The 139,483-nt window shown below is 41.7% G+C and overlaps 9 protein-coding genes across 19 annotated transcripts; all 9 read left to right on the forward strand.

The window, feature by feature from the left end:
* The first annotated feature begins 9,130 nt into the window (after positions 1 to 9,130).
* On the forward strand, positions 9,131 to 19,182 carry LOC101172686 (endothelin-1 receptor). 2 transcript variants are annotated; one of them, XM_023966098.1, is made up of 8 exons: positions 9,131 to 9,256; positions 11,688 to 12,484; positions 12,705 to 12,832; positions 13,451 to 13,649; positions 16,142 to 16,294; positions 16,481 to 16,614; positions 16,698 to 16,806; positions 18,411 to 19,182. In XM_023966098.1, exons 2-8 carry the CDS (start codon positions 11,918 to 11,920, stop codon positions 18,507 to 18,509), a joined length of 1,389 nt encoding a protein of 462 aa, XP_023821866.1. In that variant the 5' UTR covers positions 9,131 to 9,256; positions 11,688 to 11,917; the 3' UTR covers positions 18,510 to 19,182. The 2 variants fall into 2 exon arrangements, with proteins under 2 accessions (XP_023821866.1, XP_023821867.1); XM_023966099.1 differs by having other exon boundaries at positions 18,455 to 19,182.
* A 667-nt stretch (positions 19,183 to 19,849) lies between these two features.
* LOC101168743 (transmembrane protein 184C) lies at positions 19,850 to 28,160 on the forward strand. Of its 4 annotated transcripts, none has more exons than XM_004079607.4 (12): positions 19,850 to 20,059; positions 21,637 to 21,813; positions 21,901 to 22,031; positions 22,982 to 23,018; positions 23,132 to 23,337; positions 23,416 to 23,490; positions 24,304 to 24,397; positions 24,471 to 24,583; positions 24,661 to 24,760; positions 25,881 to 25,958; positions 26,054 to 26,147; positions 27,664 to 28,160. In XM_004079607.4, the coding sequence occupies exons 2-12, from the start codon at positions 21,697 to 21,699 to the stop codon at positions 27,936 to 27,938; spliced, it is 1,320 nt and encodes a 439-aa protein (XP_004079655.1). In that variant the 5' UTR covers positions 19,850 to 20,059; positions 21,637 to 21,696; the 3' UTR covers positions 27,939 to 28,160. The 4 variants fall into 4 exon arrangements, with proteins under 4 accessions (XP_004079655.1, XP_020567152.1, XP_020567153.1 ...); XM_020711493.2 differs by having other exon boundaries at positions 21,649 to 21,813; XM_020711494.2 differs by having other exon boundaries at positions 19,850 to 20,023.
* Positions 28,161 to 29,570: 1,410 nt separating this feature from the next.
* On the forward strand, positions 29,571 to 49,658 carry LOC101172932 (NLR family CARD domain-containing protein 3-like). 2 transcript variants are annotated; one of them, XM_023966075.1, is made up of 10 exons: positions 29,571 to 29,714; positions 35,990 to 36,065; positions 37,111 to 37,189; positions 37,968 to 38,072; positions 43,256 to 43,446; positions 44,988 to 46,764; positions 47,640 to 47,813; positions 48,058 to 48,188; positions 48,309 to 48,355; positions 48,467 to 48,582. In XM_023966075.1, exons 3-9 carry the CDS (start codon positions 37,116 to 37,118, stop codon positions 48,335 to 48,337), a joined length of 2,481 nt encoding a protein of 826 aa, XP_023821843.1. In that variant the 5' UTR covers positions 29,571 to 29,714; positions 35,990 to 36,065; positions 37,111 to 37,115; the 3' UTR covers positions 48,338 to 48,355; positions 48,467 to 48,582. The 2 variants fall into 2 exon arrangements, with proteins under 2 accessions (XP_023821843.1, XP_023821842.1); XM_023966074.1 differs by having other exon boundaries at positions 29,574 to 29,714; positions 48,058 to 48,231; positions 48,467 to 49,658.
* A 9,412-nt stretch (positions 49,659 to 59,070) lies between these two features.
* On the forward strand, positions 59,071 to 71,490 carry LOC101173173 (NLR family CARD domain-containing protein 3). 3 transcript variants are annotated; one of them, XM_023966070.1, is made up of 10 exons: positions 59,071 to 59,212; positions 61,840 to 61,927; positions 63,097 to 63,368; positions 63,609 to 63,698; positions 64,306 to 64,442; positions 64,628 to 66,410; positions 66,509 to 66,682; positions 67,501 to 67,674; positions 67,788 to 67,834; positions 68,745 to 71,490. In XM_023966070.1, exons 3-10 carry the CDS (start codon positions 63,304 to 63,306, stop codon positions 69,275 to 69,277), a joined length of 3,003 nt encoding a protein of 1,000 aa, XP_023821838.1. In that variant the 5' UTR covers positions 59,071 to 59,212; positions 61,840 to 61,927; positions 63,097 to 63,303; the 3' UTR covers positions 69,278 to 71,490. The 3 variants fall into 3 exon arrangements, with proteins under 3 accessions (XP_023821838.1, XP_023821836.1, XP_023821837.1); XM_023966068.1 differs by having other exon boundaries at positions 59,083 to 59,212; positions 63,279 to 63,368; XM_023966069.1 differs by lacking the exon at positions 63,609 to 63,698 and having other exon boundaries at positions 59,083 to 59,212; positions 63,279 to 63,368.
* Positions 71,491 to 74,568: 3,078 nt separating this feature from the next.
* LOC101173413 (NLR family CARD domain-containing protein 3) lies at positions 74,569 to 94,717 on the forward strand. 4 transcript variants are annotated; one of them, XM_011487239.3, is made up of 9 exons: positions 74,569 to 74,642; positions 76,864 to 76,942; positions 79,946 to 80,050; positions 81,082 to 81,272; positions 82,857 to 84,630; positions 90,396 to 90,569; positions 91,398 to 91,571; positions 91,649 to 91,695; positions 91,807 to 94,717. In XM_011487239.3, exons 2-9 carry the CDS (start codon positions 76,869 to 76,871, stop codon positions 92,337 to 92,339), a joined length of 3,072 nt encoding a protein of 1,023 aa, XP_011485541.2. In that variant the 5' UTR covers positions 74,569 to 74,642; positions 76,864 to 76,868; the 3' UTR covers positions 92,340 to 94,717. The 4 variants fall into 4 exon arrangements, with proteins under 4 accessions (XP_011485541.2, XP_023821840.1, XP_023821841.1 ...); XM_023966072.1 differs by having other exon boundaries at positions 91,398 to 91,528; positions 91,807 to 91,922; XM_011487240.3 differs by having other exon boundaries at positions 74,583 to 74,642; positions 76,867 to 76,942.
* A 2,920-nt stretch (positions 94,718 to 97,637) lies between these two features.
* Positions 97,638 to 119,540, forward strand: LOC101173659 (serine/threonine-protein kinase DCLK2). Its single transcript, XM_011487242.3, has 16 exons — positions 97,638 to 97,875; positions 98,323 to 99,171; positions 102,960 to 103,351; positions 106,249 to 106,375; positions 106,736 to 106,858; positions 107,794 to 107,876; positions 109,128 to 109,209; positions 109,303 to 109,408; positions 109,800 to 109,857; positions 110,777 to 110,896; positions 110,988 to 111,134; positions 112,064 to 112,197; positions 112,277 to 112,354; positions 112,504 to 112,600; positions 113,839 to 113,919; positions 114,993 to 119,540. The coding sequence occupies exons 2-16, from the start codon at positions 98,742 to 98,744 to the stop codon at positions 115,116 to 115,118; spliced, it is 2,184 nt and encodes a 727-aa protein (XP_011485544.1). The 5' UTR covers positions 97,638 to 97,875; positions 98,323 to 98,741; the 3' UTR covers positions 115,119 to 119,540.
* Positions 119,541 to 120,730: 1,190 nt separating this feature from the next.
* Positions 120,731 to 123,332, forward strand: LOC101173894 (tripartite motif-containing protein 16-like). The gene has a single exon (XM_011487243.3). The coding sequence runs from the start codon at positions 121,278 to 121,280 to the stop codon at positions 122,952 to 122,954; it is 1,677 nt and encodes a 558-aa protein (XP_011485545.1). The 5' UTR covers positions 120,731 to 121,277; the 3' UTR covers positions 122,955 to 123,332.
* A 2,038-nt stretch (positions 123,333 to 125,370) lies between these two features.
* Positions 125,371 to 127,855, forward strand: LOC101174138 (E3 ubiquitin/ISG15 ligase TRIM25-like). Its single transcript, XM_023966102.1, has one exon. It carries the CDS (start codon positions 125,465 to 125,467, stop codon positions 126,536 to 126,538), a length of 1,074 nt encoding a protein of 357 aa, XP_023821870.1. The 5' UTR covers positions 125,371 to 125,464; the 3' UTR covers positions 126,539 to 127,855.
* A 1,931-nt stretch (positions 127,856 to 129,786) lies between these two features.
* Positions 129,787 to 132,088, forward strand: LOC105353826 (collagen alpha-2(I) chain-like). Its single transcript, XM_023966096.1, has one exon. The coding sequence runs from the start codon at positions 130,258 to 130,260 to the stop codon at positions 131,974 to 131,976; it is 1,719 nt and encodes a 572-aa protein (XP_023821864.1). The 5' UTR covers positions 129,787 to 130,257; the 3' UTR covers positions 131,977 to 132,088.
* Positions 132,089 to 139,483: the final 7,395 nt, after the last annotated feature.

A 139,483-nucleotide genomic window follows, 5' to 3' on the forward strand; every position in this document is an offset into this window, starting at 1 on the left:
TAGCGTATGCTCGGTGCGTCTGTAGCTTCAGACTCTATTCTTGGAGTCTGATCCTCTCTCAAAAGTGCAGTGTGAAAGCAAACTGTATAAATGTGGAAAATGATCCGGCATTCTCAACCTAACAAACCAAATCCTCTGGAATTTCCTGGTTTCAAAGAAGGTCTCCCTAGAGCCCAACCCTCGCTGTGAAGCGGGAGTCCGGCAGCAGACGTGAAAGAGTCCCTTCAGGTCATACCTGAGCTTACAGCAGCACAGCTATGAGTACCGCCTTACAGGACACTTTAGGGCCAACTCCTGCTCTTTATGGTAATGATCCTGCAGGGATTATTTTCTTACTGCCAAAACTGCTGGATTGGTTTCCTGTGACAGTGGCTGTTTGTGTGTTTGATACCTCCCTGTGGTCATGCTGGCGTCTGCGAGTGCGTTGCGCAGACGGCTGCTCTCGCAGATCTCAGCTGACGTCTGCAGAAACTCTATGGCCTCATCTGGGTTTCCTTTGCTGTCTCAAACAGAGATGCAGAAACCTGAGAACCGTGTTTTCCGTGCTGTAAGGCGCACCCTAAAGCCTACATTTTTTTTTCTAAAAGCAACAGTGCACCTTTAAATCCAAAGTGCTTTCTATACTGAGTAACCCTTGTGCTATCTTGTGGGGTCCAAATGACCCCACCCTTACATTGACGTGTTATTCCTACCATGACAAAGGTGGATAAAGGTGGAAAGATTTCATGGAATCCATGGACACCAGTGAAGATCACAAATCATTGAAGAACAAAGGTTTTAGAGCACTGTCTAGTGGGTCTAGATGACCCAACTCCCAATGGTAAAGTGCCTCCAAGGCACGTTAACGGACATTAATCAGTCTAAACTAAGTCTAGTTTTATTTAAAGTTCCTCCAAACAGACGTCTGGTGTGGGGAAAATGTGAGCTTGTTTTTCTATTTTGAGGTAATCCTTCTCTCAAAGTGGACGATCGAGTCTCTGATCTACTGTAAAAGTCAAACACGTTCCTGTGTTTCAAACTCTGCCGATGATTCTTTTCCTTCTATGAACTCTGGTGAAAGCTTCAGACGAGCAGAACGACTCCAGTTTCAAAGAAAAGCTCAATAAAAACCCGATGACTCATCAACACGCCTCCTGGTTACCTGCTTTGCTGAGTCGTGCTCCTTTCTACTCAGATACCAGCGTCCCGCCTGAAGGTCGGCCTGTCCTTCACGGGATTCGTCCTTGACTGGAGCGAGCAGAAACCAAAGACGGGTTGAGTTTTGCAGCAGAGGCTGGTTCCTAAAGGATTCATCGTCCGAGCAGAGAAACGGGAAAGAACATCATTAAAGAATGACACCTTAAAGTATTACAACTACATATTGCAGTTCCTTACATAACCACTGCGGGCAGGTTGCAAAATGGAGTAATTTACTATTCTTAAATCTTAAAAAGTCAAATTTTACATTTAAAAATGGATCTAGTCTGATTTTGAAAAGTTATTTTAGTCCTTTGGCTTCATTTTCTAAGCTTTGTTTTTGCTTTTCTTTAATTAGAGATCAAATGTGTTCACCATCAGCGGCATGTTTATTTTTATTTTTATCCTGAATTCATGGGTTTACTTGACAAAACTCTTTCTGTGCTTTGTCCCACCCATTTGCCCATACATGGGGTCCATTTGAGGTGGGCGGAGCTAACCTCCATGTGCCCAATCCCACTTCAGGTGTCATTAAGGGTCATGACGTCCTAAAGATCCTCCACCCCGCCTGTTTTTAAGCCCCTCCCACTCTTCTGCTGATCACCTGGATCAGGTGTGTTCAGACAATCAGGACGAGGAAACAGCTGAGTCAGCCAATCAGCACCCAGGAGGCAGAGGGCTAGTTGGGGCAGGTAGGCGGGGTTGGGGGGTTCTGCTCCACCCACCTCTCCTGGCGGTCCTGCAGCTTCAGCGCCGTGTCCTGGTCGGCGGCGGCTGCAGCGGCTTAAGCCAGAGCCCCCTGCTGAAGCGGGGCATCAGAGGCCGACAGTTTGATCCCAGCATGCCTTCACCCGAGCGCTTCAGGCTCAGCTCCGCCCACTGCTTCGCCTTCTGCACATCACCTGGAGCAGAAGAAACCAGCGGTGGCGTTTTCTCACGCTTGCAGAATCACAGGGAGAAAGCTCCGCCCACCTGTCTGCAGGTGGAACTCGGCAATGAAGACTTGGGGCTCCGCAGCCGGGGCGGTCGTCGCTCCTCGCACTGTCTGCTGTCTGCGCAGCTGTGGGAGAAATGCAGGCGCAGCCAGGGTCGTCAGGAGAGGAGAAGAAGCGAGCCCAAAGGAGGCGCTGCTGGTACGAGTCCGACCAGGAACCTGTGAGCCGGAAGCGCCTTCACCTTCCTGCTTCAAACGGTTTTAAAGGAGGTAAAAATAAAAGAAGTGAAACAAAAAAAAAAGAGACGTGACAAAAGCTCCAAATGCTCCAACAAAGACGACTCGACGGAAAAAAGTAAAACGTAAACAAAGTTTATAAAAGTCCAAAATAAAAATATGTATTTTGAAATAAGTGAAAGTACATTTTATGCCATAAAATCCCAACGTGTTTGACGTCACAGAAATGATTCAGTTCTCAATTTCTTTAAGATAAATTTGTTTTTAAAAACTTAAAATCAGAGCAAAAATCTACAGAAGCTGAGAGAAGCGGAGAACATAAAGATCAGAGAAATTAAACTTATTAAATAAAACCCAAGAAGATAAACTTTACCTGCAGACAAGCTAAATATCTGGAGATAACCTGGAAAAGCTTCTTTCAGACATAACAAAAGAATTATCCATAATCAAACAATGGTTTGATTATGGATCAAACCATTGTTTGATTATCCATAATCAAACAATGGTTTGATTCAAACAAACTGTCTTTAAATCAAAATAAAACCAAGTACATTATATTTGGCTATAGAAAACGGGAAAACATCTCTGAGTTAAAAATTGAGGATGTTGTTCTTGAAAGAGTAAATGAAATAAAATTTCTGGGAGTAATCTTGAATCATACATTATCATGGAAACCACACATAACTTATATTCTCTCTAAATTGTCCAAATCATTAGCCATCTTACATAAAGTCAAATATTTTTTAAACACAGCTACATTGTATATTCTATATTGTTCCTTCATGATTCCTTATTTAACCTATTGTTTAGAAATCTGGGGGCATAGTTACAAGTCAAATACAAAACCTATTTTTATTCTGCAAAAAAAAGCAATTAGAATTGTAAACCACTCTTCATACAATCAATCCACAAAACAAATATTTCCTAAATTAAGGGCAATAAAATTTTATGATTTAGTTTATCTTAGTACTGGAATTTTTATGTTTAAAGTTAAAAAACAATGTGTACCTGCCAAAATACTGAGTTTGTTCGAAATAAAAGTTGATAATTATGATTTTCGAGGTAAAGATATATTTAAAAAGAAAGTGGTCAGAACTAACGCATTAAGAAATAGTGTTTTTGTTCAGGGGGTCAACATGTGGAATTTATTATCAGACGAACTGAAAAATGCAAAATCCATACTGCACTTTAAGAAAATGTATAAAGTTAAAATGTTTCAAAAATACCTTCTGGACTGAGAGACTTTGGTGGTTGTGAGGTCATTTTGAGAATTGTTTGTTTTGTTTTTGGTTTTTGGTTTTTTCATCTTTTTTCTTTTCTGATTTAAGGTTCTAACAGTTTGTAGGTAGATGTAATGTTTGTATTCAGGGTTGGGGAAATAAGCCTTGGCTTCACTCAACACCTTTTTCGGTTAATTTTGTTCAATGTTTATGTTATGTTTATTTATTTATTATTATTATTATTATTTTCAATGTTTATGTTGACATTGATCAGTGTCAATGTTTATGTTGATGTTTTTAAGTTTGTTTGTTTAACTTAACCGAAATAAAGTTTCTCACAAATAAAAAAACATTTAGAGCAACAAACAATCTGATAGAAAAACTCCAGATGTTTAAAAAAAACAACGACAAATTCAACTTTAAAATGAACAAAGTTAATCGAACTGATATAATTTAAATTTATTTAAACTTAAACGGCAGTTATTTACAAAAAACTGTCTGGAAAATGGTATTTCTGAAAAAAACGACATTTGTGGGCAACTTTGACACAAAAACATCTTAAAATCCTAAAAACTCCCATAAAACATTTTAAAAACATTTTCGGGGTTCCGGATTTTACGAACTTGTTTTTTTATGTTGATTTTTAAAGATCAAAACCCGGGAAAGTGACACAAAAACGGACTGAAAGCGAGCTTTGCTTTGTCGTCGCCATGGCAACCAGAGCTGCAGCGTTCCACCACCAGAGGGTGTTGCGGAGTGGCTTCAAGCTGCACGCTGCAAGAAAATCAAATCAAATCAAATAAAAACAAATTAAATTAAATAATCATTTTACATGTTTTTTTTCAAGTAAAGCTTTTTTACCGTCATTAACATGTTAAAAAAAAAACAAATTAAAGACATTAAACAAATAAGTAATCCACCATCCAGGTTAAATAAAAATAAAATCTACTTTGCTGCTCAGACCAGTAGTAAATCACAGGATCATTTTTATATTTTCCTTTGTGAAAGTTTAATTTAGATCTTTTTCTTATTTTACCAGTAAAGATAATTAAAATATGAGTTTTTGGTTTTGGTATTTTCTTAAACAAACCTTTAATTTGTCTTTCAATAAATTCATAATGTAATAATTAGATATAATAGTCAATAGTTTACATGCTGTTTCTTTTTTTGTTGATAAAGTTTTGTTGACTTTTTACTCTTTTGCAGAAAGACTTTCAGTCTGTGGTCAAGTTCTGTAAATAAAAATCTACAAAGTCAGACTTTCAGTTTGAAGTCAAAGTGTTTCTAGATGGAAGTTTAGGAACATTTTGTTGAACACATGGATGCAGGTGGAGTTCAGACGCAGAATCTGCACAGAACCTTCTGCTGATCTGCATCACAAACACAAACAGAAGCTGCAACAAGAGCAGCAGCAGCAGCAGCAGAAAAGCAGCAACAGAACAGCAGCTGCAGCAACAACAACAGCTGCAGCAACAGAACAGCAGCAACAGCATTAACAGCAGCGGCGGCAACAACAGCTGCAGCAGTATTAGCAGAAATAACAGCAGCAGCAGCAGCTGTTTCCTGTTTGTGCTGCAGAACGTCTGTCTTTCATTTGTTCTGCAGCTCGTTTCTTGGTTTTATGAAGTTCTGCAGTAATTTGTCGGAACGCTGCCGTTCCTGTCAGGAAAACTGGAGGATTTTTACTGGATTTGGATTCATTGACTCGGCTGCAGGTCCACCGCAGGAGCATCAGATGTTAGAGCGGGATTCTTTCCTTTTATTTCATCTTTTTCATCTCAACAATAAAACCAGGAAGTGGAGCAATAAAAGCAACAAAGTGGAACTTCTGGTTTTCCTGATGAAGCTTCTCTGTGTTTGATGTGACGGAGACGAACGGAGCAGATGGAAAGTTTTTAAAAATTCTTATTTTTAAAAATAAAGAACTGTAACTTCAGTTAACAGTTTCAGTTTTTGCTTTTTAGCTTATTTATTTGATCATTTCAAAAGAGAAACCAATGAATTTGCTAGTTTACATTATAGAAAGTTCTGCACGTCTACATGTTAAAGTTTTAAAGTGTTAATTAGTTTTTGTGCGTTTTGTCTTTATTTTTCCATGGAATTCTCCACAAACCTCCTCAGGAAACGTTCTGTCAGGGTTCTTCAGAGAACCGAGCTCTGCTTAGATTTCCTCACACTGCTCTCTTGAGGGTGGATCATTATGTTGGCTTAAATTCTCCAAACTTCATGGATCTCCTTCAGTCTCTGCTTTAACACTTTTTCAAACTTTAGAATTAAAAAACTACAAAACCCACAACGTCATTCTTGGTATTTCCCGTTCAAACATGGCCTTTTGTTTGTTTTAGAATATCTTGTGTTTCTAATGTAAATGTTTTTGATTGAATGTATGTTAGTTTAGTTTAAATGGAAAATAGTTTCCTTGAGTTTTGGGCTTCCCAGCCACCGTAGAGTTTGTCCAAAGAAAAGTCAGCCCAGGAAAAGAAATGTCAAAGGAAAAACCAAATCGGCTGATTCTCTGAGCATCATGTGTGCGGGGAGACGTTTACGTTTCTGCTGCCACCTTTTTTCCTCTTCCAATACTTCCTTTCTTTGCTTTTTGCTCCTGGGTCTGCCGTTTCAGCCCTCTGGGGTCACATGCTTGGTCAACCGCATCAGGGTTCACTTGCAAGTGAAAAAGAAGACAGCAGGAGGATGAATAGTGTCATGAATCCGTTCATCTCTTTGGTTTAGACCGATGGGATGAAAGATGTCTTTGTGGTTTCCATCTATGCTGAACTTAATGTTCTTGAAATTATAAAAAAAATAAAAAAAGGTTCAAGTTTTCAAACAAACAGGTCTGATGTTTGGAGCTCTGCTGGAACCGCTGATTTTCACATGTCAATCAAAACACTTCACACATGTTTGAGCAGAATTTTAAAATAAAGTTTTATCCAGTTTTGAAATGAACGCAAATGACGAAAATGGAATCAGACTTTCCGTCTGATTTGATGCTGCGTTCACGCCGGCCTAGGAAAACACGTTCAGTCTTTGAATCCACTTTCAAGCTCTTCGTACATAACCTGCGTCCACTGAAAACGTGTTGAAACCAGTTGAACTTTGACCCATCAGGGATCTGGCATGATCTGGTAGTGACGCATGGATGGCGTCACAGAAGTAGCAACCGTTTGAAAAGTGATCATGAAGGACGGAATAATGATTGGAATTTTTGTGCGACTGCACTTCTATAAAACCACTTCTGTCATTATTTGGAATGGAGCCAGATTCACCACATTTGCCCCAACTGTGGCTCCATGCGCTAGCATTGGTTAGCGACAGTCCAGTGTGAAATTTGCGGGCTAAAAACAACCCGCGTATTCTTCACACATGCCTGATGAGGACTTTGCTTTACTTAAATGGAGATGAAGACCGGTCAAATTGTGCAATCCCAGAGGTTACCTGGTGAATTACACCTCCCTCTGCCCACTTTTGGTTATTAAAGAGCTTCAATCTGGAAGTTAAAGGCCATTTTTTCTGGTATCTGTGATGTCATCCATGCAACAACAGTCTGTAGGTTACATATAAAGGAATCTTAGTCAATGTCTGTTCAGCAGCTCCTGTTGTTTTACATCGTCTGACATGATGTGACGCTGCTTGTTGACGTGTTAGCAGCAGTTTTTTTTACACGCTAGCGTCCCGTAGACCTAACGCCGTGAACGAGCAGATGTCAGCGTGAGACGCTGCAGCCGTGATGTTTCTTTCTGTGTTAGACAGAGACGTCCGGCTGCCTGGTAGAAGTCACGTAGAGCTTCTGTCTGTTTATCTTTGACTTTAGTGCCGTAAACAAAAACACCCGCAGAGGTTCACATACGGGACAGACGCACAACTCTGTGTCAAGGCTAACAAAGATTCCTGCCCCAGACCGATTTAGCGTCAGGGTCGGCTGCAGGGTCAGAGGTCAACACGAGCTGAGCTGGAGTCTAATTTAAAACCACGCAACTGATAAACGCTTGTGACCCGAGCGTAAAGTCAGCGTGCGCGTTGTGAGAACCGACCGAGTATCAGGAGCAAACACATGTGAAACTCTTCACTCTATTTTTAATCAAACTGCTGGATTTGAAGCCGACGAGGGCGAGTTCTGGTTTATCGGGACTGGAGAAAATCAGACACGAAGCAGTTTTTGAATTTTAGAAAGACAGCAGGGAAGGGAGGAAGAGAAGAATCAGGTTTACCAGACAAATAGAGCTTGGTGTCATCTGCAAAACATTGAAGCAGTATGAAATATTAAACCCACAGAAAATATTACAGACGGTAGGAGATTAGTAATGAAATGAATGGGGTCCAAGTACAGAACCCTGAGGTACACCAGAAGTAATTGGGGAGGGCTGGTGCTTGAAGGATATTAGTTTTGTCTGAGGAATAGAATTGGAACCAGTATAACATAAAAACTGTAAAAAAAAATAGGTGAGAAAATGAAACAGATCAATGAGTTTGGTTTCGTAAAACCTCCATTTTGTTTATAAATGTCCTCCATCATCAGAAAATTTGGTTGATCTCCATGACGTTTCTCATTCCAGTGTTTTTTTTTTCCTAGCATCTCGTTAGGACTTCCTGTCATTTGCGGTTTGACCTCATCAGAGGTAGAAAGGTCACAAAATCTCTAAAGCTTCGACTTCTGAAACCTGAACGCTGCGTCGATGATCACCACAACGTCAACAAACCAGAATAAAAAACCTGGCCACCGATCGGGCTTGAAGGACGGAGAGCAGATGACAAACACGTTTGCTGCAAGTCCGGCAGAGACCACCGATCTGGACCTGGACTGTCTGGAGACGAGGACCGCCCTCTGGCGCTCCGGCGCCGTCTCGGGCCGCCGTTTCTGTTTTCAGCCATTAGAGCTCGCTGACAGAAAAATCCAATCAATCGGTGACAGGACGTCCTGAGTGGGACGTTTTGAGTGTAAATAGGAGTGGGCGGGGCTTTCCTGATCTCAGCCCAACAAAGAAGCCTTTCATCTTCATGCTTTTGTTTTCTAAACCCAATCTTGTTTTTCAGAATAAGACAAAACAGCCAACATTATATTTCACAATAAAACCATCAAGTTTCCACCAATAAATGTTCGTTTCTGTATGAAAAACTATTTTAAAATCAACACTATGAATTCTATAAAAGCAAAAGTTTCTATTTTAAACACATATTTTTGTCTCAAACGTTTGAAAAATCAATCAAATATGATAAAAATCCAGATCCTATTTTGCTGATCTGTTTTGGTTTTTGTGTTTGTTTGGGGCAGAAAGGCAGAAGTTCTGGTTCTTGTGGACCTTCAGACTCCCGTCAGTCATAAACGGCGTCTGCCGTCTGGCATCCGTCCTCTTCAAACGCTCCTTTTGTTTTACGGCCTCCATTTTTCCAAAACGTTGTTTTATCCAGAATCCTCTCAAGTGGGAATGGTGGAACTGCGTCAATTACTCTGAGGGTGTTTAGGAGCTCCAGTAAAAGTTCTGTCGTGGTTTTATGTGATGTTCCACTGTGACGGCTGAGGAGGAGGAGGAGGAAAAGCTGCACGTACAGCTGATGAGGGAGGAGGTGGGAGGAAGGAAGGAGGAGAGAGAAGGGAGGTGGGTGAACGCCAGCGTCCAAACGGATCACTCTGGTTCCTGTCGTCTGGGCAGAAGGAGATCCGGATCTTTTACTCTGAAGGACGTCCAGGCGGGTGAGGAGAACTTGAACAACTTTCCTGTTTTTAGTGGTTCAAACTGAAAGAAGTGAAGAATTTTAGAAGCAACGAGCAGAAAAACTCATTTTTAAATCCTTTAGGTTGAGTGTTTACTGACAGATCAATACATTTACACAAACAAAGGTTGGAACCTGTGCGGTCTTTTAAATTGGCCGTCTGTCCAGACAAAAGTCACCCGCTGAAGGTTTTCATGTCGATCAGAGGAGTCTGCATCACTCCGACCTGCAGCAGGAACCAGATTTGATTTAAATAGTCAAAATATAAAACTTAACGGAAAGAAAAAAAGGATATAAAATCCTGTTCATTTAAAACACCTTTTAGAGAAGAAGAACTTTTATTTTGAAATGACATTTCTGACGTTTTTGTAGTATGAAACTGTTGAGAAGATTAAAAAATAATGGATCTGGTGTGAAGGATCTCCTGTTGGGGGTTAAATGGTTAAAGGTTCTGGATGGTTAACTTGACGGTTATTATGACTAAACTGGTTAGTTTCCAATATTGTGATCAGAAATGTGGCTGAACAATAAAAAAACACTCAAATACAAGTCAAGTCATTGTTCTATTAAATCAACATCTACGTTTGCGTTCTCTCTAAAGTTGGACATTCAAAGAACAGACTTTGGTGAAACGTCCGCCTCCTTTACTGGTTTTCTTGGGTGTGCAGCGTACTCTACAGGAATCTCCAGCATCTGTTCTGGCGGCTCTCTCGCCCCCATCACCACGGCTGGAGGTTGTTCTGTTCTGTGGTTCTGGCTCATTTGTTCTCCTCGGCTTTAGGCTTCAATTGAAACCAAACGTGATCTAAAGATAAAGTTCTGCGGCGTTCTCGTGGAAGAAAACTCCAGCAGTGAATTCCAGGACTTTGGTCTCCTCCAATCGCTCGCTCTTATCAGACAAATGTCGACGTTTCGCTCAGATCGGCGGGTCGTCGGTTGAAAAGCTAAAATTATATCAATAATTCTACAATACTAAATATAGAAACGTAAGGAGGCTTCCTATAGAAAAGCAGGAGTTGATAGTTTTTTTTCAGTTTGCTGTGAATGTAGGTCAGTGCAGATCTAGGTCTTTTAGATCTGTTTCTGGTCATCCATAAAAGGATTTTTTGGATTGTGATGAGTTCTTATAATATCTGAACTTGATTTAAAAAATCAAAATTGGAATTTTAACCCCTTAATGTTGTACGTTGATAATTTTACTACGAATTGTTTAGTCCAGTGGAAAAAAAATAACAATGTGATATAATTGGAAATAAATACAATCTTAAAGCCCAAATTCTAAACTCTAAAGATCAGGGACTTGATCCCCATCTCTGACTTGTGTCCAAAGACTTGAAGCTTAACTGAAACTTGGACCAAAGACCAAAGCTGTTCCGACATTTCACCATAAACCACAGATGTGACTTGGACATGAGACCTGCTACTAGAGACCTGACTTGGAACTGGGACTTGGACTCTAGGTTTAGGATTTGAGCAGAAATGTTTGACTATAGACTCAGAATGTGACTCGGACTTGTGATCAGAGATTTGAAATTTGATCTGGAGTTTCTACCAGAGGCGTCACTCTTGTACTTGTCATCAAGTCCTGAACTGGCGCCAACCCATAACCACCAGGATCAATGTAGGGTTCAGTGCCTTTCCCAAAGACTCTTCAATACATTGGCGGGTAAGGCAGGAATCAGACCTGCAACCCTTTAATCAGCGATTGACCGTTCGACCTCTGGACCATGGCTGCCCCAGTGACATTGGACCACTTGTGACCAATGTCACTGACTTGCTTGGACTTGTGACCAAAAAAAAAGGAGATTTAATTGACATTTTACCATAAACGTTATTATTGACTTGAACATCTGACCTGATACTCGAGTCCGGATGTACTTGACTTGTGACTAGAATATTAAGGCTTTGGACTTGACCAGAAACTTGAGACTTGAACTGGCCGTGCAAACAAAGACTTGGATTGTTCTAGTTAACGTAAAACCTCAGGTCTAACCAAAACAAGGGATTTGACCTCTACCACTAACACAGGACCTGATTTGGACTTGGGGTGACTACAGACCTAAAACCTTAGGTCTGAGTTGTGATTGGTAACTTGTCACCAGACTTTTGTGACCCGGGACTTAAGACTTGCTAAAGACATGAAGCTTAAGACTCAAGACTTGTCCTGGACTTGCAAAGAGAGACTTGAGAGTTCAGTTGACCCGTGATTGAAAACTTAACGTTTAAACTGGATTTATGACCCAATACTTTGGACTTGGGGTGACCTTAGATCGCCCTCTTTTTGGTCATTGTTTTTCTCAATAACCAACAGACACGACAGCAATGTGTTGACGTCCCCATTCTGTCCTACAGAGACGTTTCACAGCTCTGTTCCTCATCGTTGATTTCAATGTCTTGGTGTTTCCTTGCAGGTTTTTCTTCGGTTCTAAATCTTCAAACTGATCAGAATCCATCAAGCAAAAGAGTGGCCAACCATCAAACTTCCTGCAAGACCCGTTCAGATGCCATGGCAAGACTCTGGACAAGTTTCTGTCTGGAGCATCTTTAGGAGAAAGCACACACTTTTCAGTGTCTGAAGAAATTGCGGAGATACTTTTATTTGCGCACTTCCTGAAGTTCATTTGTATTAAAGGTTTTGAGAATGAAACCAGGAGACGTGACCGCGTGCCGTATGTTCGGCCTGCTGCTGGTCGCCTGTTTGGTTTCCGTCAGTCCAGCTGGCTGCCAAAGCGACTTCACATCTCCTCCGTCAGACCTGAGGAGGCCGGACATGTCCAGCTCCGGAGCGGTTCCAGGTCTGAGGAATGATCCCGTCTTTCAAGGATCCACTGGGGAGAAGCATCCATCGCAGGAGACTGTGAACCAGCCCCAGGCCTCCCTGGATTCTGAGCAGGGGAAAATGAAACACTTCAACAAACTGAAACCGAAACACGGGCGAAAGTCTCCGTCCTCCAACTCGTCTGTGGGTCCTCATAAGAAAGCCCCTCCCACCTGTCTACAGACCACGTCCATCAAGACGGCCTTCAAGTACATCAACACTGTGTTGTCCTGCTTGATTTTCGCCGTGGGGATCATAGGAAACGCCACCCTGCTGAGGATTATATACCAAAATAAAAGCATGAGGAATGGACCCAACGCTCTCATCGCTAGCCTCGCTCTGGGAGACCTGATATACATCGCCATTGACATACCAATCAACGTCTATAAGGTAGAGCACTCCACGTGTTGTAATGGTTAGTTCCTGTCAATATCAGTGATTGCCTCAGAGCTGAGTGTGTTAAGTGTCTCAATCAGGAGGTGGAGCGTCCCACAGATAAGTGCACAAAAATACCTCTGTGTGATAACCAACCATGCTCCAGCACTTAAAGCCAACGCAGGCTTCGGTATCACGCTGATCTGCTGAGTTCTCGGTGGTTTTGTGCCTGCAGCTCCTGGCCATGCAGTGGCCTTTCGCGGACTCCACCTTTGGTTTGTTCCTCTGCAAGCTCTTCCCCTTCCTGCAGAAAGCGTCGGTCGGCATCACCGTCCTCAACCTGTGTGCTCTCAGCGTGGACAGGTACCCCAACCCTTCTGCAGAACCCCCAAAAGCTCCCCATGTGGTCGGGTACACCTGATGGTAGCAGCAGAACAGAAGACCAACTGTTCTGGTCGTTCATATTTTCACAATGTCTCTGCTTCGGCCGAGGTCAGGTCTTATCAAACAGGCTTCCATGCATGAATAGCATGAGCTGTGAAACACAGAAGCCAGACTGGGATTATCAGGCTCAGAAGAAGTGGTCGGTGGGTAATCTTTGGAACCAACACCTCCACGTGAAATGTGATTTTCTATCCATTCCTGTCAGGAGTAGAAGCCACTTCCTGTTCTTTTATTGATGTGTGGGACTCAATAAAATGTGTTTTAAAAAATAAGTTTTATGGAGCAACTTTAACATATTTGTTTTTTTATATAGATTAAGGACCATTCCTCACATAAAGTCTCTATTTAACCCAAAGTTTAAACATAATTCATTCTGTTAAACAAACACTGAGTTGATGCCCGACGTCTAAAGCTACTGAAATCCTAAAATCTGGGAATAGAAGTCTTTGTGAATCCTGTAGAACAGGGATCTCCAGCCTTTTTCAGGCCATGAAACGGTTTAACGTGCCACCTTGATGATATTGAACTCTGGAACAGGTACCGCGCCGTGGCGTCTTGGTCCCGGGTCCAGGGGACCGGCATCCCCACCGTCACAGCCGTGGAGATCGTGGTGATCTGGCTGCTGTCCGCCCTGCTCGCCGTGCCGGAGGCCATCGGCTTCAACATCATCACCTTCGACTACAACAACGTTACCATCAGGACCTGCATGCTGCAGACTGACACGCCCTTCATGACCGTGAGTGTCTTTATGGTGAAATGAGGGGGTGGGGGCGTGGCCTCCATGTGCTGGTGGACCTCTACATCTAAAGGATCAATGGATGAGACTTACAGTTAGAATCTGAGTCGCTAAACTCTGATTTTTTCTTTAAATTTACAAGAAAATGAAGCAGAACATTTGGTAAAAAGCAGAATTTCTAAAGTCCGAAGTATTCAGTGGGTTTTCTATACAACAGAACCAGGTCACTCTGGAGGATTACTGCTGGACACGCCATGAGTCAGTGGACGCATGTGGGCGGGGCATTGCTGACTGATGGGTGGCCTCAGATCCCAACAGTCTGGTCCGTTTCCACAGCCTCTGTTGTTGCGCTGCTGGGCGAGGTCTCTTTAGAAGAACATTTCCTGTTTATGTCTGTGGGTCATGGCTGGACTAAACAAACTCCAAACAAGCACTCCTACACCAACCCGGATCCTCCGGTCCGGCCTCAGAGACGGGCTCTGCAGAGGATTTCACGCTGTTCAAGAAAACAGAAATTACAGGTGCTAGAAAGGTGGAATCAAAGGCTGGGAGCTGTTTAAATAAAGGTTTTTTTGAAAGAGCTCCGGGTTGTTTATGCTGGAGGATCCAGCGTTGCTGCTCATTTGATTAGTGGAGTCTAAACACTGAAAGCTCCTTCAAATTAAGGACCCACCCTGATGAAAATGGTGTGTTTGGTGTTTCATTTCTCTCACGATGGAGGACAAATAGAAAGAAAATTAAGGTTTAGTATTTCTTTATTCAAATCATTTTGAATCGGGAGGAGATGAAAAAAAAGCCATTTGGAAAAAAATCGTATTTGTGACATAGAAAATACGCTGGGTGGGTCATAAGCTCCCAGTTCTGAGCTCTCAGTAATGGGGAGGGGAAAGGGGGCGGGGATGCTCTGTGGAAATGGTCCCGCCCACGATTCAGAGGTGAATTTCTAATGAACCCCTGCCGCCCTGCAGAAACTATGTCCTAGAAAACGGCAAAGATTTTTGGATTTTGGCTAAAAATGACATCAACGTAACTCAAAGACCACTTTGGATGTTTGGAAAATAGATCAAAAAATGATCACAGTGGGAATTTAAGAAGCCAGAAAAATCCCGTCGTGTGACGTTCATAAAGAACAAAGAAGCTTTTCTCTGACATTCTGCAAAGAAAAGTTGAAAGAGTTGTTGTAGTTTACAAGTTCAATAATTGACCTTCAATTAGTTATATTCTACTAAAAACTTCTTAAACTACAGTAACATGATCAATAAAAAAAGAGGTAAAGCCACTGTTTTTAAAGTTTCTAATTAGCCTTAAGAAAGAGTGTTAATTACTAAACGTGACCCAGAATTGGCTTAACTCCTTCATGCCTGACTTCATTTCCAATTTCCGATTTTCCAGAGTATTAGTCGTACCATAGTACAAGTCGCACCAGAGTATAAGTCGCAGGAGCAAAACTAAAAAAATACATATATAAGTCGGCCTCTGGCCAAACTATATCTAAAAAAAACGGCTTATACTCCAAAAAACCCGCTATATAAAAAATACTCCTCAGTATTTCTTCCTTTTTAAACTGACACTAAAATAAATGGAGTCCTGGATTACATTTTACGTTGTGAATTGGCGACATACAGCATAAAGAGATTTTTAATTACATCTGACCAAAAGTTAATGTCAAAAGTGTTAAATCCACAACAGAAAACGTTGCACACGGCTAAAGAAAGCTAGCATGTTAGAAAATGATCTGTAAGTGATCAATGCTAAAGGACCAATTAGCCAAATTTGTTCTGTTAACCATTTAAGATCGGAGCACAAAGTAACACTCGACCTTTGAATTCTTTGATTCTTTATGCAAACGTCATTCTGACAGACTCTGACACTTTAGTGTCGATGTCCAACATTTTACATTCATAAAGTGGGACATCGCGTCAGAATGAGTTGGTTTGTGTTGATTGTGTAAAGACTTCACTACCGTGAAGTGTTGCATATCAACACAAGCTCTTTAGGATCCATTGTAGTTAGGTTAATTGCTTAAACAGTTAAGGAGTTACGGGAATTCAAACAACGTCAACACTGGAGATGAGCTCTGGTGTTAAAGAGTTGATGTTAAAAAGGCCAAGAAAGGCTAAAAAAGGCTTAAACGCTACACTAGTTAAAGAATGTTCAACACTATTTAAAGAAGTAACTTTGAACAAAAGCTGTAATGATTAAAGAAAAATGAAAGGATGAATTAGACAAAGATTAAAAAATAAAAGATTTTCTATTTGTTTTCAATGGGCATAAAACTGCTAAATATAAAAATGTCTATAAATACACAAAAGCTAAGATTATGAGCCTGAATGTTCCATTAAAAATGTGTTTATAGTTAAATGATCAAAAAGGTTGAATTTGGATCTGTGGTTGAAGGGTTTTCTTTGGGGGGGGGGGGGGTCATAACAGTCAGGTTGTGTTGGCCGATGTCGGATGTCTGCCTGTGTTTGAACCAACTCCAACCTTTTCAGTTCTACCAAGATGCAAAGGACTGGTGGCTGTTTGGCTTCTACTTCTGCGTCCCTCTGGCGTGCTCCGCCGTCTTCTACGGCCTGATGACGTGCGAGATGCTGCGACACCAGAAGGGAAGTCTGAGGATCTCCCTGAGTGAACACCTCAAGCAGGTAAAGGTGGCAAACAAGGAGGATTTTTAGACCTACAAAGGTTATTTTCATTCATTTAGAGGGAAAGTAGCCTTTATTTTGAAAGTTCTTGAACATTTCCTTGGGTTTTAGTGGCTGATGATGTCATCAGCTGCTGCTTCCTGCTCAGGAGTTTTTTCTGGTTGTAACTCGCTGGTCTCCCCGCAGCGGCGTGAAGTCGCCAAAGCCGTCTTCTGCCTGGTGCTGATCTTCGCTCTCTGCTGGTTTCCGCTCCACCTGAGCCGCCTCCTCAAGTGGAGCATCTACAAACCCCACGACGTCCACCGCTGCGAGCTCCTCAAGTAGGCGGCGAGTCCGCTGAACACGCGTGTCCTCTCTGCTGTGGTTGTCTGACCCTTTAAAACCTCGTCTGCTGTGTTTGCAGCTTCCTGCTGGTGCTCGACTACTTCAGCATCAACATGGCCACCGTCAACTCCTGCATCAATCCCATCATCCTCTTCTTCGTCTCCAAGAAGTTCAAGAACTGCTTCAAGGTAAAAAAAAACAACGAGGGTTTTTTTGAGAGCAGGCGTGACCCCGTAGTGAGGTCACGGGGTCAGAGGTCGTGAGAGACGCTGTGGCTCTTCGAGATGTTTTGAGATTGCAGCTATCAGCAGGACAGAGAGGAGTTGACCAAACACAGAGGGGTCGTGACCTCTGATAGAGAGGACTTGTGGGAAATGACTTTGAGTAGCGTCGTCTTAGCTTAAAGGGGCGTCGCTCTGGTTTTAGAGGAGGGTCTTCAGCATTCCTTCTCAATCTGAGCTCTTGGAGATGATCCACTCACATCTCCTCTCCACGATGGGGAGAAGCTCTTCTGTTTACCACATGGGAAGGCTTTTAGCCCCTCCCCCTTCAGTGGGTGTGACTTATGATCCCATCATCCTGCTGAAGGTTTAACATGTAAGGACAAAGGAACGGTTGCTCCTTCAGGCCTTCCACTCTGTTCTCCGTCTGATTGGTGCTGCTCACCTGATCAGGTGAGTTCAGTCAATCTGAACCAGGAAACACCGGATCCAGGTAATCCACAGAGATCAGGAAAGAAAACCTAAATTCAACAAAGCAAAAAGCTTCTTTTATGGTCACGATAGTTTTGTTTCATTTGGCTTTCCCACAATGCTTTTCACCGCTCTAAAGTCAAACAAAGGTGGAGCCACTGTTCATAACTGCTTCTGGACTCTGGCCTCCATGAGAAGAAGAGCTCTAAAAAAATGTTTTTACTTCATACATGTGAAAACGATTGACTGTATCAGAGAACTGGACTGAGTCGGTGTGACCTCACCCGGAGAAAACGGTTTACCGCCAGCTCCAACCAAATGAAGTTGACATTTTTGTGTGATGTGATTCCCGCCATATTGGAGCCAGACGTCGTCAGTCTGATTAAATATTTTCTATGGCAACCACTCTCACCATCAGGAGTGAGCCTTTAGGAAGGCCACACCCCTACCACTTGAACGCGGGCTACAGGAAAACTGTCAAACGTTTTTCGATCGTTCAACTTAAGACCAACTTCTACCGTGAATAACTTGAATTACAGGAAAAAACTTTGATTAAAAAAAAAGGATTATTAAAAACACGTTAACGCTTTAACATCTGAGATGTCGCCGGCGACGCCTTTTTGACAAACCCCAACTCTTCCACCGTTTACGATCAACCAAAATCAGCTGATTCTGTTGTGCAGAAAAGTGAAATTGTGCCTCTATGCGACACATAGCTAACTTTACGTTACGGCGCAAAGCCGCTTTTTACGCGATAGAATTTGCTGGTTTACGTTGATCGTAAACCAGCAGATCAAGAAGGTATCAGAGCAAGAATGTTTATTCTGACCACTTGAATGACTGAGTAACAGCTGTTTATTTCTCTATGGAAGTCTGTGGGATTTTGGCTTCTTGGAACCACTTCCTGTTTGGAACATTGGGGGGGGGGGGGGTCACTCAGTCCAGTTCTCATATACAGCCAGTGGTAAAATGCCTCAAGTCAAGGTTAGATTAACATCAATCGCCTCAGAATGACATGACTCATTTGTTATAAAGATGCATTCTGGGAAATGTAGGCAGGATCTCCTTTAACCCGTCTGTCTCTCTCTGTCTCTCTGCAGTCCTGTCTGTGTTGCTGGTGTTACTCTGGCTCTCTCTCCAACAGCATGCTGCCTCTCCACCATGGGACCAGCCTGCAGTACAAACACACTGACCACTGACCGGCCCGGCGCCACCTGCTGGCCGAGACCAGCAGTCTCAGCCGTGAGACGCCTGCTTTCTGTGTGGCTCTGCTCTGGGTTTTACAGTTTGATGACAAATAATTCAAGCCAAGCTGGCATTTGTGAGCCTGAAGGATTTCTGCCGTTTGTCAGGAGTCTCTGAGTTTCTAGACCTGTGATTGAAACCATTACAGTCAGATTTCACTTAAACCAGGAGTTCTGATTGTTATGTTTATGAGCTCATTCTGTATCTATTTATCAATGAACTTGTATCCATGGTGAGATGATAAAATTGTTGGTTTGTGAGAAATTGATTGAAGAGCTGCATTAAGGACTTTCTGTAACAGTTTAGTCTGATGTCACAACTCAAGACCTTTAAACTTGTTAATTTTAACAAAAATGTTGATTATATAAACAGGATTATTTAAATATATATATACAGTTTTTGTTCTTTCTGCATTATGTTTCTCATAATAATGATATGATTACTTATGTTAAAATATATAATAAATATAATTTTAAATAAATGTGTATCACACATGTTAAACCAGCAATAAATTTGTTATTTAAAATATGTTGCTCAGTTTGTTTTTTAAGGCAATTTTTGTGTGTATGTAGTGTTGTACAAACCGTTTTTTTCTTTGTGTTTAGACGGTAAACACTTTTTTTTGGACATGACAATAAAAAAAATAAAAAAACAAGTTGTTCCCTCAAAATAATCATTTTTGTGTGAATATTTAAGTATTTTATGACCACAAATTGGAATTTTATTAGCATTTTGTGAGCAGAAATAGGTATTCTAGCATTATGGATTCCTACTGCTGTGTGTGCAAAATACTAATTTGTTCACACAAACTGCTAATTTGTGCTAATCAAATTCAAACATATCAAAAAAAATTGACCTACTAATTTGTGTACACAAAATGTGAATTTGTGTCCATGAAATGTTAATAAAATGATGATATTTGTCCACAAATTATTAATTTGAGTGGGAAAAAAGTGAATGTCTTATCCAAGGCTCCGTAGTTTTTTTCTTTTTATTAACTAATTGTATTAAAAAACCAACATCATTAATACATAGAGATTTTACTGCTTTAGAATTTTCTTATATTAGTTTTAAAAATCGTAAACAGATTTACATTTTGTTTTTCTGAACTGGATTATCGTTGTTGTCGTTTTTTCTCCTTTAAAAACATAAATACTTTTAATGTGTTTAAATGTTGAGGCACTCTTCCTCCTTTTTTCTGTTTTTCTTCCTCTTTAACTGTTTCAGTCGGACGGTCATCATCTCCATCATCTAATAAGCGCGTCCCCGCCCTGTTTGTGTCTGCGCGTGACCGACGTCCGCGGCGGGTCCCGGCGATGACGTCACGGCGTCAACTCAACGAGCAGGGTCCGCGCGACCGAGCGAGTTAGCGGGCGGGCTGTCAGGGAAAGATTTATCGATCGGTCCGGAGACTCGTCAGCCGCTGATCGGCATCGACTGACCGGATCCGACGGGAGCCGCGGAGCGGGTGAGGGGCGGAGCAGGGATGCGTTGCCCGGTAACGGTGAGAGGCGCGTGCGTGAGCGCGAAAGAGCAGTCAGTCCGAATGAACGTTCTGAGCATAAGGAGACGTTTTTACCGGAAATCTGGGACATTTAAACGATGTGTTCTGATAGATTCTGCCCTTATAACCGGTGTACGGTTCACAGCAGCAGCTGTCTCCGGTATTTGTCACATTTCATTAAACGTGATGATCCAGACTGTTCCCATTCAAAACATTTGACGTCATCATGACGCAACACGCTTTTAAAAATCGATGCTGTAAGCATGTTTTAATACATTTTGTTTAAATTGTTATAAAAAAAAACTTTTGTACATCAGTCTATTAAAATCATAAATATGGATTTTTTTATTTTAAAATGCATACTTATTCCTTCACTACTCACTATATAGTGCACTATGTTGTGCGTTTGCCGTTTTGTGGTGCTGTCCGAATCTACAATTCTAAAATCGAGTGGCCTAGAAATGTCCCAGAAGTCTTTGCAAAAAACCAGGTAGCATCAACGCTCACTAGATTTGCGATTATAGACCAAAATGCATTGCATTTGATCACTTTTTGCGTGGAAAAAATATTTAAATATTTGTTTTTTTAAATAAACCATCAACTTTTTCATCATCAGAACACAGTGGATTTGTAAATGGTCGTTGTAGAACACTCATATCGAGTAGACTTTTACTTTGTGAAATTAGTCATGTCATACTCTCTGTTAAAATAAAAAAAAAGTAGTGAACATGGTGTCCAAACTGCTTTTAAATCCAGGGCACTACATGGTCCATGATACAATTTTTTAGTAGTTAGGGATTAGGTCGGGAATTTGGACACAGCCATAGGTTAAAAAAATAGAAGGAAGTGTTTAACCCTTTAACACCAGAGCTGTCACCGGTGACGGCAAATAACAAATGCTTTCTGAGCCACCATAGCTCCTTGATGCTAATTTAAGTACTTCCTATGTATTCAACAATATGCAGCAGAACTCAAGTGTTGCATGTTGTCACAATCAGCTGGGTTTATCGCGTAAACGTGTCGTATTGCACATCGGCGCAAAGTGACAAAAAAAAGTTGAACATACCGATGTGGAGAGTAGACATCTATAGTTTTAGCTTAAGTAAATTTGAGTCTTTTTGTTGTGTTCATGTTGCTGGGCCCCACATGGAACATTCAAAACGATTGATTGACAGATTTCGTCTAGCTTCCTTTCAAGTGGTGGGGGTGTGGCCTTCCAACAAGCTCACTCCTGGTTGGAGAGAGTAGTTACCGTTTTCTATGGATGTCCTCACACTCACTCAGTCCAGTTCTCAGATACAGTCAGGGTTAGCCCCGCCTTCACCCAACAGTAACTGGGATAGGCTCCACCAACCCCTTGACCCTGAAAGAGATTAAGCAGGTTAAAAAATGGATGAATGGATTTGTCCATTCAGACCGATGAAAACTCCAAGCTGTCAACGATCAAACTTTAGCTTTAGTCTTTGGATGTCTGAGTTCTTTATAGTTTTTTTTTTGGATTTTCCAACATAAATCCTTGCTTTGAGTTGGATTCTTGGTGGCAGTGTGCACTGCACTGTGTTTGACCTCACCGACAGCCCTCCATGCAGGTGTTGTAGGATGTTCCTGTAGGCCGTGCTCAGGGAGACGCTGCCATCATGCCGTGTTCCTGCGCACAGTGGAGGCGGTGGATCCGCCCGCTGGTTCTGGTTCTCTATGCTCTGCTCCTGGTGGCTGTGGTACCGCTTTGCATCTGGGAGCTGCAGAAAGACAAGGTAAGTGCTTGAAAACCTCAGAGAGGTACCGTAGAGTGGGCGCGGGTTGAGCGTTGCAGGTCGTGATGCCTCGGTCCGTCTGTGCAGGTTGGGACACACAACAAAGCCTGGTTCATCGCCGGGGTGTTTGTGTTCCTGACCATCCCCATTTCTCTGTGGGGGATCCTGCAGCACATGGTGCACTACACCCAGCCGGAGCTGCAGAAACCCATCATCAGGTTTGGCTCTTTCTGGTTCCTGCCGTTTGAACAGTTTGGCAAAAAAACACGGAAAAGTTTAGTTTGTGTCCTCAGGTCTTATACTCCTGTTTTTAGCCGTAGTCACATCACAGGTGGACACAGGCTGTCTGCAGGTGAAAAACTGGGCGAACTTGTACGTGGCATGCAGGTGACAAAATATTAACCCTTGTGCTATCTGAGATGACTCCACCCTTACATTGACGTGTTCTCCCTACCATGACAAAGGTGGATAAAGGTGGAAAGATTTCATGTAATCCATTCAATGATTTGGAATAACAAATCATTGAAGAAAAAAGGTTCAGAGCACTGTCTAGTGGGTCTAGATGACCCCACTCCCAATGTTAAAGTGCCTTGGATAGCGCAAGGGTTATGGTCACAGACCGCTCATGGAAAACCGTAGAGGTTATATACTATGAGCGACAGGTTGTAGCGAACATTTGTACAACACAAGGGTTGTTTAAGTAGAAGATACCCAGTCCTACATGTAGTTTGTGTGGATCTCATACATCCACTTATATATCACATGCACGCCCGTGCATGCGCATCTGGGCGCGGTAAGGGGCCAGTAGGTGCTTTAATAATGACTAGACACCATATGACAGCATCATCTGTGCGTCATAACTTCTATTAGCCTCATGAATACATCATGATACACATATGTACACACGAACGACAATGGTACGTTCCATTTTCACGACATCCCTTAAAGTGGCCTCAAAGCAACTGCTAGACACACCTGCGCTCCATTTAGAATGAAGCCGCTCCTCTCTATAATCCTCCAGGGGCACAGACGCACCTGTTCAGGTCACTCGGCGTACGGGTGCACGTGACTTTTGACGCTTTTCATGCAGCTCTTCGGGGTTGAAGTTCAGTTTGTTGTTCAGTTGTCACCCCCTTAAAAACACCCCTCTCTGCCTCCCTCTGCACAGGATACTGTGGATGGTGCCGATCTACAGTCTGGACAGTGTGAGTCTGAGCTGCTAGTCCTTTCCGCCCTGCTGCCACAGCAACGGGCTTTGTTTCCTGGAGGCGGTTGGTCTCTGAACACGTGGAGCTCATCTGTGTCGGTCTGTTTTCAGTGGCTAGGCCTGCGCTACCCCAGCCTGGCCATCTACGTAGACACCTGCAGGGAGTGCTACGAGGCCTATGTCATCTACAACTTCCTGGTGTTCCTGCTCAACTTCCTCAGTAACCAGTACCCCAGCCTGGTGCTCATGCTGGAGGTGCAGCAGCAGCAGTCGCACCTGCCCCCGCTGTGCTGCTGCCCCCCGTGGCCCATGGGAGAGTGAGAAGAGGGAGGGGGGCAGGTTGCGGCAGACGGCTGGCGGGCAGGTGGGCGTAACGCTCTTCTTCTGTTTGTCAGGGTGCTGCTGTTCAGGTGTAAGTTGGGAGTCCTCCAGTACACGGTGGTCCGGCCGGTTACCACGGTGATAGCGCTGTAAGTCCCCCTCCCCCGTCACGTCACACACAAATCTTTCACAAAACATTTTCTTCAACTTGAATGGCATCAAACCTAAATAATGTGAAATGAAGATGAAAAGCTTAAAGAACCAATTACCCAAAAAGATGGTGATTGCACTAAACTGTAGAACATGGGCTTTTATTTTGTAAAGCAGCAGCTGATTTTACATTTTATCAGCCGGTTTGCTTTGTCTGAAAAAGGACAGCAGTTCATCAAACATGAAGGCCAGAGTGGAAGAGGCCGTAAGGACTGGGAAGGATAAGCAAAGACAGATGACTCCTCGTCAGTAATCAGATAACCAACTAGATCATACGTAAAGCAAACAGTAGGATCCCAAACACCAAACCCTGAGGGACTCCTGTGGACGTTAGGATACAGAAGCCTTGGCTGTCCATAGATTTCTGCTTAAGGCAGCAAAGATGTTACGGTGCTGCCAATGTTTTAAACCCAGCCTCAACAGTAAAAAAAAGTCCTCATATGGTCTGATAAAACCACATGTTTTCCAGTTGCCATGGTGACGTGGCTTTAAATGATACTGATGGTAATCGTGGCCACGCTAGTCTTTTCAGCGGACAGATAAAGGTGAAGCTTTGTTTCGGCAGTCACACTCGCAGGTTGCAGGCTTTATTTCTTTCATCTGAATGTGGTTCGATCCATCGTGGTTTGGGTTCCTGAACGTTCCTCGGTCAGACTGGTGTTTGCTGACGGGAGCAGAAGTAATCTGTCTGCTCTGAAACGCAGAGTCGTCTCTGATGCTGCAGCCGTGACTGTGTTTCGCTGTGTCTGCAGCATCTGTCAGCTCTGTGGAGTTTATGATGAAGCCAACTTCAGCTTCAGGAGCGCCTGGTCCTACCTGGTCATCATCAACAACATCTCCCAGCTGGTGAGGACTCCACCCTCAGGGACTGCTGGCTCTCGTCCGGGTGGAGACACTCATCGCCGTGCTCTCTCTGCAGTTCGCCATGTACTGTCTGGTGTTGCTGTACCGAGCGCTCAGGGACGAGCTGACTCCCATCAGGCCGGCGGGGAAGTTCCTCTGCGTCAAACTGGTCGTGTTTGTCTCATTTTGGTAAGACCAGGACTAAGATCTGTCTTACTTCAATGAGGCTCTATCTGCTGGTGATGGTGAGATCATTTTCTCCACAGGCAGGCAGTTCTGATAGCGTTCCTGGTGAAAGTGGGCGTGATCTCTGACAAACACACCTGGGATTGGGACAGCGTGGAGGCTGTGGCCACCGGACTGCAGGTGAAAAATGTACCCATGTTACATAATCTATGAGGAGTTTCAGCACATATCGTTCTGCAGCGGGTTTGGACCGCCAATGAATAGTCTACGTAAACACGCATAAACGTGTGTTTCAGGCTTCCTCGTTCAAAACTCTTGCGTTCATATGCAGCTACGCAGGTTTTTAAGTCAGTTTTTGGGCTCTATGTATAAATAAGTAGAGCGTTGAACCTGAATGTGTGTTGCAAGTTAAACCCGTTGAACTTTGACCAATCAGGGACTTGGGTCTGGTAATGGTGTATGGATTGCGCCCTTTTCAAAAAGGCCAACTGTCTATGACGCCAAGTCTTTCATCTATCAGAATAGAGCTGTGACAGGAAAGGCTAGAGCAAGATTCACTAGATTTGCACCGCTTTGACATTTCACACCAAGCCTTTTCCAACTGTGAGTTCCTGCACTGGTATCGGGTGGCGACAGACCAGTGGGAACGCCGAGTGATAAAAGCACGTTCAAGAATCTCCGTTTGGCGCGTTCTTGAACGTGCATCTCATGCCCGCTGTGTTTGTAGCATAAGGGGGGGAAAAAGACTTGTTTCATTTGTTAATACATGAGTTGACAGGCCAATGCACAGTGTCTGAGGTTTCCCAAAAGTCTTTTCATTCTTTAGCAATATTTGAACCCAATAAATGTATTATAATAATGTAGTCCCAAAGAATGTTTCACTTCAGAGCTACAAAAAATAGAAGAAAATGCAATGAGAGTAAACAGACCAACCTAATTATTATACCCTACAACTCTGGACACATTTACGGGATTACTCCACAATGATGTCATATTTTGGAATAAAAATTGACTGTTCTTGTTGTCATAAACTGATCATTGTTTGAATTTTTTTGTTTTTTTATTTAACTCAATGAAGCGTAATGAAGTCAAAGAAACACAAATTCACCCCCATTAGAAACACATTTTCTGAAGTTCTTTGTGTCCCAAAATATGAAAAAGAAAGCTAGTTTGTTTTTTTAAGGAGAATTCTTCATTTACTTTGGATTATGAACTTCAGGAGAAACAGGAAATCTGACATGTTCATGTCATGAGAGTATACTTCCTTTTTATTGCTATTATTTTATTCTCTGATGCACAGGACTTCATCATCTGCATAGAGATGTTTCTTGCTGCCATTGCCCACCACTACACCTTCACCTATAAGCCCTACGTACAGGTAAAACCAGACGTACCACGCTGATGACATATATAAATACATATATATATACGTGTGTGTTGGCTCATTCATGAATGGTTCTTCTAAACGTCCAGGAAGCAGAGGAGGGGTCGTGTTTTGACAGTTTTCTGGCCATGTGGGATTTATCTGACATCAGAGCTGATGTGACAGAGCAAGTCCGTAATGTCGGTGAGTGTTTGATGCCTAATTTCACAGCACGCTGCCTCGTATCCCAGCATCCATGGGCGACAGTGGCTCAGGTGGTGGAGCGGGTCGTCCAATGATCGAAGGGTTGGCGGTTCGATTCCCCGCTCCCACCAGCCAAATGTCGTTGTGTCCTTGGGCAAGACACTTCACCCTCCTTGCCTCCAGTGTGGCTCCACTGGTGTGTGAATGTGCATGAATGATCCCAGTGATGGTCAGAAGGGGGCCGTAGGCGCGAAATGGCAGCCACGCCTCTGTCAGTCTGCCCCAGGGCAGCTGTGGCTACAACAGTGGCTAACCATCACCAAGTATGAATGAGGAGTGAATGAATAATGGACACAATGTAAGCCCTTTGAGCGTCTGGAAAAGCGCAGATAAATCTATTCCATTATTATTATTATTATTATTATCCATCACATGCAGTCATAGCACCACAGGGTTTGAATCCTTAAAGTGTCTTTGGTGGTCTAGAAAAAATAAAATGATTGATCATAAATAAATCTTACCTTAACTGATATAGTTAAGGTTTAAGTTATAACTGAAAGAAATATTAAGATATTCCAGCTGAAGTCAATATGATTTGGTGTTTCTGATAATAACTATTAGCAAAAACAAGCTGAGTTAGTGTTAACATGCTATGTTAGCTCAAGCTAAAACAAATGAAAAAGCTAGATAACTGTTAGCCATCAAAATGCTTATTATTTACAAGAAATTATAGTTCAAACATATATTTGTGTAGTTCTTACAGTTAGGTCAAGTTTAAGGCATAAGTACAAAATATATCAACAATCTATTTAGTCATTAAACTTGAGTTTTTCAAAGCTAAATATTAGCATAAACAAGCTGTGTCTGCTAAGTTAGCATTAGCATTATTTTTTTCCCCCCATAGCATTAGCATTCTATGTTAGCCACAGCAAAAGAATATGCCACATTATTTTTGTATAAACATAAATCTCGAGGAACATTAATCTACAAAAATACTATAAATGAAAGAAAAGAAATCATAATCTTGCTATATATACAACATTTGGATTGTTTTCTTTACAGTTTCGGCTGAACCCTAAAAATCAAAAATTGTTTCATTTTTTTTTATTTCAAGGTTTTATTGGTGTCTTGCTTTTTTAAATTAAAATCTTTGTTTTGTCAATTTACAGAAACCTGTTATTCTCTAAAACTGTTTAAAAAATGTTTTAGCTCCGCCCCAATATAAGAAACTATTTTTTCTCCCAAATTAATGTTAAACATACATACAGTAACAGACACGTTTTTCTCCTGAAGAATTGTTAAAGAAGAGTTTGTAATTCTGCCTCCAAAAGATAAAAGTTTTTTTCTCTCAAACAAATAATAAAAAAACAATATAGCCCCGCCCCCAAACATGTTTTTCTCCTACACTAAAGCTTTAAAAAGGCAGATCACGCATAAAAAACAATCACATTTTAATAATCACCTGGACCCCAGCAGTAACTGTTCCTGACACGACGAACCTCCTGCTCCTCTTCAGGTCGTACGTTTCTGGGTCGGCCCAACAAGATGTACTTCGCCTCAGCGACCCGCCCCGAACACACGGAGCACACCGGCCTCCTCAACGCCACCTCACAGGACCCCATGGTGGCTGCGGCCGCCTCCATGCCCGCCTCCCCGTCGTCGACTGGCCGCTACCAAGGCCTGGGCCACACCCCCGCCCCTCACTCCATCTCCGCCCCCGCTGGCTTCACCTCCTCCTCCTGGGACGAGGACAGCAGCTGCTCGCCTCCTCAGCCGGGCGTCGAACCCTGAAAGGGAGAGGACACGGACTGGTCTGAACTCCTCTGCTTGGTCGTGATGCAGAGGATGGTGGTGGAGGGATCCTCGAGTCGCCGTAGATGTTTCTCTGTGGTTTGGATGAACCTGCAGAGGCAGAGCAGGTTTCTTTCTCTTTTGGTCCTGTGGTGGAGTGTCATTCAAGCTGCTCTGACCCTTCTAACTGACAATAAACAGAACCTGCTGTAATCTGCTTCAGTCTGTTGTCAGGATTTGGTTCTTTCTAGCTTTTCTTCACTTGTTTCTCAGCGTGAGGTCAGCAAAAACCCTCACTAGTCTTTTTTTAGGTTAAGATATTTTGAAGTCTAACTAAATCAAAGCACTTCAAATTTTTCCTTTACCACCATCTAGTGGTCATCAGAGGAACAGCAAGTTTTACTAATGTTTGTTTTTTTCATGTTTGCGTGTCTGTAGACGTTAGAGGATATCACAGCAGAAATCTGCAAACCCTCAGAAACTCACCAAAGAGTGAAAACGGAAATAAGCTGATTTGGCTGATCTGAAGTGAAGCTCTGATCGTTTCTTCTTTCCGCTAAAGGGTTCAAGCATTCGTATCTTAGTGCAAATGTGTAAAAACCAACAACACAGACTTTCCGTCTTCATGCAGTAACATGGACATTTCTTTGGTAAAGAAAAAAAGCGACTCCATTCACTTTTAATCTTCAAAACTGAACATTGATGTTTTCTTTTTTACCGTCCATCATTTGCTGTTTTTTTTAGCTCTGATATAATGTTTTTTATGCATTTTTATGAAGTTAATTAGAAAAATTGGCAACAGGAAAAATATTTTTGACTTATTAATATATTTTTTAATTCAAACTATTATTAAAAAAACCTGACATCAGTCTGTGTTCATGTCAAATAAAAAATAAAATATGGTCATTTTAAATTTGTAATAAAAGTTCTAATGAACCAGTTGTTTATTGGGCTGCACGTCCCACGTCCTTCAAGTCCTGGACCTGAACCAGAACACCAATGGGGACCTTTATGTGTGGAGTTAGCATGTTCTCCCTGTGCATGCATGGGTTTTCTGCAGGGACTCCCACCGTCCAACAACACGCTTCATAGGTTGTTGGATAATCTAAATTGTCCATATGTGTGATTGTGTCCCTGTGACAGACTGGTGACCTCTTCAGGATGTCCCCTGCCTTCACCTGCAAGTGCCTGGGATAGGCTCCAGCAACCCTGTGACCCAGAAAGGGCCAAAACAGAATCTAAGATGAGTGAATGAATGAATGAATGTTGTCCTTTCATGATTGGCTGACAGGTTAAACAATATTACAATGAACCATTGCAATTGGAAATTTTCTTTAAAAAAACTTTTCTAATAAAGTTACGACTTTATTCTCATATTTTATTTTCATGGTGGCTAAATACTCCATTGTAGAAACCCTATATTTTGAATTATTTTAAATCATATTAGGAACCCTTCACTGCATACAGAATAAAAGTGCCAACAAATTTGTACATTTACGAGATTTAGGGATCTTATATGAAATCACTCACAACTTTTTTTTTAAATGTAATTCTTTTTTATACACTTCTTTTTTTGTGTGGAATTTCTTTGACAGTTTATATTATAAAACCTCTTCCTACGGTGGCCTGTAGAGGGCATAACAACGAGGGGGAGTTCCATCTGGTCACGTGACCGGGACAACAACAACAACCGCATAACCGAAAGTTCTGCAGCTGCAGTGACAGTGTTTGTCAGGATTTGGACCTCAGGAATCGAAGAGGAAAGAAACGCGGACTGTGAGTGAGAGGAAGATGATGTTGGTGGTTGTTGTGATGATGAAGGTCGACCGTTATTCTAATGGCGGCAAACGTTGTTTTTGTGTATTTTGTTTTGTTGCGCAGTTCTATTAACGACGAAACGACGACTGAAGGTTGTCGTTTCGTCGTTATAGTCGTTTTCCATAGACTATAAGGCTATATATAAAATGATAGAATATTAGGGCCACAGAGGGAAAAAAGACAAGTCATAATATTGTAGCGTCCCACTGACGCAATAATGAAGCGGAGGCGACCGTTTCTAACCGTGAGGCTTTTTAATGACTTAGGAACAGTTACTGTCGGCCGTAACCACGCCAAATACAGCACAACGATAATCAGAACTTTCCATCAAAGCATCCATCCTCCCCAACCCCCTCGTGCACCCACGACCCCTCCTTTATTGTCTGCTCCTCCGCCCATTCTCCCGCTCATCCAATCACACTGGAGCAACGATGTAACCCAGAACACATTAAAGGCCCGTTCACACCGGGACGAATTCCGACGTTTAACGCCTCGTGACTAAACAAAGGGCCCCAATGAGAGTGTGCACACCGACGCGAAAAAACGCCACGCGACAAAGCGTCAGAAAAAAAAAACGCCTCGGGTTCGTTTTTTTTTTTCGACGCGTCGCGTCGAAATCTACTCGACCAATGAGAATGGCGCTTTTGCTCACGTGTCTGGAGCTTCTGAAGTTACAGTAAAACACAACTTGGGGGCGCTCAAACACAAAACTGCCTTGCTGAGCACACATACCAGCGAAGAAGATAGACCCCAAGTAGCGTCTACACAGCCGCGAAGCAATAATGACGGACATTCTAAAACATCCCCGAACCAAGCACCAGTTGGAGCTACTGGTGCTTGAAATATTCATGTTTTCTTTGTTTGATTCTGACAAGCGTGTAAATACTTGCTCTCTTCTTCTGAGTGAAAAGCGACTTTAAGAAGCGTAAAGTTGCGCAGCGCCACCTTGTGTACAGGAGTATTTCTGTTTTACATTAAGCGCCATCTAATGTCAGGGAATGAAATTGCATGTTCACTCCACTCATCGTCAGCGAAAATCGCCTGGGTGTGAACACAAAAAACGTGGCGAAAAACGCTGGCGAATAACGCCTGGCGAATATTCGTCCCGGTGTGTACGGGCCTTAACAGAGTCCCAAAAACGTTAGTCGCTACAATATTGTAACCAGTCGTGAAATTGTCCTTCAGTATGGTTTCATAAACGAAGACATGCTGATGTGCCAGAATATGAAGTATCACATTGTCATAACTATCAGAACTGTAAAAAGAATATGTTGCTTTTCTGCAGAAAGAACCAGCCTCATAAATTTATGACTTTATCCTTTTTCCTCAGTGGGGCCCTAGTACTCTGTAGTATAAACAAATACACATTCCATATGAATATAAAAACACAATGTGTAACATTATGTTCCTTTCTTGAATAAGGACAAAACAAAGCAGGTAAACTCAAAAAACGTTCACTTTGAATGAACATGAAAAAATTATGGAAATGATTTCCACATGATTAGATAGCGAATCATATTGGTCCTACTTAATGTATTTAGGTTCAAACTAATACATTTAAGTTGATTCAATCTAAATACTGCAGTTGGACCCAACTTTAAATTAATATTGTTGCTCACTCTAAAAAGAAAAAAGTTGATCCAACTTAATTGAATCACTTCAATTGGTCACACCTCATTAAATTAAGTTTATTCAACTTAAATTTGAATGACTACCTAACACAATTTATGTTGATATAACTTATTTTTTTGCTATAATTGTATTTATACATCTGTCATTGATAATGTTTTCCAAATTACAGCCAAAAGGTCTATTAATTTTCACATCAAAGACATGAATTACGCAGCAAAGTCCCACATCACAAGACAGGAGCTCAAATAATGCGAATTATGTCTTAAGTATTGTAACATTAACATTTTACCTCACAAGGGGTTTGGTCATCATCCTCTCCCACACTCTAACTCATGGTGCAGAAAAAAATAAACATAACAGTTTAAATCACTAGTTAAAACAGAGTAAAAGAGCTAGACAATAAAACACATGGACAAGAACTCACACTTAAACTCCAATGAGTATGAGGTTCCGTTTGTGCCAAAATATCAAAAATGTGTTTTTGCGTCCGCTGTTATGTCTTTGGTCCATTGTCTATGTCTACTGATTGTGTTTTTGCGTCCACTGTCTTTGCTTTGGGCTCATTGTCTATGTCTATTGAACAAGTTCATTTTACATTGGTTCATGTCTATGTACTACTAAGCAATATCTTCTGCATGCCCATGATTCTTTGATTATTACTTTGTATTTACTTTGTGATGTATATGCTTGCTCCATGCCTGAACTTTGCATTTGTCTTTGTCATTGTCCTTATCCCATGTCGTCTAACTAACTGGTGTCAAGCCAGCCCTCTCTCGTCGAACGGCTGTCACACCAGTTCTAACTACGGCGTCAGGAAAATCCTTAGCAACCGTTGCTAGTGTCGTTTGCTACGTCGTTTCATGTGTCGTCAGGAAAATCCTTAGCAACCGTTGCTAGTGTCGTTTGCTACGTCGTTTGCTACGTCGTTTCATGTGTCGTCAGGAAAATCCTTAGCAACCGTTGCTAGTGTCGTTTGCTACGTCGTTTCATGTGTCGTCAGGAAAATCCTTAGCAACCGTTGCTAGTGTCGTTTGCTACGTCGTTTCATGTGTCGTCAGGAAAATCCTTAGCAACCGTTGCTAGTGTCGTTTGCTACGTCGTTTCATGTGTCGTCAGGAAAATCCTTAGCAACCGTTGCTAGTGTCGTTTGCTACGTCGTCTCACCATGTCGTGTCCTTAGATCTTGTTGTAGTTCAAATTTTGCAAAAGTTGTCAGAGAGGTCCTTTGTACGGTCGGTAAATTGTTTCCTGTATTATCACGGAACGAAACGCGTTTAAAAAAGAAAAACTTTATTGATAATCCTGCAAACGCGCACTGCCAGAAGGGGGGGGGGTGCATGCGTACAACGGTTTCGCGTTCCCGTTTAAAGTTATTTAGTTTTAAGTTATTTAGAGTATGGCTTCAATTCAATCTTGTGATGAAACTATTATTTAAAAGTCTTTTGAAAAGTAACTGATCTTTTATTCAACATGTTGTTACAAATCTGATGGATAAACGAGGAGCAGAGGCGCCCAAAAGAGCCTTATAGTGGTCCAGAGAGCGCCACCTCATGGTCAAATAAATACATTGATTGAAAAGAAAAGATCAAAATCCAGGCAAAGATTTTGGGCCGTCTGCTCCTCGTTTATCCACCCGATTTGTGACAGAATGTTTGATAAAGATCAGCTATTTTTTAAAAGACTTAAATAGTAGTTTCATCTCCAGATTTAATTTAAGCTAGACTCTAAACAACTTTAAAAAATTGGCAAGAGAGTCGCTTCGGGAATGTGAAAGCATTGTACGCCTGCGACCCCCCCCTCTTTCTGGCAATGCGCGTTTGAGGGAATATCAATAAAGTTCATTTTAAAAAAGTATTTGTCATGGTTAACCCTAGCGCCGGCTTTAATAAACATTTCTTTTTTCATTCTGTGGTAGTACAGGAAACAATTTACCGGCCGTACAAAGGATTTTTCTGACGACTTTGGCAAAATTTGAAAAACGACAAGATCTTTGATCTAACGACAAGAGACGGGGAAACGTCGTAGCTAACGACAGTAGCAAATGTCGTAGCTAACGACAGTAGCAACGGTTGGTAAGGAGACGACAGGGCGTATAACAAAGACAAATGCAAAGTTTTACACATAACGCATGAACCAATGTTCAATGAACTTGGTCAGTAGACATGGATAATGGACCAAAGACGTAGACAGTGGACAAAAAAACAGATTTTTGGCACAAACGGAACCTCATACCAATCTGCCCAGATAGACAAAGAAAATGGAATCCCACAATTCCTTGCGATTACTAATGTATCTAATTTAATGGTATCATGTTGGATCAACATGATTGAAATTAGTAACTTTTAAATGGATTATTTTTATGTACGATCGACATGATTCATTCACGTAAGATTTACAAACATAAAATTTTCTGGTTGAAATGACAAGTTGCATTTTCATAAAATGAGCCGTGAGCGCGCACCTATCCAGGATTGGTTTCACCTGGCTCAATGAATCTGTGTCTGCTCATCCTGGCTTGGTCTTTGTGCAGCCAATTAAGCCTGGACGCACATGTTTTGGCTTCATTGAGCTCAGCTCAGTCATTTATCCCGGATGTCTTAATTCTACTTTTGTGCAACAGGCCTCTGCACTTCAATAACTGAACTATCAGCAGCTTCCCCACCAAACTAATGGTACAAGCGGTAGAATGTTGTGAATTCCATCATATTACATTATTTTTAAGGCTGCATTAGTGGTAGAGATTCTTCTTCTTTTGTTTTTTTAAGGTTTACTTACTTACTATCTTTTTTTCTGTTGTCAATAAAGTTTGATAGGAGTTTGTTATTTCATCTTTTCCTCTGATCGACTGTAGAGATGGTGGTTAAAATGAAATACAAGGCAAATGTCTCAAAGTTCAACTTTACATGAAAACAGGAAGTGATAAATAAAGGACAAATAATTACTGCTAATTAATCAATGATTGACATTTAAGGGTGGGTTTTTGCTGTTTCTAGATGACTTTTGACTATCTGGCAACCCTGACAGAAATGCAAACGGCAGCTCATTGAACTGAACTTAGTGATGGATGAAGCTTCATGAAACATTGAAGCCTTTCATTCAGTCCAATGTGATGCTTCTTGAAGCTTTCTTTGCTCTTTAGAACATCTACTGGATGCAGAAGTTTGACATTTTACAGTTAGTCAGTTAATCAAACAGTTAACAAGATAAAGAATTATGAATAAACATGTATGTTGTATGATGACAACATGTTGTGTAAACTGGTAGTACTGAAAATGTGGAATAACAGAGTTGGTTTGTTCCAAGCAAACAAAAGAAGAGACAAAAGACGAGACAGAAATATATCCATTCAGAGATTCAGTGAACTTAGTTAGGGACATTTAGTCATTAATGGATTAAAAACAGATAAAATAAGTCTAGCCCTGCACACAAACAGACATAGAGGGACGGAGGCTGCAGCGTGTGAGCGGCAGGTGCAAAAAAAACAAACTAGAAGAGACAACATCAACACAAAAATAGACAAAAATGAGTGACACTGGAGAAAGAACCACTTCACTTTCACTGATGATGTGAAAAGAGAGTTTAGAGTCTGAAAGAAAACAATTCCATCTGGAACCGGATCCGGAACCAACCTGGACCTGAATCTTCTCCTGAACAGAGCAGATCATTACTGACTGCAGAAACTAGATCAGCTTCATGAAGCAGAGACACCGCGGTGGTGAGGTTAGTTCTATTTTGGATGTTTGACAAACAGTCAGCTGATCCCCAGAGGTGTCTCTTAGGGACCGTCAATAAATTAACAAGTGCATGAAATGGAGGTGATTTTAGATCAAACCCAAGACTAAATGCTTCGCAAAAAGAAATGAACTACAATGAAACATTTCCTCAAGTTGTGTTTCAACAATCTTATTTATTTTGCTGTTTTTATAAGAAAAAGGGTTTGAAGTTAATATTCTGATATTTTTTTTCCAGTAGCTTCCAAATCATGTGACCTCATGGTTCCAAATAAATGCTAAATTATGGTGCGTCATATCAACACCATACACACCAATTCATTTTGAACTATAGATGGTGAATAAATCAAATGAATTTTTATATTAAAATGTCAGAGGTTCACATTTGAATTCTGTTTTTTGTCTCAATAGCTCCTAAACCACGTGATCCAACGAGTCCAACTGTGTCCAGAATTGAGGCACTGACATCCCAGCATCAGACACACCACTTTGATTTGCAATTATAGATGAACAATTTATGAGTTTTTTTAATATTAAAATTCCAGAGGTTCGAATATGAACTGTGGCCATGTTGAGAGGAAATGTTTCATTGGAATCCATTTCTTTCTGCACTGCATTGTGTCTAAATCACCGCCATTTCATTCATTTATTGACGCTCCCTAAGAGACGCTGACGGGATCCACGCTGACTGTCTGTCGATTATCCAAAATAGAACCAACTTCACCACAGTGGAGACCGATGACAACCTTTACTGTGATGAACAACGAGCCTCAACATGATTGATCCCCCGGCCCCCCCTCATGTTGCATACGGGGACTTTCCCATTTACAGTAACTGCTTCACAGAAGCTCCTCCCCCTCTACTCCACAGCACACGTGTCCGTGGATTTCAAGAAGTCTGACATTTGTGGCACTATAAGAAACAAGACGGCGGCAGATCACTTACAGTAAGATTATTTTTTGTATAAATTTATATAATTTCCTTGTTTTTATTAACTTCAGTGAAATCACCTTTATGTCTAAAATCAAACTAGAAAGATCTTCATCTCCACGTGTGTCTGAGCTTGTTTCATTTCAGACAATGAAACATCATAAAGCTTTTAGTGTTTGACATTTTATACCTTACCAGCTTTGATATACGACTGAATTTATGATTTATGACTGGATGTTGGACTTTTCTATTCTGATTTTTATTTTTTGTTTGAAAAAAGCAAGTTAATAAAAACTCATTTTCTACTAGAAATGAGGGAAAAATGGTAGAAATTCCATCTTTTTTAGAACATTTCCTGTTGAAACATGTTTGTCTTCCTGCGTCTGCAGAGAATCCAGCAGACAAAGAACTTCATGTTCAGACAATAAAGCTTTCTAGAAATTTGATCTGCTGCCTGGAATGAAGCCAAACATCACTTTTCTTAACGTGAACAGACTTTCATAGATTCTGTTCTGCTTTTCTACACATCATTAAAACAAACATCCTTTTTATAAAAAACGAGCTGCAGGTCCAGGCTCCTATGGACTCTTTCAAAACATTCACAGATTTGTTTTTGCTCTGTGAAATATTTAGCATAAAAGGTAAGAACAGACTTTTTAGCTTCTGGTGTTGGACATGAAGGTGTGGCAAGAAAAAAGGAAAACAGTTTGGATCTTGATTCAGGAAACAGAATAAAGACATAAAATGTGGAAGTTCAGCCACAGCGGAATTGAGAGTCTGAGGTTGGTGTATTTTTAAATTTAAGTGACGTATATTCACAAAATCAACTTTTTTGAACTTTAAAGTGTTTTATAATAGTAATTCCTCACAACAAACAATCCCATGGAGTCGTCTTACTAAATATCAAATTATTTCTTAAAAAAATCATTCTTTAGTGTGCCAAAGGTCAAATATGATCATATGTCTGGATCTAGTTTAGTCTGAAAAGCATCATATAGACCCGTTAAACAATGTGTTTGTTTTCAACAAACACATCTGTATCTCATTCTTCCTGTTTGTAGCAGAAATGTCTGATGGGAAAAAGAGGAGAAGATCTTTGAGGATAAACCCGCAGCATGACGGCTCTGAAGCCTCCAACAGGTGAGATCTACCTGAACAGAGGTGACCTGCAGCCATCAGGAAGCAGCTCTGAAGCTGCAGAAGCTTCTGGAACATCAAAGCGTCTCTCATATCAGTGTTGGATGTTTTTAGTTTGAAATGCTGGAAAATGAAGCAAAATGCTGCTCTTTGAGTTTCTCAAGTGGAGTTTTTAAAATGTGAATGTTTCCATTTCACTTGCTTTAAAGTCGGCCTCTGATAAAATCATATTTCTTGAGTTTTTGACATGTTCGTGTGGATTTTATCTTAAGAGAGAGAACAAATATAGTCAGAAATCATTTGAGTTTTTCATTTCTAAGTATCTCTCCTTTTAAATCGCTGTCAAACTGTCCCAAAGACGCTCTGTTTGAATTCATGAACTTTGAGGCCGTTTTGTCATTCTGTTCAAAAAGTGTTGATTTGGAACCAAAAATATGTCAGTTGTTGCCCTGCCTTGTGTCACGGTTATGCAAAATGTGTCTTGCATAAGTGAAGATCGAGGGCGGGGCCACTCAGCTCAGCACCAATGGCCACGCCCATGTAGAGGAGATTTTGAAAGTAGAGGCTTCAGATAAACAGGACATAAGGCTTTTTAAGACATTTAGGTTGCTGGATTTTAATTAAAAACTTCATAATCATGATCAAAACACCACCGGGAACGTTTTATGAATAAAAATGTCATAGGGGGACTTAAACAACCTTTTTCTTGGCAGAACATTTGTGTCTGAATTTGAATTGTTCTTTATGTAACAATAATTTATGGATGAATCTGTTTTCTTAGAATTGGTGGGAGTGATGTTCAATCTGTGGATAACAGCTGTGTGTCTCTTAAGAGCGACAGGTCCAAGAATAGACCACCACACTTTAGTGATGATGGAATAGAAAGGTAAGTGTAAATGTGATAAAAACAGAGATGTGATGTGTCAATTTTTATGTTTGAGCAATGTGTCTTTTTTCTTGAGCTTTAGTGTTTCTTCTGCAATTGTACATTTCTGATTTCAAGTTTTTTTTTTAAATCTTACTAAAAAGTTAAAAGATTCCTGACATTTCACAGACATGCAACCACTAGAAGGCACTATCCAGTGCTTTCATGTTCTGGTAAATTATATATATATATATATATATATATATATATATATATATATATATATATATATATATATATATATATATATATATATATATATATATATATATATATATATATATATATATATATACGTATGTATATATGTACACAAATATATTTACAAATATGCAAATGCACACCAGGTGTATATACCGAATCTACACTCCTCCTTCTCCTAGAGAGACTGAGCCATATGTGTGTTCATGAGGATTATTGCTCTGTTGTAAAAACTGTCTCTGAGTCTGTTTGTCCGTGACCTCAGCACCCTTAGTCTTTTTTCAGAGGGCAACCATTTAAAGACCCGGTGTCCTGGGTGTGTGCAGTCTTTCATGAAGTTGCGTGCCCTCCCAAGACAGCGAGTGCTGTAGATGTCTTTCAGTGAGGGAAGAGGTTGGCCGATGATCATTTGGGCAATGTTTATGACCCTCTGTAGTGCAGCACTGTTAACATGCAGCTTGAAAACCACACAGAGATGCAGTATGTCAGTACACTCTCAAAGGAGCAACGATAGAAGGCAACCAGCAGCTCCCTCTTCAGGTTGACCCTCCTGAGGATCCTCAGGAAATGAAGACGCTGCTGTGCTTTTTTCACTACCTCAGCAGTGTTTGAGCTCCATTGGAGGTCTTCATCAATGTGCACACTGAGGTACTTGAAGCTGGGCTCTCTCTTCACACCCTCCCCATTAATGACAACGAGCTGCAGATCTGACTTCTTCCTCCTGAAGTCCACGATCACGTCTCTTGTTTTTGAGGTGTTAAGGATCAAATTGTTGTCTGCACCCCACCCCACCAGCCTCTGGATCTCATCCCTGTATGCCGTCTCATCATCACCAGAAATAAGCCCCAGCACCGTTGTGTCATCGGCAAACCTACTGACTGCATTGTGTGGGTGTGTGCTGACACAGTCATACGTGTACAGTGTGTACAGCAGAGGACCCAGCATACAGCCTTGTGGGGAGCCGGTGTTTAAATTCAGGGCTGTGGAGAGATGAGGACCCACTCTGACTCTCTGTACTCTGTCAGAGAGAAAGTCTCTGATCCAACAGCAAGTGGTGGGAGGAAATCTAATATCCAACAATTTAGCTGACAGTCTGTCCGGCAGTATTGTATTAAATGCAGAGCTAAAGTCGACAAACAGCAGCCTAGCATAACCCCCTTGTGTTTCCAGGTGGGAAATGTTGGTGTGGAGCGCTGTGACGACGGCGTCCTCTGTCGATCTGTTAGCTCTGTATGCAAACTGTAGTGGGTCGAGTGTGGGTGGGAGGTAGGACATGATGTGACGTCGGACCAGCTTCTCAAAACACTTCATTATGACAGGTGTCAGAGCTACTGGTCGGTAGTCATTGAAGCTGCTGATGGAGGACTTTTTTGGCAGCGGGACAATTGTGGCTGACTTCAGGCATGGTGGAATGTAGGACTGAGACATTAGCCGCGTTTACATGGGCAAAAGTAATCGGAATGAACGCCTGATCGGAAAGAAAATGTGTCATGTAAACGCGCCATTCGGAATACTCTGCCCCGGTCAGACTCGTTTGGATCAGAATTACTTTCCGATGGAGATAGGTGGGTTATACCGATCGTTGTTCATGTAAACGGTCATTCCGATCGTGTGTCACTACTGCTCTGCTTTAACGTCATGCATAGACGGTGTTTGGCTGAGAGACAGCTTTGGAGCGCATACGGGACCGACCAGCTGCTCTGCGGACGCCCCGCGTAAAGCGCCGCTCCGCTCTCGCCCCGCTGGCTCTCCCCCCTCTTTCACCCCTCACGAGGGAGATGCGGGGCAGGAGCGCTTCGTGGTCCCCGTAATCACTCGGTCCACTGGCACCCGAGTGAGCAGAGGAGCTGGATTAATAACTTCGTGTCTGAGGGGGGGAGGATGCTTAGTTACGTGTGCGTTTTGTTATGTGTGGGAGAATCCAGACTGCAAGCCGTCCCGCCGCTCTGGGTTAGCGGCTGCAGGACTCAGGAGGAACCGTGTTCGAACAGAGCTCAGGCCGCTAGCTCAGAGTGGCTTTGGGGCGGTCTGTGTGAACTTTTCAGAGCACAAATAAATGTCGCTCAGTCCTAAGAAACTGTTCAAACTACGTGGATTTGTGTTTCCAGTTGTGTCCCGACAAAATAAAGGCTGATGTTATTCCCACACATTTATGCGCAGCCAAGATGCAGATTGCTGCGTTTCTCGCACGATACTGGATTTTGTGTCCATCAAGGCTAATGATGTTAGCCCATGTTAGCCTGCCCTAACCCTTCTTCCACCTTAATTCTTCCACAAAAAAGCACTGACCACACGGATTAAATATAACGATGAGCGAACAGGCGCTTCATAATATTCATAACATTAATAAAAGCATGTTTGGAAGATCGTCTCGTATTACGGAGCTGCAGCACATGCTGTCTGTCTGTAGCAGCGGTTTGTTTACAACGGGACCTATTTCCTCATCCGGGTGATTTTACACTACTGCGCATGCCCACATCATTCATTCCAACCGAAAGTGTGAGCCATGGGAACGTTTTTTCTAATCGGAAAAAGGTTTTCTGATCCCATGTGCACGGGTGAATTTTAACCCGACCATTGATCTGATCAAGATATTCTGCCCATGTAACCGCGGCTAGTGATGAGTTGAAAATTTTGGTGAAGACCCCAGCCAGCTGATATGTGCACTCCCTGAGGACCTTCCCAGTCACACCATCTGGTCCTGCGGCCTTCCTGGTGTTCACTGCCCTCAGCATACACCTCACTTCATGCTCCTGCACTGTGAGAGTGAAGCTGCTGCAGTCTGAAGTATGGGGTTCAGCTGTCCCAGGTCTACCCACCTCGAAGCGTGCAAAGAAGTGGTTTAACTCCTCTGCGAGCACAGCATCGCCCACAGCCGTCATGGTGTTACAGGGCTTGTGGTTGGTAAGGTGCTGGACCCCCTGCCACACCTGTCGTGTGTTGTTGTCTCTGAAGTGGTCCTCAATCTTCCTCTTGTAAACTGCCTTGGCCTCCCTGATGCCTCCTTTAAGGCTCGCCCTGGCTGCAGTGTATTGCGCTTTGTCACCGGATTTGAAGGCAACATCACGATGTTTCAGCAGGACCTGGACCTCTCTAGTCATCCAGGGTTTTTTGATTGGAGTACACCCGATGACGTTTGACCACGGTGAATGCAGATGGTTGTGTCAAAAAGGAGGGGTTATGGAGATCCGTTTGATTCGTTGAAAGAGGAGAGGCGGAGCAGAAGGTGGATCAAAGATAGGGGTGGAAATGTGTTGAAAAGTTCAGCAAGTGGAATTCAAATATGGAAGAACCTTGAAGATCTGATAAATATGAACAGTATTAGAGACCACAGGAGAAGAGGTGGATGTTGTGGAGCATAAAGTATCAAAGAACAAGTTAAGACAGCAGTCTCTGTGGACAGTGATGTTTGCTGATGACACTGTGATCTGTAGTGAGAAGAGGGAGCAGGTGGAGGAATATCTAAAAAGGTGGAGGTCTGCTCTGGAAAGGAAAGAAATAAAAAAGTCATCAAGTATTCGTATGTAAATGAGAGGAACTGAAGTGGGACTGCGAGGTAACAGGGAGCAGAGGGGAAGAGGGCGGAGGACTTTAAGGACTTTGGGTGAGCAGTCCAGATGTAAAGAGATGTGTGCAAGCAGATAGAAATGGGTGGAGGAAGGTTCCAGGTGTGATGAGTGACAAAGAGTCACAAAAGACTGTGGTCAAACAAGAGGCAGAGCAGAGATGAAGATGTGAAGGTTCTCTTTGGGACAGAGAATGACTACTTACTACAATATGACAAAAACTTGCCGTGTGTGATAGTTGTGATCAATAATGTGATGACAATATGACTTGTCAGATATGAAAAAATAGCTAAACCTAAAACAACTAATACATCATTTATTTTTCACTGCAAATAATTAAGAAAAATGAAGGTAGTGAGTGCTTGGGCTATTTTTTCATTTTTATTTTTTACTTTTTTTGGCTTGGGCTTTTTGACAACATAATGGTTTGTCTGTTTATGCATGTGTGTAAACATTTAAGTGAATCCTTTGTTGCAGTTTATGACAATACAGTAAACCCTTGTTTTTCGTGGGGGTTACGTTCCAAAAAGAACCCGTGATAGGCAAAATCCGTGAAGTAGAAACCTCTATATTTTTTTTTACAATTATTATACATTTAAATACTCTATTTTACATTGAAAAGAAAGAACAAACCATTTTACAGGCTAAAGCATTTATTTCACCAATGAAAGTACCTTAGAAGTGTTTTTTTCAACAAATAACTTCTGTACTGTACTGTCAAAGAATAATTTGAATCATCAATGTGAACAGAAGGCTTCAAATCGCGGAGATTAGCCCCGCCCACTGCGACCCGAGTAATTGGATTAAATGGGAGAAAATTTTAAATGATGATTAAAAAAAATACAAAGTACAGTTGGACAAACAGTGACTCAGGTGTATTTCACTGCTCTTCAGACTGAGCTGCTGCATCCTGACTCCGCTCTGCAGTGTTTTCTTCTTTTGAAGCCCGCGGTGCAGCTGTGTTTGTTCAGAGAAGAACATAGTGATCGGCAGTTGTTGTCGCTCTTTTTTTCTATGGGTTTTAGAGAAACTCGAAATTGCAAGAGAATTTGCACGTAGATAATGTAAATTTGGCAAGCTGATTTACGTACGTGTACATATTAAACTGCAACGTTATTGACGCACAGGTAGAGAAGAAGCGGAGTGACTTTTTTAGCCAATCAGAATGCAGAACACAATGCACGATGCAAATCCGTGAAGTAGCGAAACCGTGAAAAGTAAACCGCGTTATAGCAAGGGATCACGGTACTTGTATTGTACAGACTGATATCTCAATGACGATCGACTTTTTCATTTATTTTGTGGACCAGCTTCTTACTGACTAATTTAGTTAGAAACAAAAACACAAATAACATTGATATTTTGTTCTTTCTGCAGCCAAGAAAGTAAGAAGCTGCTCAGCTGTTCCATTTGTGCTCAGGGCCTAAAGGACTCTGTTCAGTTTCTATGCGGACATCAGTTATGCAAACAATGTCTGAGTTCAGGTTTGGAGCACTCAGACTCTCCAGGAGAAAGTCTCTGTCCAGAGTGTGCAGATAAATTATTGAAGGCCACAGAGGAAGATGCAGGTAAGGTCATTTAACTGTTTTTTACTGCTGTTACTGAAAACATTTCTGTTGTTGAAAAAGAAAAATACACTCACCGGCCACTTTATGAGGTACAGTTTACTAGTACCGGGTTGAACTGCCGGGTTCCGAACTGCCTGAATCCTTGGTGGTATTGATTCAAGAAGGTTCTGGAAACATTCCACAGAGTTTGGTCCATGTTGAAATGACAGAATCACACAGTTGCTGCAGATTTGTCAGCTAAACATCCATGATGCCGATCTTCTGTTCCACCACATCCCAAAGATTCTCTACTGGGTTGAGTTCTGAGACTGTGGAGGCTGTTTTAGTCCAGTCAACTCATTGTCATGTTCAAGAAACCAGTCTGAGAAGATTCCAGCTTTATGACATGGGGCTTTATCCTTCTGTAAGTAGTCATCAGAAGATGGGTACACTGTGGTCAGAAAGAGATGGATACGGTCAGCAACACTAAGGTAGGCTGTGGAACAGTGGAACCATGATCACTTGGTTCTGACGGACCCAAAGTCAAGCGGTTGCCACAGAATCAGCTTTTTCTCTGATTCACATATTTGGTTTGGCAGAGATAGCCTTCCTGGAGAATCCTGTATTTTTCCCAGGCTTGGGACCCTTGTGGCTACATTTTTAGGCAGTAGTGTGAAGGGTGTTGCCGAAGGACCCACACTGGATTGCTCATTGGGCCCCCCGGGGAATTGCGCTCTGATTTCTCATTTTCCACTCCTGCACATAACCAACTAAGCTATTCAGCCGCTTAACTAAAGGGGCCCAAAGTCTGGTAAGAAAATATCCTCCACACCATTACACAACCACCACCAGCCTGAGCCGTTGATACGAGGCAGGATGGATCTATGCTTTAATGTTGTTGACGCCAAATTCTGACCCTACAATCTGAATATCACAGCAGAAATGAAGACTCATTAGACCAGACAACATTTTCCAATTTTCTATTGTCCAAGGTTGGTAAATGGGTTGGAGGTGTTATGTGTTCAGAGAAGTTCTTCTTCAGACCTCGGTTGTAACCAGTGGTTATTCAAGTTCCTGGTCCTTTCTATCAGCAGGAACTAGTCCGACCATTCTCCTTCAACATCAACAAGGCATTTCAGCCCACAGAACTGCCACTCACTGGTAAACCCTAGAGATGGTTGTAGGTGAAAACCCCAATAGATCAGCAGTTTCTGAAATACTCAGACCAGCGTCCAGCACCCAAAACCACTGGCAAATTCACTGCAATCACCCTTCTTTCCCAATCTGATGCTTGGTTTGATTTGCAGCAGATTGCCTTAACCATGTTGAAATGCCTAAATACATTTAGATGCTGCCATGTGATTGGCTAAATACAAACTTCTGTTAACGAGCACTTGGACAGGTGTTCCTAATAAAGTGGCTTGTGAATGTATGTAACAAGGTAAAAGCAAATAAAATGGCAGATGTCAATGTCATTAAAGATTTCTCTTAACTATTTTTACATGTGAGTCTACAGAACCTAGGAACAATCAAAGACAGAAAATATATAACTTTGATTACAGGAAACATCTTGGAATCAAAGAAGATCCTAAAAGAAGCAATGAAAAATGAGTTTACCGAGACATCTGAGGGCAATGGTGACCATCCCAGTTACTTGATGAGCATCTTTACAGAGCTCCACATCATCAGTGGAGAAAGTGAGGAACCATATATTGAGCATGAGTACAGACCCCTGAAAAGCAAACGCAGAAAACGATCCAGGTCTGGTTGTAGTGTTGATCTGAAGGACATCTTCAAACTCTTTCCTGATCAGAAACCCAACAGGACCGTCCTGATGAAGGGAGTCTCAGGCATTGGAAAGTCTTTTGCTGTCCACAAGTTCATTCTAGATTGGGCTGAAGAACGGGAAAACCAAGATTTTGATTTTGTTTTCAGTTTTGCATTTCGTATGTTGAACTTGTTCAGAGGCAGGAAGAGCTTTCTGGAATTCTTGAGTGAGTTTCACCCGTCGCTGCCAAACCTCCAACACTTGGTGGGTTTTGACAAAACCAGGATCCTGGTGATCCTTGATGGCTTTGATGAAAGTAGACTCCATCTGGATTTCCACAAGTCCAACACAATAACATCCATCAGTGAAAGAACATCTGTGGAGAATCTGCTTGTAAACCTCATCAAGGGTAACATTCTTCCAAACGCAAACGTCTGGATAACTTCTCGTCCTGCAGCAGCCAATCAAATCCCAGCAAAGTACATGAACATGGTTACAGAGATAAGAGGGTTCAACGATGCACAGAAAGCCGAATACTTCAGGAAGAGACTGAGTCCAGACTTGAGTCTTGCTGAAAGAGTCATCTCACACATTCAGTCCTCACAAACTCTGGACATGATGTGCCAGATCCCCATCTTCTGCTGGATTTCTGTCATCTTGTTTAAAGAGGTTTTTAGAGGAGGTGGAGATACAGAAACCCCCAAAACTCTGACTGAGATGATGGCCCACTTCCTGTTTGTCCAGACAAAACGCCAAAGCAGAAATTATGAGAAGAAGAGTGAGACAAGCAAAGAGAAACTTCTGAAAAGTCACAGAGATTTCCTACTGAAACTTGGAAAACTTGCATTTGTTCAGCTGCAGGAGAACAAACTCATCTTCTACGAGGACGACTTGAAAGAATGTGGGATTGACGTAGAAGAAGCATCTGTCTACTCTGGATTTTGTAACACAGTTCTCCGAAAACAAGAAGTCTTCTTCCAGAAAAAGGTCTTCTTCTTTGTCCATCTCACCATCCAGGAGTTCTTTGCAGCTCTTTACATCTATGAATGTCTTGCTACAAACGTCACTGGAGATCTTTTCAGTTTTCTTGATCTGAAAGAAGAAAATTCTTTACTTGACCTCCTTAAAAAGACAGTAGACAAAGTGTTGGAGAAGAAGAAAGGTCACCTGGACTTTTTCCTGAGATTCCTCCTCGGCCTGATGGTGGAATCCAACAAGAGAGTCCTCAACGGTTTGCTGACCCCACTGGATCCAAAGGAAGATACAGACAAGAAAATCTTGACGTACCTCAAATCCATTCGAAGGAAGACCCTGTCTCCAGACAGTTGTATCAACATTTTCCAGACCATGGTGGAGATGAGAGACCACAAAGTCAAAGATGAGATTCAGGAGTATCTGAGACGGTCAGATCGTTCAGAAACAGAACTGACTCCTCTTCACTGCTCTGCTCTGGCCTTCATGTTGCTGGTCTCCAAGGATGAATTAGATGAACTGAATCTGAAGAGTTACAAAACGTCACAGGAAGGCAGAAGGAGGCTGATACCAGCTGTGAGGAGCAGCAAGAAGGCTGTGTAAGTTCATATCTCTGATACTAGACCTTGTCATGCCTCTGACACTTTACCATTGAGCTGTGTTTGTCTCTCCTGTTTGTCTATTAAAATTATCGAGTGTGTTCTGGGTTTCAAGCTATCACAAATGTTCTCAATGCTCAGGTCTGTCAACCTGCCCATCAGCTTTTCTGCTTCTAGTGTACCTTTACTTTCATTGGAGGTAATCCCATCTGGAGGTTTATGCTTGTGGTCATCAATCGTTCAGTCATCACACAGCAGATGAGGCACAACAACTTTGTATGTCTGCAGTTTTACGTTTTCTTGTTGCCTTTTTAGTCGTTGCTGTGAAAGGAATTGTTTGTCCATTGTTTCTAACTGGTCTCACCAGTATCCCCCTCTCCCTTTTAGTTTCTCAAAGTTGTGCGTTGATCGCATTCGTCCAACATTTCATTCAAAAATTATTTGGTATGAAGTGATACAGGCCATCCTCCTTACTAATGCTAAAACTTTAATAAGTATGTCGACATTTGAAGGCATTTAAAAAAAACGAAAATGTCAAAAATCAAACATCATCATCCAATCAGTGATATCCCATAGTTTTTGGGGCTTTTTTGTGTTTCACATCTTAACATCTCATTTTGATTTGTGGAGATAACTTTTTCCCCCCAAAATGTCTAATTTTCTTAATTTCCATGTGCTGATTTCTAAAATGTTATCTTGTTTTTTTTATAATCATTTGTTTTGGTCTTTTTAACTGTCATTAGGATCTTTAATATATTTTTGGGTTCAGTGATTTGTTGTTGGGATTTGCACTTCAGAGCCACAATTAGAGCATCGTGGTTTGTAGACAAACAGGTAAACAATTGATTACTGAGCAAATCTCCTGATGCTTCTAGGCTTGCTGAATGCAAAGTGACCATGGAATGGATTGAGCATCTGACATTTGATCTAAAGTTCTCCAGCTCAGCTGTGAGAGATCTGGACCTGAGCAACAACGATCTGACAGATTCGGGAGTGAAGCTGTTGTGTGACGGACTGGAGAATCCCAACTGCAGATTGGAGATACTGAGGTACTGACCCAAAGTAACGCTGAAACAGATGAGTAAAGGCACACTGCTACAATGGATCCAATTATAAAAGCAGAATTTCTGCAGCAGAGAGGTTTTCTTACAAAATTTTGTGAGATCTCAATATGAAATTTGATTCTGGATCTGTTGTCTTAGGATGGCTGGAGTCATCATTTTTCAAACTGTGAAATTACTTTACAATGCCGTGACATCCAGTTAGACATTGAGACTGTTTTTTTTTACTTAGGTTGTCCGGTTGTCTCGTCACTGAGACGGGCTGTCAGTATCTGGTTGCGGCTCTGAAGTTGAACCCGTCCCATCTGACGGAGCTGGACCTGAGCTACAACCATCCAGGAGAGTTTGGAACAAAGCAGCTGTGTGAGCTAAAAGATGATCCAGACTTCAAGCTAAGCAAATTAAAGTAATTTAACAACAAGACAACTAAATAAAAGCATCAAATACATTTCAAGACCTAAAATGTTTGTACTCTTTCTGCAGTCTTGACCATGGTGGAACTCACAGGATGAAACCTGGCTTTAAAAAATGTAAGTTTTTCCAGAGAAATGTATGGAACCACAGATCAGCATCATCAGGACGACTGAGGGACCTAACTGATATCTACTGATGAGTCAACCTAAATGAGTTTGTCTCTCCAGATGCCTGCAAACTGACCTTGGACCCCAAGACGACACCCAAGACTGTGCACCTCTCTGAAGAAAACAGACGAGTGACCTGGGACAGGAATGACAAAAGGTCATCTCCTCGTCATAACGGAGGACCTGATTACCAACAAGTGTTGTGTGGGCAGGAGCTGACGGGGCGCTGTTACTGGGAGGTGGAGGCTGTTGGGTCTTTTAGCATTGGGGTGATAAGGAGGGACGCCAGTGTGAGACGGGAAACTGAAGTCAGGATGGGGACCAATAAAACATCGTATTGTTTGGTCAGTGCAGACGATGGTTTCTATACTTTACATGACAACAACAGAGTAGATCTGCCTGCTAGACAGACCAGTCATGTTGGGATCTATGTAGATCAGACAGCTGGCTCTCTGTCTTTCTACAGAGTTTCCTCTGACAATCTCATTCATCTCCATACCTACCAAATGTCCCCCAGTGAGCCTCTCTGTGCTGCTGTTGGGCTTAAACTTCCGGCCTCCTGGTTCAAAATTTGCGGGTAAAAATGGCTTTGGGACAACTTTCTGCAGCTGAGGGTTTTTTTCCCCAACGCTCCTCAGTGTATTCTAAACAGAGAGCGCTAACTGCTTTGGAAGTACATTTGGGCCACTAATTGTTTTATGCTTTTTGCTAAGCTGTATGGCTCAATTAATTTATTGATATCTGAAGCCCTTTAGCTTAGCACTTTTGATTTTGAAAATGAAGGATGCGTCATGTTACTGGGATTCATCTTCTGTTGCTGATTTGTTGTTTTGAAATTAAGCATGATGCAAATAGTGTCATATTTTTGTAAATTGTGTAAATACTGAGAACAGGAAATATGTTAGTCTATTTGTCATGGTATGTTTACTTCTGTGTGATAAAGCAGCAGCTGCTAAATGTTTCTCAGGCTTTGTCCAAATTCCCACTCTAACCCCTAACCACTAAAAAACTACACTACATAGTGTGGCATTATGTAGTGCCACGAATTTTAAAAGCAATTTGGACACCCTGCTCACTACTTTTTTAAATTTGTTTAGCGGCAGATATGATCGATTTTGCAAAGGTAAAATCCAATTAATATGAGGGTTTGAAATGATTATTTATGAGTCCACTGTCTTCTGAAGGTAAAAACGTTGATGATTTATTTAAAGAATACATTTAAATAAATTTTTTGGGCACATATTGTTCAGACACAATGCATTGTGGTCTATATTCGCCGACCTAGTGAGCATCAATGCACACTGGTTTTTCACAAAGACTTCTGGGAAATTTCTAGGGCGCTTGATGTTGGAATTGTAGATTCAGACAGCACTATAAAATGGCAAACACACTATATAGTGCACTATGTAGGGGTTAAGGTGGGAATTCTGACACTGGGTGGGGTTTTAATAAAATGCTCGACATTGTGCACAGAAGGAAAGTGTGATGTTTTTTTTCGGAGTCTTCGGAACTCTTCAACTAGCTCCGTGAGAGGAGACACCTTAGCAAGGATTTCGTCAAGTGCAGCTTTAATGTCATCACTGTTACTTGCAGCTTGGTTTTTCTTCAGGGTCATGGTCGGCTGTCTTTCTTAGAGATAATCAGCTTTAAAGTCTCTTGACGATCAATGAAACAACTTTTAAGTCGCTTGAAAGTCTTTTGAGAGAGCAGCCGGCAGGCAATACGTGTTTGTTCATTAACCCGGAACCGGAAGTCGCCAATAAAACTGTAATGTGTCTCTGTACAAAGACAGAAATAATACAGGTGAAACAAACAAAGTTTCAAAGACACTGGAAGACACAAATAGCTTGACAGTTTATCTTAAAAGTTTCTCTTTTAACATCCACATGTGGTCTTATCACCCTCTCACGGTGGAAGAAGTATTATCTGAGCGTCTTCATCCACTAAATCATCTTCAAATGGACATGCCATGCTGCTTCACACCTCTGAAAACAAAGTAACCTTCAACTAAACCTGCTCCAGACCACGTTATGTTCAGAGCATGAGTTGCTATGGCAACGTGACATACCCTGAAACATACCTCCATTTCTGGAACCGAAAACTGAGGTTATCAACTTCCTTAGCCTCAAACTTACCGTGGGAGCTAGCATAACCTGCTATCTGGAATACCCCCCTGCTCAGGCTCTACATCTTTAATTTCACGTTTACTTTTGTAACCTAAAGTTCTTTTACCTCATAAGTTGTGTCTGACATTGTTCTTTGTATTGTTTATAGAGAGATTTTGCCACGACCCACTTTCTAAAAAGATCTGTGGCTGTTAGAATGAACCTGCTGCTCTACACGAGTGAACCGTGTCTCTGAGAAGAGCAGCTGGAGTCTTGTAGCTTCGCGTTCGCAGGCAGGCGAGGGTGCTTTGTTATGGTGTGCCGTCCGTAGAACCCTTCTACGGACGGCATAGTCATACTATTAGCATAGTCATACTAATAATAAAAGCACGTTTAGAAGATAATCTCACTCTATGTCGGACCTCTGTTTGTTCACAACGGACCGCATAAAATCTTCTTCTATGGTAGTAGTTTAATTAGTCCAGACCAATCTCTGACACGTTATCGGACCAACGTATAGCCAATCACAATATGTGACGTCAGCACTACTCGAAGGACCCGAACGGTTATTGCAGGCCGAATGGTAATGGTACCGGAACTTCTTTCTTTGACACAGAACTAGTTAGCTTACGGCTCTCCTTGAGACTTTCCTAATGTTTAGCTATTTTACCAACAGCTACAGCTACAACTTCTAATGTTGGTGAAACTTTCTGGGTCTTTTTCAGCTATATTATTTCTGTCTTTGTTTAAAGAGACACACAACAGTTTTATTGGAGTGATAAGGTAGAAAGACAGGAAGTGAAGTAAGGGAAAGTGTATGGGGAAGTAAATTCTTTCTGGGATGACTAATAAATAAATGAACACACTCTTGGAATCAAAGTCCCAGCTGTGTTTTCAGTCACACTTTGTAGTCTAGACTAGAAGGAGACAAACATTCAACTTGAGAGTAGCACAATTTTCTAAAGGATTAACAATAGAGCTCAAATCTAGGGTCTAAAATTTTAATTCAATGAAGAAACACTGTCTTCTCCATTGTATATATGGGCACCATGTCTTTGGCTATGTAACAGTAACAACTGACTATCTAACTAATGAACTAACTATATAGGTGTTGTAGAATGACTATTTTGAACCATCTCAATGTGTGAGAAACCTGGGCGTACTTTTTTGACTCTGAGCAGAGTTTTATTCCTCACAAAATAAACGTTGTGAAAACAGGATTCTACCATCTTAACCGTTGTGCTATCTTAGATGACCCCCCCCCCCCCCCTTCATTGACGTGTTCTCCCCACCATGACAAAGGTGGATAAAGATGGAAAGATTTCATGTAATCCATGGACACCAGTGAAGATCACAAATCATTGAAGAAAAAAGGTTCAGAGCACTGTCTAGTGGGTCTGGATGACCCAACTCGCAATGTTAAAGTGCCTAGGATAGCACAAGGGTAAAGAACATTGCCAGAGTCCGCCCATTCCTCTCCCTTGCCAGCACAGAGGTGCTGATGCTTTTATTTTCAGTCGTTTAGATTATTGTAATGCCCTGCTCTCTGGTTTACCAAAAAAGTCTATCTCAAATCTACAACTATTGCAGAACTCAGCGGCACGAGTTCTGACGAAGACCAGAGAGCGGGAACACATTACACCGATTTTAAAATTTATATATATAAATTGGCTCCCCGTGCATTTCAGGATTGATTTGAAGATTCTTTTAATGGTTTTAAATGTTTTAATTGCCTTCTTATATGAATGATAGTATTTTAATCTCAAATTAATTTCTAATTCTTTTATTATTTATCTATTTATCAATTTATCTATTTTCTCTTAATACTTTTTTAAATTGATAGATTAGAAAATCCACTTTTTTCAAAATGGCAGCTTTTCTATTGATATTATCTCCATAGCAACCATTTTATGTTTTGGTCGTCTGGGGATAACATACAAATGGAACATGTAAAAGTAAGCATTTGGATGTCCTTAGCAACAGAAGTTGTTTGCTAACCACGCCCACATTCCTTCTGTGTCCATACCCAGTGTATTTCAATATGTTTAGCCATGGATGCGTGAATTCAATTTTCACAGTATTCCATTGAAAAACGTAACAGTTGTAAAAGTACGCTACCTGCGCTAGCTCGCCTCGCACACGCCGTTCAAAATGTACAACTTCTAATTCCAACATTTTTAAGCTTGCTGTTGATGGCCAAGACGTTACGAGAGGTTTCGTTTGTATCTGGTACTAAAGGTGCTTTTTAAAAAAAAAAAATAATTCAAGATGGTGGCCTCTTTCTGAGGTCAAAGGTCGACGAAACTCCAGAGGTGGTTGTAGAATTATGCTAGCGGCATGTGTGTGAAATTTCATGAAATCACAAGGAAAAAAAGTTCAGTATTTTAATATTGTAGAAAAACACAAAAAACGCCTCAGATTTTGGCACAAAATGGCCTCCAAAGTGTAGCCTGTGTTGCCATCCCATAATGATTTCAAAACTTATGTTGTAATCCTAAGCCTTGTGAGCATTTCAACGTCTGAATGGTGTCTCTAGGTAAAAGTATGTTAAAGTTATAATGGTTGAAAGAAGTAAAGGTTTTCAGGGATTCCCGTTCTATTGAAATGGAGTCGAAAATCCTGGAATATCCTAAAATGTACAAAGATCGCTGGGCGGGCTGACCATCTACACCTGGGGCTGGGATTGGCCCTTCCCTGGCTCTGGGACGGGACGGGACAACCCTCTTGGGGCCCCCGGTCGCTCTGGGGGTCATCCGCTTCGGCTGCGGGGTCTGGGGTGGGGTGGGGTGGGGGCTTGTCGGCCCTGTCCTGTGGGGGGGCGTTCTGGGGGGGGGGGCACTATTGGTACGGGGCCTTGGGGGTTGACGGGTCGGGGTCTCTGCTGAGGCCATCTGCGGTTGCCCCGGCCGGTTGGCTGCCTCAGTCCCGTCGCTTGGGGGGGGGGGGGGGGGGGGGGCTGGGCTTGCTCCGGGGGGGGCGGCTCCTCGGGGGATGGGGTCCCTGGGCTGGGGTGGCCTGGCCCCTGTGCTGGGGGGGGGGGTTGGGGGACAGCTGTATGACCACCGGTGGGACAGTCTACCAGCTGTCCCCAACCTACCCCCTTCCTCATACAACCTCATATTAGGGTGAAGGGGTGGGGGGTTTAGCCTGTGATGCGCCTTGGGGGGGAGCTACTTGGCAGTGGTACCCCTCCCATGGTTGCCGTATGGAGCTGGCCCCCCCTCTTTCAGTTTTATTTGCACCTTAGACATGTAGGGCCCTTGGTGGGGGGGGGGGGTGCTTGAACATCACTGCCAGCAAGCAGCGGATGTCCTCCTAGCACCTTACCTGCCAATTTTAACCGCACCTTAGACATTTAGGGCCCCTTGGTGGGGAGGGTGAGGGGACATCACTGTGAGTAATCAGGAGATGTCCCCTCAGTGCCCTACCCGCCAATTTTAACTGCACCCCCCTTAGTACACACACCCCTTCCCCCTCAAAATATACACTCCAACACATAACACACACACATGCACACACACACCCCCACAAACACACATACAAGCACACACACATTTTGCAAGGAAGGTTGGGACCCAGGACCATCTGTCCCCTACCCTTCTCTGGTGGGGGGTACGGGTCCCTTGGCGGCAGCTGCCGTGTCCCCTGGGTGCCGGTCTCCTGGGCCCGGCGGTGCTCTCTCCGCTCGGGGGGGGGGGTTCACATTACACCTGAGCCGGGGGTGTCCGTGTCCCTGGGGGTGGGTTCGGGTCCTTGCCCCTGGGCGCTGGGCCCCGCCAAGCTTCCAACAGTGGCCGAGCCTGGTCGGGCCATGTTTACAACACCCCTTGTGGGCCCCCCTTTTTCCCCGGGGTGCTCCCCTCCGGGGTGGGGGTGGCTGGCCCCTGCCTTGCTCCTTCCTGGACCAACCGTGGGCCGGGTGGGTGGCTGCCTGGAGCGCGGAGCGGGTCTCCCTTGGGGGCTCCTGACTCGTACCTGGGGTCGGGGCGGGGGGATGCCCGGAACTCCTGGGTGGTGATGGGGTGCTCGTCTGGGGCTGTGGGTGCCCTTCTCGGGTGGGGCCCTGCGTTGGGCTCTTCCGGTGCGGCGGGGGTGCTGTTTTCCTGGTTGGGCTGGGGCGCCGCTCTCTTTCCCCCGTGCTTCCCTGCTCTCTGGCTCTGGGGGCCTCGCGGCGGTCCTGCTGGTCCTTTCCTGGGTGGCGGATTTGGTCGCCCGGGGGGCGGTTGCTCCCTGCCTGCTGCCGTGTGGCGTTGGGGGGTTCCGGCTGCCGCTGCTGCTGCGGCGGGGGTCTGGGTGTGGGGGTGGCTGGGCGCTCCTCCTCCTTCTTTTCACATTCCACCATCCATTTTAGAAGAACATAAACACTCACTTGAGCACAGGTGTTAGCTCACCTTTGCACTGATAGTTTGCATGATTGAATGAATGAAAGATTTCACACTAGTTGGTTTAAAGGCATAAGTATGCGTGTGAACACTATCTGTTTTGTGTACATGTTGACATGTGGACATTTTTGCAGCTAGCAGGTGTGTTTATGACATTTCAGTGTGTGTGTGGACAGGCCCCGCCCTTTTTGTACTACATTTGAGCCTTACCGTAATGATAAACAACCAGTAAACCTGTCTGCTCTATGCGGCTTCATGGTCTTATCCCCCCCTCCCACTATCACCCCCCCCCCCCCTCTCTAGCGTCCCTCTCTCTTCTTCCCTCCTTTCCTTTTCCGTCCGGTCCAACACCAAAGATTTTCAAACATAATTGAAATTAATAAAGTTTGGCCTCAATTACAAAAGGGGTTTATTCAGACATACCTCTGGTTTGTATGAAGATTAATAACCCCTGTTGTTAAAGTAAAATATGTCCAACACAAGAGGCCCTCAGCTCTCATCTGTCTGCAAAGCTGTTGGACAGGACAAGTAAAAAAAAAAAAAAAAAAAAGAAAAAATTTACAAAGATCCATAAGTCATAGCTGGAAAGAGCTGAACATTTTAATAGTTCCATGGTTAAAATAGCTGAAAAATTTTAGGAGTTTAGTGCCAAAAAAACGGCGGGATATACTATAATAATATAGAAAAAAGAAAGAGAAACAGAAAAAAAATGGGTTGAATGCGAATAATAATAAACTTTATTTGTATAGCACCTTTTAAGATAAAAAAAATCACAAAGTGCTTTACAGTAAAGACAGAATATAAAAAAGAATTAAGAATATGCTATTTTGAAAAGACAGGTTTTTAGCTGCTTAAGTTTCATTAACTGCATTAAGTCTCTGCAGATCTGAGGCTGAGAGGAAGGAAGTTCCAGAGGGATGGAGCCACTGCAGCAGAGGCTCTGTCACTTTTAGACTTTAACCGGGTTCTCTTAACAACCAGCAAACCCTGATCACATGACCTCAGGGACCTGCTGGGAGTGTACGGCTGCACATGGTCTTTTATGTAGACCGGTGCTTGGTTATTTAGAGCTGTATATGTTAGAACCAGGATTTTAAAATGCACTCGGTAGCGGATGGGAAACCAGTGCAGCTGGATTAACAACGGGGTGACGTGTGAAAACTTGAATGATTTAGTTAAAAGCCTTGCAGCAGCGTTCTGGACAACCTGGAGCTGTTCTAAAGATAAAAACACTAAAGAAAAACAGTTGTCCTCTTCACATCTTTTATACACTTGTGTTGTAATTTGGAGAGGATCTTTATTGTTTCCTGTAAACAACAGTATACTTTATTTTGTAAAATAACCTTTTTCTAATAAATTTACAACTTTATTCTCATAATTGTATTTTTTTATTTTCATGGTGGCCCTAAATACTCCAGAGAAACCCCACAATTTGAATTATTTTAAATAATATTTAGGATCCCTACACCGCATAGAGCAGTGGGAGATGGCCAGGTGTGCCGTGGGAAATTCACCAATCTAAAAACATTTACAATATCCAGTGGCTGGGATAGGCTCCAGCAGCTCCGAAAGGGATAAAACGGAAGACGATGAATGCATCAATCTCCAGGATTTCAGCTCTGTGTTCATCCAAACAGTCCCTGATAAAACACTGAGTAGTTAGGAATATGAAAGATCATAAAATAATTTTCTTTGTGTTTATTTGATTCTATTAAAGACATTTTCATAAGAATAACGGTACCGTGATTTAGACATAGCTTCAGCTCTGTTTTGGGAAAAGTCCCGCCCCTTTAACTGTCTCCACCAATCATTCTTGGAGGCTTAATCACATGTCATCAGTCTGACCAATCAGAAGTGGTTAAAGTCTTCACTTCCTTGTTCCGATTCTGCTCATAAAGTCTCTCAGTTCCAACAAAAATACCAGCTAAAGCTCGTCTTTAGCGGTGTAGCTGTCCACAGAATCCGGTATCAGACCGTGGAACAAGTGAACAAAACAATGAAGCTCAGAGAAGAGAGTCTGTCTGACCTCGGTGTACGTTTTTGCACTACATCTCCCATGATGCATTGGGTTAAAGTGACAGCGTCTCAGCGTACAACATCTTGAAACCACAACAAACACACATCAAACAGTTTTTAAATCTCCTTGATGAAATCAGGGGTCAACAGTTTAGTTCTCCTTCCAGGTTTGTGTTTATTAACAGCCAAACATCCCAGAGTTTGGTCCAAGTCATCTTTCTAACTGAAACACTTTTCTAATAATGTCTTTGGATTATTTTAGATGTTAAAGTTAAGAAGTAATAACAACATTTAAGAAACAGGATTAAGGTGAAGTGGCCAACAGACACAATTAAAGTAAATTGAAACAATTTAATCATCTAAAAAGAAATAAAACATTTTTGTTAAAGTTTTTAAAGACTTTATCTTTGATTAAAAAAAAAGAAAAACTAATAAAACTTCAACATGTTGACTTTTTGTGTAGCTACAGACATAAATGTAATGTTATTTTTTTGTGTAAAATTTATCAAACATATTGTGATCATATAATTGTTCAAAAAAAATACATTTGCCTTTGCACAAATATTTAAAAATAAATCACTATTTAGAAAGAATTTATTTGTTTTTTTTGTGAGGTTACATAAGATTTCATGTTAATAAACTGAAAGAAAAAAAAACTACCAGGATAAAATTTAAAATAATTTAGTTGAAAATGATTACTGAAAACTAACTTAACTCATATTACATCTTTTAGAAAAAACAGCGGCAGCTTCCAGCTTTTTCTGCCACAATTATCACAAAATGCACGTGAGATTGTGGAGGGACTGTACATCAATACAGACTTTAGAGTTTCTCCTTTTTGAATTTTTGGATGCTGGTGTGCCGCGGGATTTTTGTCAAGGATAAAATGTACCTTGGCTCTACAAAGGTTGAAAAATACTGGCATATAGAATAAGGGTGCCTAAAAACGTTCACATTTAGCAGATCTTATATTACATCTCACAGCTTTTTTATGTAATTCTATTTTTTTTATTATTTTAATACATTTATTCGTTTGTTTTTATGTAATAGTTGGTATTGTTGGTTTGTTCTGGAAATGCTCTGACAGTTTATAACAATGAGTTATATCTAATATCTTGCTTGAAACCCGACATCAGACCATCTGTGTTACACAAACTGATCACTCACATGAATCAGTCGGTAAATCTATTGTTTTTCTTTGATTTTTTCTTTTTTAGGGTAAATCTGTTGTTGACTTTTGGATTTATTGTTATTATTGATTTATTATTATTGGGGCGACAGTGGCTCAGGTGGTTGAGCGGGTCGTCCAATGATCGAAGGGTTGGCGGTTCGATCCCCGCTCCCACCAGCCAAAATGTCGTTGTGTCCTTGGGCAAGACACTTCACCCTCCTTGCCTCCAGAGTGGCTCCACTGGTGTGTGACTGTGTATGAATGATCTTGGTGATGGTCAGAGGGGCCGTAGGCGCGAACTGGCAGCCACGCCTCTGTCAGTCTGCCCCAGGGCAGCTGTGGCTACAACCATACCTTACCATCACCAAGTATGAATGAGGAGTGAATGAATAATGGACACAATGTAAGCGCTTTGGGTGTCTTGAAAAGCACAGATAAATCCAATCCATTATTTTTATTATTGACTTTTTATCATTTTTTTTCATTATTATTGTTTATTATTGATTCATTGTTATTATTATTATTATATTGATTTATTATTTAAATATTGTTATTATTAATGATTATTAATATTGAATTACTATTGACTTATTGTTGGGATTTTCTAAATAATTTAAATGACATGTCAAAGAGGTCTAAAACTTCTAAATGTTTAAAAATTATTTTTTAAAAAATTATTTGTAATAATTTTTTCATTTGTAAGAAGTCCTGCAACCCTGTATTATTCATTAAAGTTTGAGCTTTTAAGGCTGACTCTTTCTCTTATTTAACAGCAACAAATGATGTATATATATAATTTATAAATAATATATTATATATATATATATATATATATGCATAAATATATAAAAATTATATATAAGCTACTTAGATGCCACTATAGGCTATAGAACATAGAAATCATTGTCATGTGGGCGCCGATGACCTCACCAAGATGGCGTCGCGCTCCGCCACCGTCGGCCAGGCTTCCCAAGCGGGCGTGTCTCCTCCAGCGATAGAACTCATCGGTTCCACCTGGTCACGTGACGTGATCAGGACAACAACAACCGCATGACCGAAAGTTGTGCAGCTGCAGTGAACGTGTTTGTCAGGATTTGGACCTCAGGAATCGAAGAGGACAGAAACGCGGACTGTGAGTGAGAGGAAGAGGAAGATGGTTGTTGTGATGATGAAGGTCGACCGTTAGTTCTAGTAATGGCGGCAAACGCTGTTGTTTATTTAGTTGTTTATTTAGTTTCGTTGCGCAGTTATATTTCACGGACAGAACGACGACTGAAGATCGTCGTTTTGTCGTAGATTTAATACATTCCGAGTAAATGCGCAACAATGACGTCATCCGTGAGAAAATATTGACTTTTTAAAGAAAAAATAGGTTCTAAATTAATGTTAAAGTACCGTCTGTGTTTTTCTGTTCTAGATAAAATAAACAATTTTTAAGGATTTTTTCTTTCCTTTCTCTTGGTTTTTTTGTTTTACATTTTGATAAACATTTCCGAGGAGAAAATAAGTTAATATTTAACTTTGAAGTATCATATTTCCGCCCTTCAAAATAAAAACTCATAGAAAATAAAGTGTTAAAATGTGAAAGAAGTGGATTGTATTGAAAAGACTAGTTGGTCTAATTTTTTAATAATTTATTTTTATCCTGCAAAAACCAAAAGTGAAAATAAAAAGAAGAAATCTTCACAACAACAACCTGCAGTGATAAAAACACCATGATCATAAAGATATAACATTCACTAAAACATAAACAACACAAATAACTTTGTTTTGCAAAATCATTGCAGGCTGCAGCTCTCTGCCCCGTTTGGGTCAGCAGATGATCAGGATGTTGTGAAATAAAAGTTTTGCTTGCCAACTGCCGACAGGAAAATAAAACCACAGTCCTCCTGTAGCTCCGCCCTCTTTTTAAACATTTGTTTTGACACTTTCACTTTCCCCTGACCTACTAAAAGTGCACTCTAAAACTAAATGTACCCGTGGGACGAAAATTAAAGTGAAATCTAAAGGAATAAAATTAACTGACCAGAACAAATGTACCGTTTTCCATTAAACTGAATCTCTTCAGAGCTTTGAAGAATAGAAAACATTTTCTACCTTTATCAAAGTTTATAAAAACTTCATGAAAGTATCTTGTTATCAGTATAAAGTATCAGTTACTTCTTTTGTAACCCTGGACTTTAGAGCAGCTTAAACTCTTCCTGGAATTTGAACCTCCAAGTGTTTCTCAATCGTCTGTTAATAGTTTGGTGTTCCTGCAGGTAGAAGTGCTCTAAAGGCTGAAAGACACTGCAAACACGTTGCTGCTCTGCCTTCCTTTGTTCCTGACAGCATTTCTGATGTGATTAGATGATGAGTCATTGAAGGCCCGTCCTGTTCATGGACCGTATCTTAGAACTAGAGGGAACATGTTTTCGTTCAGCCAGAGTCTGTTTGTAATGGATTTGTTTCATCATAAACCACAGAGAAGCTTTGAGGAAGTGGTGAAGAGTGTAGAAACACTGCAGTCAAGTGTTGATGTGCCTGTGAGTCTGCTCCATTGACTGTAGATGAGAACTGGACTGAGTGACTCCTGGTTCCAAACAGGAAGTACCTACCGACTAATCCTCTTTTTTTCTACAATTTTATTTTTTCACTCCAAGTAATTCAAGTTCTAAACGGACCAATCAGAGCTCGACTTTAGGAGGAGAAGCTGCTGCTTCACTGTCTGGCTTAGTGCCTGGAATGATCAGCTTGTTTAAACGTGTTTAAAAATCCTACTTATGTAATAGCTGTTGTGTGGTTATCATGATGGTCCTGATACTCTAAATGTGGGTTATCTTTGAGTTTAACTCTACAAATGTTTAGAAAAACCTAAACCAGAACCCATATGACTATTATCTCTGTACTGAACGGTTAACTAGCATCTGCTTTTTCTTGTAAACAAAATTGTCACTGATTTCCTGAATTTTATTTGCGTTTTAGCTCATAAAATAACATTTTTGAAGAATAATTTTTTTATGTTTACCAGCTTCATCGTGAGTTATAAACATTTCCCCAACGTTTTACTCATCTGAGACGCTAACCTGCTAACACTGTGTTTGCTCTGCTTCCAGTTAAAACAGCAACAGCAAAGGAGAACAACACTTTCGCGTTTAGTGAAGCTAGTTAATAAACGTAACCAGTTCATCCTCTGACACAAGACAGCTAGCTTCATGCATGTCACTGTCAAACCGTAGTCCCTGATTGGTCACAGTGCAGCGTTGCTGTGATTAATCAGAATCAGAATTACTTTATTGATCCCACATGTGGAAAATTTGTTCGTTACCGTAGCAAATGACAGCATTGTAAACATAAGAGAAAAAAAAGAATAAGAAAAATATATTTAAAAAAAAGTAACGTAAAATTAAACAATAAGGTGGTATAATTTAAAAAGCTATTTATGGTAAAAAAAAGATGTGCAACGGAAAAAAAAATTAAACATGAAAATGTTCAACTAGTTGAACTCTCAGTGAGCGATGAGTGAACGCCTGATCTATACATACAGACTTTGACCGGACTTAAACCTTTGGGAGGGACTCGCGATTACAAGAGCGATCCGGACACAGACGGGGTTTTTTTAGTGTTCAGTTCCGTCTTATCGGATCAAAGCAGTGAAGCCAAGGGGTCACATGACCTCAGGGGTGGTTTAACAGTCACTGGTAACTTAACTGCTGCTAAAAGGGACTTTAGATCACGTCTGCTCAGAAACCACAATGACCACGTCTGTCTCTGATGCAGCTGCTGCAGTCAAAATGGCCGAGAGTAAGAAGAGGAAGAGGACGGGCTCTTGTTCTTCTCTCAGGTCGTCCACTGAGTCGCCTGGAAGGTAATTCAGTTTACGTTGAGTTTGGAATACTTGAAGCTGTGCCACATGTGATGTTTGATTTTATTGTACATAGAAACCAATGAAAATACCATAAAACTAAACACTATGGTGTCACTTTGTGTGACTGTGTCATAGATGTTTCTGTTTTTTGGACCATACTGGTCCAGTTCAGAACTGTGTCGATTCTGTGTCTTAATAGTTTCTGTTCTGTGAAGAGAGTCAGAACTGATGAGGCTGATGTGGTATTTCAAAATAATACATGACATAGATTTCTACAGTGCTCTTGTACCTTCCTTTAAACCCTAAAGCACTTTACAGTCACACACAGTCACACACATTTACACACTGATACAGCTCCACTGCCCAACCAACCACCAACCTGTAACCACCAGGAGCAATGTGGGCTTCTGTGTCTTGCCCAAAGACACTTTGACACAAGGACGGGCAAAGTAGGACACGGACCTGCATCAACTGCCCCCCCTCCCCCCCAACACAAGATGACCTTTTTTAGATCTCAGGAAATACAGTGAACTGCTGTTTCCTTCCACCTGTCAATGTCACGCTCCCTCCCACCTTTATTTCTGAACAAGACACTACCACTGGAACACAAACTTCACTTTCTTCCAGAATCAGAGAACTATCATTCCATTTGTCCTCAACATCTAAACCTCTTCTCACTCAGATCAACCTCCTCCATGTCTTTCTCCTCTACATTCATTTATCTCTTTCATGGAAGTTTCAGCCTCATCATCCTTTACCATCATCATCATCACTGCTCCTCCTCTATGGCAGGCCATTTTAACATTAAAAAGCTAAGTTTGACTATCCGGAATGAACATTGTAGATATCAGCAACGTATTTCTGACTAGTCGTAATTACATTTTGGATAGTTGCAACTGAATTGTAGATATCTGTAATTGTAAACCCCATACAAATGAATGGTGAAAGTGATGTCATTTGTCCTAGGAATAATATCTTTGAGGATATCTGAAATTACGATTACGGATAGGAAGAATGTAGTTGCGGATATCTGAAATGTTCTTTTTGACTACGCAAAACTCAAATAAAGATATCTGCAACACACATCCAGTCTAGCTTTTTAATGATAAAATGGCCTGCCATACCTCCTCTCAAACCATCTCCATCTGCTTCCCTGCATTTCTCTCCAGAACATCCACCATGATCTGTTCCTCTGATGGATTCATTCCTGATTCTCCCCATCCTCCCAAAGAGAACCTCAACATCTTCATCTCTGCATCCTCCTCCTCTGCCTTGTCTCTCTGCATCAAAGCCTCTGCATCTAACTGAAACCAAATCTGGTGATATGTTTATGCCTGTTCTTATTTTGCAGGTCAGAGTCCACAGCAGACAGTACCATGTCTATGAAGAGTGATACCTCAAAGTATCACCCACCCAACTTCAGCCTAGAAGAAAAGCAGAGGTGAGTATTGATCTACTACAGTGTAGTGATGAAGTACTCTAAAAGAAAAACAGATATGAAAAGGTGAAGTACTAGTATTTTTTTCTTTAATTGGAGTTGAGAGAAATATGATTCTATACATTTATTCAACACAAAGATAATTCAACTCTGTCCCTCCAACACTGACACTTTGATTTATGGTTTGGTTCATTCAGAGGTGGAGAAATAGGTGGAGGAGAACTAACTCAACTGTGTCCGTAGGTCAGAGTCCACAGCGGGCAGTACTGAGTCTATGAAGAGTGATACCTCAAAGTATCACCCACCCAACTTCAGCCTAGACGAAAAGCAGAGGTGAGTATTGATCAGTACTTTGATTAGAGAGAAAGTATTCTAAAATGAAACAGACACAAAAAGATGAAGTGCCAGTCTTTACTAAATCAAAGGTTATTTAGGAATCATGAATTTTTCATGAGGGTAAAAACTTGCCCAAACCTGCATGAAAAGTATTTGCTCCGTAAAACAAATCAATTGTGTAACAATTCAGAAGAAGATTGTGTGTTTGTGAGAGTCTCTCATGTCTGTTGGGAAATTTTGTTTAATTATTTTTGCAGAATTAGAGGCTTTTCAGAATAAAAGTCTGATTATAGTAATGAAAAACATTGAGTCAGCTTGAAGTCAATTCTTCAAGAACAAGCTGAGAACACATAAGAAAGCGTAGACTCGTCAAAAACACCGGGTTCACTTACTTTATGCCAGTGTGACAAAGTTGTGTTTTACACAAGGACAGTTACGTTTGGCTAAGCTAACCTCATGTAAAGTCCTCTCTCAGAAACGTATATTTTGTATTTATATTTGCATGAATAAACTGAACAAACTCTTCAAACTAGAGCGCCGTACATCAGTAACAGTTTCACCGACAAACAGCTACAAGTTTATGGTGTCGTTGATTGTCCTGCAGCCAGCAGATGAGCTGCTCAGCATGTGGTCAGATTCCAAAGGATCCAGTCCAGTTCACGTGTGGACATTTGTTGTGCCAACAATGTGCAGACCCGTCTGTTTCAGCACTGGGGTGTGCATGTCCAAAGTGTGTCCAAGGTCAGTTGCTGCCTTGCTCAGTGTAATGGCATTTCTTGGTGCTATTATCCCAATTGCCTGTTGGGAGGTTAGTAAGCTCTTCATTCAGATCACAAATATACTTTTTACTATTTTATTATTATCAGCTGACAATACAAGTGAGTTTAACAATAAAAGAAAAAATGTTTGTTTTCATGCTGTTGCAGATGATGAAAGTCTCCAAAAACCAAAGAAGAAACTTAGAAAATTAATGCAGGAGAAATTTGATCTGACATATGAAGGTATCGTGGACCAAAAGACTCAGCTGAAAAGCATCTACACAACACTTTATATCACCACTCGAGAATCTGAGGAACCTTCAGGAGAACACGAGTTCTCCAATCTGAAGTTTGTTTTAAAAAGAGGGCAATCAGGTGATTTCTCAGTCCAGCTCAATGCCATCTTCAAACAGGTCCCAGACAAAGAGAAACCCCACCGAGTGGTGCTGACAAATGGAATTGCAGGAATCGGAAAGTCCTTCGCCGTTCAGAAGTTCATTCTTGACTGGGCTGAAGGAAACTCCAACCAGGATGTGGACTTTGTCTTCTTTCTTGCTTTTCGAGAGCTACATATGTGTAAAGGAGAGAAAAGCTTTCTGCAGGTCCTGATTGACTTTCATCCTTCACTTCAGCTCAACGATTTGAAGAGTTTAAACGAAAGCAGAACCACTGTGATCCTCGATGGCTTTGATGAAAGCAGACTCCATCTGGATTTCCACAAGTCCAACACAATAACATCTATCAGGGAAAGAACATCTGTGGAGAATCTGCTTGTAAACCTCATCAAGGGTAACATTCTTCCAAATGCAAACGTCTGGATAACTTCTCGTCCTGCAGCAGCCAATCAAATCCCAGCAAAGTACGTGAACATGGTGACAGAGATAAGAGGGTTCAACGATGCGCAGAAAGCCGAATACTTCAGGAAGAGACTGAGTCCAGACTTGAGTCTTGCAGAAAGAGTCATCTCACACATTCAGTCCTCACAAACTCTGGACATGATGTGCCAGATCCCCATCTTCTGCTGGATTTCTGTCATCTTGTTTCAAGACGTTTTTAGAGGAGGCGGAGATACAGAAACCCCCAAAACTCTGACTGAGATGATGGCCCACTTCCTGTTTGTCCAGACAAAACGCCAAAGCAGAAATTATGAGAAGAAGAGTGAGACAAGCAAAAAGAAACTTCTGAGAAGGCACAGAGATTTCCTCCTGAAACTTGGAAAACTTGCATTTGTTCAGCTGCAGGAGAACAAACTCATCTTCTACGAGGACGACTTGAAACAATGTGGGATTGACGTAGAAGAAGCATCTGTCTACTCTGGATTTTGCAACACAGTTCTCCGAAAAGAAGAAGTCTTCTTCCAGAAAAAGGTCTTCTTCTTTGTCCATCTTACCATCCAGGAGTTCTTTGCAGCTCTTTACGTCTATGAATGTCTTGCTACCAACGACACTGGAGATCTCGTCAGTTTTCTTGATCTGAAAGAAGAAAATTATTTACTTGACCGTCTAAAAAAGACAGTGGACAAAGTGTGTGAGAAGAAGAATGGTCACCTGGACTTTTTCCTGAGATTCCTCCTCGGCCTGATGGTGGAATCCAACAAGAGAGTCCTCAACGGTTTGCTGACCCCACTGGATCCAAAGCAAGATACAGACAAGAAAATCTTGACGTACCTCAAATCCATTCGGAGGAAGACCCTGTCTCCAGACAGTTGTATCAATATTTTCCAGACCATGGTGGAGATGAGAGACCACAAAGTCAAAGATGAAATTCAGGAGTATCTGAGGCAGTCAGATCGTTCAGAAACAGAACTGACTCCTCTACACTGCTCTGCTCTGGCCTTCATGCTGATGGTCTCCAAAAATACATTAGAGGAACTGAATCTGAAGAGATACAAGACATCAGAGGAAGGCAGAAGGAGACTGATACCAGCTGTGAGGAGCAGCAGGAAGGCTGTGTAAGGAACTTTTTGGAGTCCATTAAAATCCAAAAAAGCTGTCCATATTTCCATAACCAAAGGTAGTTTGTTAATATTCATGATTGTTTTTCATTTAGGCTGAAAGACTGCAAAGTGACTGCAGAGTGGGTTGAACACCTGACCGTTGGTCTCAAGTCTCCATGTTCACCTCTGCGAGTTCTGGACCTCAGCATCAATGACTTGACAGATTCAAGAGTAGAGAAACTCTGTGTTGGGTTGTCAAATTCTTGCTGCAGATTGGAGGAATTGAGGTACCTGATATGATGACTGTTTTCAAGCAAGCTGACCTTACAGGAAGTCTCAGGCCTACCTGGATTGGGAGAAATGTCTTACTAGTTCTGCCAAGCAAACTGGCCAGTGACCAATTTATTGATCTTCATATCAACAAATGATGTTATAATGGTATTCTGATGGGAAAATGTCTGAGCTGCGTACCCTGTTATATCTTCCATGTTGGTTTTACGGCGTCTAACAGTGTTTTGATACACTGCAGGCCAACTGGAATGAATCACAAATGTTGGTCATTGTGGGAAAGTCCCCCATTTTGGGTTCCAAACTAGACAAAATTTTGGGAAATAAAATAGCAAATTTCATGGAACTGTGGTGGATCACCAACCTCTTTTTATTTTCCACACTATTTACATTTTGACTATAAAAGTCTTTTGTGTTCTTAAAGTCTCCACCGGCTGTGGTTTTCTCCATTAATCAGGACGTGTGTTCCACAGCCTGGAATGTTCCAGTTATCGTTTACTTTCTCAGCTTAGTGTCTGAAAATGACTGTTTTTGCCTTCATTGGTCCAAAAATGTGTCATTAAGCTTGATGCCCTAGAGGTGTGTGGGAGGAGCTACTGCCAGATCTGTTTAGGCTGATGGCTTGTAGTATTAAAGTTTTTCATTAATCACAAAGTAATACATTTGTTGATGTTGGTTTGATCTCTTTATAATTGGATGGGTTTATTGGCCACCACAGGAGGCACTGATTCTTGCTTTATATTTCTTAGATCTTGAACTCTAAGAGTCGTTGACTGCAGAAATTCTTATAAAGACTGTATAAACGATGTCTCCTCAGGTTGTCTGGTTGTATGGTCACAGAGAAAGGCTGTTCTCATCTGGTCTCGGCTCTACAGTCCAACCCTTCCCACCTGAAGGATCTGGACTTGAGCTACAACCATCCAGGAGACTCTGGAAGGAAGATGCTGTCAGAGCTGAAAGACGATCCTCGATACGCCCTCGACAGACTCAAGTATTTACATAAATACATGTTACAGTGCAGCATTAAGGAGATATTACACTGAATTATTAGTCACAATAAAATATTTTACAAATATTAAATATGTTCCTCACATTTCTGTACAGCTTGGATTACGGTGGAGAACATCGGATGAAACCGGGGTTCAAGAAGTGTAAGTACCCATGAAAACATGTTCAACTGTGTATTATAAAGACTTTATGGTAAACAATTGTCCAATAAGAAGTATTTTGTTTTCAGCTGTTGCATCGTATTCCTTTTCGAACCTTTTTTAAAAATTCAGCAAATTTGTGTCAGTCTGTTTTTTCTTTTCCAAAAGTTAAGTTTTTATCATTATTTTACGTTAAAAATAAAATGCAGGTGGGTGAAGTGTCCCTGCCGCAGGTGGAGGAGTTAAAGTATCTTGGGGTCTTGTTCATGAGTGAGGGAAGACCATAGCGTGAGATTGTCAGGCAGATTAGTGCAGCGTCCGCCGTTTAGGGGTCGCTGCATCGGTCTGTTGTGGTGGAGAAAGAGCTGAACCAAAAAGCAAAGCTCTCAATTTGCAGGTCAATCTTCGTCACCAATATTCGCGTATGGTCATGAGCTCTGGGTCATGACCGAAAGAACGAAGTCCTGGATACAAGCGGCTGAAATGAGCTTCCTCCTTAGGGTGGCTGGGGGCTCCCTTAGAGATAAGGGGAGGAGCTCCGTCACCTGGAGAGAGCTTGGAGTAGAACCGCTTCTACTCCACATCCAGAGGAGCCAGTTGAGGTGGCTTGGGCATCTAGTCAGGATGTCTCTTGGACGTCTCCCTGGGGTGGGTGTTCTGGTCATGTCCCACTGGGCAGAGGCCCCGGGGAAGATCCAGGACACGCTGGAGAGACTACGTCTCTCAGCTGGCCTGGGGATGTTTCCAGAGGAGCTGGAAGAAGTGGAACGCCTCGGGGTCCCCCCAGAGGAACTGGAGAAAGTGGCCGGGGCGAGGGAAGTCTGGGCATCTCTATTTAGACATCTGCGACCCGGTCCCGGATGAGCGAAAGAAGATAGTTGGATGGATGGATAAAATATTTTCTTTTTTCCAGATGCCTTTAGGTTCACTCTGGACCCCAACACAGCCCACAGGAACCTGCTTCTGTCTGAGGGGAACACCAAGGTGACCTGGGTGAAGGAGGAGCAGCCGTACCCTCCTCACCCAGAGAGGTTTGATCAGTGTCTCCAGGTGATGTCTGAGCAGGGCGTCCAACAGAGCTGTTTCTTTGAGGTGGACAAGGAGGAGCCCTTCAGCGTCGGGTTAACGTACAAAAGCATTGGCAGGAAGGGAGATTCCACAGACTGCAACCTGGGATCCAATGAGAAATCTTGGGTCATGTCATGCAATGAGAAGGGTTGTTCTGTTCGACATGGAAACGAGGTTTTCCATGTGACGTCCTTATGTCCACGCTCCAGTCACGTTGGAGTGTTCCTTGATTGGGAGGCTGGGGAACTGTCCTTCTACAGAGTTTCTAATGATAATCTCACCTTCCTCCACACGTTCCAGGAACGCTTCAGTGATGCTCTCTATGCTGCAGTGGAACTGTACCCTCAGTCCTCTGCTCAGTTTTGTCACGTAACCTGATCGTGGTGCCTCTGAGCTCTGGTTACAGGCAAAAGTGAAGACTGATGCTCCCAAATTACTAGGCTACAGGTTTTTATGCTAGGAGTACTTTTTGAGTTACGCCCTTTTAGATAACAACTAAAGATTGGAGTGATGCCCTGCAATGAAATGGTGACCCATTCCAGAAGAATTCACTCACTCGCTATATTTCCAGAATTCCCTCACCCATCCAAATAGGAGCTCCACTGGACTTAAGAGTGAGGAGACAATTTTTCGGAGTGATGAAGTTTGCTTCTCCCTCCAGCAATCGAATAGAATAGTGTAGTTTTCATGGTTGACAGGAAGGTTGTGTTTGTCTGATTGCATTTTACCAAGTCTGATGCTAGTTCGAGGAGGTGTATGGTTGTTCCTTTAGGAGCTGGTGCCTAGTTTGAGTAAATGGGTCTCTGAATGTTTCAGCATAACAGGGAAGAGTTTGGGGATGGGGACTTCCTGTTCCAACATGGACACACAACAGAGGACGAAGAAGTCCATGGTGAGGGTTTGGTGTGGCGGAACCTGACTGGCCGGTACAGTCCTGACCTCAACCTGATGGAACACCTTTAAACAATAAGAACAAGAAAAGTCAGCATCAGAGTCAGTTCTCACAAAGGTGCCGGTGCAACAACAGTCCAACATTTGTATAAATCAGGGGTGTCCAAATCCAGGCCTCAAGGGCCGGCAACCTGCTGGTTTTCCAGAATCCCTGCTTCATCTGCTGCCGATTACCTGGATCAGGTGTGTTCAGCCAATTAGGAGCTTCAAAGGCAGGTTGATTGGAATACACGTAGGACTCCGGCCCTTGAGGCCTGGAATTGGACCCCAATGGTATAAATCCTATTAAACCTGTGGAAATTTCCAGAAGAGCGGTAGATCTAAGAGCAGCAAAAGATGGACTGACGTTAAGTCAAAGCCTGATTATGGATGGAACGTGACAAACAATAATTAGTTTGTTTGGGCAGATAAGCAAACAACTGTGGCAGTATGGAGGAAAATGAGGTAGAAGCTGGTGTTGAATTGATCAGAACATACAACGGAATCCCTGACCCACCAGTCAGCCATTCCTGTCAATACTCACAGAGTTTAGAAGCTTTTTTTTTAAAACAAACAACTATTGAGCTCGTATGAGGATTATTTAGTGCCACCATAACTTAAGATGTTTGTGTGACAATTTTGTGTTTGATTCACTTTGGTTTTCCTATTGTTTTTTAACATTGTGATGCTGTCTGTCTTTAGCATGTTAGCATTGGTTTTACTTGTTGGGATTACTTTCAAGCTAGCAAGAAGTTATACATTTAAATAAGGCTGCATTTTTAAACATCCCAAACTCAGAAACATCAACAATAATTTCATTGGTATTTTTTCCTAAACTAGCATGTTGACACCGTTTGTCGTTAGCTCTTTAGCTTGCTAGCTGTAGTAGAAACATTCCACGCTACACTTGGATGATGATTTACTGTTGTGTGGAATTAGCATTAACATGTTAGATACTAGACATCACATATTTAGAGGTTGAAAGACCATAAAAATACTGTAGACGATAAACTGGTAAGCTAGGGTAGCAAAGCCTCTCGCTAATAATAAAAGTGGAACAATATATTTTTTTACGTTAACATTTTACCAATTTATTAACTTTGCAGAGCTATTGTTTTTGTAAAATGGTTAAATTTATGTATTAAAGAAATTGTTTCTTTGTTTAGGGGCTAGAAGTTAACATATTAGCCGCTAAACATGCTAATGTTCACTCTGGAATTAAACTATAACTTTTAAACTGTTTTAATTGAGATTTGAAGCCTGTTTTCTGTTATAGTTTGTGTTTATTGAACAGCTTTAACACAATGGTTTCATTGTATTTCCTGTATCAGTTCTTCTATTTTGAAGTATTTAGACGTTAGTTTACTTCAAGCTTTGCAAAATAACCCAAAAATAAATGAAAAAACTGAAATACTTCTGTTTTACTTTGATCACCCTCTCCTGTGTTTCAGTGTTGTGCATCTTTTGGCCAAAATCTTTCGTTGTTGTATTAATGACAGTGTGTTAACACATTCCAATGTTTTTCTGTTGCAGATACACTGATGGTAAAGATATTGAGTAGTCATTGTGTAAAGTTAAAATACCTGCTGTGTTTTTATCTATTACCAACACATTTTGTACTTTGCTGCTAAATCTTAATAAACTCTGTGTTGATAAAATAAGATAGAAACCATTTGTTTTCTCTTCACACTTTACCAAAATAAAATGATTTTTATGTCTAGTTATTTTACTAAAGGTTGGAGTTCCGCAGGAAATCAATCTAATGATGAGATACTGTAACCCTTGTGCTATCCTAGACACTTTAACATTGGGAGTTGGGTCATCTAGACCCACTAGACAGTGCTCTGAACCTTTTTTCTTCAATGATTTGTGATCTTCACTGGTGTCCATGGATTACATGAAATCTTTCCACCTTTATCCACCTTTGTCATGGTAGGGAGAACACGTCAATGTAAGGGGGTGGGGTCGTCTAAGATAACAAAAGGGTTAAATTACAAAAGCAGGCATGAAGGGACCCGCAGAAGGCGTGGTTTACCGGTTGGAGAAGGGGGTTTTGGAACAGGTGTGGTTACTTGTTGAAGCAGGTGTGGTTTACCGGTTGGAACAGTGGTTTTATTTCTTTGTGATAAAGCAGCAGCTGCTACATGTTTTTGTTTCTCAGTCTTTCGTAAAATGTTTGACATTGCGAACAGAAAGAAAGTCTGATGTTTTTAACATCATCATAGTAACAGCAGAGGATCATTTGAGTAAACCAACCATAAACTTAAAACAAAAAGTCTTCTATTAAATATTTTTAATGAATATAATTTTATGTTTAAATGATTTTAAATTAAAATGTAGAAACTTGATTATCTGTAAGGAAGGAATTTTATTATATATATATATATATATATATATATATATATATATATATATATATATATATATATATATATATATATCTTTTAACTTATCAGCATTTCTCTTTTTGTGATTAAAAAATAATACAATTGAATAATAAATAATGATAGTAAACAAAAAATACTCAAATCTTTTGAATATCGTTTTCATTATGACATCACACTTAAACACAAAGCTGTCCCTCAGTCTGACATCTTATTTTGAAATGATTTTTTTTCTGAGTTTAGATTCATAAAATGAAATCAAACTCATAAATATCAATGGTTTTTCAAAGGTCTTATTGAGAAAGTCTTGTAAAAGGAAAACGTTAAATAACTTGAGCTGAATGTTGGTTTTTTTTATAATAAGAGATGTTCCACCATTAGGTTGTTTTACTGTTTACACTTAAACATAATGATGTTTTTATTAATAGCAAAGGAGCATAAATGGATTTCAACAGACCTGTTTTTATAACCGTCAACGTTCAACCGCCGTGACAAAGACTGACGGAACTTAACCGACCTTCACCTTTACTACTAAATGCAGGATTGGTGTGACAGTCTGTACTTTAACTGAGAGTTATATGTAATGAATGTAATGTTATGTGTTACTGTATGCATCACTACAAAAACATCTATGAGTAATTACATGAAAAATGATCATTTTAGTGAATGTGATCATGTTACTAACATTTGTGTTTTATAATATTTTTTATTTAAAATTTCCCCCAAAATTTTATATTTACCATAACAGTTTTTTTTCAAACTCCTGTAATCTGAAGGAGAAGGAGATTTGCTTTTATTTTATCTCACCTAAATTCAAGTAAAAAGGCAAGAACAGTTTCTGCTATTGTTCATTGTAAGTTACACCAGAACCTCTAATGTTTCAGGAATCATCTTTTTTTCCTTGTTCTTGGTGGGTTTTTTAGGCGGGCTGTGTCTTTTTTTTCTGTTGTCAATAAAGTTTGATAGGAGTTTGTTATTTCCTTTTTTACTCTGACAGACTGTAGAGATGGTGGTTAAAATGAAATACAAGTAAAATGTCTCAAAGTTCAACTTTAAATGAAAACAGTGATAAATAAAGGATGAATAATTACTGCTAATTAATCAGTGATTGACATTTAAGGGTGGGTTTTTGCTGTTTTTAGATGACTTTTGACTCTATCTGGCAACCCTGACAGAAATGCAAATGGAAGCTCGTTGAACTGAACTTAGTGATGGATGAAGCTTCATGAAACACTGAAGCCTTTCATTCACTCCAGTGCGATGCTTCTTGAAGCTTTATTTGCTCTTTAGAACATCTACTGGATGCAGAAGTTTGACATTTTACAGTTAGTCAGTTAATCAAACAGTTAACAAGATAAAGAATTATAAATAAACATGTATGTTGTAGTGATGACAACATGCTGCGTAAACTTGTAGTACTGTAGATGTGGAATAAAGGAGTTGGTTTGTTCCAACCAAGCAAAACAAGAAAGACAAAAGACGAGACAGAAATATTTCCATACAGATTCAGTAAACCTAGTTAGGGACATTTAGTCATTAATGGATTGAAAACAAATAAAATAGTCTAGCCCTGGATACAAACAGACATGCAGCAGCAGAAGCTGCAGCGAGTGAGCGGCAGGTGCAAAAAAAAGAGACTAGAAGAGACAATATCATCACAAACAGACACAGAAATGAGTAACTCTGGAGAAAGAACCACTTCACTTTCATTGATGATGTGAAAAGAGAATTTAGAGTCTGAAAGGAAACAATTCCATCTAGAACCGGATCCAGAACCAACCTGGACCAGAGACCTGAATCTTCTCCTGAACAGAGCAGATCATCACTGACTGCAGAAACCAGATCAGCTTCATAAAGCAGAGACACCACTGTGGTGAGGTTAGGTCTATTTTGGATGTTTGACAGACAGTCAGCTGATCCCCAGAGGTGTCTCTTAGGGGCCGTCAATAAATTAACAATGGAGGTGATTTTAGATCAAACCCAAGACACACCACTTTGTTTTGAAATTATAAATTTATGAGTTTTTTAATATTACAATTTCAGATGTTCAAATATAAACTGTGGCCATGTTTAGAGGAAATGTTTCATTGGAATCCATTTCTTTCTGCACAGCATTGTGTCTAAATCATCGCCATTTCATTCAGTTGTTAATTTATTGACGCTCCCTAAGAGAGACTGCCGGGGATCACCGCTAACTGTCTGTTCAATATCCAAAATAGAACCAACTTCACCACAGTGGAGACAAATGACAACCTTTTCTATGATGAACAACAAGCCTCGACATGATTGATCCCCCGCCCCCCCCTCATGTTGCAGACTTTCCCATTTAACGTGCTTCACAGAAACTCCTCCCTCACTCCTAAAGGCACACATTTCATTAAGTCTCACATTTGTGGGACTATAAGAAACAAAACGGCAGCAGATTTACAGTAAGATTATTTTTGTATATATTTATATAGTTTCCTTGTTTTTATTAACTTCAGTGAAATCCTCTTTGTCTAAAATGAAACTAGAAAGATCTTCATCTCCACGTGTGTCTGAGCTTGTTTCATTTCAGACAATTAAACATCATAAAGCTTTTAGTGTTTGACATTTTATACTTTTACAGCTTTATGAGTGAATTTATTTATGATTTATGAATAGACGTAGGACTTTTCTATTCTCTTCTTTTTTTTGTTTTCTGTTTAAAAAAGCAAGTTAGTAAAAAACTCATTTTCTACTAGAAATGAGGGAAAAATGGTAGAAATTCCATCTTTTTTAGAACATTTCCTGTTGAAACATGTTTGTCTTCCTGCATCTGCAGAGAATCCAGCAGACAAAGAACTTCATGTTCAGACAATACAGCTTTCTAGAAATTTGATCTGCTGCCTGGAATGAAGCCAAACATCACTTTTCTTAACGTGAACAGACTTTCATAGATTCTGTTCTGCTTTTCTACACATCATTAAAACAAACATCCTTTTTATAAAAAACGAGCTGCAGGTCCAGGCTCCTATGGACTCTTTCAAAACATTCACAGATTTGTTTTTGCTCTGTGAAATATTTAGCATAAAAGGTAAGAACAGACTTTTAGCTTCTGGTTCTGGACATGCAGGTTTGCTGAGAAAAAAGAGAATCAGTTAGAATCTTGACTTGATTCAGGAAATGAAATAAAGAAATGAAATGTGGAAGTTCAGCCACAGCGGAATTGAGAGTTAGAGGTTGCTGTTTTTTTAATTTTGAATTAAAGGACCTATATCAGCAAAATCAACTTCTCTGAGCGTTTAAGTGTTTTATAATCTTAATTCCTCACAAAAAACAATCCCAAAGTGATACAGTGATCCCTTGCTATAACGCGGTTTGCTTTTCACGGTTTCGCTACTTCACAGATTTGCATGGTGCATCGTGTTCTGCATTCTGATTGGCTAAAAAGTCACTCTGCTTCTTCTCTACCTGCACGTCATTAACGTTGCAGTTTAATATGTACACGTACGTAAAACAGCTTGCCAAATTTTCATTACTACGTGCAAATTCTCTTGATGGTGGCATGTCGGTGTATAAGGATCTTTTTGCAAAGCAGAAGAGCGACAGCAACTGCCAATCACTTTGTTCTTCTCCCGAACAAACACAGCTGCACCGCGGGCTTCAAAAGAAGAAAACACTGCAGAGCGGAGTCAGGATGCAGCGGCTCAGTCTGAAGAGCAGTGAAATACACCTGAGTCACTGTTTGTCCCACTGTACTTTGTATTTTTTTCGTAATCATTTTAAATTTTCTCCCGTTTAATCCAATACTCGGGTCGCGGTGGGAGGGGCTAATCTCCGCGATTTGAAGCCTTCTGTTCACATTCATTAAAATTATTTGACAGTACAGTACAGAGTTATTTGTTGAAAAAAATGTTTCTAAAGTACTTTTATTTGTGAAACAAATGCTTGAGCCTGTAAATTGGTTTGTTCTTTCTTTTCAATGTATAATAGAGTATTTAATTGTATAATACTAGTTTAAAAAAATAGAGGTTTCTACTTCACGGATTTTGTCTATCACGGGGTCTTTTTGGAACGTAACCCCCGCGAAAAACAAGGGTTTACTGTATTTTGATGCATTCATCCATTTCTGAGTATTCCTCTAAAAACCTGGGCTGTGAGTACCAGCCCCTCCCAATCCATGAAAACGAGTGGGTTCCTCACTTTGTAATGTCACAAAGTGAGGAACCGCCCCTTCCAGTAAGAGTCTGCGCTGCCAGCTCCGCCCCCAGGCTAACACACACACCCACTTTCTCTGTGGAACTAGCGGTGATCAGCTATACGCTTTCCTTTTATTTGCACAATATGAACTTCCATCTTTGCAAAAGTGGTTGTTTTCGTGGGCGAAACACAGTCCCACTGACGAGGCCGGATTTTAGGATGACATCATCAAATGGGCAGAACCCACAAAGAGTGAAAGGCGGAGCCTCAGAGATCGAGTCGTCTTAGTTCTGGATGTGAAAACGAGCTGTTAAAATATAACAATATTTCATAAAAAAAGTGTTCTTTAGTGTGCCAAAGGTCAAATTTGATTATATTTATGATCTAGTTTATTCGGAAAAGCTGAAGGAAAGCAGGATATCGACCTGTTAAACAATGTTTTGGCTTTGAAAAAACACATAATTTGTATCTCATTCTTCCTGTTTGTAGCAGAAATGTCTGATGGGAAAAAGAGGAGAAGATCTTTGAGGACAAACCCGCAGCATGACGGCTCTGAAGCCTCCAACAGGTGAGATCTACCTGAACAGAAGTGACCTGCAGCCATCAGGAAGCAGATCTGAAGCTGCAGGAACATCAAAGCGTCTCTCATGTCAGTGTTGGATGTTTTAGTTTGAAATGCGGGAAAATGAAGCACAAAGCTGCAGTATTTCTCCTTTGAAATCGCTGTCAATCATTTGAATTTATGAGCTGTGAGGCCCCAGCAGGCCGGATCCCCGTCCCATAGCGGTTCTCTGTCTGGCAGACAGGTCGCCGGCCTAGAGACCGGGATCCAGCTCCATCCACCTTGTGACAGACCGTCGAGGGTGTACCTGCCTTTGCCCAACAGTAGCCGGGACGGGTACTGTTGGGTGAATCAGATGGAAACCAACTTGCGCTGCTGAAATCCAGCTTCTGCCAGACATTTACCAAATTGTGCCGTGTCCGTCGCTCAAATCGCACCGCTGTATCTCAGGTTGCGCCTGAACCATCATCTTAACATTGTTACTGGCCGCCTCTGCTGCGGATTGCTTTCGGTGTGAACGCAGTTTAACCATAACCTGTAATCCTAAAGTGGGCCCTTCCTCTCAGTCCATGCTGCCAAAAAGAAGTTCAGTTCTGGTTGCATGTATTTAGAAAATGACGTGCGAATAGTCACTTTCTTTCTCTGTGGCGTTTCATGGCTTCTATAGTGAAAGGGCCTAAAGACAACTGAGCAGCGTATTCCGGAACTGAGTGAGGAACCTTACAACCGCGCAATTCTGACTGAGGGACCCCGCATTTTAATCTTAACAATCCTAACTGAGCGGTGATCCAGCATAGTCACTTCCCTCTGTGCGCTCAACTGGATTTGCACAGTCTAAAGGGGGGTGTGTTTGTCACTTTTGTGAAACCGTCCTCGTGCTGTTCTCTTCTAGGTCCTCTTTACCGAAGTCACACAACAACACATAAGGGCTGCTCTGTGCATTTTGGAGAAAATTTAAGACTTCTATGTTCGCCTTATGGTGGTTCAAAAGTAACAATAAATTAAAATGGATTGAAAATTAAATAATCAAAATCAGCCATTACTTTTGAGTTGTTGATTAATAGAATTATTTAAATAAAAAAACTAATGAAACAGGGCTGGACAAAAATGATGGTACCTCCATTAAAGACTGAGAACTAATTGTCCAGGGGGTCATGATGAACTCAGGTATGTCCTTTAATTGACATCACAGCTGTTTTCAAACCAAGAATCAGTCAGTCTGCCTATTTAAAGGGAGACAAATAGTCACGTTGCTGTTTGGTGAAAAGGTGTGAACCACACTGAACATGGACAACAGAAAGCGAAGGAGAGAATTGTCCCAGGACATTAGAAACAAAATTATAGATAGACACCATAAAGGTAAAGGCAATAAAACCATCTCTAAGCAGCTTGAAGTTCCTGTGACGACAGTGGCACATATTATTCAGAAGTTTAAGACCCACGGGACAGTAGCCAACCTCCCTGGATGAAGAGGAAGAGGAAAATTGATGACAAACTGAGGAGACGGATAGTTGGAACTGTATCCAAAGAGCCCAGAACAACCTCCAAAGACATTAAAGGGGAACTCCTAGATCAAGGTACATCAGTGTCAGATCGCACCATTCGTGGTTGTTTGAGCCAGAGTGGACTTCATGGGAGACGACCAAGGAGGACACCACTGTTGAAAGGAAATAATAAAAAAGCCAGACTGGAATTTGCAAAAATGCATGTTGACAAGCCACAAAGCTTCTGGGAAAATGATGAGACCAAACTGGAGCTGTTTGGTAAGGCACAGCTCTATGTTGGTAGACTCAAAAATGAAGCATCCAACCAAAACACTGTCCCTACTGTGAAACATGGAGGAGGCTCAGTTCTGTCTTGGGGCTGCTTTGCTGCATCTGCCACAGGGTGTCTTGAAGTTGTGAAGGTAAAATTAAATCTCCAGATTATCAAGGCATTCTGGGTAGAAATGTGCTGCCTAGTGTCAGAAAGCTTGGTCTCAGTCGCAGGTCATGGGTCTTCCAACAGGACAACCATCCAAAACACACAGCCAAAAACCCTCAAGAATGGCTGAGAGAAAAGCCTTGGACTATTCTGAAGTGGCCTTCTATGAGCCCAGATCTGAATCCCATTGAACATCTATGGAAGGAGCTGAAACATTTGGATAAGAAAGCCTCAAACCTGAGACAACTGGAGCAGTTTGCTTATGAGGAGTGGGCCAAAATACCTGTGGACAGGTGCAGAAGGCTCATTGACAAATACAGAAACCGTTTCATTGCAGTGATTGCCTCAAAAGGTTGGGCAACAAAATATTAAGTTATGGGTACCATCATTTTTGTCCAGCCCTATTTCATTAGTGTGTTTTTTAAAATAATATTAAAAGTATCAACAACTCAAAAGTAATGGCTGATTTGGATTATTTAATTTTCAATAAATTTTTATTTATTGTTACTGTTGAACGTTTCAAGTCATTTCAGTGAGCATTGTGGACTTTCTTTAACTGAGGGGTACCAACAATTTTGTCCACCGCTGTATGTAATGTTATGTAAATATGTAATTCTGGATTGCAGATGTAAAATAGCCCTTTGGCTAACTCTGGCATATTGACAGAAATGTTCATAAATATGTGCTGTCCCTATATTAAATTAAAAAAACAAAAAAACTTTTAAGAATAGGCTCAGTTGGTGTCAGTTGTTGCCCTGCCTTCTGTCAAAGTTGTGTAATTCCGTCTTGCACAAGTGAAGATCTATGTTAGATCTGCTCAGCTCAGCACAAATAGCCACGCCCATGTAGAGGAGATTTTGCAAACAGTAGCCTCAGATAAACATGAAATATGGCTTTTTGAGACATTTAGGTTGTTGGATTTGGTTAAAAAAAACCTTTATGTTCAAGATACATCATAATATTGCCACTGGGAGCATTTTTTTTAAATAAAAATGTCACAGGGGGACTTAAAAGAACATTTGTGTCTCACATTTAAATGTTATTTCTTTATTTAATATTAATATGTGGATGATTCTGGTTTTTTAGTATTGGTGGGATTGATGTTCAATCCACGGATAACAGCTGGGTGTCTCTTAAGAGCGACAGGTCCAAGTTTAATCCACCAAACTTTAGTGATGATGGAATAGAAAGGTAAGTGTAAAATGAAAACACAGATGTTCCATTCTCATGTTTGACCAATGTGTCTTTTTATTTCCTTGAGCTTCTGTTTTTTTCTGTAATTTTACATTTCTTAAATTCAAGCACTTTGATGAAAACGTTCCTGAAATTTCACACACATGAAACCACCAGGGAACATAATCCAGTGCTTTTTTCCTTTTTTTCATAGTAGATTTTTAGAAGTTTATTGCAGGGAAACAGATGGAGACAGTTTTAAAGGAGGAACAGTGGTGATGTTGGTTAAAGGATGCTGAGGTTAGAGCTGTCTGATGTAATGGGAAGAACAACTTTCAAAATAGTTTCATTTCCCTGTTTTTAAAATGAAAAGCCTTCTTTTCCTTTCTCTATTGTAAAGTTTTTGAGTTATTTTTTTCAAAAAGAGACCAAAGACAAGACAGAGAATGACTACTTACTGGAGCTGCACGATATGAAGAAAACTTGCCATGTGTAATACTTGTGATCAATAATGTGATGACAATATGACTAGTGATACATAAACAAATAGCCAAACTAAAAACAACTAGTACATCATTTATTTTTCACTGCAACATTCAACATGACTTTAATGATACTGTGACTTTTCTGAATAGCAAACAAGTAAGAATTTGTATGTTGGGGAAACACTCCTAAGAACATTATCTACCTTTGTGGTAGTACTGACCAAAAATAACATGGACAACAATTAAGAACAATGTAGGTAGTGAGTGTTGGGCTTTTTTTTATTTTTTAATATATTTTAATTTTTTCTTTATTTTTATATATAATTTCTATATATTTTTAATTTTTAATTTTGAACATAGTGATTTGTCTGTTTACACATGTGTGTTAACATTTAAGGTAATCCTTTGTTGCAGTTTATGACGTCTTTTGCAATACTTGTATCGTAAAGGCTGATATCTCAATGATGATCGACTTTTTCATTTATTTTGTGGACTGACTTCTTACTGACTAATTTAGTTTGAAACAAAAACACAAATAACATTGATATTTTGTTCTTTCTGCAGCCAAGAGAGTGAGAAGCTGCTCAGCTGTTCCGTTTGTACTCAGGAGCTGAAGGACTCTGTTCAGTTTCTATGCGGACATCAGTCATGTAAACAATGTCTGAGTTCAAGTTTGAAACACTCAGACTCTCCAGGAGAAAGTCACTGTCCAGAGTGTGCAGAGAAATTACTGAAATCTACAGAGGAAGATGCAGGTAAAGTCATTTAACTGTTTTTTACTGCTGTTACTAAAAACATTTCTGTTGTTAAAAAAGAAAAATACACTCACCGGCCACTTTATGAGGTACAGTTTACTAGTACCGGGTTGGAACTGCCAGGTTCAGAACTGCCTTAATCCTTGGTAGTATTGATTCAAGAAGGTTCTGGAAAAATTCCACAGAGAGTTTGGTCCATGTTGAAATGACAGAATCACACAGTTGCTGCAGATTTGTCAGCTAAACATCCATGATGCCGATCTTCTGTTCCACCACATCCCAAAGATTCTCTACTGGGTTGAGTTCTGAGACTGTGGAGGCTGTTTAAGTCCAGTCAACTCATTGTCATGTTCAAGAAACCAGTCTGAGAAGATTCCAGCTTTATGACATGGGGCTTTATCCTTCTGTAAGTAGTCATCAGATGATGGGTACACTGTGGTCAGAAAGGGATGGATACGGTCAGCAACACTAAGGTAGGCTGTGGAACAGTGGAACCATGATCACTTGGTACTAACGGACTCAAAGTCAAGGGGTCACCACATAATCAGCTTTCTCTGGTTCACATATTTGGTTCGGCAGAGATTTTTCTTTTCCGTCAGATGCCCTTCCTGAAAGAATCCTGTATTTTATCCAGGCTTGGGACCGGCACATTGAGACCCTGGCTTGGGCCCTCTTGTGGCTACATTTTTAGGCAGTAGTGTGAAGGATGTTGCCGAAGGACCCACACTGGACTGCTCATTGGGCCCCCCGGAGAATCGCACTCTGATTTCTCATTTTCCCCTCCTGCACATAGACAGCTAAGCTATTCAGCTGCTTAACTAAAGGGCCCAAAGTGTGCCAAGAAAATATCCCCCACACCATTATACAACCACCACCTGCCTGAGCCGTTGATACGAGGCAGGATGGATCTATGCTTTAATGTTGTTGACGCCAAATTCTGACCCTACAATCTGAATGTCACAGCAGAAATGAAGACTCATCAGACCAGACAACGTTTTCCAATTTTCTATTGTCCAGGGTTGGTAAATGGGTTGAACGTATTTTTGGGTTGTAACCAGTGGTTATTCAAGTTCCTGTTCCTTTCTTTTAGCATAAACTAGTCTGGCTATTCTCCTTCAACATCAACAAGGCGTTTCAGCCCACAGAACTGCCACTCACTGGTAAACCCTAGAGATGGTTGTTGGTGAAAATCCCAATAGATCAGCAGTTTCTGAAATACTCAGAGCAGCATCTGGCACCAACAACCATGTTCAATTCACTTCAATCACCTTTCTTCTCCATTCTGCTGGCTGCTCAATTTAAACTGCAACAGATCATCTTGACCACTTCTACTTGTTAAGCATTTAGATGCTGCCATGTGATTGGCTGATTAAAAACTTACTTTAAGGAGCAGTTGGACAGGTGTTCTTAATAAAGTGGCTGGTGAATGTATGTAACAAGGTAAAAGCAAATAAAACAGCAGATGTCAGTGACAGTTCATTAAGCTATATTTTATTTATCAAGATTTCTCGTATCTATTTTTACATGTAAGTCTACAGAACCTAAAAACAATCAAAGATAGAAAATATACAATTTTACTTTCAGGAAACATCTTGGAATCAAAGAAGATCCTAAAAGAAGCAATGAAAAATGAGTTTACAGAGACATCTGAGGGCAATGGTGACCATCCCAGTTACTTGATGAGCATCTTTACAGAGCTCCACATCATCAGTGGAGAAAGTGAGGAACCATATATTGAGCATGAGTACAGACCCCTGAAAAGCAAACGCAGAAAACGATCCAGGTCTGGTTGTAGTGTTGATCTGAAGGACATCTTCAAACTCTTTCCTGATCAGAAACCCAACAGGACCGTCCTGATGAAGGGAGTCTCAGGCATTGGAAAGTCTTTTGCTGTCCGCAAGTTCATTCTAGATTGGGCTGAAGAACGGGAAAACCAAGATTTTGATTTTGTTTTCAGTTTTGCATTTCGTATGTTGAACTTGTTCAGAGGCAAAAAGAGCTTTCTGGAATTCTTGAGTGAGTTTCACCCGGCGCTGCCAAACCTCCAACACTTGGTGGGTTTTGACAAAACCCGGATCCTGGTGATCCTCGATGGCTTTGATGAAAGCAGACTCCAGCTAGATTTCCACAAGTCCAACAAAATAACATCCATCAGTGAAAGAACATCTGTGGAAAATCTGCTCGTAAACCTCATCAAGGGTAACATTCTTCCAAATGCAAACATCTGGATAACTTCTCGTCCTGCAGCAGCCAATCAAATCCCAGCAAAGTACGTGAACATGGTGACAGAGATAAGAGGGTTCAACGATGCGCAGAAAGCCGAATACTTCAGGAAGAGACTGAGTCCAGACTTAAGTCTCGCTGAAAGAGTCATCTCACACATTCAGTCCTCACAAACTCTAGACATGATGTGCCAGATCCCCATCTTCTGCTGGATTTCTGTCATCTTGTTTAAAGACGTTTTTAGAGGAGGTGGAGATACAGAAACCCCCAAAACTCTGACTGAGATGATGGCCCACTTCCTGTTTGTCCAGACAAAACGCCAAAGCAGAAAGTTTGAGAAGAGTGAGACAAGCAAAGAAAAACTTCTTAGAAGTCACAGAGATTTCCTCCTGAAACTTGGAAAACTCGCATTTGTTCAGCTGCAGAAGAACAACCTCATCTTCTACGAGGACGACTTGAAAGAATGTGGGATTGACGTAGAAGAAGCATCTGTCTACTCTGGATTTTGTAACACAGTTCTCCGAAAAGAAGAAGTCTTCTTCCAGAAAAAGGTCTTCTTCTTTGTCCATCTTACCATCCAGGAATTCTTTGCAGCTCTTTACATCTATGAATGTCTTGCTACCAACGACATTGGAGATCTCGTCAGTTTTCTTGATCTGAAAGAAGAAAATTCTTTACTTGACCTCCTTAAAAAGACAGTGGACAAAGTGTTGGAGAAGAAGAATGGTCATCTGGACTTTTTCCTGAGATTCCTCCTCGGCCTGATGGTGGAATCCAACAAGAGAGTCCTCAACGGTTTGCTGACCCCATTGGATCCAAAGGAAGATACAGACAAGAAAATCTTGACGTACCTCAAATCCATTCGAAGGAAGACCCTGTCTCCAGACAGTTGTATCAACATTTTCCAGACCATGGTGGAGATGAGAGACCACAAAGTCAAAGATGAGATTCAGGAGTATCTGAGACGGTCAGATCGTTCAGAAACAGAACTGACTCCTCTTCACTGCTCTGCTCTGGCCTTCATGTTGCTGGTCTCCAAGGATGAATTAGATGAACTGAATCTGAAGAGTTACAAAACGTCACAGGAAGGCAGAAGGAGGCTGATACCAGCTGTGAGGAGCAGCAAGAAGGCTGTGTAAGTTCATATCTCTGATACTAGACCTTGTCATGCCTCTGACACTTTACCATTAAGCTGTGTTTGTCTCTCCTGTTTGTCTATTAAAATTATCGAGTGTGTTCTGGGTTTCAAGCTATCACAAATGTTCTCAATGCTCAGGTCTGTCAACCTGCCCATCAACTTTTCTGCTGCCAGTGTACCTTTACTTTCATTGGAGGTAATCCCATCTGGAGGTCTATGCTTGTGGTCATCAATCGTTCAGTCATCACACAGCAGATGAGGCACAACAACTTTGTATGTCTACAGTTTTACGTTTTCTTAGTGCCTTATCAGTCATTGCTGTAAAAGGAATTGTTTGTCCATCGCTTCTAACTGTTCTTACCAGAACCTCTCCCTTCCCCTTATAGTTTCTCGAGGCTGTCTGCGAATGGATGATAACATTTGTTCATTATTTCATTTAGAAAGGATTTGGTATGTGGTAAATGATAAAGGCTGTCGTCCTTACTAATCCAAAAACGTATGCGAACATTAAAGACACTTAAAAAACTCAATCGTCAAAAATCAAATATAATCATCCAATCAGTGATGTCCCATAATTCCTACCTTTTCCAGGGTTTTTGTGTTTTATGTCTTAACATCTCCTTTTGATTTCTGGAAATTACTTTTGTTCTCCAAAACTTCAAATTTCTATTTTGTTTCCTTTTTTTGGAATAGAATTTTGATTTCTGGAATTTTGTGTTTATTTCTAAAATGTTATCTCGTTTTTTTAATATTTGTTTTGATTTTTGAATTGTCATTATGATCTTTAATATATTTTTGGTTTCAGTGATTTGTTGGTGATATTTAGACTTCAGGGGGTATTCCAGAAGGCCCGTTTAAACTAGCCTGACTTCAACCCTGAACTCTGGCTGACGTCCCCCTGAACTTGCTTACTCTGGGTATGTCGGTTCCAAAAGACCGGATATGAGTTAGCGTAATTATGCTCCACTTGGTAAACCTGAGTTAATGCACGAGCACGTCAGGTACATAAAGACATTCTGAATGGATCGCCGATTTCAGGAGTAGCCATGGAAACGCGTGGGGGAAAAGAGAGAGCACCATACTTCAGTGAGACGGAGTCTGAGATTGTAATGAAGGCATATGAAGATTATACTTCCATCAAAAAAGTAACACGGCTGCATCATCAGCAAAAGACAGAGTTTCTGCTTGGAGAAAAGAACAGACAAAATAAACGCACGGGTTTCTATCTCATTTCTATTTTCATTGTGACGCATATATATATATATATAAAAAAAAACCGTCCCTCTCACCCTCCGCGGGTGGTTTCTCCTCCAAGCTCGGGTCCTCTACCAGAGGCCTGGGAGCTTGAGGGTCCTGCGCAGTATCTTAGCTGTTCCTAGCACTGCGCTTTTCTGGACTGAGAGGTCTGAGGTCTTTCCAGGTATCTGTTGTAGCCACTCCTCCAGCTTGGGGGTTACTGCCCCGAGTGCTCCAATTACCACAGGCACCACTGTCACCTTCACTTTCCAGGCTTTCTCCAGTTCTTTTCCGAGTCACTGGTATTTTCTCCAGTTTCTCATGTTCCTTCTTCCTGATGTTCCCATCGCTTGGCACTGCCATATCCACCACAACGGCTTTCCTCTGTTCTTTATCCACCACTACAATGTCTGGTTGGTTCGCCATTACCATCCTATCAGTCTGGATCTGGAAGTCCCACAGGATCTTTGCCCTCTCATTCTCTACCACCTTCGGAGGTGTTTCCCATTTTGACCTTGGGGTTTCCAGTTCATATTCTGCACACATGTTCCTGTATATTATTCCAGCCACTTGATTGTGGCGCTCCATGTATGCTTTCCCTGCCAGCATCTTACACCCTGCAGTTATGTGCTGGATTGTTTCAGGCGCTTCTTTGCACAGCCTACACCTTGGGTCTTGTCTGGTGTGGTAGATCTGAGCCTCTATTGCTCTGGTGCTCAGGGCTTGTTCCTGGGCTGCCAGGATGAGCGCTTCGGTGCTGTCCTGTAGGCCAGCCCTTTCTAGCCATTGGTAGGACTTCTTGATATCAGCCACTTCAGTTATGGTCCGGTGGTACATCCCATGCAGGGGTTTGTCCTCCCATGAGGATCTGTCCTCCAGCACTGTATCCTCTGCTCTCCATTGCCTGAGACATTCACTGAGCACACTGTCAGTTGGGGCCTTGAGCTTGATGTACTCATGGATCTTGGATGTTTCATCCTGGATAGTGGCTTCTACGCTCAGTAGTCCTCGGCCTCCTTCCTTGCGGCTAGCATACAGTCTCAGGGTGATGGATTTGGGATGGAACCCTCCATGCATGGTGAGGAGCTTTCGTGTTTTAACATCCGTGGTCTGTATCTCTTCCTTTGGCCATCTTATTATTCCTGCAGGGTATCTGATAACTGGCAGTGCGTAGCTGTTAATTGCCCGGGTCTTATTTTTGCCATTGAGCTGGCTTCTCAGGACTTGCCTCACTCGTTGGAGGTATTTAGCTGTTGCAGCTTTCCTTGTTGCCTGCTCCAGGTTGCCATTTGCCTGTGGAATTCCAAGGTACTTGTAACTGTCCTCGATGTCTGCTATTGTTCCTTCTGGGAGTGAGACCCCTCCTGTGTGGACTACCTTGCCTCTCTTTGTCACCATCCGGCTGCATTTCTCGAGCCCGAATGACATCCCAATGTCAGTGCTGTAGATCCTGGTGGTGTGGATCAGGGAGTCAATGTCACGCTCGCTCTTAGCATATAGCTTGATGTCATCCATGTAGAGGAGGTGACTTATGTTGGCCCCATTTCTGAGTCTGTATCCATAGCCAGTCTTGGTGATTATTTGACTGAGGGGGTTCAGACCTATGCAGAACAGCAGTGGGGACAGAGCATCACCTTGGTATATCCCACATTTGATGGACACTTGTGCAAGTGGCTTCCCATTGGCTTCAAGTGTGGTTTTCAACAGCTTCATTGAGTTTCCTATGAAGGCTCTTAGAGTCCTGTTGATGTTGTACAGCTCCAAGCATTCAGTGATCCATGTGTGTGGCATTGAGTCATAGGCCTTCTTGTAATCAATCCAGGCTGTGCACAGGTTGGTGTGTCGTGGCTTGCAGTCTTGAGCGACTGTTCTGTCGACCAGGAGTTGGTGTTTGGCTCCTCTGGAGTCTCTACCAATGCCCTTCTGTGTGTTACTCATGAATTGATCCATGTGCCTATTTATCTTGGTTGCAATGATGCCTGACATGAGCTTCCATGTTGCGGACAGACAGGTTATTGGCCGGTAGTTGGATGGGACTGCACCCTTTGAGGGATCGTTCGCCCTTCCGTTATCCATTCGGGGTGAGTCCCATCTCTTAGCAGCTGGTTCATTTGTGCCGCCAGGCGCTCGTGGAGTGCGGTAAGCTTCTTTAGCCAGTAGGCATGTATCATGTCAGGGCCCGGTGCTGTCCAGTTCCTCATACCTGAGACTCTTTCTTGGATGTCTGCCACTGTGATGGTTACTGTATTCTGTTCAGGGAGGTTGCTATGTTCTTTTCTCAGAGAGACCAGCCACTGGGCATTGCTGTTATGTGCTGTCTGTTTCTCCCATATATTTTTCCAGTACTGTTCAGTTTCTAGCCTTGGTGGGTCTGCTCGGCTGTTTTGAACCTGCCACTGAGCGTACACTTTTACAGGTTGAGTTGCGAAGAGCCTGTTTATTCGTCTGGCTTCATTGTCTCTTGTGTACCTCTTTAGGCGGCTGCTCAAGGCTAGGAGCCTTTGTTTGGCAGTTTCCAGTGCTTCAGGTATGGGCATCTGGCTGTATCTCTTAGGTACTTGCTTTCTCATTGTACCTCTGTCAGCTTACTCACATCCTTCCGAGTTGCCTTGATTTTGGCCTCTAACCGTTGCTTCCATGGTGGGTACTGTTTTCTTCCATGGTTGCTCTTGTAGCCAAGCATCTCAAGGATCACTGCTGCTGAAGTGTAAACCAGTTCATTGGTTTCTGTGATGGTTGTGGTAGGAATTGCCCTCAATGCTTCATTCACAGTTTTCAGTAAACTTTCAGGTACGTCACTTAACCGTTGTAGTTGGTGTCGGGGTTGCCTAGTGTTCATTGTAGACATGATCTTGTCTTTCAGGTCAGCGTAATTGTGGTTGTTGGGGCTGTGTACCCAATCTCAGGGTGGGAGTGTGTCATAACCTCCTCTCTGACCTGTTGTTCTGGCTCTCCCGTGGCATTGTATTGTATTGCTTCAATCTCAAGTTGTAATAGGAGTTGCCGTTTGTGGATGTTAGAGCACTGAGCTACCAGTTGTTTGGCAGTTAGCCTTGATTGTGGGTTTCGAAGCATCCATTCATTCCACATTCTCTGCATGTAACCCCTCTGGGTGGGATTACTTGAGTAGTAGCATTCTAACAGAACCTTGTTCTCACATCTAGTCCATTTCCGTCTTGTTCCAGTAGCCCACTTTCCATCAGGGTGCTCTGGTTCCTCAGCACCTGACGCAGACCTTGTTTGGCCGGGCGACGTCTGTGCCGGCATGACATGTGGTTCATTGTCTCTCATGTTGTGAGGTAGGCATTAACGTTAGGGGTCTTGCCCAAGTACCCTCACTGGGTGATGTAATTGCCCATCTTTGTTATGGTAATTGCCCCATTTCCATTGTTATGGTAATTGCCCCATTTCCATTACCATTAGTTGTTCGTTCCGCCCTGGGAATCGAACCCGGGTTTCCTGCATGACAGTCCTCACCTTACCAACCGAGCTGAGTTAAATTTATTCAACCTAATTTCTTACGTCTATCCAAATCAATAATTCTTTTTACAACTCAAATTGACATGTATATTTAACTAAATGTCATATTACTTCAATTCAATTAAATGCTTTCCCATCTTTATTTATTGTACTTCTTGAATTCTCATATGTCTAAGTTTGAGCCAGCAGATATACTCATTGTTATAACATTAAAATGAATGATTCAATGTGGATTTGTAATATGAATAGTGTATTTACCTGGCTCTGACTTTAACTTAAGTTCTTATAGCATAAAGGAGCACTAGTGGTGCCATAAAGTCTCATCATCCTCTCCCTCCCTCTCACTCATGGTGCAGAAACATTTAAATATAACAGTACAAATAACTAGACAAAACACAGTAAAACAGCTAAACAACTAAACACATCTGGTCAAAAACCCACACTTAAACCCAAATCCGTCCAGGGAATGGTATCCCACAATCCCTTGCGGTGCCGACCTAACAGCAGCACCAAAGTTACACCTACTTAATTAAATTAATTTGAATGAACGTAAAATAACTTTCTGAAAACTATGTGTTATTTTTAGGATGACTTAACAAAAAATAATTCATTTATCTTAACAGAAGAAAATAATTAAGTTAGATCAAAGTAAAAAAAAGTTTATTTTTCCAACATCCACATGTGGTCTTATCACCCTCTCACGGTGGAAAAAGTATTATCTGAGCTTCTTCATCCACTAAATCATCTTCAAATGGACACGCCATGCTGCTTCACCTCTCTGAAAACAAACTAACCTTCAACTAAACCTGCTCCAGACCAGGTTATGTTCAGAGCATGAGTTGCTATGGCAATTGACATACCCTAAAACATACCTCCATTTCTGGAACTGAAAGCTGAGATTATCAACTTCCTTAGCCTCAAACTTACTGTGGGAGCTAGCATAACCTGCTATCTGGAATACCCCCCGGGGCCGCTAGTAGAACATCATGGTTTGTTGACAAACTGGTAAACAATTGATTACTGAGCAATTCTCCTGATGCTTCTAGGCTTGCTGAATGCAAAGTGACTACAGACTGGATTGAGCATCTGACCTTTGATCTGAAGTTCTCCAGCTCAGCTGTGAGAGATCTGGACCTGAGCAACAACGATCTGACAGATTCGGGAGTGAAGCTGTTGTGTGACGGACTGGAGAATCCCAACTGCAGATTGGAGATACTGAGGTACTGACCCAAAGTATAAACAGATGAGTAAAGGCATTCTGGACATACTACAGCCAGATCAGTAAGTGGAAGCGAAGAGCTATGAAGAGTTACTGAAGCTGGCAAATGATAAAACCTAATTCCAAAATAAATGCAGAACTAATCAAAGTCCGTTGTAATGTATTGACTATGCTTGACATTTAAAATGCATTAAGTGCAAAATTCCTGGACTTAGGCCCCTCTTGCATGGGTTTTGCTTTATCCCATAGATGGCAGCACTAGTTATCCAATATGGCAGCGCCCCTGTTTAATTCAAGAAGGGCCCAAGTCCAGAGACTTTAGTTTGCCAGTCCTCTGAAATGATAAAAGGTAGGTGCTTCATATTACAGCATTTGTAAGCTATGAACTGGTGCTAAATCTGGGTAAAGTATTCATCATTTGGTGTAGCCTCCCTTTAAGCTATGCCATTAAACAAACCTCTAGGACAAAAACAAACCTCTTGGACTTGGGCCCCTGTTGAACTAACTGATTCAATTCTAAAAGCAGAATTTCTGCGGTAGAGATGTTTTCCTACAAAATTTTGTGGGATCTCAATATGATTTTCTTGGTATGGATTACATCGGGATCTGTTGTCTTAGGAAGACTGGAGATTCATGTGCTTAGTACAAATGTCTATTTCTCAACAAACTACTGGGGATAATTGTTAGTATTGGTTCCAGTTCCTGTTCGCTGCTGTTTTTTAATCACTAAGTTGGGTAGAACAATGAATGCATCATTTTTCAAACTATCAAATTACAGTACACTGCCTTGACATCAAGTTAGACGTTGAGACTGTTTTTTTTTAATTAGGTTGTCTGGTTGTCTCGTCACTGAGACGGGCTGTCAGTATCTGGTTGCGGCTCTGAAGTTGAACCCGTCCCATCTGACGGAGCTGGACCTGAGCTACAACCATCCAGGAGAGTTTGGAACAAAGCAGCTGTGTGAACTAAAAGATGATCCAGACTTCAAACTAAGCAAATTAAAGTAATTTAACAACAAGACAACTAAATAAAAGCATCAAATACATTTCAAGACCTAAAATGTTTGTACTCTTTCTGCAGTCTTGACCATGGTGGAACTCACAGGATGAAACCTGGATTTAAAAAATGTAAGTTGTTCCAGAGAAATGTGTGGAACCAAAGATCAGCATCATCAGGACGACTGAGGGACCTAACTCATATCTACTGATAAGACAAGCTAAATGAGTTTCTCTCTCCAGATTCCTGCAAACTGACCTTGGACCCCAAGACGACACCCAAGACTCTGCACCTCTCTGAAGAAAACAGACGAGTGACTTGGGACAGGAATGACAAAAGGTCATCTCCTCGTCATAACGGAGGACCTGATTACCAACAAGTGTTGTGTGGGCAGGAGCTGACGGGGCGCTGTTACTGGGAGGTGGAGGCTGCTGGGTCTTTTAGCATTGGGGTGATAAGGAGGGACGCCAGTGTGAGACAGGAAACTGAAGTCAGGATGGGGACCAATAAAACATCGTATTGTTTGGTCAGTGCAGACGATGGTTTCTATACTTTACATGACAACAACAGAGTAGATCTGCCTGCCAGACAGACCAGTCATGTTGGGATCTATGTAGATCAGACAGCTGGCTCTCTGTCTTTTTACAGAGTTTCCTCTGACAATCTCATTCATCTCCATACCTACCAAATATCCCCCAGTGAGCCTCTCTGTGCTGCTGTTGGGCTTAAACTTCAGGCCTCCGTTCTCTTCTTAAATGAAGAACTTCTTAAATGAATTTGATCAATAACAGATTGGACAGAGAATCATGAAATATTGTGCGCTCTCTTAGTGGGCTGAAACTTTTGGTGACAAATTGTGAAGATAAGTCTGAAGGGAATGTCTGTGATGGTTTGAAGTGCAGGTTTACCAGGAGTGTACGTTTGTTAATTCATGTAGCGGATCTTTCTTTAATCATTTCTAAAAAGGTTGAGGGGTTTACTTTTTAGAGTTTTCTTCTAAGGTGTCCTTGATTCTTTGAATTTAGCAAATTGCTTTCAGTTCTTCATGGCTAATGACTTCTGGTACCATTTGTGCAGTTTAGTTTTAGATGTGTTTATGCCAGTTCATTTTTATTGAACTATTTTCTCCTTAGGCTTGGTGTAGACTTTAGTTGCTTGTGGTCTTTCTCTGACTTTTAAACTTAAGTCTGTTTTTATCTTCAAAGCTCATAATAACAATGCAACCATGGTGCTCAAAGCTGATCAATAACGGGTAAAATAGGCAGCTGTTTCAGATTTTTAATTGCATTTCAGTGTTTTTTAATAGTCGGTACATTTTTTACTTAAAATCTGAAATCCTTTAGGCAAGTTTACAAGATTGGCCAAAAGAATTAATGGTGCTACGTTTTTGTTCTGTAAAAAACATTTTTCCCATTTGCTGGTGTAGTTTAAGTTTGTCCGTTGTCCAGATGGAGTTATCTGAAAGAACAGTACATTTGTTCTACAGTTGAAAGTTTTCGTTCCTTGTATGCAGCTGAGTCGGTCCGTTCAAATGTTCAGTTTTGAGACTTACTCGTTTTTTCATCCAAACTGAATTGGTGGAATAATCTTTAGAAGAGGTACTACGACCCCGGTTTGACACTTTGTCATCGTCTCTCTTCCAGTGAGGGCAGCTTTAAAGTTTTCCAAAAAATGTTTTTAACGTTTAAACAACTGAGTTGATGCAGCTGTAGAAAATTGGTCTTGAGAGAGATTTATTACTATTTGTGAGACAGTGTTTTTACATTTTGTATTATTGTTACTTGTGACCTACTGAAAAAGTCGACAATTTGGACTATTGGCTAAAGAGAAAACAAGCAAACGTCCGATTCACTGTTACATTAAGGTGTACCTGTTGCTGTCGTTGACATGAAATAGTGATGCATGATGGGTATTTTTAAGGCAAAGTGTGAACATTACTAAAGACGTTTATCTATATTGTTGTTTAATTTTGAACATGAAGAGAAATAATAATGTATTGCAGGAAGCAGAGCATCTTCAGCACTGGACATTATATTCTGTAAACTGTTAACATCCCGTCACTGTTGTACTGGGACAGCACTGCTCAGGTCATTTTAAGTATTTATCTCAAAACACGATCGAGATACTTCTCTAAATTTCTCTTTGCCCTGATAATACTTCTATTTTTCCAGAGTCGTAACGAACTTTTAGGCCGATGTGCGTTACCACGCTAGTGTCCGCCTGTTAGCATGTGTGCTGCTATGCTTTACAGAGACTTTCTTCATGGAGATTCTCCTCTGCAGACTCATTCAGCTCCTTTAAAGCAAGCAGATGAGTGGAGATGTTATTACAGAGCTCAAAGAAACAAAAAAACGACATTGGATATTTACGGTGCTATCGTGCTCCTCAAGCAGGTTTTTCTATCAGTGTTTTTTTTTTAATAAATCTTCCGCTGTTTTCTCAAAATATCATGACATCCTACTTGAGAAAATGGAAGTGTATGGGATCAGAGGACTCGTGCTAACTTGGGTCAAAAGTTATTAAATGAGAAAAGAACAATTTGTCAAGATTGAAGTATGTACATCAGAAACTGAGGGATGAGTTGTGGTGACCCACAAGGATCAATTCTGGGCCCGCTGCTATTCAACATTTACTTAAATGATATATTCAATGTTTCAAAACTTTTAAAACTCATTATTTGCAGGGAACACACCAATAAACACAGAGTTAAACAAAATAAAATAATGGATGGATTACGACAAATTATCTTTGAACCTAGATAAAACCAAAGTGATGTTTTTTGGTAACCACAACGCTGAAACCGAGCTCTCAATTGAAATAAATATATTTATGCGTTTCATCATGTCTGTATTAAGTTTGATAAATCTGTAGGATTTTTTTATTGGCTCTATTTAATGCTGAAACAAAAATAAATTAAATCAAATGGTCATCAAAACAAAGACTAAACATCCCTAGAGAGATAAAATCTTGTAATAACAGTTTATTTTTTAGACATTGTCCATCTTAATTATTGTTCTGTATCTTTTTAGTGGTTTGATTTTGATGTGTTTTGGTAATTTCATGGTTATTTTTTATACTTTTTTTAAAGAGATTTGGAATGAAGATTTTTCTGTTTCTCTGTTTTGTTATTAAACCAAAAAACTCATGAAGTCACTTTGTTTGTGTCTGCTTACTACCTGGTTTTTCTTTAGTAGATACAAGTCAAGAAAAAGGGAACTTTTTTAAGTTTAGAATTGATGCCTTAGTTTCTCATAAAGACACAAAAACAATAATCATTTCGTTGTTGCAGGTGGAGTGCCACCTTTGTGCACCTGCTGCTCACCTGCAGAGGGCTCATGAAGGTGGCTTCCCTCTGGCCGGGTTAGAATCAGTGTCCACCCGCAGCTTTCAGGCTGAGGGCAGCTTTCAGGGTGAGGGCAGCTTTCGGGGTGAGCACAGTGGCCGTTTTTAGCTGAGGCCAGCCTCTAAAGCTGCTCAGCGCGGGGGGTTTTCACGCTGAATGCAGCCTCAGACCCAGAGACATTGCAGCTGATCATCCAGCTCCTGTTTAAAGCTGGAGGCCCAGGTGTCGCCGTTTTGTGCGCCCTGTTGAGGTGCCATTGTGTTTTTCACAGTGTATTGTGTGCCAACATTTGGGCGTTGGGCCACTGCTACTGCTGAGGCTTTGAGGGGCGGAGCTTTGCTCCCACCTGTGATCAGCTGATCGCTGCCCATCAACGATCTCGACTGACAAAAAACAGCTGGATTGGGAAGAATCTGGTGGAGCCTCTCCTCTCGTCTTCCCTGACTCACCCACCGGAGTTTCCCCCCTTCAAGATGATTTTTTATGGATTTTTAGCAAATACACAATGTAGCAGACATTTCTATTTATCAAAAATGTGCCTTTTTTTAAATGTATAAAATAATTTTGATGTCTTTTTTTCACAAATGAAACTTTAGGAGTTTAATGTTTTGCAGTTTTTAGCTGATTGCATCAAATTGAATCAATAAGAAGAAAAAATAAACATGGAAAAAATAAACTAAATAAAAGACAAAATAAATTATCAAAAAATATTTTAATAAATTATAAATGATATCGATTTTTCAAATCTTTGATGTTAACAAAACACCAAAATCCAAGAACCAAAAGTGGTTTTGATTAAAAGTCTGTTTGTTTGCTGTTTTTGTCTCATTGTTCGTGATGTTCTAACCTTTGGTTCTATTATTCCATCTGTTTTGTGATGTCATCACCTCTTTATTGTCCTCCATCACAAAGACATCAAGGCCTCAGTGTTTGGTCTGACAGGAGAAGGCGGAGCTGACCGCCTCCCAGCTGTCCATCTACCCCACTGATGGGGTGGGTGGGGGGTGAGTCAACCACAGACCCAGAAAGAGAAGGGGGGTGAGATCTGTGACAGACAGGAAGTCAGGTTATTTCCAGAGCTGCTTCTGTTTTGTCTGTCTGCTTTGAGAGTCAAACAGAAAACTCATGAGTCAGATCAGTTTGAAACTGAGCTTTGGTGGATAACTGTTCTAGAAATGGTTTTGATGATGTTCTGGTTATTAATCAACCACATTCACATTCATTTAGTGAAGATGATACAGAACCAGAGGCAAAAAAAACCCAGAATAAACTAGAAAAAAGTCACAAAGGGGGAAAAAATAAGCTACCAAAAAAAAAGAAAGATTTTTTAGTTTTTCTCATTTTCTTTGCCAAATTCACAAAGCAGGTTTCAGTTTCCTGCACTTCTTAGTTTGAACACCAGATGGTGCTACTTTACCAACCAAATTAATCAGTTTCTGCAAAAAATAGTGAAAATACAGAAAATCAAGGAAAAGAAGTAAAGTAATTGAACATTTTAAACATAGTATAGGTGCATCTTCTCTGTAATTAAACTCTTTTAACCCTTTAGGTCTCCAGATTTGGTTTGATTTGTCTTTTTTACTTCACAGTCTTAGGGCCCCATGTTAAGCAGAACAATCTAGTGTGGTGATAGAACCCAAAATGTGAGCATGTCCATGCATGTGGACGTCCGGCCTGACGAGGTTCAACTGCAGCAAAGTGAAGAATGTGATCATTTACAGGATGAGCTGAACATGAAGAGACTACAGAGGAGCTGAAACTCACGGCTTTCAGTCTTATCTGCAGAGCAGCTGTCAGCATTTTCTCTCCACATGGATTTGACTCAGCATCGTCCTTCCTCTTCCTCACCCTTTGTTTCTGTTTTAATAAAATATACTCATGTCCGAGACGTTTACAAATGACAGAACTTTGGTATAGTTTTACATAAAACTGTCTGCTCTCTCTGGACTTTCTATTAATGTAACTAATAAAGTCTGTTAAAGCTTTAACTAGAAGATTATTGTTATTTTAATATTTTTACTTTTTATTAACAATTTATTCATTTATCTATAGAAACTCATGGTGACATCAGTGTAATTAGATGTCAGAAATGTGTTGTGGTCCACTTGGTCTGTATTTAATTCCATATACTTTACTTTTTAAGAGAATGTGGCTTTATGTTCTTATTGGTTAACTAATGAATCTAATAATGATTCCTCTTTAGAAAAATTAAACTCATATTAAAACTGACTTCTGAACTTTTTGTTAAATTTAAATTTAGAAACTTTTTTGTAGGATTTTTTATTTTGATGGTAAATAACACGATGACGCAAAACATAACTATTATTGGGATGTCTTAAGTAGATACTTAAACTCAACATGTTTGCTACAACATTAAAGTACATTCCAGTACAGTTTATTTAATTTTTTTTAATAAAAAGCATCCACAAATAAAAATAATAAAATTAAGAAATGTTTACATTAACATATAAATAATTTCATAATAATAATATAGTAAAAACACATTAATATTATTAAAGTCAATAGTGTATTATTATTATGTATTTGGAGCGCGTGCTTCCCGCCATTGTTGGTTTTTCTGACAGAAAAGTGGATTTTCAGACAAAAGGCTGCGAGGCGAGAGACGGTGGAGAGAGGTAGACAAAGAGTGGGGAGAGAGAGTGGGAGGGCGCGCCGCTGTCATCACGCGCAGCCGCGGAGGGGAGGGGAGGGGAGGGGAAGGCTCCGCCGGTTCCTAGTCTCTGCTGCAGCGGCCATGCTGCTGTCCGCCGCCGCCTGCCCTCTTCTCTGTATCCCGCAGGTGCAGCTCACCGCCGCCGGTGCTGCGTGTCTGTAGCCCGCATCGGTTCGGACCGGCTCGACTTCTCCGCATCGACCCGGATATTTAGCCCGATTCACGGGATAACCGGGAAGGGTGGGAAGAGGAGAGAGCCTCCATAGCAACAAACCGGTCTAGCGGCGGTACTCGGTAGGTGCGTCTCAGTGCGCGTGTGTGAGTGCACGTGCGTGCATGCATGCGTGCGCGCGCGTGAGGGGCTTAGCTGCGTTTTATGGGATTGATGGATGAAGTCAGGTCACCTCCATCAGCTGGATAATCATCTCAGGAAATCCCCTCTGCTGCAGACCATTGTCATCTCTGCCCTCAAACACCGCGGGTCAACCAAACCGCCTCCTTTCTCACAACCAGACAATAAAACATTCACGCCTCTGAACCGGGCCAAATACATCTGGAGCTTTGCTTGGTCTGGTCCGTACTGGAGGTGAATCAGAGTCCCGTCCTGGTTTGAGTCAGAATCAAAGCTCCGCTCATCCTGGACTGAAGGAGGTGGACTCTGTCAGTTGTGTCACCTCTGCATGCAGATGAGGATAGGGTCTCCCTGTAAAACCGTCACAGGATCTTTTTTTGTGTTGGCAGAGCTGGAGGGATGCTGAAGACCCCCCATCGCTGACAGAGACCAACAGCTGACATCATCCGTGGGATCAGGACTCCTTGAATCATGTCCAGAACATCCAACTCAAGTGGAACCTTCAAATCAGCGGGTGACGCTACATGAGGGTCACCAAGACTACGGCACACCTACAGCTTATCGGGACTGACCTGCTTTTGTGGTACACACTCCCCGCCAACAGACCTGTCAATAGATCAATGTAGATCACTTACAACCTGGTAACAGGTAAATCATTTTCTGGTTGGTCCAACTTTCCTCATCTATGAGAAAACATACGGCACCCTAAATCAGATCTGGACCAGACAACCAAAACCAGACTCTGCTTTTGAAACATGAACCCTGCGCCATAAGAACCATTTTGAAAGTACCTGACCAGTCCTTGATCATGTCTCTAAGTAAGACACTTGAGTTGGAGCATTTCGACGAGCGTGACAAGGTTCGTCGGGGACGCTCCACCCGCCCCAAAAGAGATGATTCCACCACCAGGGGAGGAGGATCCGGGCCTAGTTCCAGGGGCAGCAGCCTGGTTCCGAGTCCTGCTCACAGCGCCAACTGTAGCTACTACCGCACCCGCACGCTCCAGGCGCTCACGTCGGAGAGACGCGCCAAAAAGGTGCGATTTTATCGCAATGGGGACCGGTACTTCAAAGGCCTGGTGTACGCCGTTTCCAGTGACCGGTTCCGGTCATACGACGCGCTGTTGATGGAGCTGACCCGTTCACTGGCAGATAACCTGCACCTACCACAAGGAGTCCGATCGATCTACACAATAGATGGAAGCAAGAAGATCACCAGCATGGACGAGCTGGTGGAAGGTAAGACTCAAAGTTTTTCAAAGTCTTTGTCTTCAGATTCTCATCCAGTTGATATCTTGATGTCTTTGGGTTCATTTTTTGGTTTGGTATTGTTCATCTAAGCATTCAGACAAAAGAAAAATGCTTCACCTATTAAATCCAAAGTGGTTACGATAAAAAAAGAGTTGAAGGTTCTTTTACTGCAGTATCACGGGATAACCTCACTATAAGGATGAATCACAGACCTGCATTACCAGACTGATTACCCAGATCAGGTCAACTAGAATGTGGAACCGACCTGATCTCAACGATCGGTGTGAAGCAGCGTTTGACATTTTTTAACTTTCTATGAACCAAACTAGTTTGCAGAAATGATCGGTGTTTGATATGTGAACACAGTGAAATGCTTTTTTGTCTCGTCTTTTTGAACACGCCTGAAAAGACGGATTTTGGACGGATGGGGTTTTGGGGAGTTCAGACTCTGAATGGTCTTTAGTCTTTGGTCAGTTTTCAACTCAAATAAAGTCTCAAGTTTTCTTGATAAGGAGGGTTCTTCACGATGAGACTTAAATGTTTTGTGATCTCGTCCGTCTTCAGCTTTCTCTTAAAGAGTTACCCGTCTAAAGTCAAACCTCTTCAGTTAAAGTCTGAAAATCAAAACAAGTCAAAGTCTCCAGTCCTTTGACGCCTCCTAGTTTCTTAAGTCAACAAAGCTTAATGATTTAGTCTTACAAGGCGGCAGGGGTCCAGAGGTAGAGCAGTCGATCTCCGATCAGAGGGTCGCAGGTTCGACTCCTGCTATGTGTCGACGTGTCCTTGGGGAAGACATTGGACCCTGCATTGCTCCTGGTGGCTATAGGGTGGTAGCGGTATCCATCAGTGTGTGTGCGGGTGAATGACTGTAAAGCAATTGGTGCCCTTAAGGAAGGGGGTAAAGAGCTTTTTAGGTATAAACCATTTCTCTCAACTCAAGTGTGCAGTTTCTTTATGCAACGTTAATTCTTCATTTCCTCAACAAATGAGAGAAATCTGGATTTGAATGCTTTTTTCCATGCTCTATATTTGGGATTTTGTTACCTCCTGTGCCTAGAAACAGACTTTTCTCCAACATTTGGTTCAGGGAGCAGCTAACATCACTGTGGAGTAGCGGTGGGTAGATGCTAAAGGTGATAAGGAGTCTACCTTTCCTGATTCTCTTTATCAAACACACTTCTATTATTTCCTGCTGTCTGTTTTGCTGTTCAGTGCAGGGATTTTCACGGCCCTTACATGTCTGTAACCGGCTTCAACAGGAAGTCCTAGAGTACCTACCCTGTTCCTCATCACTGATGGAATATTTGGAGGATTTTAGATTCTTGGAGGAGCCAGCCAGTCATCTGGCCGCAGCCTTGAGTGATTCAGAGACGAGGCGAGCAGCAGCTAAATAACATCACATGGTCATTACTATTGATCGGTTGTTATGTCCGATAATGAGCGTTAGTGGCAGGAAGAGACAGTCGCGTCACCATGAAGCACTTATCTGAGCCAGCAAAGCCGGACGGATGGTCAGGAGGAACCCACTATCTCCCACTTTCAGGGATTGGCCCATCCAGTTCTGTAAATGTCACATCAAGATGACGGATCGGTCCATTCGGAAGTGGAAAAAGCTGGAGCAGCTTTGGCCGGACGACCTTTTCAGGCAGGAACTTTGATGGATTTGAATGGACTCACCAACGTGGAAGCAGTCTCTCAAACCTGAGACTTGATGGATGAAGGCCGTCCTTTGGGTCCTGGATGGAGCTCACGCTGGCACCTTAGAGTGCCGATGGTTATTATTCCCAACATTTCGGAATAATTACCTGGAACATTCCCATCCGGATGATTAGGCCTGACATGAAAGTCAAGGTCACACTTCCTGAAACACACAAAGACAAAAAATGTGTTTCTGATCAGAGATGATCATCAGAGATAATGAAGGCAAAGCGAGAAACACGTCTTTAAATGTCGACACAACACAATTTTTCAATTACACTGGATCCATTAAATCCTAATTATGCGATGAAACACACATTCTGTCAGCCTAAAATCACAAACCAGACTTAATGACAAATGCTGAAGTATATAATAATAATTTAAAAAAAATGTGTTATAGGAATTTGATTTATTTTTGTTTTTACATTTTTGATTATCAAACATCTATGAAGATTCATCTTCACTGTTTTGGCTTTTATGAAAATGTTTTTTTAAATAAAGGGAAAAGTTAAGAAAAAAACAAAAATGAAAGCACACCTCACCTTGGAGAATCCAAGAACTATTTTCCTCTGAGCTTCTAAAGTTCATTTGACATTTTTTTGTTCAGTTTTTCTTGTTAGCAGCCAAATAAAAATACCTAAATAAAAATAAAATATATATTAAAAAAAAACAGCGATCAAATATGACCCTCCAGGGTTAAAATCCTTCAATTGTCACAAAAATCAATGTTTTCTCCTTAGAATCCAAAAATATGGTGTTGAAAAATGTAATGTTTAATTTATTTAATAATATACAATTATAATAATAATTTAGCAGAATAAACAAAAAATAGCTCAATAATTTTGTAGGTTAAGAAGTAAAAGTATGTGCAGAATAACCAAAATACACAAATATTCAATATTTATCACTACTTTACCACCTTCAAGTTTATTTTAACATCATGATTATAAAGAAAAATCCTGCTGGTTCAAAACCAGCTAAGAAATAGTCTTGTGTTCAAAATGCATTTGTAATAAATCACTATTTATCTTGCTTGTTAAACAGTGAATAACTTCATGTTTATCAGGTTTCATAAACAGAAGAGAGCAGAAAACATCTGGAGACTTCAGGGATTACAGCTGGATTATAATTTAAACGTCTTCTGGTTTTGATCTGAACAGATATTTTTGTGTTTTGAGCTTTAATTTCTTACCTCTGCATCTTTTACAAACACCTTCCAAATCACCCTGTTGAATGGACGTCATCTCAGTGTCAGCCGTTCATTTCTAAACATCCTCTGGTCGTCTCAGAAACTAAACTGAAGTCGGATCACAGGCTTCATGAATGCTGCAGGTAGAACGGCTGTCAGAGGAAAACCGTCGTCCTCCCCCACACGGATCCCGCAGGTCTCTTCGACGGACGGCGAGTGACAGCCGTGTCACTTTCCCATCATCCTCTGCTGCACAGAGCTCACGTTCCCACCGTTCACTCGTCTAGTTCTCCAATCACTCGTTCTTTTGTCGTCCTTACAGACCCCCTCTGATGAAAATGGGGTTCTTACACGCTCTTCTGGCATTTTTCTGATGATGGAAGAAAATTAAGAATAAAAATATGAATCCAAAAACGCCGTTTGAAAAAGATTGTGTTTGTGTTGTAGAAAATCAGCTGGGCGGGGCCACAAGCTCCCTGCTCTGCTCCATTCTGATCATCCACTGTCAGATAAATAGATCCACGAACGTCTTTGTTTTCCTGGTCGGGGCTGGAATCTCTCCAATACTGCATCGCTAATGTAACGTTGAGGATGCGCGGGGCTGTAAGCTAGCGGGAGAGGGTGTAAACAAAGGAATTATGGGATTTGAGTGCTGGCTTACTCCAGGCCAACAGGTCCCGCCCACAACTCAAGAGGTGAATTTTGAATGAATTGTAGCCGCTCTGCAGAAACGAGGTCCAGAGGGAACACTTTGAAAATACGTCAACAGATGATGGGAGTGGAACTTTAAATGTACCAACAGTCATGTTGAAACCACATCAAAGGGTTCTTCTGACCCGTCCATCTCCACTTTTATGGTTCTAAGTTGATTCTCCGTGTGTGTGATCAGGTGAGTGCTACGTCTGCGCCTCCAACCAGCCTTTCCGGAAGGTGGATTACACCAAAATCTCCGTGCCCAGTTGGAAGCCCGGCGCCAGCGCGGGTTCCGGCTCGTCCAGTTCCAGCCGGACCACGACGGCGTCCACCGGGGTGTCGACGAGCACCGCCAGCACCGCCTCCAAGGAGCGCTCGGACAGTCGGGAGAGTCGGGAGAGCAAGGACTTCATCAAACCCAAGCTGGTGACGGTGATCCGCAGCGGCGTGAAGCCTCGCAAAGCCGTGAGGGTTCTGCTGAACAAGAAAACGGCGCACTCCTTCGACCAAGTGCTGGCCGATATCACCGAGGCAATCAAGCTGGACTCTGGGGCGGTGAAGAGGCTCTACACCCTGGATGGGAAACAGGTGAGGGGAACGAATATTTGGTCAATCAAGGAATATTTGATGATCAGAAATCAGGTTATGAGGTTTAAAGTTTTAGAAAAACGAGTGGTACTGACCTGTTGTCAAACCCCGATGTGACATCTATCCTTTTTTTTTTGTTTTTTTTCCTTTTTACTGATCCAAAAATGGATCCGAACCGCGAGTTTTGTGATCCGTTATATGTACACATTTTTAGATCAGAATCTTTGCGTTTCTTACACAGAAGTAGTTTCTCTTGGAACTCTGGTTCTGATCAGGACATGTCCTAAAGTGAAGTTGGATTTAAACCTCTTTTTTGTGCAGAATTGCAGCCTGTCTGTAGTGTCACTACAGGACTGATCCTCTGTGATCTGCTTTAGGGATTACTCTCTGATTCATTATTAATGTTGCAATCATACGAAAAGATGTTCAGATTTTTTTTTCACATTTTCTGATTACAACAAAAACCTTGAGGGTTTTTTACAATGTGATCAATTTATTTGAAATCGTCTTTATTAAAATATGGTATTGATAGTTTTTGTTTTACTTTAAGAGACTACATCAATAAAACCATTGAAGTAACAGCCAGAATTAATATATGGAACTGTGTTTGGTGGTGATTTTCAGGTCCAAGTCCGTCCACAGAGAGTCGAGTTGGTCTTTCTGCTCCTGCTGGATAGTCTCAGCAGTCATGAACGGACTGATTGGATGCAGAACCTCTCTGTTGAGCGCTCGCGTTGGAGATCTGAAAGGAATCTCACACGTGAACTATTTTTACCAAACACGCGCTGAAGCTCTGAAGCTACAGATAAAAGCTTTGGCAGAGACAAAGACAGAGGCAGCAGAACGCCGCGGTGAACGCAGGTCAGACACGCCCAGAGAGAGTTTAGAGGCATGCAGGAACATCAGACAGTCTGAGGTTGGCGGTTGTCCAAAGCCGGGAGACCTTAACCAGAGAATCCTTGAGTTTGCAGTTGCTGAAATAAATGTTACAGAATTTTTTTCTGTTTTTTATTCTTTAGAGAAGATTGAACTCATGCGTTTGCTGATGGAGAACTGCAGGATTATTCTTATGTTTGGGGAAATACAGTAAAGATTAAAAACGTTTTATTTTGAAGCACAGTTTTAAATGTCCTGGTTTGTATGAGGAAATCTGGGGTGGCAGAGAAGATCGTTGGCGTTGAAGGTGGAGGTGGGGTCAGCTTTGAGCACCCTCTTGTTTCCATGGTGATGGACAGATGAAGATATACAGGAATCTGTGAATCATCCTGTTTGCAGATGACACTGTGGTGTGCTGGGGGATGAGGCTGGAACAGGTGGAGGAAGGTTTCAGGTGTGATGTGGGACCAAAGAGTGTCATCATCAAGAATGAAAGGAAAGGTGTAGAAGACAGTGGTGAGAGCAGCCATGCGGGCGGTTTTGAGCAGGAAAAAGTAATAAATTAAATAAAAAACGCCATAAAAAGACGTTTTTGAATAAGGATTTATCAAAATATATATTACAGAGTAAAACACATAGATAAAAACTGATGGTGTGTATTTTGTGTTGATTCATGTTGACATTAACTAAACTCATCGGGACGTTAGCATCTCACACGGATCAGAAGGTTTAGTGTGTAGGTTTTACCAAAACTTCAAAATAAAAGCTTCCTCTGAGTGAAGTCCATGTTTGTTTGCTTCCTCACAGCAGCAGCCTCACAGCACAAACACTTTACCCCTGCACTATGGTCTCCATGGCAACCAGTCCCCCTCATGACAACCGCACACGGAATGCGGCGTCCAGTCAGAAAACTGCTCAGGGCTGGGGGTTTCCATGGCAACAGGGAAGCACTGCCGGCGTTGTGTTCCCGTCTGAAGGTCGACGTGACGGGTTTAACATTTAAGAACGTTTACTTAAACGTGTTTTCTGAATGACCCAAAAAGGCACTTAACATGAGTCTGAAAGCATTTCCTGTACACAATAAAAGCCTGAAAAAGAACTTTCCTTTTTTCCTTATTTGTTTTCTTTGGTTTTAGTGCAACATGTTTGTGATTAAAATAAAACAATAATCTTTATGTTCTACAAAGGATTAAACCACAGTTTAGTTCATAGAAGCTTTAAAATGTTTTGTTTTATTAAAATGTACTTAAATCAGTTACTTCATATTCTAAACAGAGTTGTTCAGAATTTAGTGTTACTAGACTAATAATTATAAGGAAAAAAAGCATAATTTCATGTAATCTTTAACATTTTCAGCTAAATGTGTTATGAAATATTAGATATAATGTCAGTTTTTACTGACATTATATCATTTGGGGAAATGACCGGGGGGAAAAGACTTTAATAAAAAAATAGTTTTTGTCCTGTAATTCATGGAGTATTCTAAATCTATAAACATCTATTTTTAGAGAGAGATAACAACTAAAGCTGGCCACAGTGGTTAACTTGCTATAACTATGTATAGCCATCGTTAACTAGTAGTGTTGGTTTAGTTTGGAGGATTTTGTGTTTTTGTCACTACAGCTCGTCCTGCTGAGGACAAAGCAGGAAAATATGTTCTCTGCTAAATTCTCCTTGCAGGATCTAAATTTCCCAGAATGCTTTGTGTTTTCACGACCTGGAGTTTGAGGTTGAGCTGTTTCTCCGTCCTGTGACCTTACAGATCCGTTGTCCTTCATCTCCGTCCATCTTTACCTTCTTCACATCTCAGTTCCCCTCAGGCCCGCCCCCTCTTCCCATCCGTCTGCTTAAATCCAGTTCCTGTATTTAATCCCAGAGAACGGTTCTTCCACGGCTCGCTGTGTTCGCTGCTCTGATGAGGAGCAAAGATTTTCACATCCCTCCCATCTGTCGTCCGCTGAGTCGCACAAACGCATAAATGTGAACAGAAGTGGTTCTGATCCGATGCTGTGTTTGTGTAGCTGACCTGTCTGCAGGATTTCTTCGGAGACGACGACGTCTTCATGGCGTGCGGTCCGGAAAAGTTCCGTTACGCGCAGGACGACTTCATCCTCACGCACAGCAGCAAGACGTCTGCGTTCGTCAGCGGTAAAAAACCTTTGAAGTTGGTCGTGTTTGTGGAGTTTGTTCCTTGAAATAAAGTTTCTTCAGGAATCTAAAATGTTCCCAACGTATCACTGCAGAAACTAAATCCAAAAACCAAGGAAAAGACTCCAAAAGTGTCAGAAAAGAAGGTTCTGGAATCAAAATATTAAGACTTTTGTTCACGTAAACCTAATTATGCCGGATTAGTGGTTCAGTTAAGCCTTAGATTGTGTTTGGGTACTTTGAAGTTTTCTAATCTCACAGAAACCTTTAGAGAAGCATCTAAACGGACAAAACCTGAATGTGGAATCAAAAGAATTCTAATAGTGATCAGTGTTCTTGTGTCTCTCTCTCTCTCTTCAGAGTGCAAGTCCAAGGTGTCTCGCCCGCCCGTCCCTCAGAAAGCCACCAAATCCCCAAGCGGCTCCGGGTTCTCCGCCTCTAGGACCCCCAAAGGCCCCACCAGAACTAAATCTCCTGGTCCAGGTATGAAGCTCTGAAGAATCTGTTCACCGTCAAAGACGGATCACCAACGGAGGTTAAGGAAATTTAAACTCACAACTGCAAATAATTCTGGGTCGACCCAAATGGGTTCTGTGGGTTTTGGGCTTTCTGGGTCGGTGGAGGTTCGTAGAGAAGAGCGGCTGCACCTTAAGGGGAGCAGCTGGTGTTAAGTAACGTCATTGTCGTGTGTGTAGTGAATGTATCATGACGTGTTCATTTGGGTGATGTAAGACGCACGCACTCATGACGTACGGGTGAACGCCACACACACGGAACGTGCACGAAATGCCTAAGTGCCCCTGTAGGACGTGGGGGGTATAATAATCTGTAGGACGAGCCTGTGTCTCACCCACCTCCCCCTTACCTCACGTGTTGTATGAGCGTTCCCTTCGACCTGTCGCCCGCAGCATGATGGTAGAAAAAGACGTCGATGACCATTTTAGTGGTCTAGTGGTGTTTCGTCCAGATCGCCCACAGACAGCCCATAGCTTCCCCCTAAGGGCAGCTGTGACTAAGGTTCAAAGATCCGTGTAGGGAGTCGCCCATGTTTGGATCATGTGGGCCCCAGTCCAAGCAAAGCCTTCATGGTGTAGTTTGTGGACCTGTGGTCCTCTGTCCTCATGTCCTCCTGCTCACGATCACCTGGTTGAGCTCATTATGAAAGCCTGATGATGTCATCAAAGGCAGGTGTGTTGGAGAGACCGGGTAGGACCAAAGTCTGGTTCCTATATAGATAACAAAGGCTCTGCTTTCATCATAGAAAATACTTATTTTATAGAGCAGTGTGGTTCAGTTTTCATCGCGTTTGGAGGAATTTAGCTTTAAAGCTCCTCAGAAGTCTCATCAATGACACACGGCTACAGATTTGATCACTGAACCGATACTGACCAATCCCATGTCCCCGTTTTGACTTTAAGCCAATGAAACGTCACAAGCGTCTGGGAAGTCCATGAGGTCCACCCCGTCCCCCACAAGCCCCGGCTCACGCCGCAACCTGAAGGTGAAAGCAGATTTTCCTTCTTCTATTCAGAATCACTGAGAGCCGTTCCTTTGTTCCTCTGTTGTCTGGAATGTTTTAGGTGAAAAGTGAGAAAAAAGCTAAACTAAATGGGTATCGTCATGGCAACGGTTTGTTCCCACATTATTGGCTGGATAAAAACAATAAAACCAGCAATTAACTCTGACTCTTTATCCACCCGAAACACAGATGTGGAATAAACGAGATCTACAGACTGGATTACATGTCAGTTTACTGCAGTTTCCAGAAGGAGGGAGAAGTTTTTCAGTTAGGAAATAATCTAATATTTCAAATATTTTAAACAACAAAACTGAGTTGTTTCAGGTTTTCACACTATTTCTTCAACAAAACATTTTTAACAGTGTAATATTTTGTTTTTGCCTTCGCTTCGCCGCCTCAAAGCTCAAATTTTCGTGGGAAGCTTTAAAATTCACAGTGACGTTCACGTCAAGGCGGCGTTCAAACCAGAAACCTCTGCGTTGCCTCCGTTTGTTTAACGATTTGTCACCAATTTGAACGAGCAAATGTTCCTAGAAATCCCTCACTGCAGATCTACTGCACACATTTCTACGGCTGCTTTAGTTGGTTTGGTCTCTCAGCTTTTCTGTTTTTTCTTTCTGCTCCGGTCTTGTCTAGCAGCTGTAATCGCTCATTCTGGGCTCTGCAGGATGAGCAGAAAACCTGCCGCTCGGTCTGAGTCAGGTGCAGAAACAGCACAGCGAGCAGATCAATGGATTACCCATCAGCCACCAGGGCGGCTGTGTTCTGAAGCAGAACCTCATCATTAAACTGCTGGATTCCCATAAAAACTCAAATCTGCTTCATAACACCAACAAACAGAAAAACATGAAGCGTTCACTTTTTTTTTTTTTTTTTTAAATCAGAAAGGCTTGAAGTAGTAACTTTAGCTGCAGCGCCCCCTGCTGGCAGTGGGGTGTATCTAAAAGATTTCACTTTTTCAATCTGACGGATTCAAAGGTTTTCTGTCACAGACGTCCCTAAAAAGTAGTTGATTATACTTTTTGTATTTTTTATGCAATGTATTTTTTTTATTTTTTTTATAAATCTGGTGTTACCAAACTGTTCAGTTGCCCCAGAAAGTCATATTTTTAATAATTTCTAGTGTTCCTTTCTGCGTGTTTCGCTGTATTTCTATCGTTTTATTGTCCTCCTTTTAAACTGAAGCACAAGTTGATCCTCAGCGTCGTGAACAATAAAGTTTTTTTCCTCCAGATGTCTCCTCGCCGAGCCTCCTCCACGGACGTGAACGGAGAGGCGGAGCAGCCGGATGACGATGATGAGGAGGAAGTTGAAGGTGCGTTTGTGTTCTCATCCAGAGGCTTTGGAATGTTGCATCTATGCCTAACCCAACGGAGCGTCTTCCTCTTCCTCTTCCTCTTCCTAACAGTCAACGGAAATCGATCCGTTTCTTCGTCCATCATCAACGAGAAATACAAAGTGGGGAAAGTGATCGGCGACGGGAACTTTGCGGTGGTGAAGGAGTGTGTGGAGAGGTGAACTGCATCACATCCTCTAACGAGCCCTGATTGGTCAGAAGGATCTGGGTTTGGGTGAAGTAACTGCAGTAGATTCACCACTTTCTGCTATTTAAACCATCTGTAGAAGATCACTTCCTTCAGCAGGAGGAGTTTTAGATGAAATCATGACATCAGACGGTCGACCTGCTTGTTAGCGTCGTGCTATCATGAAATGTGACTTAAATCCTTCCTGACATCATAAATCATTTTATTTATACGTCCGGAACAGAATTACTAAAGCTGATGATAACATTTCTGACCCCCCCCCCCCCAAAAAAAAAAAAAAAGGCCGGATGCTTTTAGGCGTATTATGGGATTGAGGGGTTTTCTGACTTCTGCAACGCCGTTTGTGTGTCTGCGTTGTCAGGGCGACGGGGCAGGAGTTTGCCCTGAAGATCATCGATAAAGCTCGCTGCAGTGGGAAGGTAAGGTGGCCTCAGACAACCCAGCACTTCCTGTTATTTAGTTATTAACCCTTTATTGTTCAGAGGGGAAACAAATTTGTTGTGTTTGCATCACGTTAACCGCAGGAAGGAAAAAAGCTTCAGTTCAGTTTTTATTCTTTACTAAAACATCCGATGTGTAAATTTCCACTTCTGACCAACATGATAAAAATGTCAGTTTAGCTGCTTGATTGATGATTATGAGTCTATGGAAAATAAAACATTGGATTTAAATAACAGAATCCCATTAGGGACTCGTCTGTACTTCAGTGTTTAAATTTTACTTCCTAATTAATGTTACCGGTTTTTCTTAAAATGTCTAACATAAATTTGAAGTTTTGCTTTAGTTTTTTAATATTGTTTTGCCTTTTATTTTTTTTCTTTAACCTTATTTTGCTTTCATTTATCTATTCATTTTTATTAATTCTGTTTTCTTCTTTTTGCATTTTAAGGATTTTTCTAAAATGTTTTTTATTCTTTTTCTAATGTGAAAAACAGCACTTTATTTTTAAATCTATTTTTAACATTTAATTTACTAAACATTCATCCAGTAAAACCTATAAAAGAAAACAGACTAAACAGTTTTTGAAGCCATTTTAAAAACAATTATTTCTACTTCATTATTTATTCATAAAAAAGTTAAAGATCAAAACTTTTTGCTGTTTTGTTGTTTTGATGAAGTTTCACTAAAAGTGTGTTTGTGTATTTTATTGCTAAATATAGGTCTGCAAAACATTTCAGAAAATGTTATTCTGTATGTGTGGAAGCCTTTAAGTTGAACTTTTCCTCTCTGTTTATGTTGTTTATCGTTGGTAAACGTGTGAATTCCAGCTTTAAACCTAAAAAAGCATAAAGTAGGAAACCAAACGGAGAAGAAAGTCTGAAAGCTTTGCGTTGACAGGAACACCTGATCGAGAACGAGGTGGCGGTCCTGAGGAGGGTCCGACACCCCAGCATCATCCAGTTGATCGAGGTGGATGAAACGCCCTCGCAGCTCTTCCTGGTCATGGAGCTGGTCAAGGTGCTTCTCTGTTTGATTCCAAAAGAAACCAGAAATCAGGACATCCAGAGTCTTGTTGACCTTCTCTTGTTCTGTCCCCCCCTCCCATCAGGGTGGAGACCTGTTTGACGCCATCACCTCCTCCACAAAGTACAGCGAGCGGGACGCCAGCGCCATGGTGTACAACCTGGCCGGAGCCGTCAAGTACCTGCACCGGATGAACATCGTGCACCGAGACATCAAACCAGAGAACCTGCTGGTGCGCCCCCCCCCTCTGGTTTTAGGGGTCATTGACACCTTAGCTCAGCACGGACAGATTCCAACCTGAAAACTGAGCGTTTGGTTTGTTAGTTTATTCAAAAAAAAGGCACCTGAAGGTAAAACTCTGTGTCCAAACAAGCTTTGCTTATATCAACAGTAATTACAGCCTTAAAGCGTCAAACAAACTTTGTCTTGTGGGATTCTTGCTGCTTTCAGTACAAAGTTCTCCCAAAGCAGCGCCTGCTGCCGTCCACATGTGGAATCTCTGACATTTATCAGGGTTCACACAGTTTGGAGACTTTGGGCTCCAGAGAAGCAGAGTCATCATCCTCACACAGTAAACCTGGAAGGGTGGGGAACCTCCAAAAGAGGGACCGACCAAAAACTGAATCCAGCAACACACAACACTAGAGGTTAAAAGCAGCAAAAGTCCCGGCATAACTTGACTCTGAAATTCAGAGTTTATGAGCAGAAATGGATCAATGGGAGGTTTGCCCACAATGCTCAAACATGGTGGTGGTAGTGTGATGGTGTGGGGTTTCCTTGGAGTTTTAGGATCATAAATTCCTCCACCCACCCACCTCCAGAATCCCTTTTGGGGTTGCTGGAGCCTATCCAGCTACTGTCTGCCACTACCCAGTGCTAACCACTGTGCCGTAAAAGTCCTGCACTAAAAATTTGAAGAAGTTTGTTTAAGTTCTCTGGGATGGTGCTTTTATTTTGAAAAAAAATGTACCATTGAATGTTTAGAAAAATTGTTTTGAGTGACAGAACAAACGTCTGGATTTGAATCTACTTTTCGTGACCTTGGTTTTGCCTATTTGGTGTGTTACTATAGGCACGCTGGGACTGAATGAAAAAGCTCCACAGCCCCGTAGTGACCTTTGACCTCTTGTTTGGATTTTGACTGGATTTTCTGCTGTGTAGGTGTGCGAGTATCCTGACGGCACAAAGTCCCTGAAGCTCGGCGACTTTGGCTTGGCGACTGTGGTGGAAGGACCGCTGTTCACGGTGTGCGGAACGCCGACGTACGTCGCGCCGGAGATCATCGCCGAGACCGGGTGAGACGGGACCCAACGGGGAATGGGATGGCCATCCCGGGTGGGGTCTGACAGCTAAAGTCTGTGTCTCTGGGGGCAGGTATGGACTGAAGGTGGACATTTGGGCAGCGGGAGTGATCGCCTACATCCTCCTGTGTGGATTTCCTCCTTTCAGAAGGTCAGTGGATGCCGGGTCTTTCCGGTACCACCTCTGATTTGGTTCAACATTTACAACTTAATTTCATTTTAAGTTAAGGATTTACCCACAATGTCAGCGTTTTAGTCATTTTGGTGAAAGGACACGAGCTTTTCCTATTTCCTCCTCAGTGAGAATAACGTCCAGGAGGAGCTTTTTGATCAGATCCTCAGGGGGAAGCTGGAGTTCCCGTCTCCAGACTGGGACACCATCAGCCTCCCGGCAAAGGTGAGACCCAACCCAACTTCAGAAATATGTGGAGGCTGCTGTGGCATTCAGTGGTGGAGTTCTGTTACCAAGAGGGCCTGAGTGAACCGAAGTGGTGACATTCTTTAGAATCTAGGTCTTACAAATCCAGGAATATTTGGAAACTATCTCAGATGGTTTTTCCAGACTGCAAAGCCGTCCAAAACCAGAACGGTTCAAGTTCCGGTACTGGTTTGTTTAAGTTTGCGCTCGAGCCGTTACCATCAAAACCCACCAGAGGGTTTATGACATTTTGGGATAAGGTCAAAGTTCAGGTTAGCTAAATTGAGCACAGTGAAATAGTTGATATAGCAGACCGAAAATGGAAAATCATCCAAGTCTACAAACAGTTTAAAGGAGAAAATGTATTTCATGCATTTAGCTCCAACCGATTGATGGAAAACTAACGGTTGCTTATGAATGTCATGTGTTACATAGTGTTTGTGCTCAGACGACACTGGATGGCTTCGTTTTGGACAGTGTTTATGCCTTTAGGCAGAAATCTCATCAGATTATTGGTTTCTACCATAGATAACCAGGAAACCCGGCTCTGAATCTGAACACCGGGCTCAGAAACATGTGATCAAGCGAACGCTTCAACTGAAAAGTCTACGTAAACGCGCCTCTGTGTGTGTTTCAGGCTTCCACCTACAAAACTGTCATATTCATGCATCGCTGCGCACGTTTTTCAGTCCATTTTCAGGCTCTACTTACAAAAGACGCGGCCACTGAACGCGCGATAAAAGTTCAGTCAGTTGAACTTTGACCAATCAAGGACTGATTTGGTAGTAATGTATGGATGGCGTCCTTTTCAATCCATTAAAGTGCCAACCGTTTGAAAACTGATCACAATGGAGAAATTAAGAATTGCGGCTTTTGCCCGGCCAGAACTCCATGAACCAAGTCTTTCAGAGCTGTGAACCACAAAGTCTGGAGTGAGATTCAATCAACATTTCAATCCAGGACTCTTCCAACTCTGAGTACATGCGCCAAGATTTCACTGAACTATGTGAACCGTATGCTAAAAACCCGTGTTCAGTGTGTTCTTGAACGTGCCACAGATGGCCAGTGTGAACGTAGCTCGACTTTAAAACTTGAAAGGAGTCAGCTTCCATGAAAACACTCCAGACTGTTTGCCAAACCAAAGCGGACTGCTGTTTTCTTTTGTGTTTGTTTGTAAATATTTGCTGCCGCTAACGGTTCCACGGCCCGTTCCTCAGATGCTGATCAGCCAGATGCTGCAGGTTAACGTTGATGCTCGTTTCACGGCGGAGGAGGTCCTTTCCCACCCGTGGGTGACGGTACGACCACAGGGACATGCAAACACTTCCCTACATGTCTGAGTGCTATGAATCAGCTGGTGTTTCCCTTCACGCCCTGCAGGGAGCCTTTAGGGTAGCTGCTGCATCATTGGTTAATGAGTTTATGATCCCACAGAGCTTTGCATTTTTTTTTCCAAGACACAAAGTCCAATGGTTCTGGTAGTTTATTAATAATCCAGATTAACTGCAGGAATTTCTTCCACGATAACAGCCTCTATAGGTGTGGTCTCTATGTTTAGCTCGATTATACTTTGAACTTTAGATACATGCAGCCTTATGGGGGTTGACATGTACAGGTTCTGTGGGTTTTTGGGTTGTCCCGGTCCATGGAGGGTCGTAGAGAGAAGGGGTTACATTTTAAGGGTGTGTTTTGCGGTTCCTTTGATGGTGATACAACCACCTTAAGGGATGTCATTAAAATGGGACGTACCATTGTTGGATGTATGAAAAGTGCATAAGTATTTGTAAGGATATTGGAAGTTATAACAAATCTGTGATGTGGTCAGACGGCGTCCTCAAGCCACACTCTAGTCGTTAGTAAGATGCGAGTTCTGGCCCGTTCCTGACCGCATATCATGAGTGGCCGTGTAATGGCCGTAGGATGTCCACACAAACTACACTCTAGTTTCCTCATTTCCCCAAGGAACACTTCCTTATTGTGTGGACAGCACAGGCTCCTTGAACAGTTTTGGGGAGTTAGAAAAGTTAAAACCTGTACGACATGCCTGTGTCTCAGCCTCACTTTTTGTGTAAGTGTTCACTAGACCCGTTTCCCGTTGAGAAAAATGTGTACGAACATTTTCCCTCTACGGCTTTACCAAGCGGTCTACCACCTTCATATTTCGTTCGAGCCACCTGCCTACCCCGTACAGGTTTGACCATTTTTCATCCACAGACAGCCTGTTTTCACCTGTAAGGATGGTTGACTCTAAGCTTTAAAATGAACCTGGAAAACGGCAAACACATCTAATTGAACTGATAGTTTACACACAACCTCTGTCTGTGACTGTGTTTTTAACTGAAGATGATTTGTGGATGTCCTCTTTGTCTAGGATGAGGCTCCGCCTGAACCCAACACTGTGAGCAGCACTGAAGACCAGACCAGTGAAGAGAAACCAGATGCAGAACTTGAGTCTCCAATCCTGGAAACTAAACAAGTTCCCTCACCTCTAGTCTGAAGTTCTCCTAGTTTGTTCTGAATACATTCCTTCTGTTTCCTGCCATCCATCCGTCTGTCCGTCCGTCCAACCCGTCACAACTGGAAATCCTTAAAGCCTTGGCCGGTCCAGATGCCTAAGAGACAAGTTCATGGGAACCAACGAGTTAAACTTTATCCATTTTCTGAACTCACTGAATCCCTTTCAGGGTCAGAAGCTGCTGGAGCCTATCCCTATACTGTTGAGCTAAGGCAAGGTTGACCCTGGACAGGTTGCCAGTAAAGAAGCCGAGTCTTTATCCAAGAGACCCTAAACTCAAGTCTAGTCAGTCATTTAGATTGGAAACCAAACTTCAACCTTCAGAGAAATCTAGCAAACGGTCTTCAGCTAGAACCCAAATGGAACAAAAAAGTACGTTTTTGTGTAGAACCCATCTTCTAACTTCAAACATATGTGTTTGATCAAAGCTGAAGTCCGTTTCCTCAGCTCCAGTTCAGACTGGAGTTTCGTTCACTCTTGAAACATTAGACTTAAGTCTCTTAATAGTTAATATTGTACTTTTGGTCAATACTTTGATAACTTGCTCTTCTCACTGAATAATGGACACTTGATCTTACTCAAAACCATACGAAATTATATTTATTTTTCCTCTGGAAATTCACTTTTTTCTAAAACTGGAGTCCAAACAAGACTCCCTTTAACAAAGTCCAGTCAAGACAATCCTATGAACTGGGGTGATAGTTTTTGGATTCTTCAATGCCGTCTGGAAAAGGGTCCAGTTAGTAAACTCATGTTGGCAAAGTCCCTGAAAAAAGCTTTACGGACAAAGCAAAGCATTTACTTAAATACAGTCCAGAGCACCCAAACAGATTCTGGGCTAAAACAAATTCTGGCTCACATCCTGAAAACTGAACAAGTTCCACCAAGTTTCACTGAGCTTATCAAGACTGTTATCTACACGAAGTCCAGACCTTACAGAGGACCTCATTAATCTCCATTTCCTTGGACTGATAACTGGCTAACGGTCTTAGTATTTTCCGTCAATGTCTTTCCTGGAAACACTTTCCAGTAAACCTCCCGCCGGGTTTTATGAGACCCGTCTCTGCTGAGCCCTGAAACACTTGGACTCCAGCTGAACGACACACATATCATTTTGACAAAGGGTCACTGAGAAACTGTTACCAGATGTCTTGTTTCATCGTCCGTTGGTTCTGTCGGACCTGACAGGAAGCTTGTGCAATAGGCCTCAAACCTTTTTGGACCCTAGTTCTTCTGGGTGTTCAGGATGTCTTCCAGTTCTAATGAGTATCGGTTGGGTTACCGACCACCGAGACGACCAAGAACTGTTCCTGCTTACGGGGCGGAGCCTTTCGCTGTCCGGAGTCCTGAAAAGGTTCTTTGGTTGGTTCCAACTGTAGATCCTGCCTACATAAAAAAGAGTCAAGGTTTGAGATAAGACAAGAACAATTCAAAGAAAAGAAAAGAATAACAAGAAAAGCAGAAAAACCGAAGAACATGACCTGCTTTCCAGACTTGTACCTCTTGGTTACCATAGCGACAGTCCAATTTCATGCTAAAGACATGTTCCTGTCCAACCTTGAAGCTGCCACTTTCCCTGAGTTTACAAAGCGGCGTGTTGTGAATAGTGTAAATACATCTGTGTGCGTCTGTGCCAGTCTATGTGAAATATAGGAAAACAATAGCAACTTGGAAAAAAAGGGTAGTTTTACAACAAAAGAGACAAATCTCACACTAAAACCCTAAAATAGAAATTAGTATTAACACTTTGATCTTTACTTTGCTAATCTTGAGGACTTCTCACCTGAACGTCCTGATAAATCTGGATGTTCATGCATTAAAAAAAAAAAAAATTTCTAACCGTATAAATGATAATTCTGCCGTGTCCATCTGCCATTCCTCATTTTTTGAGTTTCTGAGGGTAAAAATGAAGGAAGAAACATTTTTTAACTTGTGAAAATATCGTCTGACTTGTGTGTCTGCATCATTAGGGGAGGGTCGGACTCCTGCAAAGCCTGAACAGAAACAAACCTGATGCAGTCACATACTCTCCATGGCCTTGACCTTTGACCCGAGCTGATGAGGAAGAGTTCGGCTGCTGTTCCGATCAGCAGGTTTGGAGACTTCCCCCTCAAGGAAGTCTGATAAAAAATCTTAGCGATAAGCCAGGTTCAAAGATCACTTTTTTCAGTTTCGGGTTCCAGAGAAAATAGGTGACTGAATCCAAATGTCCGAGTCAGGCAGGCCATATAAGTGCAGCATTATGGGACATTTAAGGATCATGAAAGCAGCTTTTGATGAATTTGATGAAAGCCACCAAAGTCCTGTTAGCACAACAGTGTCACGTCTTTATGTCTGCGGTAAACTTCACGAGGAAGACCGCAGAAGGGCTAAACAAGCCTGTTGTGTAGTTTGGTGTGTCGTTGTTCAACAACAGAAACGTCTTTTTATCATCAAAACTCAGAACTGGGAACCAAACCCAAGTTCATCCAGACTATGTCATTAGGACTGAGAATGCACTTTAAATGTTTAGGGATTTCAGAGACTGAACCCCCAGATTTCCAAACTGAAGTTCCGACTGGAAACACCAGCCTGCAGTTTCACCGACTTCATCCCATCTGTAGAACCAGAATCCAGTCAGAGCGCTCACAGAAAGAGGACAGTTTTAGGCCTTTGTAAGATTTTGAAATTCAGAAACTGTTCTCCTCCACTTTGATTCAAACAAGATAGCCGTAGATGACGCTAAAGCTGACCTGCTGTCCACCTTTCACAGAGAAGAATTAATACTTGTTGTGACTTCTTGGTCAAGGAACACGGTCTGTGTGGCAGGAGCACCCGTTTTCCGTGGCGCCATTCTCTAGCGGTAGCGTGTTTTGGGTGGCGCAGCAAAAATTGATGTACGGTGCAGTTTTAGTCATGTGTTGGGATGGTTCCAGGATTTAAACGCCTGAACTTTGAGAAGAATTTGCATCACGCCAATCAATCTGTAACTCAGCTTTGGCGTGTTGATGTGATCAGCAGGTGAATTTCAAAACCAACATGGAGGATTGGCTTCCTCTTGAGCTTTACATTTTTCTTATTTGCATCGAGACAATGATAAAACAGCGTTCCAAATTTATTCTGTTTTCCTTCGTCTGACCAATGTGGGACAGGAAGCTGCCAAATTTAGGATGGCACTGAAATTATCAGTAGATGGTGAAGTTCAGTGAATTTCGGACACAAATTGGGCGTGTGAATTGCATTCGGTGTGAATGTAGCATCACCGATGTGCACAAGGCAGCTGCACCTGGTGGAACCTAAAGAACAAAGTCTGAACCTCGTTTTACCGCTGAATGCTCCGTTAAGTCGTTAATACTTCTTGCCCTCTCTGAGCCGCAGTCCCAAACCCGAACCTGGGCATCAACCCTACTCTTCCTCAACAGCTCGGCCTCTGACCTTCTATGCCTGCTATGAACCCAGTGGTCTTAATTGTTTCTCTTTGCTTCGTACCAAACCAAGTGAAGCCTTCTTGTTTTTACTTCGTTTCCGCCGCCAGCCGAGTCCACAAGCGTCTGAGGTCTGTTCAGGTCACAGAATGTAGAACCAGTCCGTCGGTTGGTCGCTCTTGACTAGAATTTTCCCTCCATGCATCGAATTTCACTTTATTTTAGGAAGAAAAAGTCAAACGCGCTGCAGTAGCCTTCTTTGAAAAACTAAACTGCAGTTTTACAAAGCACTGTGCAAATTCATTTAGTAACATGTGAAAACAAGACAAGTCAGTGAAGGAGTTGAGGTTTTGTAGCAACGCAAACGTTTCTAACAGGGTGTTGTGTTCTGAAGTGAGAGCTTGATATTCGTCCTAATCAAACCGGTTCCTTTGTGTTTTGCACTTGACCAGCATGCTGCAGATTTGTCACTTTATTGTTTTTTTTTATTCGTTTGTTTACTTTTGCTGCATGTCTGACTAAAATGTGAATTCACTGAAAAGCTACATTTTAGGATTGGAACTGAGAGTGTTATTGCCATGTTGTACCTGAATGGACTGTGCTGTGCATAGTTCCAAAGCTTTGTGTTTGTTTGTTTTGGGTGTGTGTGAACATTTTACTTCAGGCCTCTCATGGTACACAAAATTCCTGTAAAGTTTGCTTTTAATTCCTTAAAAAAAATCCTCAACTTTATCATAAAAAGGTTCAAACCAAGTCATGATGCGCTGAACATTAAATCTTTACATGTCATTACTTGAAGACATTCTTCTGTTAGGACTCGCCCTGCTTTGAACTGGAAAACCTGAAACCACCAGTTCTTTTATTTTGAAGGACCTGTTATGGATGTGTTTTAGTGGAAACAATGATCTGTAATGTGACTGATGTTCAAAGGAAACGATTAAGTCTGGTTTGTTTTTTGTGAGTACGGATGAAAATAAAAGGAGCGCAGTGACCATCACCAGTTAGCCTCCTGTCATCATCAAACAGCAGCAACATTTTATCTGAGTGAAACTTTTCTACAGAGGTGACTAGAAACCAAAACTCATTAGCAAACAGCAGACTCATTTAGTTCTTGGCCTATGACCCATAAAAGACCAGAATCGTCTCTGAAGTAGTGATGTCGTTTTAGATAATTATTATAAAATATTTACAATACATTACTAGAATGATATTTTGTAGGTATGTTGACATTGCTTTGTGATGGGCTTCAATATATGTTTGAAAATGTAAATACAGTGTTTTAATGCATCATAAATGCAATTTGGTATGGACGGCGTTTTTCTGGCGTCCGCCATCAAAACTCTCGCGTTCACACGTCACAACGCAAGTTGCCATGACGATTTTTGAACTCTACTTACAAAGCGCGCCACCGTTGACAGCTAAACCAGGCCAATCAGGCAACTTTGACCAATCAGGGACTCAGATTGGGTAGTGACATGCAGGATGGCGTTCCTTGTAATTCACAGAAGTACCAACTGTTTGAAAATGTGCTCCACTTCAAAATTTGGCACTGAGCCTCTTATAACTGAAGAAAGGCATTCCGGAAACAGTAGAGAAAGATGAAGCCCCTCCCTGCTCATCCAGCGAGAATACCATGAGCTAAAGTTCCCAGTGTCAACAGAGTAGAACTCCAACTCTTTGAGCAATCACTGTAATTCCAACGGATCCTGATGAGGGGAAAAGAGGCCTTGAGCCACTATGCAACCCTTTCAGCCGCTCTTCTCCATGTCAGTATCAGCTGATTGATGTTAAATGCGTAAAAACTTTACTGCCGTAAAGTATTTCAGATCAGCACAAAGCTGCTTTTCCTCTGCTTCAGAATCCTTTGGAATTACATAAATGGTCTCTGGATGGGCTTTGTGTGGATAAATGTAGGGTAAACATAAAATCAAAAGGATCATGAATTCATACAATTCAATAGAAAAATTCTAAACTGCACTAACTACACTAAACTGGACATCCCTGCCCTTAGACCCTCCCTCACAATAAGGAAAAACTCCTGAAAAAAACGGATTCTGGAGAAAAAGAAGAAACCTCATGGGTGTCCACATGAAGGAGGGATGCTCCCCCAGGACGGACAGGCGATTTACCAGAACTCATTTAGCATTTGGGCCTCAAACCAAAAGAACCAAAACGATGGTACACTGTAACCCACTGTTTAGACGGCCTCCTACATGCTTCATGATACGACCAACAAGACAAGTGAAAGCAAAACCAACACGCTAAACGGTTTCCCTAAAACAATGTCAGATGTGAGATGTGAATGTGAGATGGAAAATCTGCTCACAGAAGTCAGTTTGAACATTAACAGACATCCCAGCGGTCTGCTGCTGAACCAGACGCTCTTCCTTTACCGCCGTCCGTCATTTTCCACAGTATTCATCAACAACGTTGGACTTTCAGTGCTCTGAGGACAGCAGGTGAATTTAAACACAGTCAAACCTTTTTTCCACCGTAAGATTCAATCTTTAAAAGTTTTGTTTTTGTGAAACACAACAATCATTTACCATCGTTATAATATATTCCAAAGTCCATCCTGCTGCTCCTGCAGTGGATTAAAGGTTAAACTGCTCCAACTTTCATTGTAGTTTCCTGGTTCCTCCCCTTTAATGTACCTGAGGAGAACAGGTGTGGCGTGCAGTCATCTGATCGGCTAAAGCAGAACACATCTCCTGCTGCCGAGTCAAGGTGAAGAAAAATGGCACAGGGGGGAAGTGCAATGGATCCTCTGAAGTTTGCTTGCTCCATCTGTCTGGATCTACTGAAGACTCCGGTCACCATTCCCTGTGGACACAGCTACTGCATGGACTGTATCAAGACCTGCTGGGATGACGAAGTTCAGAGAAGATTCTACAGCTGTCCTCAGTGCAGAGAGGCCTTCACTCCCAGGCCGGTTCTGGTGAAGAACACCATGTTAGCAGAGTTAGTGGAGGAGCTGAAGAAGACTGAACTCAGATCTGATCTCTGCTACGCTGGACCTGAAGACGTGTCCTGTGACGTCTGCTCTGGGAGGAAGATGAAAGCCGTCAAGTCCTGTCTGGACTGTCTGGCTTCTTACTGTGAGGAACATCTCCAACCTCACTATGACTCTATAGAAAATCATGAACTTGTTGAAGCTTCCAAAAGCCTAAAGCAGAAGGTCTGCTCACGTCACAATAAGATCATGAAGATCTTCTGTCGTACTGATCAGCGGTGCATCTGTTATCTCTGTCTGATGGGCGAACACAAAGGCCATGAGACGGTCTCAACAGCGACAGAAAGAACCAAGAAGCAACAGGACCTCAAGAAGATTCGACAACAAATCCAGCAGAAGATCAAGTACAGAGAGAAAGACATGAGGCTGTTCCAGCAGGAGGTGGAGAATATAAAGGTTTCTGCTGACAAATCAGTGGAGGACAGTGAGGAGATCTTCTCTGAGATGATCCGTCTCCTCCAGAAAAGAAGCTCTGAGGTGAAGCAGCAGATCAGATCCCAGCAGGAGGACGAAGTGAATCGAGTCCTGGATCTTCAGGAGAAGCTGGAGCAGGAGATCAGAGATCTGCAGAGCAAAGACAGAGAGATGGAGCAGCTCTCTCAGACAGAGGACCACAGCCAGTTCCTGCACAGATACCCCTCACTGTCTGCACTCAGGGAGTCCACACACTCATCCAGCTTCCACCTTCGTCCTCGGAGGTATTTTGAGGAGGCGACAGCAGCTGTGGCAGACACCAGAGACAAACTACAGGAGCTCCTGAGGGACAAACGGGCAAACATCTCCCTGGCTGAGGCTAAAATGGACGTGCTATCACCAAAAGCAGAACCAAAGACGAAGGAGGACTTCTTGAAAATTTCAAAAGAAGTCAGGCTGGATCCAAACACCGCACACACACGTCTGGTTCTATCTGATGAGAACAGAAGTGTATCAGAAATGAGTGATGATCAGTCTTATCCTGATCATCCAGACAGATTCAGCTTCTGGCCTCAAGTTCTGAGCACAGAGAGTCTGACTGGACGCTCTTACTGGGAGGTGGAGTGGAACGAAGGAGAGCTTTGGGTCGCAGTTGCGTACAAGAACATCAGCAGAACAGGACATTCAACAGACTCTGTATTTGGGTTCAATGACAAATCATGGTCACTTCACTGTGGTCTCTGCGACAGGTACACTTTTTCTCACGGGAATATTCGAACCCGCCTCTCGGGTCCCAGTTCCTCCAGGGTGGGAGTGTACCTGGACCACAGAGCAGGTGTTCTGGCCTTTTACAGCGTCTCTGAAACCATGACCCTGCTCCACAGAGTCCAGACTACCTTCACTCAGCCGCTACACGCCGGACTCCTGTTTTGTGAAAATAGCAACATGTACTGCCGCCCTACAGCAACCTTTAAAAAATTGAAATAGACAGAGATCCTTTCAGGAAGAACTTGATCAAATATCTACATTTTACTTTATTTTTGTTTAGAACTGGTATTTGTATCATTTCTTCACAGCACAAATGTAGAAAGTCTTTTGGTGGACTTGTTTTGTTGATGTTTGCATTCCTGTGTTTGATCAATAATGGAGCCTGTCAATCCCTCTGAGCACTTTAAATCACCTTAAATAGCTACATTTACTGTAACCCTTGTGCTATCCTATGACCCCACCCTTACATTGACGTGTTATTCCTACCATGAGAGTAAACTCACCAGTTTGGTTGAATTATTTGCGGCAAACTGCTTCCATGAAAACAGAATCAAGTAATCTGTAAAAATGATAATAAAATTCCAATGTCACAAAAAAGTCTATGTACTGTACTTTGGCTGCAACCGAGATCTAGGTGATGATGAGTAACTGTAAAAAAAGGACAACTCTTTCAAGAGTGTAGTTCCCTCCTGAAATACCCCGATCTTCTGATGATACCAACCATTCTCCACTCTTTGTGTAGAAAGACTGACAGCTCTCAACTGTTGGCCAAAAGGGGGACCCCTATGCCAGTTCAGAGACACCACACCTTTGTGTACAGGAGATTCCAAAGACTTGTCAGCAAAGATAGTCCAAGAACATCAAATCCTTGTTCGAGTCTGGGGCTTGGTCAATGCAGGGCGGTCCACCTTTAGGTGACCTCAGCTCTGCTGACGGGTCGATGAGACTTCCCAGCAGAAAATAAGTTGAAAGAAAAACAAGAAGATCCTCCAGGTACCTCCTAAGCAAATGCAAACATAGAATGGGTTGAGCCCCCCAATGAAGGAGTCATGAAAGGAGGGACAATCAGATTCCGTGCCCTGATCCAATGCGCTGAAATATGGGGGAGGAGCCCGCTTTGGAGAAAACATCAGAATTTCAAGCTGCTTACCAACTTGAGACTACAAATCTTCGGCACGTCTATCAGCACCATGAAGCACTCTCTGCGAACGGATCTTCTGGATCACGGAGAAGCTTTAGAACAAGCTTGGTTTGAGTACTGCTCACTAGTAGAGTCAAATCTGTTTTTTATTAACGGGAGTCTGATGAAAACCCATTGACTGTACATGAGAACTGGACTGAGTGACTCCTTCCCACTGGCGTTCCAAACAGGAAGTACCTGATGGTTCCAAGAAGCCAAAATCCCACAGACTTCTATAGAGAAATAACCAGCTGTTTCTCAGTTATTCTATTGGTCAGAAGAACCATTCTGGCTCATTTACTTTTTTTTAACATGTTCTCGATAATCCTCTTTTCTTCGTGTTATTTAATAATTTCAAGTTATTCAAGTTATAAACTGACCAATTAGTTGCCTCAATAAAAGCAGGTGGTCTCACGCCGAACATTCAAAAGGTTTGACAGATTCTCCCAATCCCACTTTCAGGTGGAAGGGGTGTGGCCTTTTGACAAGCTCAGTCGTGGTTGTTGAGACCGGTTGGCATAAATCATTACTGACGATGTCTGGCTCCAACATGGTGGCATCCGTACTGGGAAAAAATGGCGAATAAATAGACTATTTTGTTGGAGCTAGAAGTCAACCATTTTCTGATGTCACAATCATTCAGTCCAGTTCTCCAACACAGTCAATGGAAAACCTCAAAAAATACACTGCTTTTGTTTACGAGAAAATCGCAAATGATGGGATATTTGCAATTTTTTTAGATCATTGGTTTAAAACTGGTAATATTTGAGTTACTGACAAATATTTGTTTAAACTTTGAAAAAAAAACTATTATGCAAAATGTAATTTAATAAAGATTTTGTGTCTGTGATTTCGAAACAAGCGACTCATTCAAACTGTAAGCGCTGATAAAATGATCTGTTAGGTGTTTTAGTGTTTGTGTGATTGTCTTTGCTGAATAAAGTTGAGTTTTGTTTGATTATTTCGTGAACATTTCTGAAATGTTAAAATACAAAAAGGGAGAAAAATCAAAGAAGAAAATTTGTAAATAAAAAGGCTTGTAATGTGAGGTGGGACGTCTCCTGTGATTTGCAGGGCTGCAGTTCAAACACTAGATGGTAGCAACAGAAAACATAAAAACAGGAAGAGGAAAGTGACACACTGGGTTTTTAAATGGAAAGGATTTTGGACTAGAATGTTAAAACCTCAGAAAAAATGGAGGGTTTTTAAACCTAAAACTGAGATAAATGAGTCCATGAACTCATAAGTGGACATAAAAACCTCCATGTTGTTAACTTGTTGAAAACAATTTTAAACCCCTCCCCCCCAGATGACATAAAGGTCAAAGTTTGGTTCCTGTTCCCGCCCCTTCCACCGATCTGACACACACTGGATGGGTCTAATGACTGGGCTGCACAGAGCAGGAGCAGACAGAGCTTCTGTAAATCAGCCTCCAAAGCTGAACTGAAGTTTGTTTTTCCATCTTTGACACACCTGAGTTTCTGGTTTACAGGAAATGAAACGACGGCGTTCCCAGTGAAGACGAGAAGTGGCGCAGAAAGAAAATACGATGGCGTCTGTCAAATTCTCCTGTTCTATCTGTCTGGATATTCTGAAGGAACCAGTGACTGTTCCCTGTGGACACAGCTACTGCATGAGCTGCATCAAGACCTACTGGGACGGAGAAGATCAGAGGGGAAACCACAGCTGTCCTCAGTGCAGAGAGACCTTCACTCCCAGGCCGGTTCTGGTGAAGAACATCATGTTAGCAGAGTTAGTGGAGGAGCTGAAGAAGACTGAACTCAGATCTGATCTCTGCTACGCTGGACCTGAAGACGTGTCCTGTGACGTCTGCTCTGGAATGAAGATGAAAGCCGTCAAGTCCTGTCTGGACTGTCTGGCTTCTTACTGTGAGGAACATCTCCAACCTCACTCTGTTGCTCTAGCTTTACAGAAACACAAGCTGGTCGACCCCTCCAGGAATCTACAGCAGAACATCTGCTCTCTGCATGATGAGGTGATGAAGATCTACTGTCGTACTGATCAGCAGAACATCTGTTATCTCTGTCTGATGGACGAACACAAAGGTCATGAGACGGTTTCAGCAGCTACAGAAAGAATGGAGAAGCAGAAGAAGCTCCAGGAGACTCGACAACAAATCCAGCAGAAGATCCAGGACTGTGCAAAAGCTGTGAAGGAGCTCCAGCAGGAGGTGGAGGACATCAACACTTCTGCTGACAAAGCAGTGGAGGACAGTGAGGAGATCTTCTCTGAGATGATCCGTCTCCTCCAGAACAGAAGCTCTGAGGTGAAGCAGCAGATCAGATCCCAGCAGGAGGACGAAGTGAATCGAGTCCTGGATCTTCAGGAGAAGCTGGAGCAGGAGATCAGAGATCTGAAGAGCAAAGACAGAGAGATGGAGCAGCTCTCTCACACAGAGGAGCACAGCCAGTTCCTGCACAGATACCCCTCACTGTCTGCACTCAGTGAGTCCACACACTCATCCAGCTTCCACTTTAGTCCTCTGAGGTACTTTGAGGAGGTGACAGCAGCTGTGGCAGACACCAGAGACAAACTACAGGAGCTCCTGAGGGACAAACGAGCAGACATCTTACCGACTCTGATCCAATACCAGGACTCGTAAAATTCTTCTGAACTAAACACGGCACATGAGCTGCTGGAAATTTCTGAGGGGATTCAGAAAGTAATAATAATGAGAGAAAGTCATTTCTATACGTTTCATCTGGACCGATTCACTAGAAGGTGGCAGGTTCTGAGCAAACAGGGTCTCTTTAAGAGCATCAGCAGAGAAGGTGATTATAACGACACTTCATTTGGATTAAACAAGAAGTCGTGGGCTCTATGCTGTTCAGAGGACAGTTATACATTCTATCACAAGTAAAGACACGTCTGTCTCAGGACCTTATTCCTCCAGGGTGGGGGTGTACCTGGACCATGGAGCGGGTGTTCTGGCCTTCTACGCCGTCTCTGAAACCATGACTCTGCTCCACAGAGTGCAGACCAAGTTCACCAAACCGCTCCATGTTGGGCTTTGGCTTCTGCGCTCAAACAGAACCACCGCGGAGATTGTGAAACTCACCCGATGATGAGTTGTGATGGCATTTCAGAGCTTTGAATTTCCTTCATCACATCAAAATATACCAAGAACTTGTGTCAAGTGTCAATTATCAGAAAATGTATGGACTCTGTGCGAGCAACCGTCCGAAGGGCCTAAACCTGCTTACACTATTTCACTTGCGAAAAAAGTAAATTTTAAATCAATTGTCAATTTGGTATTTTAATCAAAATTTTAAATGTATTTTCACAAGAGAGGGACTATTTGATACATGGTGTGACATGCTGTCATGGTAACGGCTAAAGCCCCCTCTGTCACAGCTGGTTTATGACGACCGCTGACTGTATCTAAGAACTGGACTGACTGGGTGTGACATCGCCCATAGAAAACAGTTCATTTCCATCTCTGACAATTTAGTCAGTTTTTTGCAATACATTGCCGCCTTGTTGGAGCCAGATGAGGTCAGTAAGCAGTGAGTCAATGGTCTGCGTCAACGTCTCTATGATAACTACTCTCACCAATCAGGAGAGAGCTTGTTGGAACCTCATTGAGGTTTGGTTTTAAATGTTGTGCATTTAAAACTTACTTATATTGAGGCATGTGATTGTTCAGTTTATAACGTGAACCACAGCAAAAATATCATGATAAAAGTGATATATTATCAAGAACATGTTAAAAAAGGTAAAAGATCAAGAATGGCTGTTCTGACAAATAGAAGGACTGAGTAGCAGTTGTTTCTTCCACTTGCTGTTTAGAATGCCAGAGTGGAAGGGTCCCTCTGTCCAGTTCTCATACCCAGTCAATGAAAAGGACTAGCCAGCAGGAAAAATGTATATATGGTGAAAGTGGTATATATGGTAAAAGTGGTATAAATGGTAAAAGTGGTAAACATGGTGAAAATGGTATAAATGGTAAAAGTTGTATATATGGTAAAAGTGGTAAACATGGTAAAAGTGGTATATATGGTGAAAGTGGTATACATGGTAAAAGTGGTATATACAGGGCTCCAGACTGCGAGCAATTGGTCGCATTTTGCGACCAAAATTTGAGAGTGTGCGACTGAATTTTACATCCAGTCGCACATGCGCGACCAGTAAATTTGCCTCCCCCACCCTTCGTATTTTTTATACATTAAACGTGGAAGGGGCACGTCAATGATCAATGAAATAATCAATGAGACGCGAGCGCACACGCACGCAGGCAGACACACACACTCGCGCACATACTCATGAAACGCGAACACGTACACTCTCGCGTGATACCTGTCTGTGAGGCGGCCACTGCGTGTGAGAAGAATAGGGAAAGCCACTGTGAGTGGCTAAAATGCGTGGAGGGGGCGGGGCCTAGAGATAATCGAGTGCGCGTAAACATCTGTGGGAAGGAAACGGAGACAAATATCACAACCTGATATGTGCGTCTGAACTATGGGTAAGCAAACTATTGATTCGTTCTTCCGACCTGCGGCTAGTGTACCAGTGCCAGAGTGTACAGCAGGGGTCTCAAACTCGCGGCCCGCAGGCTATTTGCGGCCCCCAAGATCATATTTTGAAGGTTTAATGTTTAATATGAAGGTTTAATGTTACTGCAGACCGCCAGTTTGTATGAATGACACTTTTTCATTGTTGTGCGCGGAGCTGACCAACCAATCACAGTGGGGTATATGACTCTTGGGGGCGTGACAATGACAGGGTTTGAAAGCAGGACACCTGACAGCCCCCTCCCTCCCCGGACCACATTAAGGAGTTCCTTACTTTCCTTTAGAACGTATCTATTCGCTCGTAATTTTCTAAATACATGCAGTCCGTGCTGAACTTTTCTCTGGGTCACACAGAACCGGTTTAGGTTTTGGTTACGGTTACGGCGGCGCATCAAAGGGTTATGCACGGCCGTTACGGCAGCACACCGCTCCCGCGGGAGTCGGGTCAGCTGAGGAGAATAAATGTCCCACACCTACATGCGTGACCGCTAACGGATCTTGAACTTTAAACACGCTCGAGCAAAAACAACATTAGTTTTAGACACACTGAAAATACGTGGGGAAAATGCAACGATAGACGTGTTTGAGATGAACCGGCACCTCGCCTGGATCGTTGGGGAGACCGGGGGGGGGGCTGTGAGATGAAGGCGAATCTGCAGCAAGACTGAAGGAGGACAGGAAATTGGAGTTGTCCTTAACATTCAATTTAGTTTCAATATTCTTCTCCCCCTTAGTATGATCTGTGTTATTACATATTTTATGATTATTTTAATGTTTTGTGATGTATGTAGCCTTTTTTAATGAATTGGTATTTTAAATTGTTTTAATTAATCACTCCACTACAAAAACCATCAGGACACATGTCCCATAATGCATTGTTTTGTAGTCTGTAGGGCAGCTTTCAGTCAGTTCAGTTTCCAGCTGTGTCCGGGTAGGTTTGCCCCTTGCTCCCACCCCTTTCTCGCGATATTTTTGTGATGATTGACAGTTGATGTTGGAGCAAAAACAAAAATATATGTCACACACCAGGTGATCTGCGCAGCGTTGAGTTCACCTGGGTGATCTGAAACACGCTTATTGTGCATCTTGGCTGCACCTATTTGGTGTCACAAAGATAAATTTCCATCCGTTTTCTTTACTTATCTGTACTGTCATGACAGCGATGGTGCTGTCATTTTACCTTCTTGTTGCATTTTCAAAAGTGAAGAATGAAATGTGACACTGAATTAGAAACAGCACATTGTAATTTCTGCATCTATTATTAAAGTATTTATTAGTGATACAGTGGAAATTAGTAGATTTGATTAGAATGTTGATTTACGGTATGCGCCCCTAAATTTTCTGGTTGCGCCCCTAAAATTTTCAGTTAGGGGCCACTGTGCTCCTAGTGAAAAAAGTTAGTCTGGAGCCCTGTATATATGGTAAAAGTGGTATAAATGGTAAAAGTGGTAAACATGGTGAAAGTGGTATATATGGTGAAAGTGGTATACATGGTGAAAGTGGTATATATGGTAAAAGTGGTATATATGGTAAAAGTGGTATATATGGTGAAAGTGGTATAAATGGTAAAAGTGGTATACATGGTAAAAGTGGTATATATGGTGACAGTGGTATAAATGGTAAAAGTGGTAAACATGGTGAAAGTGGTATAAATGGTAAAAGTGGTATATATGGTAAAAGTGGTAAACATGGTGAAAGTGGTATATATGGTAAAAGTGGTATAAATGGTAAAAGTGGTAAACATGGTGAAAGTGGTATATATGGTGAAAGTGGTATACATGGTGAAAGTGGTATATATGGTAAAAGTGGTATGTATGGTGACAGTGGTATAAATGGTAAAAGTGGTATATATGGTAAAAGTGGTATATATGGTGAAAGTGGTATAAATGGTAAAAGTGGTATACATGGTAAAAGTGGTATACATGGTAAAAGTGGTAAACATGGTAAAAGTGGTATACATGGTAAAAGTGGTATACATGGTAAAAGTGGTATACATGGTAAAAGTGGTATACATGGTAAAAGTGGTATAAATGGTAAAAGTGGTAAACATGGTGAAAGTGGTATATATGGTGAAAGTGGTATACATGGTGAAAGTGGTATATATGGTAAAAGTGGTATAAATGGTAAAAGTGGTAAACATGGTGAAAGTGGTATAAATGGTGAAAGTGGTATACATGGTGAAAGTGGTATGTATGGTAAAAGTGGTATAAATGGTAAAAGTGGTAAACATGGTGAAAGTGGTATATATGGTGAAAGTGGTATACATGGTGAAAGTGGTATATATGGTGAAAGTGGTAAACATGGTGAAAGTGGTATATATGGTGAAAGTGGTAAACATGGTGAAAGTGGTATATATGGTAAAAGTGGTATACATGGTAAAAGTGGTATAAATGGTAAAAGTGGTAAACATGGTGAAAGTGGTATATATGGTAAAAGTGGTATAAATGGTAAAAGTGGTAAACATGGTGAAAGTGGTATATATGGTGAAAGTGGTATACATGGTGAAAGTGGTATATATGGTAAAAGTGGTAAACATGGTGAAAGTGGTATATATGGTGAAAGTGGTAAACATGGTGAAAGTGGTATATATGGTGAAAGTGGTAAACATGGTGAAAGTGGTATATATGGTGAAAGTGGTATACATGGTGAAAGTGGTATATATGGTAAAAGTGGTAAACATGGTGAAAGTGGTATATATGGTGAAAGTGGTAAACATGGTGAAAGTGGTATATATGGTGAAAGTGGTAAACATGGTGAAAGTGGTATATATGGTAAAAGTGGTATACATGGTAAAAGTGGTATAAATGGTAAAAGTGGTAAACATGGTGAAAGTGGTATATATGGTAAAAGTGGTAAACATGGTGAAAGTGGTATATATGGTGAAAGTGGTAAACATGGTGAAAGTGGTATATATGGTGAAAGTGGTAAACATGGTGAAAGTGGTATATATGGTAAAAGTGGTATACATGGTAAAAGTGGTATAAATGGTAAAAGTGGTAAACATGGTGAAAGTGGTATGTATGGTAAAAGTGGTATAAATGGTAAAAGTGGTAAACATGGTGAAAGTGGTATATATGGTGAAAGTGGTATACATGGTGAAAGTGGTATATATGGTAAAAGTGGTAAACATGGTGAAAGTGGTATATATGGTGAAAGTGGTAAACATGGTGAAAGTGGTATATATGGTGAAAGTGGTAAACATGGTGAAAGTGGTATATATGGTGAAAGTGGTATACATGGTGAAAGTGGTATATATGGTAAAAGTGGTAAACATGGTGAAAGTGGTATATATGGTGAAAGTGGTAAACATGGTGAAAGTGGTATATATGGTAAAAGTGGTAAACATGGTGAAAGTGGTATATATGGTGAAAGTGGTATACATGGTGAAAGTGGTATATATGGTAAAAGTGGTATACATGGTAAAAGTGGTATAAATGGTAAAAGTGGTAAACATGGTGAAAGTGGTATATATGGTAAAAGTGGTATACATGTTAAATGTCATTTTATAGGTGTCATTATCACTGTTTAATAGGACACCCTGCAGCCAATCAGAAACAACTATTCACTCTGACCGTTCTATAATGTTGGCGACATGTAAACGTTTCAGGGTAACACTAATATAGTAGGTAATGAAAATATTCTTTCACTAAAGACTGCACCTAAAACTTGCAGTTTGTATTAAAAATTAGATTAATGTGGTAACGAATGGAGTATGAACAAAAGACGACGTGAAAATATAAATATATAAATATCAATTGTTTTTTTTTTTTTTTTTTTTTATTTTATTTATTTGAATTAGGACAATGCATATTAAACAATGTTTCAGCAGCTGCTTTAACATAAATATGCCAGAGTTAGCACAGGAGCTAAATTTCATCTGTTGTCCTAGGACAGGATAAAAATATCAACACTTACATTTACAACACAATGAAATAGCACAATATTAGAGGTAAAAATATTTACAAAGGTTATTACAATAAAAAGCAAGTCTAAAAATTCCAAGACAGTCACAGAAAAACAACAATAACTAATGTTTGCAGGACTGGTTTGTTTTTAACCATCGTTTAAGAGCTGTTTGGAAGGTAGGGTAGTTTTCCCAGTTCCTAATGTGCTGTGGCAGCGTATTCCATAGCTGTGTGCCTCTAATTGAGACCACTGTTTGGCTGAATTTAGTCCTGCGCCTTTGAACATTACAGTCCCCTCGAGTTAAAGCCCTGGTGCCTATTCCAACATTTGTTTTTTTACTTATAAAATCTAACAAGGGGGGAGGGGCCAGCCCATTCAAAACTTTAAAAATGAGACAGGCATCCATGTACATTTTATAACTTTCAAAGTCCATCATGCCATACTTGGTTAGAATGTCACAGTAATGATAACGCAGAGGCTTTTTGTCTAAAACTTTCAGGGTTCTCTTAAACAGAGACTTGAGGGGTTTCAAAGTGCTTTCGTTTGTCTGGGACCATGTAGTAAGACAATAAGTTATATGACTAAAAATCAATGAATGCATGTAAACCTTTGCAGCCTCAGTAGTTAGAGAAGACCTTATTTGTTTAAAATTTGACAGATTAAATTTAACAATATTGGATATTTTCTTTACATGATCTTTAAAAGTTAAATTTGAATCAAAGATTACGCCAAGATACTTAAATTTTTCTACAACTTCCAATCGCTCCCCATTGACCACTACAGATGGTTGTTCTTCCCTCGTTGGCTGACGTGAAAAAAACATACATACAGTCTTTTTAGTATTGAGATGTAAGCTTGACCTTTGGAGCCACTGAAAGATTGGAACCATGGCTCCAGACAGAACTGCAGCTGCTTCAGCTTTTGTTTTGGCATGAGCATATAGAACTGTATCGTCTGCATATAATTGTATTTTTGTTTTGTTGCATACATCTGGCAGGTTGTTCACATACAAGCTGAATAAAAGTGGCCCCAATACTGAGCCTTGAGGAACTCCATCTGAACAACTAAGAAACGATGACTGTGAATTTTCAATTTGTACAGCTTGTTTTCTGTCATGGAGATATGATTTCATCCAACAGAGGGCACTGTTCGAGAAATTAAAATATGATAACTTTGCAAGGAGAAAATCATGATTAATAGTATCAAAAGCACGTTTCAGATCAAGGAATACAGCACCCACAAAGCCTCCCTTGTCAAGCAGCTGTTTCACATTTTCAAGGAAATAACAAGTGGCTGTATCAGTGGAGTGATATTTTCTGAAGCCAAACTGCATTGGATGGAGAGAGGTTTGACTGTTGTTGAGATGTATAGTTAGTTGTGTTGTGACCCATTTTTCTAAAATTTTTGAAATAATTGGTAGAATGCTTATTGGACGGTAGTTCTCAGGTTTTGTTTTGTCCCCAGACTTAAAAACAGGTATAATCCTAGCAATTTTCCATGTTGTTGGCACTATGCTGTGGTTAATGGACAGATTAATCAGATGTACTATTGGGTGTGCGAGAACATCTTTATGTTGCTTAATAAAATGACTAGAGAAACCATATGCATCTCTAGCTTTGGAGCTTTTGAGGGATGAGATTATTTTTAGAACATCAGGAGCAGAAATTTCCTTAATATGAAATATTGGCTTACTATTGTCTACAGATTTCCATGGGATATCTGGACATTTTAGTTGTCGCGTTAAATCTTCAATTGAACTAATAAAAAAGTTATTAAAACTGTTGACAATAATATCCAAATTGTCCGTTAATGCACCATTTATCTTAAGCTGGAGCTCTCTGGTGTTATGCTCTTTTATGCGTCCTAATAGCTTATTTAGGTGCTTCCATACAATCTTTCCATTTCCATTTGCTTTAATAATTGAATTAATGAAAAAGTTTGCCTTTGCTTTACGCATGTGGTTAATAACCTTGTTTCTAAGAGATGTAAATATCTGACGGTCACTTGTAGTTTTGGTTTTTAGGGATTTTTTCAATGCACTGTCTCTCTCTCTCATTAATTTTCTAATATCATTATTAATCCATGGTAGGTTTTCTTTAAATTGTTTGGATACTCCTTTCTTTGAGAAATGAGCCAGTGTGTCATTGATCATTCGTATAAAGAGATTAGAGCTTTCTTCGATGTTATTGTTTTCAACTACATTTGTCCAATTGAGATGTTCAAGATCATTTTTTAAATGCTGTTGCCTATTTTTAGGAATAAAAGTGTAAGGTATCCCTCTGACTGATCGTGTTGAACGCTGGTTCCTGATTTTTCTCACACAGAAAATGAAGTTGTGGTCAGAGAGACCAGACAGAAAATTAAATGTCTTGGTAATTCTATCGGGTTTGTTAGTAAATATTAAATCAATTTTAGTTTTGGACAAAGTTGTTACTCTTGTTGGACCATTTATGATCTGTGTCAATGTGTGTTTAACAACAAGCTGTTCTAATTTCTTCCTGTCTGGTATATTATCCCAATTGATGTTTAGATCACCCATAACAATAATCTCTCTTGAAGGATTACAGTGATTTAAAATAGACTCAAACTGATCATAAAAGATGTCCTTGGCAGAAGGAGGCCTGTACACACAAATCACAGTAAAAGACATTGTAGAATGAAGTGTTACATTTAGACCTATACATTCAATTCCTGTTTCCTCTGGCCAACTAATTAACTCACATTTAAAATGATCTTTGATATAAATCAAAACCCCCCCTCCTCTTCCTGTTTCTCTATCTTTTCTGAATAATTTGTATCCTGGGATAGTGGTGGCAGCTGTAGGTGAAGTCGAAGTCAGCCAACTTTCAGATATTCCTAGCATATCAATATTGGATTCACTTAGAAGATGTTCAATTTGCTCGCTTTTATTAACAATACTGCGAACATTGATGTGGCCAAGTAGAATTCCTTTTGGTTTTGACCTGGAATCCCAAATAACTTTTGCATTATTGAGTGTTTGGAAAAATCGCATTTTCTGTTGTTTTTTTATTGCAGCATTAATGATCTTTGCAGTTGAGGAAAAAGTTTTTGCGTCTGTTATTAATGAAGAACTTGTGAAACAATGTTCCTTTGTGTTTAACATTGTTAATTGCGGTATACCTGTATCCAATAATTGTGTCCTGGGGAGCTGAGGTGGAGGAGGCCTGGTTACTTGCAACTGTAGCCCAGGTAACTGAGGTGGAGGAGGCCTGGTTAGGTGCAGCTGTAGCCCAGGGAGCTGAGGTGGAGGAGGCCTGGTTAGCTGCAGCTGTAGCCCAGGGAGCTGAGGTGGAGGAGGCCTGGTTAGCTGCAGCTGTAGCCCAGGGAGCTGAGGTGGAGGAGGCCTGGTTAGCTGCAGCTGTAGCCCAGGGAGCTGAGGTGGAGGAGGCCTGGTTACTTGCAACTGTAGCCCAGGTAACTGAGGTGGAGGAGGCCTGGTTAGCTGCAGCTGTAGCCCAGGGAGCTGAGGTGGAGGAGGCCTGGTTAGCTGCAGCTGTAGCCCAGGGAGCTGAGGTGGAGGAGGCCTGGTTAGCTGCAGCTGTAGCCCAGGGAGCTGAGGTGGAGGAGGCCTGGTTAGCTGCAGCTGTAGCCCAGGGAGCTGAGGTGGAGGAGGCCTGGTTAGCTGCAGCTGTAGCCCAGGGAGCTGAGGTGGAGGAGGCCTGGTTACTTGCAACTGTAGCCCAGGTAACTGAGGTGGAGGAGGCCTGGTTAGCTGCAGCTGTAGCCCAGGGAGCTGAGGTGGAGGAGGCCTGGTTAGCTGCAGCTGTAGCCCAGGGAGCTGAGGTGGAGGAGGCCTGGTTAGCTGCAGCTGTAGCCCAGGGAGCTGAGGTGGAGGAGGCCTGGTTAGCTGCAGCTGTAGCCCAGGGAGCTGAGGTGGAGGAGGCCTGGTTAGCTGCAGCTGTAGCCCAGGGAGCTGAGGTGGAGGAGGCCTGGTTACTTGCAACTGTAGCCCAGGTAACTGAGGTGGAGGAGGCCTGGTTAGCTGCAGCTGTAGCCCAGGGAGCTGAGGTGGAGGAGGCCTGGTTAGCTGCAGCTGTAGCCCAGGGAGCTGAGGTGGAGGAGGCCTGGTTAGCTGCAGCTGTAGCCCAGGGAGCTGAGGTGGAGGAGGCCTGGTTAGCTGCAGCTGTAGCCCAGGGAGCTGAGGTGGAGGAGGCCTGGTTAGCTGCAGCTGTAGCCCAGGGAGCTGAGGTGGAGGAGGCCTGGTTACTTGCAACTGTAGCCCAGGTAACTGAGGTGGAGGAGGCCTGGTTAGGTGCAGCTGTAGCCCAGGGAGCTGAGGTGGAGGAGGCCTGGTTAGCTGCAGCTGTAGCCCAGGGAGCTGAGGTGGAGGAGGCCTGGTTAGCTGCAGCTGTAGCCCAGGGAGCTGAGGTGGAGGAGGCCTGGTTAGCTGCAGCTGTAGCCCAGGGAGCTGAGGTGGAGGAGGCCTGGTTGGCTGCAGCTGTAGCCCAGGGAGCTGAGGTGGAGGAGGCCTGGTTAGGTGCAGCTGTAGCCCAGGGAGCTGAGGTGGAGGAGGCCTGGTTAGCTGCAGCTGCAGCCCAGGGAGCCGAGGTGAGAGCCCACTTAGCTGTGGCTGATGAGGGAATCTGTGTTGTTGGGGTGATAGCCAAGCCTGATGTAGTGGTAGCCTGGTTAGCTGTGTTGCTGGCTGTAGTCCATCCAAGTCAGAGCTCAGAACAGGTCCAGGATTTATCTCAATATCACCAGCCAAAATGAGTATCATCAGAAGGTTGATGAGCCCCTGGAGGGGCCTTGTTGATTTTACTTGTTCATGTTTACCTGGGGGTGGCCTTGCATGTCCAAAATCCAGAACCCTTTCAAACAGAAGCTGTTGACTCCTTTTTGTTGAATAAAGAGTTGTGTTATTATCCATTTTTCGTGGACACACCAGATTCCAGAAAAGATAAAATGCCATAAAAACTATAGATAGACGTATTAATGGGAGACTCCAGGGCGTTTTGATTTTTTTAGGCCTTTTTTGTGACAAACACACAGGACCTGCCAGCCTGTGTGTTTGCACCTTGGCGGCCATCTTGGCATTGTTAATCCTGTCATTGCTAATTTAATCATGTTGGACATAATAAACATGCTATAACCTGTACAAATGTATATCTAATGATCTATTTGATGTAATCTGTAATAGAGGGAAGTAAAAAGAAGTGTTTTCTATAGAAAAACCAGTGTGAGTGTTTATACTGATGATGCGGAACTATGATTAAGCACTGAAGGGAATTTGCTAAAAGATTCAGGCTGTTTCCGTGAAGCTAATTTAGAAGAATTGTAACTCAGAAAATATTAAAAGAATGAATGGAAAATTGGCAAAAGCTGCCAGGTCAAATAAAAGATGAATGAAGTGGTAAAAATGTCTAGAAAACAATGAAGCTAACACAGGTTAGCTCTGCAGAGACAGAAGAGGAGCGGCCATGGAGGAGGTGCTGCTCCTCAACAAAAGACGCTGTGATCCAGATAAGAAATTATCTTTTTCTAAACCAGAACAACCTTCAGCTAATGCTAAACTAATCTACCTGACCTTGTTAGCATTAGCTGTTGCTAAGCTAACACAACACCCCAAAACGTTGGGATTGAGGGTTATCTGCACCTCAAACTCTGAGGCCACAGTTCTTCACCGGAGAAAGGTAGTTTGTCCTCTCCGGGTGGGTGGAGTGCTTCTGCCCCAGGTGGAGAGTTTAGGTATCTTGGGTGCTGACTGGGCACTTCCTTAGAGTTGGGGTGAGAAGCTCGATCACCCAGAACGAGCTCGCTTGTCATTGGTGGATGTGCAACAGGAAGAAATATCAAACCAAAAATGCAGTTTATGAATTTATCAGTGACTATTTTTATTTTCTGAACTTCAAGTCAATTTAAAAGCAGATTTATATGGAGTGATTTTGGTGCCTTTACGGTGCAACACCTACCATTTTGACTGTAAAACTTAAAAATTATTTTGCACTTGAGACATAAAAATATGTGCAATCAAAACAATATTTGCTCTTAAAGCGTAAAAATACGTGTAATCAAAATCATTTGCAATCAGCTCGTGGACCGGATCAGGTTTGTTCGCGGGCATCAACCTTCATGTCCGGTTCTGTGATTGGCCGGCGTTTGTAGCACATTGGTAACGCAGTGCCCTGCTCTGTTTCTGTCGCAGAACAAAGAGAATTTCCGGAGTGAAAATGATATTGTTTGCGCATATTTTTTTTTTTGTTTCAATTGCATTTTTAGGCTCCAAACAGTGAGTGTGGTACTGGGAATAACAGCACAAAAATCACTCCATAGAATGTATAGGATGACCGTCTAACAGTGGAACATTTGACAAGTTTGAAAGCATTAAAATCACATTTTGGCTCCAATGTTTTTGCTTTAAAAAAGTCATACAAGTTGAAGTAAAAGGTTGTTTGTTGTTAAAACAAAGAACTTTGAGATTTAAAAAAAAGATGTAAAAAAAGGGTAAAACATCAACATTTTTGATAAAAAAGTTGATCTTAAAACAGAAAAATGTCAAAATGTTCCGTTTTTTAGGAAAAATCTTGAATTTGGAGGATAAAAACCATAAGAAGTTTGATCTGGACATTTATTTTTACGTTTCTTCTGTTAAAAACCTTCTAATCTCTTTAAAATCCCTTTAGTGATCTGTAAACATTACCTGCTGTTTTTCCCACTATCACTTCATTTGTGTCAAATCCTAAAAACGTGAGGAACAAACATACCTGTGTGTCACATGACCTGGTGCAGACTCACCTTTAGCAAATATTCTGCGTCTGAAGTGTCATTCTGGTTTATGTATTTAAACATTTAAGGTAAATGTTTATCACGGATGTGGTGACCTTTGTGCATGCAGGAGTCAAGTTCATCCGGTTAGAAGAAATAATATTTAAAATAACAAGTCTGCTGAGACCTTCAGAATAAAAAGCGCGGTCAGAAACAACAGGCGTGCTCAGCACTTCAAAATAAAAGCGCGCAGGAAACAGCTCCCAGTTCCCCGTCCACATCAGAGAAATGAAAAACGGTTTGGGAACAATCCCACGTTTCCCGTCCGCAAATCCTAAAATCCAGTCCATGTCTACAGACTCCACCTGCGATTCATTCAAAACTGTAAAAGCTGATAAAATGAT

Source organism: Oryzias latipes, chromosome 18, assembly GCF_002234675.1.
Source record: "Oryzias latipes chromosome 18, ASM223467v1".
Lineage (NCBI taxonomy): Eukaryota > Metazoa > Chordata > Actinopteri > Beloniformes > Adrianichthyidae > Oryzias > Oryzias latipes.

Coding starts and splice junctions, on each gene's coding strand:
- LOC101173413 (XM_011487239.3), top strand. CDS start 76,869: ATGTCTGATGGGAAAAAGAGGAGAAGATCTTTGAGGACAAACCCGCAG. Junction 80,051..81,081: donor AGTGATGATGGAATAGAAAG/GTAAGTGTAAAA, acceptor TTCTTTCTGCAG/CCAAGAGAGTGAGAAGCTGC. Junction 84,631..90,395: donor AGGAGCAGCAAGAAGGCTGT/GTAAGTTCATAT, acceptor TGATGCTTCTAG/GCTTGCTGAATGCAAAGTGA.
- LOC101174138 (XM_023966102.1), top strand. CDS start 125,465: ATGGCGTCTGTCAAATTCTCCTGTTCTATCTGTCTGGATATTCTGAAG.
- LOC101172686 (XM_023966098.1), top strand. CDS start 11,918: ATGAAACCAGGAGACGTGACCGCGTGCCGTATGTTCGGCCTGCTGCTG. Junction 12,485..12,704: donor TACCAATCAACGTCTATAAG/GTAGAGCACTCC, acceptor TTGTGCCTGCAG/CTCCTGGCCATGCAGTGGCC. Junction 16,295..16,480: donor TGAGTGAACACCTCAAGCAG/GTAAAGGTGGCA, acceptor GTCTCCCCGCAG/CGGCGTGAAGTCGCCAAAGC.
- LOC105353826 (XM_023966096.1), top strand. CDS start 130,258: ATGTATGGTGACAGTGGTATAAATGGTAAAAGTGGTATATATGGTAAA.
- LOC101173659 (XM_011487242.3), top strand. CDS start 98,742: ATGTCTCTAAGTAAGACACTTGAGTTGGAGCATTTCGACGAGCGTGAC. Junction 111,135..112,063: donor TCAAACCAGAGAACCTGCTG/GTGCGCCCCCCC, acceptor TCTGCTGTGTAG/GTGTGCGAGTATCCTGACGG. Junction 112,198..112,276: donor GAGATCATCGCCGAGACCGG/GTGAGACGGGAC, acceptor CTCTGGGGGCAG/GTATGGACTGAAGGTGGACA.
- LOC101172932 (XM_023966074.1), top strand. CDS start 37,116: ATGTCTGATGGGAAAAAGAGGAGAAGATCTTTGAGGATAAACCCGCAG. Junction 43,447..44,987: donor GGCCACAGAGGAAGATGCAG/GTAAGGTCATTT, acceptor CTTTGATTACAG/GAAACATCTTGGAATCAAAG. Junction 48,356..48,466: donor GAAACCTGGCTTTAAAAAAT/GTAAGTTTTTCC, acceptor TTGTCTCTCCAG/ATGCCTGCAAACTGACCTTG.
- LOC101173173 (XM_023966068.1), top strand. CDS start 59,131: ATGACCGAAAGTTGTGCAGCTGCAGTGAACGTGTTTGTCAGGATTTGG. Junction 66,411..66,508: donor AGGAGCAGCAGGAAGGCTGT/GTAAGGAACTTT, acceptor TTTTTCATTTAG/GCTGAAAGACTGCAAAGTGA. Junction 67,835..68,744: donor GAAACCGGGGTTCAAGAAGT/GTAAGTACCCAT, acceptor TCTTTTTTCCAG/ATGCCTTTAGGTTCACTCTG.
- LOC101173894 (XM_011487243.3), top strand. CDS start 121,278: ATGGCACAGGGGGGAAGTGCAATGGATCCTCTGAAGTTTGCTTGCTCC.
- LOC101168743 (XM_004079607.4), top strand. CDS start 21,697: ATGCCGTGTTCCTGCGCACAGTGGAGGCGGTGGATCCGCCCGCTGGTT. Junction 23,338..23,415: donor CCCCCGTGGCCCATGGGAGA/GTGAGAAGAGGG, acceptor TCTGTTTGTCAG/GGTGCTGCTGTTCAGGTGTA. Junction 24,761..25,880: donor CTGTGGCCACCGGACTGCAG/GTGAAAAATGTA, acceptor TCTGATGCACAG/GACTTCATCATCTGCATAGA.